This window comes from Filicampus tigris, chromosome 5 (assembly GCF_054856515.1).
Source record: "Filicampus tigris isolate MCC_2025a chromosome 5, RoL_Ftig_1.0, whole genome shotgun sequence".
NCBI lineage: Eukaryota > Metazoa > Chordata > Actinopteri > Syngnathiformes > Syngnathidae > Filicampus > Filicampus tigris.
Window position 1 is genome coordinate 25,882,602 of NC_141221.1, and position 144,179 is coordinate 26,026,780.

General features: G+C 41.4%; 5 protein-coding genes and 1 long non-coding RNA gene across 8 annotated transcripts; 3 read left to right on the forward strand and 3 right to left on the reverse strand.

The window, feature by feature from the left end:
- The first annotated feature begins 10,893 nt into the window (after positions 1-10,893).
- bcl2l16 (BCL2 like 16) lies at positions 10,894-16,555 on the forward strand. Its single transcript, XM_086032213.1, has 2 exons — positions 10,894-11,376; positions 16,408-16,555. The coding sequence occupies exons 1-2, from the start codon at positions 10,894-10,896 to the stop codon at positions 16,552-16,554; spliced, it is 630 nt and encodes a 209-aa protein (XP_085888339.1). The 3' UTR covers position 16,555.
- Positions 16,556-16,964: 409 nt separating this feature from the next.
- LOC147147941 (tubulin beta-4B chain-like) lies at positions 16,965-19,717 on the reverse strand. The gene is made up of 4 exons (XM_086030601.1): positions 19,550-19,717; positions 18,587-18,695; positions 18,405-18,515; positions 16,965-18,243 (listed from the first exon to the last, which is right to left on the reverse strand). Exons 1-4 carry the CDS (start codon positions 19,604-19,606, stop codon positions 17,183-17,185), a joined length of 1,338 nt encoding a protein of 445 aa, XP_085886727.1. The 5' UTR covers positions 19,607-19,717; the 3' UTR covers positions 16,965-17,182.
- Positions 19,718-25,824: 6,107 nt separating this feature from the next.
- Positions 25,825-53,281, forward strand: LOC147147942 (uncharacterized). The gene is made up of 3 exons (XR_015086714.1): positions 25,825-25,942; positions 44,251-48,024; positions 52,045-53,281. It is a non-coding gene; the product is annotated as an uncharacterized LOC147147942 (long non-coding RNA).
- On the reverse strand, positions 35,538-38,126 carry LOC147147943 (tubulin beta-1 chain). Of its 2 annotated transcripts, XM_086029753.1 has the most exons (4): positions 37,977-38,126; positions 36,981-37,089; positions 36,807-36,917; positions 35,538-36,712 (listed from the first exon to the last, which is right to left on the reverse strand). In XM_086029753.1, exons 1-4 carry the CDS (start codon positions 38,031-38,033, stop codon positions 35,652-35,654), a joined length of 1,338 nt encoding a protein of 445 aa, XP_085885879.1. In that variant the 5' UTR covers positions 38,034-38,126; the 3' UTR covers positions 35,538-35,651. The 2 variants fall into 2 exon arrangements, with proteins under 2 accessions (XP_085885879.1, XP_085885880.1); XM_086029754.1 differs by lacking the exons at positions 36,807-36,917; positions 37,977-38,126 and having other exon boundaries at positions 35,538-36,596; positions 36,981-37,037.
- Positions 53,282-53,781: 500 nt separating the features above from the next.
- On the reverse strand, positions 53,782-59,900 carry LOC147147944 (Golgi-associated plant pathogenesis-related protein 1-like). Its single transcript, XM_086029755.1, has 6 exons — positions 59,844-59,900; positions 59,684-59,710; positions 59,372-59,581; positions 59,089-59,166; positions 57,328-57,477; positions 53,782-54,308 (listed from the first exon to the last, which is right to left on the reverse strand). Exons 2-6 carry the CDS (start codon positions 59,688-59,690, stop codon positions 54,304-54,306), a joined length of 450 nt encoding a protein of 149 aa, XP_085885881.1. The 5' UTR covers positions 59,691-59,710; positions 59,844-59,900; the 3' UTR covers positions 53,782-54,303.
- Positions 59,901-81,221: 21,321 nt separating this feature from the next.
- Positions 81,222-127,694, forward strand: LOC147147945 (protein crumbs homolog 2-like). Of its 2 annotated transcripts, none has more exons than XM_086031481.1 (13): positions 81,222-81,492; positions 91,805-92,500; positions 92,756-92,951; positions 94,449-94,588; positions 95,224-95,409; positions 95,509-95,622; positions 104,485-105,438; positions 105,674-106,215; positions 106,517-106,682; positions 107,081-107,942; positions 116,886-117,002; positions 117,442-117,568; positions 119,555-127,694. In XM_086031481.1, exons 1-13 carry the CDS (start codon positions 81,423-81,425, stop codon positions 119,774-119,776), a joined length of 4,392 nt encoding a protein of 1,463 aa, XP_085887607.1. In that variant the 5' UTR covers positions 81,222-81,422; the 3' UTR covers positions 119,777-127,694. The 2 variants fall into 2 exon arrangements, with proteins under 2 accessions (XP_085887607.1, XP_085887608.1); XM_086031482.1 differs by having other exon boundaries at positions 91,910-92,500.
- Positions 127,695-144,179: the final 16,485 nt, after the last annotated feature.

Consider the following 144,179-nt stretch of genomic DNA (forward strand, 5'->3'; position numbering starts at 1 on the left):
GGTGTCATTTTGCAAAATCCCTTTTAATTACCGTATCATAAATGAATGATAATGTTGCGTTTTTGAATGACACTAAAAAGTGAAACACCGATTGTGAAAGTCAGAAAGGACAGCCACATATTTTCTAACACGATATTTGATTAAACTGGACAACTATATGATTTGTCAAAAAGTGTTGCCGTTGCAAATGCTTGTCAGAAATAATATCCAGAGAGAGACGTGAGCTACACTAGGAAAAAAAACAGCCTTTAAATTTACTGAATTAAAACTTGGGCATCAGTTGCACATGAGTCAAATGTGGTAAGCCAACATTTATTATTATTTTATATTTAAGGATAATAGAGGAAAATTACATCAGTTTACCACATTTTAATCACGTGCAACCGGTGTACATATTTTTTTTTTATGATTATTTTCAGTGGGGCATGTGTTTCCTCTTATTCTTGCACCTTCCATTCCACTGCAGCAATCTACACATCAGAAACCTCTCCACTGACAAAGAGGAAGCCAACTCCTCCGCATCTCAGCACATGTTGCAACATGAACATATGAGAGGACTGATAGGAACCGCTATCAACCATTGCCCCTTTTCATCAACAAGCCCAGGGACATTTAGTTCCTGGTAATTTAAAAGTTCATCGAAATACAAAGTCCCTGTGGCCCAGGTGGTTTGTATTGCACCGCAACTCATAGTTTTTGCTAAATTATGCAAATGAGACTGATGGAATATCAGGGGGAGGTGTTGTGTTACTTTCTTACAACAGTATTTACCAAAGCTGGGCACTTGACCCTTTTTTGCCTTGACCCTCGACCCCCCGCAATTATTCATAAATAAATTATCAGCCCCTAACCCCCCCACCTGCACCCAAAAAAAAAAGTGTGCATGACGGTGCCGCGGGAGGGATGCTAACGGCAGAGGTTTATTTAAAGATCATTAGCTGGATAATTTACTATTCAAACCCGCCGTGGACACGCTTCAAACATGCTTCAAATGCGGTGCTAGTACTTACCCAACTGCGTGTGCTTCCTTCCATTGCGAGCCCTGGGGTTGGTTTTGTCGTATTGTGACGATTGTTTGGCTCCAACAGACGGCAAGAAGTCGCAAATTAGTTGCAAGTTACTTATTTATTTTCCACACTTCCTTTCTACTCCTAATCCCGGCTTTCAAAATAAAAGCATACCAGCAAACCATTACACAGCAGGTTTGTTACGGCGTAATTCCAGATTAAGAAAGAGAGAGATAGAGGTGTATTAGAGCGAGGTTGTTCTAAACTTCAATGACGACATCCGCGAACATGTCACTGCTGCAGTGCTGCGCTCATTTTGACTTTATACTTGCGGACACAACGTTGTTTTGAAAATGTGTTGCATTCCAAGTCGGCGGGCGTCGCTTCAAAAAGACAGCGACAACAATGGATATCGTGCCTGCTACAACAAAGGCACCTAGATGACTAGACCAGTGTTTTTCAAACTTTTTTGAGTCAAGGCACATTTATTTCATTGAAGAAATCCTGCGGCACACCACCAGCTGAAATTGTGAAAAAAAAAATATATATATATTTTGGCAATATAAGTGTTATATTGTTTATATAAGCATTTTTAACATTGTAGAATGACAGTATATTATAACGTCTTTGATAGGAATTAAATAAATACAAAGAAAAAAGGTATTTTTATAATGCTTCATATTGATACCTACTCATGACATACATGGGCCTGGATAAACATGCGTCACTAATTTGCTTGTCTCTAAACAAAGAGAATTAGCTACCTGCTGCTGCTGCTGCTGCTACCTACTGGTATGGAAGAGTACTACAATGTAGTAACCACATGATTACGCTACTAGGCGCTAGACTGCACAGGCATGCAAATGAGATAATTTCCCACTGCACACCTGACAATATCTCGAGGCACACCAGTGTGCCGCGGCACACAGTTTGAAAAACACTGGACTAGACAATGCATTTAATTGTATTGTGAAAACGATCAGGAAGGTGGCGGCGAAGGTGGTACGTGCGTGTGTAGCTTCTTTACAGACACATACGTGACATAACACCCACGCCGCTGCCAAACTAGTTTTTGCTTCGCAGCAACAACGAGCTGCGTTGTTGGACAAGCACACTCAACAAAAATATGGTCAACAGTACAACGCGTTGGTCACGTGATGCAATACGGCAGTTGTTGCCCGTGCCGACGCGGGAGTATAAAGAAGCTTAAAAAGAAGCCTTTCATCGAGGCTGAGATGAAATTTGTCCAGCTCTCGACCACGTCACACGCATGAGGGTGAATTAGTGGGCCGGACTAAAATCCACTTCCGCCCGTCGAGCCCTTTTTTAAAAATTTGTCAGCCCCCACCCCAAAAATGGGCGTCCGGCCGGGCCGGAGGGTCCGATCAGTCTGGCCCCGGGACTGACTGCCCAGCTCTGCTATTTACTGACACCCTATGGCTCTTAAACATAATTGCAGTTAGAGAATAATTCAATGCCCTTTAAAGCTAGTGTATTATTGTGTATTTGAATCTAAGTTTTATACATATTGGATAATGTCAATCCCCTTGTTCCCCAGGCAAGGACGACATATCAACCATTGCCCCAAACATACATTTTGGGACACATCAATTCACAAACAGAAACTACAAATTTCAGCAAATGTGGAGTTGGTGTCATTTTTACAAGTATAACAGCTTTTACTCTAAGGGAAAACCTACTAGATTCAGTGCAGTGTGTTTGTGGGAACACAAATCGCTAAAACCCAAACACTGGGTTTCCACTGTATGGTACACACTTGGCTTGACACAGCTCTATACAGAGCAGATGCTTTTCCACTGTCAAAACCAGGTATGCCTTCTATGAGGATGCTGCCTTATCTGTAATTTGTCCAATATGGAACTCCACTTCTGTGCAGCAGTAGTCAATTTTCTTGCATCCGTCAGTCTTGTTTTGATAGAATGTGTCTCCTGTCATGCCAAACAGCAATTGTTGGAAGGTAGAGAAGACCCTCATTGTCCTCCATTATTGGTGTTTGTCTGTGCGTGTCTCTATGCTGCATTCGGTGCAGCATAATTGTCACAGTTTCCATTCTGAAGTCCTTTGCACACAAATCTGCTGGTGTTAATTCAACACCTAGGGTAGAGATGGGTGATATGGAAGAAATCTGCTGTCACAATATAGGCCATTTTATATCACGATAACCAGAGCTGGGCATTTTACCCCGTCCGTCTAGCCGCCATTTTGTCCGTCCAGACCAAATAGTAATCGCCTATAGGCCGCTCTGACTATCATTTTAGAAAATGCATCCAGTAGTGCTGCTATATAAAATTATCAAACATAAACAGCAGAGTAGCCTACAAATTCTTGCATTCTTGACTGTACTGTGGAAACAATACACATTAGTAATATTATATATCAATATACTATATCCAGCCGTTTTCTGAATCACCTAACCCCAATATTAAGATACGTTTAATTTTCTAGGCCCGGCTGACATACGGGACTCCATAGCAATCATAACAATCATTTCCCGTTTAGCATTATTTTGTATCCATTTTATTCCTACGCCCCATAATCCTTTGCCTGAATTAGGTGCACGACTATAGCAAAACCTGTGTTTTGTTTCATAGAAACTGATTGCACAAATCCACTTTCTATGACAGTTACGGACTTAAACAATTTGGGAACGCCAGTTGTTGCCGCTTATAAGAGAAAATAATTCCCTCCCACTTACTGCTAATGTAGCAGGGATAGGTGGATTACAAAAAGAGGCCAGCGACAAGGTACAGTCACATGTTTAACTACTTTCTGAACGCTGTCGCTTCTGACGTGAGGCAATGAGCAATCTCAAAACCTCTGAAGGGTATCTGTAGCTAACCAGTAACAAAGTTCGTTGCGTTTTTTAAAAGTGGTTGGACAGAGCCTTATTTAGCTTCAAGCAGACGCGAGGTGAGTTTATCTGAACACAAACGATATAATGAACGACGTTTTACACCATTTAAGTAGTGCTGGACGTACTGTGTCAACCAAAAGAAACATACCTTTGCTGTCACGAGACAAAGATCGTTGTGTTGAAAGCAGTCAACATATTTCACCCACCCAGACGCCAGAGCCAGGCATTTTATTTAAAAATTGTGGTCCGTTTATCGCCTACAGCCAAGGTACCCTTCTGCCGACCATCTATCTAACTTTTTGTCCGGCTGGAAAAAATAGTAATCGCCTATAGGCCGGTCCGCCTGTAATTTTAAACGGACTTCCTTTAGCGTTTCTGACTACCAACTTCAACAAACTACCACTTGTGCATGTCATGAGCAAAAGTGGGTGTGCCGTATGAAGCCTTGATTCGGAGCATGTATCGGGTTAAAAAACAATCAGGTGGACGATGACAAATGAGGCCTCGGTTCGTGTGCAGGATTTCATTGGTTCATTCAATGTATCACTGCCTCAAAACACTGAGGACCTTGCGCCGCTTTGCAAGAGTTGTCGGCGTTTGTAGTAAGCTTAAAGTTAGTCGGCACGTTAGGAAGTCACACTGTGAGTTAGAAAAGAGTACTTGGAGTGTTTAAGTAGTCTAGCAGTTTTCAGTCATTTTTCTTTTAATGTACCTTTTGCAGCCAATAAACACAGGTGCTTGTTTGGCAGAATTGATAGAGCGACGCATTTTCAAACACGAGGTAATGAGTTTGATCTTTCTTTGATCTTGACTTTTAAATTCAAATTTATTGAGGGTTATTCATAAACATTGTACGCATTATGTTATGTTTATTACTTATTCAATGTTTGGACAACACACCTATTGGTTAATTGCAATACTGCTACTTATGGTCGTTTAGTAACTGTGAAACCATTTCATTCTTTGTGTGCTTATAGCTTATCTTACAGGAGTTACACCCTGAACTGATTGCCAGCCAATTGCAGGGCACACATAGATGAACAATAACCATATACAAGCACAATCACACCTAGGGACAATTTAAGGGTCTTTATAGTCCCGCGGGCGACGTCCGCGAGCACATCACTGTGGCAATGACGCGCGCAGTTTGCCTTTATGCCGGGTCATTTAAATGTATACGCTGGTAAAGCTTTTTAACCGTCTAGATGTGTCCCACACAAGGACACACTTAAGCAAAGGGATAAGGTACTGAATGTGAACAGTTAGTTAACAAAACTATCCCGGATGACACACACAAGACAGACTGGTCGTATTTCTGTCAGTGAGGTGAAATGATGCTGCGTCATCAGTAGGTAAATGAGGTACAGTGTGAAGTGCTTTGAGTACCAAAGGTAGAAAAGCACTATACAAGTGACAATCCATTTACCATTTAACTCACAAACTAGTTGGTGAGACCTTGTCTTTCTGATTGGAAAAGAGTGTAACAATTCCATGGACATAGACCATGCTGACATTTACTTTTCACTGAACACTTCAATGCAGACATGGGAAATTTGGGTCCAGAAAGTAAAAACCCTGCCACAGGTGCTTCTAATCAACTGAGCTTGTTTACTTGCCGGTTGAGTAGAAGCACCTGTGGCTATAGTCAAACTGTGGCAGGGTTTTTACTTTCTGGACCTGCATTTCCCATCCATCCATCCATTATCGATACCGCTTATCCTCACAAGGGTCGCGGGGTGTGGCGGAGCCTATCCCAGCTGTCTTCGGGCAGTAGGCGGGGGACACCCTGAATTGGTTGCCAGCCAATCGCAGGGCAATTTAGAGAGTCCAAGCAACTTACCGTGCATGTTTTTGGAGTGTGGGAGGAAACCGGAGTACCTGGAGAAAACCCACGCAGGCACGGGGAGAACATGCAAACTCCACACAGGGAGGCCGGAGCCGGGATCGAACCCACGACCTCTGAACTGTGAGGTGGACGTGCTAACCAGTCGATCACCGTGCCGCCCCTGGATTTCCCATCTCTGCTTCAATGTAATCAAATTCCTTCAAGGATACTTGGCTTTTCATATAATATCTACATTTTGGAGAATTGGCATGTTTGTCAAGCAGCTGACAAATGGCGCTCATTAGACTGAATGGGGTCAGTTAAGCTACTCACAAGTCCAAAGAAAAGTCACATGCAGCTCATCACTCTCGCTATCTATACCTGCTTCAACCATCCATCCATCCATTATTGATACCGCTTATCCTCACAAGGGTCGCGAGGCGTGCCGGAGCCTATCCCAGCTGTCTTCGGGCAGTAGGCGGGGGACACCATGAATTGGTTGCCAGCCAATCGCAGGGCACACAGAGACAAACATCCGCACTCACAATCACACCTAGGGGCAATTTAGAGAGTCCAACCAACTTACCATGCATGTTTTTGGAATGTGGGAGGAAACCGGAGTACCCGGAGAAAACCCACGCAGGCACGGGGAGAACATGCAAACTCCATACAGGGAGGCCGGAGCCGGTATCTAACCCACGACCTCTGAACTGTGAGGCAGACGTGCTAACCAGTCGATCACCGTGCCGCCCCTGGATTCCCCATATCTGCTACAATGTAATCAAATTCCTTCAACGATACTTGGCTTTTCATATAATATTTACATTTTGGAGAATAGGCATGTTTGCCAAGCTGCTGACAAATCGCGCTCATTAGACTGAATGGGGTCAGTTAAGCTACTCACAAGTCCAAAGAAAAGTCACATGCAGCTCATCACTCTCGCTATCTATACCTGCTTCAACCATCCATCCATTATCGATACCGCTTATCCTCACAAGGGTCGCGGGGCGTGGCAGAGCCTATCCCAGCTGTCTTCGGGCAGTAGGCGGGGGACACCCTGAATTGGTGTCCAGCCAATCGCAGGGCACACAGAAACAAATATCCGCACTCACAATCACACCTAGGGGGAATTTAGAGAGTCCAACCAACTTACCATGCATGTTTTTGGAATGTGGGAGGAAACCGGAGTACCCGGAGAAAACCCACGCAGGCACGGGGAGAACATGCAAACGCCACACAGGGATTCCGGAGCCGGGATCGAACCCACGACCTCTGAACTATTAGGCGGACGTGCTAAACAGTCGACCACCGTGCCGCTATCTGCTTCCACCAAAACATGTTAAATACCATTTTAATGAACCCGATTAGCCGTGTAGCCTATGTGACCAAGTGACGTCACACGAAATACACCAACTATTGGCCAATGTGTTTAAAAAATATATGAAATCGAAAACTTAAATGGAAACCAAGTTATGAGGCAATGACAGCCGAAACGGCACGGCAAGAGAGTTTTCTCTAAAAATCTCTTAATAAGAAGATCATTGTCATTGTCGAAACAAAAGAAACTTGAAACTCATTTAACGAATACAAAGACTAGATGAACATTATTGGATCATCTTTCATGTCTATGAAAATACATGTGTATTTAATGCATAGATTGATTGTAGTTTCTGTTTCTTGTGCAGTTTCACAATATAAACAGGCAACTTCACTGCACACCTGGAGTCAGTAGAGTTTGTTTGTGAATATTTAGCTATTTGGATAAGCTAGCTTCCTCAAATAGCAAGGCCTTAACAGTCAAATTGTCTTTTTATCATACTATTTTATTTACATATTTAACAAGACATTAGATTTTAACCGTTTAAATTATTCATGCATTTTAATAGCTTTTAGGATTTATGTTTTTTATGTGGGTTACACTACATGTGAAATGATAGGTAATGTCATGGCTTGTTCGTGCTGACTTGTATTTTTGATGTTTTGTCTCCCTCTGCAGGCGCTTTCCAATCCAATCCAATACAATACAATTTTATTTATATAGCGCATTTCATAAAAGCTAGAGAGCAGACTACGTGAACGATGAACTGGAGGTGGCGTGATTAAATCTGCCAATAAGAAGACAAATTAGAAATATTGGGGACAGAGTGAATTATGCTAAAGCGCCTGCAGAAGGAGACAAAACATCATAAATACAAGTCAGCACTAACAAGCCATGACAGTAATAACGTGTTAATAATTTCACACATAAGTCGCTCCAGAGTATTAGTCAAACCCACGGCCAAACTATGAAAAAAAAACGTGATTTATAGTCCGGAAAATACGGTAATCCATCCGTTTTTAGCCATCTCTGGGGGCGGCCATTTTGTCACTTCTGTCAACTGAAAATGACATCACAACTGCTCAGGCCTCAGGTAACGACCAATCACGGCTGGGGTGGATTTTGCTGTTTAACTCATATTGCACAAACACACTATTAATCAGAATGCCGTGTCTCAACTAGTGGGCCTGCTGGGAACATATTCTTGAAAGAAATATGTTTGGGTTGATTTAATCTTTAAGCTTTTAGACAGGCATACTGGCAGGATCAACCAGGCTGCCTCGGAGCCAGGGATGGGCTGTTGGGCTGGCTTTTGGCTGTGGCGGCGACCGCCCAACAGGCTAGGCGCACGCACGCACGCACGCACGCTCCGCCTTGGTGGCTGCTACCGGTGCGGAGAGGAGAGGAGCGGATGCCGGCTGGGGCTCACTGGAATGCCCGTGGATGCCGATGCAGGCCGTCTCAGCCTCGCTGTAGAATGGGCGCCCTGGATGGGGCACTCACTTGCACAAATATGCATGCTGATCTGTTTGTCAATGTTAGAAAATGAGTTGAGTACCTCAGAAAGGCCCATTGTGCCACTGAGCAGCGAACAATTGTAGTATTTTCAAAGAAAGCAAATGTTGCGTCACGTCAGAGTTCACCAGGTTTCGTTCAACGTTGCGTCGCAAGGAAATTTTGAACATGTTCAATATTGCCTTGCAACAAGTAAAGTACAGACGTATGCCTGAAGACTAGTTGGCGAACATTAATGACCTTGAATGAACCCTGACGTGAACATGCATTTTTCTACCTTTGCCGACATTTGCAAATGTTCGCCCCTAATTTGGGATCGTGGCTTTTGAATCGGGGAGGCGGGCCTATGAGTAGGTAAAGGCGGCCCTGGTGACACCCCATTTTAACAACGTAACAATCAGTGCTACATCCTAGACTACACCTTTTTATCACGGACAATCTGTTTTCAACACTGTCCCCAAACCTTTAACACTGGACGATTTGCAGTTTAAATAAACAATTAAGAGTCCAATAGAAGCATTATGCACCTTTGTGTAAAACGGAAGGATATGCAAATGCGATTGTACTGTGCATTTTTGGCATCATTTTGTGTGGATAACATATATTGTATTGTGGAGCTTGTGCTTCATTTTAGCGAAATAAAGCAGGTCTGTAAGCTAATAATTAGGGTAGGAACTGAGGCTGTGGTTCTTCCAAAAGGTAAAGCTGTAAAAATTAAAAGGAAGTCACATATGCGAGGGTGTGTGTGATTGTGTGTCAATATGTGTGTGCGTGCATGCGCAGGGTGTGGGGATGGGCTTCTTTCTGGATGGTTAGTCCTCTCTTCATGCACACTCACATGTATGCCGCAGCAGATGGCCACAGAACACATAGCCGCTAATGGCACCACTTGATCATGTCTGTGTTGTGCTATAAATCAGTATATTAACAATGAACACATGTCATACATATAGTTTGACTGATCCCCGTGTGACACATAAAGCCATTTCATGAAAAGAGAGGAAACACTCAGAGGACCTTGTAGATTTAGCCGTGCGTGCCTGATTGATGCTCGACAGGAGAGATCTCGCAGGCGTTATCCTCAATTTATGATAGCTCTCATGTTTGCATGTGCATCTTGTTTGTTTATTAAGACATCACATTGCTGCTGTCCATGTGGGGAGATTTAATTGGTCCGCTCAGTAAAGCCGCTTTCATTTTCCATCTCTGGAAACAAGTGGTTATGAGCTCTGATGAGCGTGAGCACGACACATGTACACACACCACGACCACATTGCTCTTCTATACTGCAGACGCTCATGATCATTTCTTAAAGTATCAAAAAATAATCTTGTCTATCTATCTTCCCAAAATAAAGTACATAAATTCTATGAATTAATAAACTGATTTAGACTGAATACTTCTGCCCGCAACAGTTTTCAGATTTATTTCATTTTTTTTCCAACACATGGATCATTTTCACCTCATAATTATGTGCTTTTTGGGGTGAGTTAATGAAATCCCAATAAGATAAATTTACCTTTGAGGCAAAATGTGAAAAGGTTCATATGGAAAAAAAAACACAATTTCAAGCTACTGTACATTGAAGCCTTTTTTCATCAAAATCTGCACAAAGACGTTTGCAGTCCTTTTAAACTTTAAGTTGTGTAGACAATTCTGTCCCTTCTCAGCATCTTAAAAAAAATAATTTAGGGGCATGGTAGGGGGTGTGTCTGCCAAATTCAATCTCTCACCTAAATACATACATTTGTTGACAAATCAATAAAATACAAATGTGTCTGCTTTGTTTGCACCAATCTGAAGTTTAAACCACCTATCTTGTGAAAGCTGATGGGGAGTTGGGTTCTATTCCGGTTGGCATTGGCACCGAACAGACATTCAGTCAATCAGAGGGGTTGCCACATAAATAGACGGGAGTACCAATGTTTGAAACAGCAAAAATGGTAGAATATTTGTGCAGATTTGTCATAGATAAGAAATAACTACAGAGGTAATTAAAGGACAAACTGTGTGCTCACTACTTCTGCATAAGTTAGAATGGAGATGTGAAACATGGGTATTATTGTGCATATGACATTTGAGAGGCCTGTCAGTAAGCGCTCTATATTTAGCTAGCAGGGGGACGAGGTGACTCGACAACACACAGACACACACCACTGGACCTGATACTTCTTTTTCACCTGCTGCTACTGTTTTGTGTGTACTGTTATTTCCACTCACAGGAGGACTCCCAAGTAAGCAGGACAGATCAAAGTGACTTAAAGAATGGCCGAGCGGCTTGGGTCCGGCACCGGTTTCCGAATGAGAGTAGAGCTTGGTGATTAGCGAAACGGCAGTTCAAGGGAACTTCAGTATGTGCCAGTCAGAAGTAGCAGAGGCCAGATGTGGCCTAAGCAATCCCGACCCACTGGTGAGAGAGGCCTTCTTGATGGCCCACGACTACATAGACTACGTGATCACAGGTGGGATGGATGGAACCATGGGCCCTGCCCCCACTGCCTGCACTAAAGCCCTTCGCTACGCTGGAGATGTGCTCCTTGAACGCTTCCCCATCTTCTTCAGGCGCTGGCCACGTGTCTTCCAGGATGTGACTGAGCATACAGCCTGTCCTACACTTGTGATGATCCTAGATGAACATTTCTTCCCCACCGACCCCGGGGGGCGACGCCGGGACCTGGCATGGAGCGCAGTATTGTCGGTCTATATTCTAGCTGGCCAGATGGCCTTGCATTGCCATGAGAATGGCATGGCGCTGGTTATGCCTCAGCTGAAGGAGTGTGTGGGTGCTTATGTGGAGAGGGTCATCTGCCCTGATATCAGTGAAAAAGGAGGATGGGTATGTATTCGCAAATTGAAAACATTCTTGCTCACGGAGCATATTCACAATCATACGTTGAGGTCCAGTTTTGTAATTTGTTTATTTAAACGGGACAGTGCATATTAATGAACATTTACATGTAAATATGCCGGAATTAGCCAATGGCTTTTATTTATACATTGACAGTTTTCATTGTTTTTTTATCCTTAAAAAACAAACAAAAAAAACCACCACAACAGATTACAAATCAAACAATTAACGTGATTGAAGTGGCGTCTTTACTCTTAGCTCTTTTTTCATTCACATCCTGCGTGAAGTGCTAATGCTGGCGGATCTTGATTTTAAGGCTCGCTGCGCATTACCCAATTTGGCAGGCCAATCTCCGCCAAGCTGGGCGGGCTGGTGTAGCAGAAGGAGCGTTTTGGAGTTGCGCCCCACCGAGTGAAAATTCGGAAGCAGAAAGTCAATCTAACCTAACACAGGCGCAGGGTAGACAGTTGGTCTCACACAGGGGTCGGCAACCTATATATCAAATATAAAGTCAATACTGTTACTCAAAACAACTGCAGAGAAATAGCACACACTTCAATCAGACATTTATTTATTTTCCCAAGCCACGCAGAGCCGGAACATAACGATGAAAGGGCCGCATGCGGCTCCGAAGCCGCGGGTTGCCGAGCCCTGAACTAGTGGGTCTGCATAGAACATATTCTTGAAAAAAATATCCATCCATCCATTACCTATACTGCTTGTCCTCACAAGGGTCGCGGGCGTGCTGGAGCCTATCCCAGCCGTCATCGGGCAGTTAGGCGGGGGACACCCTGAACCGGTTGCCAGCCAATCGCAGGGCACATAGAGACAAACAAACATCCACTCTCACAATCACACCTAGGGGCAATTTCGAGTGTCCAATCAACCTACCATGCATGTTTTTGGAACGTGGGAGGTAACTGGAGTGCCCGGAGAAAACCCACACAGGCACGGGGAGAACATGCAAACTCCACACAGGGAGGCCGGAGCCGGGATCAAACCCACGTCCTCTGAATTGTGAGGCGGACGTGCTAAGCAGTCGCCCCTGAAAAAAAAAATGTTTGGGTTAACTCCCTCTTTAAGGGAAGGCAAGCATTTGCATAGCACACTTCATGCACGAGACAAAGCATAACAGCTAAATGCTGCCTCCCCATGTTAAGTCTGGACTAGCTGACCTGAGTCCTTCGATATCAGAGCCCTGCTAGGTTTATATTCTCTCAACATATCACAGATGTAGTCTGGGCCTAACTGTTTTGGGATTTGTAAACAATCAGCATTGTTTTAAAATCTATTCTGTAACTGACTGGAAGCCAATGTAGAGACTTTAAAACTGGTGTGATGAGTTCTGATCTTTTAGTCCTGGTAAAAATTCTAGCAGCAGCGTTCTGGATGAGCTGCAGCTGTTTAATGCTTTTTCTGGGAAGTTCTGTTAAAAGGCCAATTCAGTAAATCCTTGTCTTGGTGGGAGTCACGTGAGGGACTGATCACAATTTGTCCATTCAAAGTCATTGTAAATACGTCACTAATAATGTCAAAATAACGGGACCAACCAGCCCCAAAACGTTTGAGGACATTTCCACTTAGGCCCGCCTCAACCTCTGAAAACATCACAAAATGATGGCTGACTTGAAAATGAGGAAATGAGCAGTTTACGTGCAATTTCTGTCATGTCCTGTCTGTTTCCTTTAATAAGTCACCAAGATACCCAAACACCATGCGTTCAAGAGACTTTTCGTAAGGTAAATTTTTCGTAGGTCGTTATATTTTAGATTGTAATCCTTCAGAGTTAGTTTAATTTACCGGTACTTTTTTCACCAAGGCCATTCAGGTGCTACGCCTGCACCACCATCCTAAAATAACGCGTCAAACGCGGCCACACTCGGCTGCAGAGTCGACCTCCTTGCTGGAGCTTTGGTTCTCTAAATTTTTCAAAGTCTGTCCATCCATCCATTTTCTGTACTGCATATACTCACTAGGGTCGTGTGCGGGCGTGCTGGATTTTTCAAAGTACAACTTTGAAGAAGCTTGCTATCTGACATTGACGCTCCCGAAGCGGGGCCTAAAAGCACATGCCGCACCAACGTTCAAAAATCCCACAGCAGGGCTTTCAATGCAGTGTTACCGTTAGCCGTGGCGGGGAAACATCCATGCCTGGCTGCCTCCTGGGACTAGACAAAACTTTAGCGTGGCTAAATGTCCAAAAACTACAACTAGTTGCCACTGGGGTTCGTGTGCACATTCATGCTATTGTCCGCTTTAGCCCGTGTGAGTGAAGAAGCGACTGGCACGTTTTTTTTTTATTTTGTGGAAGTGATCATGGTTTTTGCACATATGAGCGCACGTGTGATCTGCAGAACACTTTATATTTTCACTGCCCGAATACAGCTGTTATAGGTTCCAGCGCGCCCGCGACCCTCATGAGGATAAGCGTTTCGGATGGATGGATGAAGTGGACAAGAGTAGTAATGTGCACTTGAATTTTGCCAGCACTGTGACGTAGACAGTTGAGATGGAAAAATTAACAAGCCAAGCTCCAAAACAGGGTGTGCCAATTTGTTGTAAATTTCATCCCAAAAAAGCCCTTAAATCACTCCAGATTCTTTTTAGGCGGTGAATTTTGGTGCCTGTCAAATTGTACACTTTCAGCATAATTTGTACAGACAGAAACACCTTTTCAAACACGTACGCCGTACATCGCTGATTTCCATTCATGTGACAACAGTCATTCAAAAATAAAGTGTTATATACAGATATGTAAGGGCAAATTACAACTTTCGTAAGATTTAGTACACCCCAGGGTTGACAAGTATGGTGCTGATGTTTACATGCCTACCTATTATATAAGTGACAATGTTCAGCCCGTCCAAGTGTCCCTTTAATCATTGTCTTCTTTTTAATTCAAACAAATATGTTGCTTTGAAAATAAGTAAGTGAATCAAAGTCAAAAAAATTAAATACCGGTAAACAAATAAAATAAAATAAACGTGCCTTTGTTATATATAAATATACTCATTAGAGATGGGCATTCCGTTCCAGGGACGGAACGGTCCGTCCATCTGTCCTGGACCTGACCCACTATAGCAATTTCCCTTTATTTTCATTAGGCCTATGAGTTTTCATAACACGCTTACATTGTCACGAGGCTGTTGTGATTTTGGCATGGCTGTGCAACAGCTCATTGATCTGGGAAATAAATTATGATACAGTATGTTTAAACATACCCCCTGTAATGTGCTCACATACCCTAGGGCTAGACAAAACCCTGGTTCAATACACTAAAGTCAACTGGAATAGGCTTCATGCTCACTTGTGACCTGAATGTGGATAAGTGCTATAGAAAATGGATGGGTGTGTAAACAGAATAGTTTTCTTCACTGCTTAAGTCAGTGGTCTGACTTAAGCCCAGTAGAGAAAGCTTTTTGCTTACTAACAACAAAAGGCACAAAGACCCATCAACAAGTTACAACAACTTACTGCACCTGTAATGAAGGCCTGGCAAAGCATCTAAAGCAGGGGTGTCCAAACGTTTTCCTCCAAGGTTCGCAAACAGCAAATTGGAAAGATGCAAGGGCCACTTTTAAATATTTTGACTTTAACTTATTAAACTCTGTAAAGATAAGGCAAATTGCTCAGAAGTTGGTTTTTTTTTTGGGTGTATTCCTGTATCCCACTTGAATAGATCCGGCCGTCCCAATGAGCAGCAGATGAATCGCATCTCCACATTCAGAACCAAAACAAGGGCAATTGTAATAAGCTGGCCATAAATGAGGGAGCAGAAAGTGGAGGAAAGCATTCTTGTCTCTAAAACTGAATTATATTTATTCTCCACGGTGTTATGAAGAGAAATTTGTGACCTTATATCTAGAAAGGTTTATTAGTAGTAGTAATGGTAGTCCATATAACTCACGTCCCCCCACTGTTTTGATAGCTACACTTTTTACACTGCTCACCTTAACCCCACTGTCTTTTTTTTTTTTAAAATAGCATCATTGTGGGGCCATATCAAGTTATTTTTAGTATATGCCTTGGGCCGCAAATGGCCCCCGGGCAGTTTTTTGGACACCACTGTTCTAACGGCGATGTCTCTTGGTTGCAGAGTACTGACTTCCAGCAGCCATTGACTTCAAGTGATTTCCATCAAGTATGAAATATTAAGGTTACTTTGAACAATTATTCCCCTTTCAAATGCTTTTGAGCCAAATAAATTAAAAGCCAAAATAAATTTGCTTTATTTCAATAGTATAGTTGTATAAAGGCAAAAGTATCTTCTGTCATTGTCCATTCATCCATCATCTATACCGCTTATCCTCACAAGGGTGGCGGGGAGTGCTGGAGCCTATCCCAGCAGTCTTCAGGCTGTAGGTGGGGGACACCCTGAATTGGTTGCCAGCCAATCGCAGGGCACACAAAGACAACCAAACTTCCGCACTCACAATCACACCTAGGGTCAATTTAGAGTGTCCAATTAACCTACCAAGCATGTTTTTGGAATGTGGGAGGAAACCGGAGTGCCCGGAGAAAACCCATGCAAACCCCACACAGGGATGCCGAGGCCGGGATCGAACCCACGACCTCTGAACTGTGAGGCGGACGTGATAACCAGTCGACCACCGTAGCTTCCGGCATCGCCTAAAATATTATTTCTTGACCTGACAGAGCAGCACTGGAGGCAGGCAAATTACAAAACTCCTTTGTAGCACAATGTTTGAAATCATATAAATGTCAAGAGATCATTTCTACAAATCAACTACCAAAGTCTTGTTTATTTTTTCAAACGGATCTCAAGATTTAGAACGTGCACTTAATTTGTGGCTATGTGTGTGTGATACATCACATCCAAAATTAAAGCAAACACCAGAGATGACTAATAAGGAGTAATTAGTCAATTTATGCTCGACATTCCCAAAGTAACCACACGCACAAACACTCACGCAGTATCGTGTCTATCAATGTCAAAACGTTTAGGATAGTCTCCCAATTCAAAACTTGCCTTAATGCTACAATTCTGTTTTCTGCCAGGGTGGTTTTGTGTCACGCTTTGGAGAGAAACGGACCATGGAGGGTCAGCTGAAACAAGTGTGCTGTTGGACCCTGCTGGCTTTTGCCTCAAGCGTCCTTATTTACGTCATGTGGAAAAAAGTTTTAGTCAACATTGCCATCTACTGACCGCCGCCAGAAATACAAGAGAACTTCGCTATACAGTACTGTACTGTATACACATCCTGCTTGTTGGGTTTCATTAGATTTGACTCATTTGAGTAGTTCAACCTACTTATACTGTCAACACATTTCGACTTCATTTGGTCTACCATACAAATTAATGCACTGTCAACCAATGGTAAATGGGTTTTCACTTGTATAGTGCTTTTCTACCTTAGGTACTCAAAGGGATTTCTAGTTTCATGATGACGCAGCATCAGCAGCAACCGGTGGTTCCGTATCTAGCTCAAGGGCACTTTGTTGTAGTCAGAATGGCCGGGGCTTGAATCAGCAACAGCTACCCCTGATCCAAGCAGCCCCCAATCTGTTAGAGCACTTCATGAATGTGTATGAAAAAATTAAAAATACTTGACACAATCATTTCACTCAGTTTTAATTGAAAAACACGTCACAATCACACAAATGTTTGTTTTATGGAAAACCTTTACCATTTCAAAATGCAGTCACTTTTATGGAAAACCTTTACCATTTCAAAATGCAGTCACACTATGCACAGTGAGTGTTTCAAAATGATACACTTAAAAAAAAAATTTACCATGCACAAAACTTTGCTGGGGGGAGCAAAAAAAAAAAGTTAAGCCATATCTTCATCCTCATCCTCACCGAATTCTCCCTCATCCTCAGCAGTAGCATCCTGATACTGCTGATATTCTGACACCAGGTCGTTCATGTTGCTCTCTGCTTCTGTGAATTCCATCTCATCCATACCCTCACCCGTGTACCAGTGGAGGAAAGCTTTGCGCCTGAACATGGCTGTAAACTGCTCAGAGATGCGCTTGAACAGCTCTTGGATGGCTGTGCTGTTGCCAATGAATGTGGCGGCCATCTTGAGGCCCCGAGGAGCGATGTCACACACTGCGGTCTTCACATTGTTAGGGATCCATTCGACGAAGTAGCTGCTGTTCTTGTTCTGCACATTGAGCATCTGCTCATCCACCTCCTTCATGGACATGCGGCCACGGAACATGGCAGCCACGGTCAGGTAGCGCCCTTGACGTGGGTCGCAGGCGGCCATCATGTTTTTGGCATCAAACATCTGCTGGGTGAGCTCGGGCACAGTGAGGGCTCTGTACTGCTGGCTGCCTCTGCTTGTGAGGGGTGCGAAGCCTGGCATGAAGAAGTGCAGACGGGGGAAGGGCACCATGTTGACAGCCAGTTTGCGCAGGTCAGCGTTGAGCTGTCCGGGGAATCTGAGGCAGGTGGTGACGCCGCTCATGGTGGCCGAGACCAGGTGGTTGAGGTCGCCGTAGGAGGGAGTGGTGAGTTTGAGGGTGCGGAAGCAGATATCATATAGCGCCTCATTGTCGATGCAGTAGGTCTCGTCTGTGTTCTCTACTAGCTGGTGGACAGACAACGTAGCGTTGTAGGGCTCAACCACTGTGTCGGATACTTTAGGAGAGGGCACCACGCTGAAGGTGTTCATGATTCGGTCTGGGTACTCTTCACGGATTTTGCTGATGAGCAGAGTGCCCATTCCGGAGCCAGTACCGCCACCCAGAGAGTGTGTGAGCTGGAAACCCTGGAGACAGTCGCAGCTCTCAGCCTCCTTCCTCACTACATCTAAAACAGAATCCACCAGCTCGGCACCCTCTGTGTAATGACCCTTAGCCCAGTTGTTACCAGCACCACTCTGGCCTGTAAGACAAATCAAGATTGAGCTTCACAACACTACAGTAACGGACTCTACTCAAGTGCTGCATGAGAGACTCTTGACTAATACAGAGACAAGTATACTGCCTAAAATTATTATTAGAATTTTTTTTTTTTCACACAATCTCTCTCTCAAAACGTCTCACCAAAGACAAAGTTGTCTGGTCTGAAGACCTGACCAAAGGGTCCAGACCGCACAGAGTCCATTGTGCCTGGCTCCAGATCAACCAATACAGCACGAGGAACATATTTTCCACCTATGAGTGCAGGGACGTATAAAGATATAGTGGCAATTACAAGATATCTTAAATATATGTTTTAATCTTACCTGAAGCTTCATTGTAGTAGACATTGATCCTATCTAACTGCAGGTCACAGTCACCATGGTATGTGCCAGTTGGGTCAATGCCATGCTCATCGCTGATCACCTCCCAAAACTAAGACAAACCAGAAATGTGCACAGCTGGTAAAACTAGTAAACTGTTGCGACGTAATGCTCTGCTATCTTCTTAGGACATGAATACGACTCCTCTTCAAAAGACATGGGGCCTCCATTTCCCAAGCGTCTGTGTATTTGTGACACACCATAGAAGCCTTAGTTTCACACAAAATGGTATCAAACACCTAAAATAAATATAAAAGAAAAGTACATAGCCACAGCTGTCGCTTTTTTCCTCAAAGTTAAGATTCACAAAGTAAACCTTATATTTTCTCAAAATAAGTTCCCATTAACATAAAAAAAAATGTATGCGACATTTAAATATACAATATTTTAAATGGTGAACTACCCTACATAATACAAGGTAGTTTCTAGAAACACATCAAAGCCTCAAACAAAACTGCATTTACTGACAAAGGCCATCTTCCAAACTTCACCAAGTGACACATTGCAAGTTTGGTTCATTAAAGGGCCATGTTGTAGCCTTCAAGCAAAATGTTGCGACTAATCAGCTTTTATCCAACGTCGCCCCAACCACACCCCCCCCCCCCCCCACACACACGCACACACTAAAGTTGGCGTTTTCCGGGGAACATAGACAACACACAAGAAAGAATACATGAAGGCTGCGTTCGCTTTCAAAGTCTGAGACATATTATATTAATATAATTGTTTTGACTTCCTTCATAATGTAAAAACAGGCTTTGGAAATGAATGAAATTAAAGTAAAGTTTATGGTAGAAAAGACATGGACAATCATTTTTTTTTCTTTCGTATGTGCTGCCCGGAATAGAGCACCACATACCTCACCTCAGTATAACACGTCGACAACGGCAACAGGTAATGACTAACCTTAGCACCAATTTGGTTTCCACACTGACCAGCCTGGAGATGCACAATTTCTCTCATTTTCTAGCGTGTCGACTTTAACGTGGCTAAAAAGTTCCAAGTAATTATTAACGCGAGCGTGAAGGGGTTGTTAATATGTGTGCCTCTGACGAGATACCACGCCCCTTTATTATCCAAACGACTCGGTGATTGGTTGAGACCGCCGTAAACTAAACTAAGTCTCGATGCGATTGGTCCTCTTTGTTGACAAGTGGAAACGGATTCATTCAAGTTCAGAGCTTTAAGAAAACAAAACAAAAAAATATATATATATATATATAACAATACGTACTCAATTTACAAAAGAGATAGAAACAATAAACAGACAATAAAGTAATTAATGCATACTTTAGACGATAAAAAGAAGAGCTAGAAGCATTACAACTTAATTTATATAGCGCATTGCACAACAGCTGCAGCTATAACAAAGCACTTTACACGTAACAAAAATAGCAATAATACAACAACAAAGACAGTGAAAGCTGTAAATTAAAAAACAAATTAATGATTACTAACACATATGCAATAGACACCAGACACCAGCAGACCAGAGTGTCAGTCCCGCATTGAGTCAAAAGCTGTGTCTTCAAACGAGTTTTAAAAGTGGACAGAGGGGCCTAACATTTAATGAAAGGTCATTATAAAGAAAAAAAAATTAAACAAAGGACATAAAGCAATTGTTTATTGTTTTTGAGTTGAATGTACTGCTGTATTCTCAAAAATTAAGAACAGAGGTTTCGAATGACTAAATTTGGATTTGTGGGCTCTCTTCACAAGGTGCAAATATGTGCTAAGGCGGTGGTGGACAGTGGACACACAAAGAGTTCCCTTCATGTTTTCAAAACAGAAACGTTGATGCTGTAGTTCCTTAACATAGCAGCTAATTTCTGCTTTACTCTGATCTACAAAATAGAATTTAAATTGCCAATAATAATGAAAAGATTAAACAACCACAAAATACCAATAGTTGTCAAGTTGTCACGGTTGCACTTCTGACTGAAAAACAATGAATTATAAACCAGTGCGTTAGATAAACTGTCATTCAACATATCAAGTGTAGAATGTGTGTGTACAACTATCCGCTAAGTATAGATAGGGTGACGATGACTGGCATCATTTATTTCCCAACTGTCTGTTTTTGTGGGCTATTCCCATGTTCCTATTTTTAGACATTTTTCCCAATACCTAGAATTAAAATGAGCCACAAATATGGCACTTTCTTCCAAGATACTATACAGAGAATATTGACTCGCTTAAAACACTAAAAACGTTAACGTATATTTAAACAGTTACCAGAGCTAGGCATTCGTCTATGTGACGGACCGGTCCATCTATCCGTCACTGACAGACGCCCGTTTTGCTGACGGTTGACGAATGACAGGAACAATTTCAAAATAGACGGATTAAGCATAGGCAGAAACCCCTTTATTGAGTCCGCCATCGCTCCTCTATTTTTCGCTTCGGATGCGAGTGAAAGTTTTGTCGGACTTGCCGACAGACGGCCGTTTAAAATTAGAGGCGGACCGGACTATAGATGGGTACTACTCATCTATAGTAGATGTGTCGGGAGGTTAGTCTAGCACGTCGATTTTCTTCTCCGACAGGACCGGTCAGATGCTCAGTTCATTGTGAGCAGGCGTGTTGTCGTGGTGAAGCAGCCACAAGTTTCTCTGCAACAACTCAGGCCTTTTCCTGTGTGCTGAATAGAGAAAACGCTGCAGGATCTCTAATGTAGACGTCAGGATTGATTGTCATCCGCACTGAAGGGGAAAAGTTGCCATTTTGGGTTTGAAATCTTTTGCAACACTTTTCTGATACCTATATATAAATCAGGTAACAAACCTTATGATTTTTTTTTAAATGTGAGAGACCCCACACAATGAGGAAAAAAATGATGCTTGTGCTCACTGCTCCTACAGCATGTTGCGTATATGTCGAGATTATCAACATATCACACCACACACCTAACGATGTCTGTCATAGTACTAAAACTGGCCTATGAGAATAAAATGGTGCCACAGGATACCGGATAAAAAACAAATAAGAATAAAAAAGTAGTATTAGTAGAAGAAATAGAGGAAACTAACTAGGTGGGCAATTAGTAATAATACTGCCGTGGAAAACTGTACTTGTCATTTTCATTGTGGTGAACGTCCGTGGTGACGGGTTAAACAATCACTCAGTTGCTCTTCTATTTGTGTCGGGCAAGAGCACGAGCTTCGGGTCGCTTTCTAAACATTAATCTTCGTCGGCATTACTGGATTCCGAGCAGATCAGAAAGCAAAAATTATTCTGATGAGTTGGTCAGGAAAATCATTTAGAGACATTTGATAATCAGGCCTTTGCGATCTTTGATTTCCAGGGAGGGAAAATGCTCAGATTTGGCCAAATTGTTGACATATGCTTACTCAATGCGGCTTCACTCGTCTAAACATGGCATTCTGATTAATATTGCGTATGTGAAATATGAGTTAAGCAACAAAATCCAACCGTTTTTAGGCATCTCAGGGGGCGGCCATTTTCTCACTTCTGTCACCTGTTTTCTGAAGCTGATCCATGATTGGTTGTTACCTGAGCATTGAGCAACTGTGATGTCATTTTCAGTTGACAGCAAGTGGCAAAATGTCTGCGCCCTGAGATGGACAAAAACAAGGGGATTTTACTGCTTAACTCATGTTTCACGCAATATTAATCAGAAGGCCATGTTTCAACCAGTGGGCCTTTAATGTTGTTGAAGGTACTGAACCCTGAACAAATTTCAAACATGCATGGGACACTTTATAATTGGAAAAATACAATGTGATTTTTTTTATGCAAAACATAGGTACGTATTATATATCAGTGCACAAAATGACCCACTCATTAGTTGCTCACAAAATCACTGTTCAAAAAACAACATAAAAATTATGATTTTCACTGAATGAATATTCACTGCAAATCAATGAAACTTTTGCTGTTGTCTTGCCTTACATTGAAAAAGTTCAGGAATGCTCGGCTTTACCTTGAAGTGCCACTCTCATAGCATTTTTTTAAACAAAGTCTGTTCTTTTTCTTCATTTTTATGTCACAAAGATACTTTGTAACTAACAGTACCAGTACGACAAAGGCTTTCTTAGAATTAATTGGTGACGACAAAAGGCTGAGAGTGTTGTTGTTCCAAACAACACGACACTGGTGGGGTGAACGGAAGGGACACACACACACAGATACAGTTTGTGTGTCTTGACCTCCGCTGAACCCCTGAGACTGACACACTGAACTTCACCCTGAGGTTTGATCGAACCCAAGTTAAGAACCACTGTGTTAAACGGAGAAACCTGATAAACAATGAACAACGGCGCATTACTCTTCACCCTGTACAAGCTTGAGGGGAAAGATGGTTCCATTACTGGAGCGAGTCAGAATTCATAATATATCTTTGAGAGAAACATTGCTATCAATATTGGACAATGTCAACCACCCACTAAATGAAACACTGATGATGGAGAGCAGTATGTTCAGTGGAAGGCTGCTGTCTCTGTCCTGCTCAATGGACAGGCCAAGGAAATTTCCTTCCACAAGCCAAATGGCTCAACAATTCCTGACAACTGAAGCGATTACTTCTACACTTTAAAGATCACTTAACTGAATTGCACAGAAAGCACATTATACCAAACTTCTCACGGTTGTTTTTTTCAATTACATTGAAGCTGATTTTATAGCGCTTTACTTTACGTTTTGATTTTGACTACAGTACATTCCTTTTATTGCCTCTGTTCGGTGACTACTTTATATCACTATTTGCTTGTTATGATGTTGGTCGAGCTCTACAGCCTTTTCTGGACTGGTGTTCTTTGAGCACTTCAAAGTGCTTCGGTGAAAGTGAGACCATGCTTGAAATCAACAGTGCATCAATATTTGAAAACTAAGTGTTGGCTTTTAAACATTAAACATTCAAGTAAAAAATATTTTCTTTCTTAACTCATCTTTGTTGGTATGTCCCAAACTCAAATTTAATTTTAGATTATTCCAAAGTCTTGACATGCCTTAAAGCAGAAGTCAACCCCAAAATTTTCTTTACAAGAATATGTTCTATGCAGCCCACGGCATTCTGATTAATATTGCGTTTGTGGAATATGAGTTAAGCAGTAAAATCCACTCATTTTTGTACATCTCATGATGCGGCCATTTTGCCACTTGACTGAAAATGACATCAGAGTTGCTCAGGGCTCAGATAATGACCAATTATGGCTCAGCTTCAGAAAACAAATGAGCAAATGCTCGAACATTATGAAACTCATGTTAGAGCTCCAATGACCATACATACCCGTGCAGTAATCAAAAGATTATATATGCATGGCATGCATTTTCATGTTGAGAAAATGTTTTGAACTGTTATGCAGATTAATGGAAATGAAGTTTAATGAATGGGTTTAATCTGACATTGACCTCCTGTTTGTTTAATGGCATATGATACTACTCACAGTTAAAGGGGAAGTCAACGCAAACATTTCTTTTTCAAGAATATGTTCTATGCAGGCGGCACGGTGGTCGACTGGTTAGCACGTCCGCCTCACAGTTTAGAGGTCGTGGGTTCGATCCCGGCTCCGGCCTCCCTGTGTGGAGTTTGCATGTTCTCCCCGTGCCTGCGTGGGTTTTCTCCGGGCACTCCGGTTTCCTCCCACATTCCAAAAAACATGCATGGTAAGTTGATTGGATACTCCAAATTGCCCCTAGGTGTGATTGTGAGTGCGGATGTTTGTCTCTGTGTGCCCTGCGATTGGCTGGCAACCAGTTCAGGGTGTCCCCCGCCCACTGCCCAAAGACAGCTGGGATAGGCTCCAGCACGCCCCGCGACCCTTGTGAGGAGAAGCGGTACAGATAATGGATGGATGGATGGATGTTCTATGCAAGTCCACTAGTTGAAACAGGGCATTCTGAAAAATATTGCGTTTGTGGAATAAGAGTTAAGGGGACAGTCGGGCCAGTGATGGCCATGTTTTCACTAACAAGTTCATTTGACATCCTTACTAATGACCACTTCAACATATCAAAAGGATTAATCTCTCCGTGTCTGATTTATTTGAGAATGAGGAAATGTGGAAGTGAGCAGCGCTACATAGATTTATGCTGGGACGAGCGCACACTGCTTCTTTGCTATAAAAAAAACAAAAAAACAAAACACTGCTTCTTTGCTGATCACAGTTAGGACGGATGAGACATTTACCACCAGCCAAGATATTTACAGAGACTGAAGTGGGAATGAGTGGACATGCACATTTATGTGGATGAGGAATGGCCACAGTTTTTTGATTGACAACACGCCGTCCTAATCACAAAAAAAAATCAGTACAAAGTCTTTTGAAGTGGGCATTTTAGCGCTGATGTCATTTTTACATGCAAACCTATTGTATAAGTGCCAATGTTAAGTTCATTCAAGTGTCTTTTTTTATTCCAACCATTTTTAGCCATCTCAGGTGGCGGCCATTTTGTCTTCTGTCGACAGAAAATGACATCACAACTGCTCACAACGACCAATCATGGCTCAGATTCAGAAAACAGGTCAGCCGTGATGGACCTGCGCCGATGGACAGAATCTTGGCGGAAGCTTACGATGTTTGGGCAGGGTCTGATCGGTGACGGACCTGTACTGTAACGTCTCACCTGGTCCAAGACACAGAATGATGATATCTTGGAGTCTGACAGCGCGACAGTCGTGAACGACAAAAAAGTCGTGTAGTCTGAGAAGGCCTTTACTGTACCTCTCTCTCTGAAACCGGCTGGAGTTACCGCTCTTTCTCTGGTTTGAGTTACCTCCCTTCTTGGAACGGAAAAGTCAGAGTTTCCCTTTTTTCAGGGTTAGCAGAGTTTTCTCTAAACCTGCTTTGTGAAATGGACCCAGATCTTCAGCAGAATGTCTCCATTGTACCTGAGAGCACGTCGTCAATGAATTTTGAATTGTGATTCTGTTGCGAGATCTCTCATATTCTGCTTAACCCTCCTATATTATGTTGCGGGCCAAATTGACCCGTTTGGAGAATCTAGAATAAAGCAAAAGGAATTAAACTTAGTCCCCTGTTTTTCACTTTCGTTTTTTTTTAAGTTGCACTGCATTGCAAAACGTGTCCAAGTCCTGTCTAACTAAGGGTTTCACTAAGTCAGAGTAATTTAATAGCAAAAGTAGCGACCATATAATTTAATATGTCAGTGTAGAATCATATCAAAGAGTATTTTTTTTTTGTTTAACTGTGTCACAAAGTCGTGGTGGAGTCCCCTGATGTGACACGTCAGTTTAGTAAAGGGGAAAAGATCAAAGTAGCTAGCCTCATAGATCCACTTTAAGTTAAACTTTAGGTAGAGAACCTGGAGACGGCAATGGTACGTGGTGTTGTTTAATTAAGATATTATAACTGGTGGTCCGATCTGCCAAAACATTATAGCCTAACCACCATCTATTACAAGAGCTGTTTGAACATTTCTAGCGTTACAAATATATTATTCAAATGTTTATTTCTTTAAATAGTGATTGCTCCACGCGAGTCAAATTGGAAACTCTTTCAGGACCTTATTATTCAGAGATGGGAAATTCAGGTCCTGAAACTAAAAACCCTGCCACAGTTTGTCTTGAGCCACAGGTGCTTCTAATCAACTGAGCTCGTCTACCGGTCGGTTGAGTAGAAGCACCTGTGGTTAAAACCAACACTGGCAGGGTTTTTACTTTGTGGACACGGACTTCCCATCTCTGGATTATTATATATTTGTTTTGGATGACCGGAAATTGTAACCGACAATATTTGTTAGATTGACCAGAAGATGGCGACAACGTGACGCATATACATGCCATCACGTGCCACCCGTCGGAAACACGACAGAAGGACGGGGTGCAATTAATTATGGGGCTTTAAGTATCCTAAAAAACATTAAAATTAAATTTAAAAATACAGCACTGTACTAGTAGTACTGTAAATATAACTTTCATGGAAAATTAACCAATGAAAACCAGACGTTGCTTTTCAGTTGTGGTTCAATTGAATTAAAAAAAAAAAAAAGATGAAACAGGCCATGAGCAAAACACTAGTTGTCCAAGTTTTGACGGGTGCTTTCGCAAGGCGGCATGTTTCAGCTCCTTCAATTGGATTTAGATCAGGGGTCCGTTTCACAAAGCAAGTTCATCAAACTCTGAGTGTAATACTGAAGTCTATGTTGATCTACTCTGAGATAGGGTCCGGAACAGCTGATTTGAATCAGTTTACTCAACTCGGCGAACGTTCGCCTGGAGTTAAGCGTGTGAACTACAACTCTGAAAAGACAGCATGAATGGAGCCCCGATTCACAGAGTCACCATGACAACGAGGGAGGGGCGTGGGAGAACATTGCTGCTCGGATCAATGTATGCGGAAGTTTCAAGTCCTTTGCGATCAGTCACAATAATATAACAGGAAAACTACGAACTTCCGCCTATTAATTTATTTCATTTAGGTGCAATCTCGCGGGGGAGGAGCACACATAACAGCTAATGAAGTATAAAAACAATGTCCAAACAGTTAAGACCTCGGCATAATGGGGGTATACCAATGGTTGAATTTACTCATTTATATTTCATCAAATTGCACAAAATAAAATAATCTGGACCCAGGTACATTTTTTTAAGTAGATGTATAGTCTATTTAAAATCCAATGCTAAAACATCACTGCCCGGTCTGAACTCCCGACGAATTCTCTGCGTAATGCTGCACCTTCATCCACGGGATCATTATCAAAAGGACACGTTTGTCTACATCTACTAGGGCTGAACGATTATGGAAAATAATCAAATTGCAATTTCTTTTCCAAAATAATTGCGGCGATATGAGTTGCATTTTTTTTCAAGGTACTTTCTATTATGTATTATTCAACAATTAATCTTTATTACAACAGACAATGTCAGATCTGTTATGCATTATAGAATACGTGCTGAGGTAAAGGCAAATTAATTAATATGAAAGACAGTTTATAAACTGCCTACTACAATTAGAGAGGTACGTATATAGTATATATGTATATAGTTATTCAATATTTTGATTTGCAGTTTGGTAAGAGTTCACCACGACAACATAATTCTGCCACAAATGTGTTGGATGAACAATTACGTATGTCCATTTTGTTCAATTTAATTATTTTTACGTTAATGGGGGTCTCGCATTACAGACATTCCATTAATGTGAACATTTTTTTAAAATTCCAAAATTGTACATACGTGTTTTTCACAGGACTGCAAAGCTACCATACTGTAAAGACACAAAGTCAAGTGCAGATAACAACAATCATGTAAACAAATCAGTAGTTTTGCCACTTCCTACATATCACTTTGTTTCATGAAACCTGTAAACGTGGACAGCACTTCTCAATCACCCAACTTCTTATATGGGCCATTCTACTGAATTGGTTCAAATTCAGAGTTGGAAAATGTTAGAAAAACTTTTATTGTATTCATGTTGCACCATATCTAAGGGGCACATATATAGTAAAAGTACAGTCAATTTTTAAATAGTAATTTCCAGCTTTTCCCAAATATCTTGCCTGTCTAAAATGTGTCACTACCGAAACACACAATTTACAGAAGAATAAAAATAATTCTACTAGCAGATTCATATTTTTTCCATTCAACCCCTCTACAGAGTATTTTTATAAATTAATATGCATGTTTTTGACATCAAAATCAATCTAAATTAATTTTTAACAGAATTTAATATTAGTTTTTCCTAAATAAATCAAACTTTATATGATATTTTTCATTGTAAAATGTAGAAAGTTGATCATATTGACTTCAAAAGTCATCATTAATTAAAACAAACATACCCTTAAACAATCATTATCAAATATTGTTGGTTGATAATTCAATACTTTTTATTTTTGTTAAAACATCATTTTTTTCGGTAGTGACTGCAAAATTTCGGTAGTGTTGCTGCTGTTGCAGTAATGCTTTGTGTAAGGGTAGCATTGTAATCACTTAACTAGTTTTGCTATATTGACTTTTAACGTGTTTTATAACTAATGAAACATTATTTTTTCCATTTTCTAGTGCTTTGTGCTGTACTCAGGGTCGCGGGGGGTTGGAGTTGATCGCAGCTGACTTAGGGCAAAAGCAGGGTTACACACTGGACCGGTCACCTGTCCATCACAGGGCTCTTCATCATTGAAAAACTGTGGTTTCACCTTCCAAATGAAAATTTTGGAATGACAAACATTTTGAAACATAAATTTCCTTGTATTTATGTTCCCAATCTCTCTGTTTTTTGAGAGACATCCGGTGGTCTTGTCTTTTGCTCCATGCTCTTCTGACTTTCCTTTGCTCTCTGCTAATTCTCTGATAATTCATTGGTAAACTTCAGCTTTCCTTCTTCCTTCCATCTCTTATTTCTTTCTCTTTCCTTTATTAAATATTCTTCGGATTTCACTGGGGCATTCTAACCCTTGGCCTGTACGCTGTCTCTGCTAGGCTTTTTGGCATTTTGGTGTTTTTCCCTTCAAATCAAGATAAAATATGAAATAGAATATTGTTAAAATCAGAAAGATCTATGTATGACATATCTATCTATGTATTATATTATTTAAAACTTATTTTATTCAAAAATAAACATCATATTGTCACTACCGAAACCATTATGTCACAACCGAAACCTTTCTGTATGTTTCGGTAGTGACTGTATCGGTTTTATTTTTCCCTTCAAATTAAGATAAAATATGGAATGCAATATAGTTAAAATCAGAAAGCTCTATGTATGACATATGTATCTATGTATTAAATTACTTAAAACTTACTTTATTAAAGAATAAACACCATATTGTCACTACCGAAACCATTATGTCACTACCGAAACGATTCGGTAGTGACCGTTTTGGTAGTGACGTTTTATGATAGTTTTTGACAATACTCAACAATGCTAGGCACAATGTGGCTACCGCACACAGTATGTGTACGAAGATAGAAAACAGTACATTTAGCATTAAAATCAAAAGTGCTCATTTTATTGCTGAAATGAGGTGTTCGGTAGTGATGGTCCTAAAAACCATATGCTGATTTTCAGACTTTGGAGGGCACATAACTTAATAATGCTGCTAACTAATTACTCGCCATGTGGCCAGTGATGAACATGAATTTAATGTCTCTTATGGGTGAAATTTCTGGGGATGTGGCTAATCTTTGCGTTCCGGTAGTGACATGAAAAGTTGGGACAGGTTTTTTTTACAAAGAAAGTTCTAATTTGAAAAAAATATACAAAATCAATGTAAATCTTTAACCATTAAAAGCAAACCAAAATATTCTATTAAAGTAAAGTATTTTTTAAAATTGGCAACAATTTTCTACGTTTTTTTTTCATGAATTGAAATTTAGGAGTTAGAGATTGGGACAGCCACCTCCCAATAGGAAGTGACATATAAAAGATGACTTTTTATACATTCAGTTTAATGGTATCTCAATTATGCCTTGTGGTAAAATAGATCATTTTTTAATGGTATCTCAATTATGCCTTGTGGTAAAATGGACCATAACAAGATATGACTAAATATGCATGGTCTGAACACTTCGTTGTTTTTTAAAATTTGATTTTCATTGTAGTCCCTGATAGTGTAGTGGTACACACGCCTGAGTTGTGTGCGGGCAGCGTGGGATCGATTCCCGCTCAGTGACAGTGTCTATGTGTGCCCTGCGACTGGCTGGCGACCAGTTCGGGGTGTAGTCTGCCTTCGCCCATTGACGGCTGGGATAGGCTCCAGCAACTCCCCGTGACCCTATATGGGATAAGCGGTTTGGAAGATGACATGACATGACAGATTTTCATTGTGGGACAGCAATTTCAACCAATTCGGCAGAATGGCTCATATGGACTGAAAAACAATAATTCAGTGGCTCTACCTCTTGCGGTTTGACTGAAGTGGCGTGGGAGGACAAATGCAGGACAGTGAGACAGGAGGAGGGTTCAGGTGATTTTAATGAAAAGTACAGAAATCTGCAAGGCCGGACGTGCCTTGGGTCACACGGCTTGGTTAGCACGACTTGACGTGGCTTGGGCAGCATGGCTTGATGTGAATTGGGCAGCAAGACATGAACCCAAGACAAATGATACACAAAACAAAACAAGACAGGACAGGACACCGCTAGACACAACAATGACCCGAGCCGGACTGAAAGGAAACTGGGAAGTAAATCATCATCATGGGCGGCCACTCGTAGACGAGTATGACTGTCCTCTCCCATTGGTCCTTGTGGGTCTTTAGGTGGGCATAGAGGCCAATTCTGGACCTGATTATTCTGCTGCAATGTGGACAGGAGAAAGTAGTAGTGCTGGGTTTGGTGTTGGTCCTGTTTGGTGGTCGCTCTCTCCTTCCTGAGTCTGCGTTTGTCTTGTGCAGCACGATGGAGGTCAGCGTTGTATTATTCAGCACCCTCACGTACGATGTTTCTCCAGGTCGACCTGTCGGCAGCCATGTCTTCCCGGGTTTTTATGTCAATGTGGCACTTCTTCAGGTTTGTTTTTATGTTGTCCTTAAACCCCTTTTTCTGGCCTCCAGGAGTCTGCTTCTCTTCAGCAAGCTGCGAGAAGAGAACTTGTTTTGGGAGGTGAGAGTCAGGCATTCGGGCGGCACGGTGGTCGACTGGTTAGCACGTCCGCTTCACAGTTCAGAGGTCGTGGGTTCGATCCCGGCTCCGGCCTCCCTGTGTGGAGTTTGCATGTTCTCCCCGTGCCTGCGTGGGTTTTCTCCGGGTACTCCGGTTTCCTCCCACATTCCAAAAACATGCATGGTAAGTTGATTGGACACTCTAAATTGCCCCTAGGTGTGATTGTGAGTGCGGATGTTTGTCTCTGTGTGCCCTGCGATTGGCTGGCAACCAATTCAGGGTGTCCCCCGCCTACTGCCCAAAGACAGCTGGGATAGGGACACTCTAAATTGCCCCTAAGTGTGATTGTGAGTGCGGATGTTTGTCTCTGTGTGCCCTGCGATTGGCTGGCAACCAATTCAGGGTGTCCCCCGCCTACTGCCCAAAGACAGCTGGGATAGGCTCCAGCACGCCCCGCGACCCTTGTGAGGATAAGCGGTACAGATAATGGATGGATGGATGGAGTCAGGCATTCGGACAACATGGCCATTCCACCTCAGCTGGTTTTGGGCAATGGTGGCAGTGATGGTGGGAATATTTGCTTCCTCCAAGACACTGGTGTTGGTGCGTCTGTTCTCCCGGCTGATCCTAAGGATTTTAAGATGGAATCTTTGATGGTGTGCCTCAAGTGCGTTTAAGTGCCTGTTGTACGTGGTCCAGGCCTCTGATCCATATGAGTGGGGAGCACCACTGTTTATAGTCCAGGATTTTTTTTAGTCACCTGGAGATTGCTGTTCTTCAAAGACTCTCCTCCTTAGCCTTGAGAAAGCCCTACTGGCACTACTGAGGCGATGGTGTATTTCATCATCGATGACAGCTTTTGATGAGATGAGGCTACCAAGGTATGGGAAGTGGTCCACATTTTTCAGTCCGATGTTGTCAACAGAGATGTCTGGGAGCATGGAAAGTGTGCTTTAGTTTGGTGGAGTACTTGCGTCTTTTTTATATTGATGGCCAGACTGAGCTGTTTGTATGCTTTAGCAAAGGCAGACAGGATGCACTGAAGGTCCTCTTCTGAGATTGCTACAAGAGCGTTGTCATCTGCATACTGCAGCTCCGTGATGGATACGGTGGTGGTTTGACCTTTAGCTCTGCAGTGCACAGCGTTCCCGCCGGGGCTCCCAATGCATGTGTAACATATGATTTAGTTGCCAATTGATATTTTGATTTTTGTATATTAATTTGGGGATTGCATATATCATTTTGTATTTATTTTTCTAACATGCTCAGGCCCACTAGTTGAAACACGGCATTCTGATATCGACTGAAAATGACATCACAACTGCTCAGGGCTCATCTAATGACCAATCACGGCTCAGCTTTAGAAAACAGGTCAGCCGTGATTGGTCGTTACCTGAGTGACCAGTCGACAGAAGTGACAAAATGGCTGCCCCTTGAGATGGCTAAAAACGGGTGGATTAACTCGTATTCCACAAACACAATATTTATCAGAATGCCTTGTTTCAACTAGTGGGCCTGCATAGAACATTTTCTTGAGAAAAAAATATGTTTGGGGTGACTTCCACTTTAAGTGTTTGTTCCTGTCCTGCCGTGTTGGTTGTTTTAGTTGGGAAGACACCAGAACAAGTGCATGAACTCGACCTTGAATTTTAACCCGCCATACCACGGCCTCCAGAAAAGGTAGAACAACTTTTGAGGGCTATGAACAAATACGCACGCGCAGTTGGGTAAGTAGTTGCACGTTTGAAACGTTCAGAGGAAATTCTTGTCGTTTGCCCATTTCAGGCTTCTTTATACTCCCGCGGGCGGCATCCGCGAGTCGAGTACATCCCCGCGACAGTGCTGTTCGCAGTTTGCCTTTATACTCGCGCACAACCCACACTCGTTGTTTTGAAAATGTGTTAGTTTCATTCCAAGTCGGTGTGGGGGGGGGGGGGTCGCTACTGCTATTGGCAAGCACAGCGCAGGGCGGAATTCCCACGGAATTCCTTTTGTGGCCAATTTCGGTCTGCGTTTTTACTGACGAGCAACGATCAAAAAGACAGCGACAACAATAGATCTCGTGCCTGCTACAACAAAGGGACCTAGATGACTAGACGATGCAATTAATTGTATTGCAAAAGGTGGCGGTGAAGGTAGTACGTGCGTGTGTAGCTTCTTTACGCACACATATGTGACATAACACCCACGCCGCTGCCAAACTAGTTTGCTTCGCAACAGCAACGAGCTTTGTGGTGGATCCTCTCCTCCGTGGCAACAAATAAATTGCTGGGCCGAGCCGGGGGAAACTGTACGTCTTCGCAACATGTGACATAACGGACCGATCACGAGAGAATGCGCACGGCATCGTATATGCAGCACTAATTTCTGACGTGTGCGCGGAATGTGTTGCAGACCCGTCTCACAGCACAATGCGTCGGTCACGTGATGCAATGCGTCAGTTGTAACTCGCGCCGACGCGGGAGTATAAAAGAAACCTAAAGAAGACTTTCGCCGAGTAGGTTGAAATGAACTTTGACCGCCTCGCAACCACGTCACACGCATGAGGGCCGATTAGTGGGCTGGACTAAAATAAACTTCCGCCCTTGCTTGTCAGCCCTGTTTTTTCAAACGTGTCAAGTCCCGTCCTCCGCCCCAAAAATGGGTGTCCATACGTGTCTCCAGGATGGACTGCACAGCTCTGGCAGTTTCAAAATAAAATTGAAAAAACATTTTTTTACAAAATATATAGAAATAATAACAACATAAAATATATACAACAAAATAAAATACCCCAAAAAAAGATATATTATTATTAAAAATAAAAAATAGCTAAATAAATGTGGAAATAAATACAAAATTAAATCTATAAATCTAGTTAAATATCAATGTATATGTTATTTTATTTATTTCAATTATACATATTTTATATATTTGGTTTTATTTTCACTTTTATTTTTATTTTGGCAGCTTTGGTCCTCCATAATAGACAGCTTGAGATGCGGAAAAAAACCCTCAAACTATACGCACCAAAAGGGGGAGTGCCAATCTGCGGCTTTAGTCATCACGAAAAAGCTTTTAAATCACCCCAGATTCCGATTCTGAAAAGTGAATTTTAGTGCTGACAAATGTTTCATATACAGACCTATTATATAAGTGTCAATGTTCAGCCCAATCAAGTGTCCCTTGCTGCACAGTTATTTTCTGTTATCTGTTTCTTTAGGAAGAAGAAAATATTTACCCCCTCCCAATTCTCAGCCGCGACTATAAAAACTGTATTGGTGGTATCAATACAGTTCAATTGTTCAAAGTACGCCTCTTCCCTAAGTTATTAATATTCAAGTTTGTTCGTAAAGTTGTTTTAAATCTGTTGAAACACGAATAAAAACCAATGTATTTAGTTTCATTCATTTTCACAGAAGTTGTATTTATAGTTTTAGCACTATTTCCCTTTATTTTATTATTATTGTTGTTTCATTAAAACAACGACAGAAGCCTCATAATTGAGCCCCGTGCAAGTTTAGGCGCCTCGCTGTCGCCGCCCTCTGGCGACATTGTGACAAAAATATAGAAATAGAAGAAAAAAGAATCAGTTTTGGACTTTTCCTTACGCGATCCAGATACACAAAATTAAGATGTATTTCAATTTTGGTGTTTACGTTTTAAAACGAAAATCAAATTATAAACCAATCGTTTTCTAGTTTTAATACTGTTTTCAAATGGTGATCGAATTACTTAACGAGACACGGACCCGGTCATGATGCACTGCAGTTCGACCACACCACTCTAAACTACAAGCAATCAACATTTTGTCAAACAATACCCGTCTGATTGCAGACTTTTCATACAGCTCTGGTCTGACATCTCACGAGAATATGCCAGTGACATGAAATTTATTAGGCTGGTTTGAACTTGTAATGAATTTTCATAAAATTGTCATGGCCATCCTGAAATAAACAAAAACCAAGCCAGCAAAGCACGGAATGTAACAAAGCAAGTCATACAATTGATGGTTATAAAGTTATTCTTTACCAGAGCTCGTCATATAGTGTAGTTACTGCAGTGTTTTTTTAGTGCAATAGTATTGTTCAGGCATTTGATTAACACCGCCACCTAGCGACCAAGGCCGAACCAGTATGATTAAATTGGTATGCATCAGTCATGTACCAATCTCCCATCTTGAATGTACTTTTTCACCTGGTAGGACATGCAGCAATTCATACGCATGTATGCTGCAAGTTAGGAGTTTGCTTTGGCATTAATTCATCGCTTAGTTTGCTTACTTTGGTAAGAAGCACAACATATGTATAGCAGCCACACCTTATTTGGGTTGGGGTGGGTGGACCACTACTAATTTAAATGAAATGATTTCAACAAATGCAAAAAGTACAATTTTGAGTACGCACAGGAATCTTTATTAACAGCAGACAGAACACTGAAAACTGGAACAGACTTTGAACAGTAGGAACTGGAAATTGATCTTTTAACAAATGTAGGGGGGGGGGATTAAGCCATCTCCTCTTCCTCATCCTCACCAAATTCTCCCTCTTCCTCAGCAGTAGCATCCTGATACTGCTGGTATTCTGACACCAGGTCGTTCATGTTGCTCTCTGCCTCTGTGAATTCCATCTCATCCATGCCCTCGCCCGTGTACCAGTGGAGGAAAGCTTTGCGCCTGAACATGGCTGTAAACTGCTCAGAGATGCGCTTGAACAGCTCTTGGATGGCTGTGCTGTTGCCAATGAATGTGGCGGCCATCTTGAGACCTCGAGGAGGAATGTCACACACTGCGGTCTTGACGTTGTTGGGGATCCATTCAACGAAGTAGCTGCTGTTCTTGTTCTGCACGTTGAGCATCTGCTCATCCACCTCCTTCATGGACATGCGGCCACGGAAGATGGCAGCCACAGTCAAGTAGCGGCCATGGCGTGGGTCGCAGGCGGCCATCATGTTTTTGGCATCAAACATCTGCTGGGTGAGCTCAGGCACAGTGAGGGACCTGTACTGTTGGCTGCCTCTGCTTGTGAGGGGTGCGAAGCCTGGCATGAAGAAGTGCAGACGGGGGAAGGGCACCATGTTGACAGCCAGTTTGCGCAGGTCAGCATTGAGCTGTCCGGGGAACCTGAGGCAGGTGGTGACGCCGCTCATGGTGGCCGAGACCAGGTGGTTGAGGTCGCCGTAGGAGGGAGTGGTGAGCTTGAGGGTGCGGAAGCAGATATCGTATAGCGCCTCATTGTCGATGCAGTAGGTCTCGTCTGTGTTTTCTACTAGCTGGTGGACAGACAGCGTAGCATTGTAGGGCTCAACCACTGTGTCGGATACTTTAGGAGAAGGCACCACGCTGAAGGTGTTCATGATTCGGTCTGGGTACTCTTCACGGATTTTGCTGATGAGCAGAGTGCCCATTCCGGAGCCAGTACCGCCACCCAGAGAGTGTGTGAGCTGGAAACCCTGGAGACAGTCGCAGCTCTCAGCCTCCTTCCTCACTACATCTAAAACAGAATCCACCAGCTCGGCACCCTCTGTGTAATGACCCTTAGCCCAGTTGTTACCAGCACCACTCTGGCCTGTATGGGGGTGGAAATTGAGCTTCACATCAATGACTGACATCCATAGCAACCATATGAAAATAAAGTCAGCATTAAAAAAATAACATCGTACCAAAGACAAAGTTGTCTGGTCTGAAGACCTGACCAAAAGGTCCGGACCTCACAGAGTCCATTGTGCCTGGCTCCAGGTCAACCAGTACAGCCCGAGGAACGTATTTTCCTCCTAGAAAAACAGTACACATTTAGTGGCCATAAAGTAATTCATTACAAGATAATTTGATATTACCTGAAGCTTCATTGTAGTAGACATTGATCCTGTCCAGTTGCAGGTCACTGTCACCATGGTAAGTGCCAGTTGGGTCAATGCCATGCTCATCACTGATCACCTCCCAAAACTTTAAAACAAACAAAAAAGAAATATGGAAAACAAATAGTTAATGGCCTACATTGTCCAATAAAAGAAACTTGGTTGTACAATTTAAATGTGTACACACGCACAATTAATCAATTAAGTATTTGAATTCATTTACTATATGCGAAAACGTTAAAAACAAAATAAATTAAACAGCTCTTAACTTGCAATTCCCGCCGTGGAGCATTACGCGCGCGCGCCCTGAGCCCTTATTGGCCGAGACCCCATTTTGAAAAAGGCCTCTTACGTCATCAACCGCCCTTACAGCCCACTCCCAGCAAATGCCGGGCTCAGCCCGAGACGCAATGCGGTGTAGGCCTCATCGAGTTTCGAGAACAAATGCGGGCAAATAATGATTTTACAAGCGAAAAATTATACATGTACCGGACGTTCAGTCACATTAATCGAATAAAAACCTAATGTGGGTACTGCAGAAAGTAAAGTTTAATATTCTATTCCCCCCCCCCCCATTTTAGCAGGGAAAGTGTTATACAGTCGACGTAAAACGTTAACATCGTCATGAATTCATTCAATAATCAATAGCCACTATTACAATTGCACTATTCGACGGCATTAGAAAAATAAAAAATATTTTTTTTAAATAATTTTTTTTGGGGGGGAGGGAAAAAAATATACCCTCGAAATAGTGATTGACTAAATGAGTACATTTAAAAACGCATGCCAAGTTTGAGGTTAACTACAGTTACCGTTATACAGAACTAGTCTTAAGTAGGACACGTTGCTAATCCTAGGGTGTGGTTTCTAGGACACCAACAGGCACAAAGCAACGACTACAGGGGAAGAAAAGGGGTTTCAACAGCACTTGAAAAAACGAATTCGAGCCTTCAACAAAAGCAAATGTTCACTAACCTTAGCACCAATCTGGTTTCCACATTGGCCAGCCTGAAGATGCACAATTTCCCTCATTTTGTCAAATTTAGCAACAGCTCGTCTCTTGCGTTCTTTGGCTTGTTGGAAGTGCGCGTACAATGGCTGAACACTCTGCTTTATAAGACAATGGCCCGCCCTTTAGTCCGCTAGTCAATGGATGATTGGACCATCCTCAATAAAATCTTGACAGACAAGAGGAGAAACCAATAGAAATTAACCTAGGCTTTACGCCATTGGTCAGATCTCTGACAAACGTTCTTTCCCAACGTGTTTAACTGGCCGCTGTGGAGAAGTCAGGCGACTTCATCCATGATGAGATGGCGAAATTGAAGAAAACGGAAAATACACATGATATATATATATTTTAAAGTGTGGGCTGTCTCCCTCTGCTTGATATTGTATCATTTAACAAATAAACTAATTTATATAACTTGAGAAATAAACAAAATTAGAAACAGCTGGGTCAACTACAGCATGTCTGGAGGAAAGACTATAATAAACAGCAGTTTTGTTAAACAATGTCACGATCCAGATTTCATTTCAAATGGTTAATTTGATTGGATGCAAGAACATGCGGCATTTACTTTGCTACTTAATGATGCTATGGGCATGTTTCCAAAGACTGAGGGGGGATGGGAGTGCATTTCTCTCAGGTTGTTGTCGCCATGACGACAAATCTTTCCACACTGGGCTGGAAGAATTCTATGCATTAAAAGAGCATACATTTTCCATAGACTGTACAGCATGTACAACAGTATGCATGCCATGCATTTTCCACTGGGTGATCGGTTGTGAAGTATTGATTTGAATTAACTGTGATTGACACACTGCATATAGGACTGTATAATATTTAAAAAAATGCTGTATATATTTCAGCCTCAGTGACCGTGTTTTTACATCAACACCACCTGTCATGTACGGTATGTTGGTCACGCTCCTCATTTCTGATGTCTCTAATGTGACACACAATGACCTCTATGTTCTACATGACAATGTCACAGAGAGGATGAGTTGAGATTCTAGCAATTACTTCTATGTGAGTTACTATTATGAATAACCTATAATAGTGTCCTCTTTTCAAACTTCTTTGTCAGTTATTATGAATAATATGTAATAGTTTTCTCTTTTCAAGATTGCAAATTTTGCATAATGGAAGTCAACATTGGAGAAACACAAGAGCCACTGCTTTCTGATAGCTTGCATTAGCAGTGACCTCATACTGCTGTTAAAAGTCTATAAATATTTATGCAGGTGGAGCAGGGAGAAATAATAGACCATGAGACTGCATCTTTTTTTAAAAATGTGCACACACACGCACACCAAAATAGATGCATATTAAGTGATTTTGAAGTTTGACTTTTCGCAAAGCCTGGGGGCATCACTAGTTGCACTTCATTGACTTGGTTGGTCGGATTGTCTAATTAAACCAGATTAGATGAGCTATTAACAGGCTGAACCTTTTGAGAGCATTAGATTCTCAACACAGCAAACAATTAGTGTGTTCACTGAAATACACACTGAAATACTGTTGGATTCAAAGTGTTCATTTTTATGGAACTACTTCTAAGCGATACTGAATTATGAACAATAAGTGGAAGTTTTTCGGTCTTTTTCCAGTACAAACCACATAACGGCAGCAACTAAACTACACAAAATTCACAACTGTGACAACTGTTTTTTGGTTGACTTTCTCGTAGCATGTGCATGTATAGATCTGGCCTTTGACCCCACCCGTTTAAAGAAACTTTAACCTTATATTCAAATTCTGTCTCATCAAGAGAAATAATCTCTGAAAATTGTAATTACTACTCAGAGGAGTAGGCATAATAACAAGGCAAGGTGTATTCTGACCTTGTGTTTGAGCTCCAAAAGCACAGATGTTTCTATGTATTGTATGCATTTATTTTTTATTTTTACCATAACTAATATATTTTTGTTGTCTCCCAAAAAGTGACAGATCTATGTACTATTTTGGACCACAACGGTTTAGCATGCATGCTTAATGCATGTCTGTTCAAGTTTACAAGAATGAAATCTTTTTACATGAATGAACAATTGCAGGATGAATCTCATCAGTCAGTATCCTTCAGTAAAGAATATGTCTCAACACTGCTCTGTTAAACTGGTGGTAGGCTGCTTCCTCTGACTCAGCATTTGTCAGAGGACTGCAGCGTTTAAAACTCAATCCCCCAGCAGTCAGATCAATACTTGAGAGGAAACAGATGCCATTCCGCCTGGCGTGGACACACCCTGAATTGATCCTGTACATAGGCGGTAATGCTTTATTCAAAAACCTGTCATTTTAATGTATCAAAACCAGGAAGGAGTTTGGTTTTGTTGTAGTCCAACATCAAAAAGGGGAATTCAACCCAAAAATGTTCTTAACAAGAATATGTTCCATGCAGGCCCACTGGTTGAAACAACGCATTCTGATTAATATTGGGTTTGTGGATTATGAGTTAAACAGCAAATTCCACCCGTTTCTAACCATCTCAGGGGGCGGCCCTTTTGGCACTTCTTTCGACTGAAATAACGACCAATCATGGCTCAGCTTCAGAAAACAAGTGATTTGTGATTGGTCGTTTCCTGTTTGCCTTACCATGTTTTGGTTGACTCCCACTTTAAGGTAGTGAGAGATGGTCCCCCATCACACACACACACACTGTATAGTGTCGGCATGGACACTCACTAATGTCATTATTACCGGACCGTGAACACTACATTATGTTGCTGTATCAGTATCACACTACCGGGTGTCGGACATTTAACACTTTTGTAAATCCGGGTAGTGTGGATGCATGCACTTGTTAAAATGAACACCATATGGTGTTGAATTAACACTCAAAATTTGCAGTGTTTTCTTTTTTTTTTTTTTACATCTCATTGCTCTCAAAGTTGGAGCCGAATGATAGCAAGAACTGTGAAAGAAACTATTGAGTTTTGGGGGATTGCAGTCAGGTCAGAGCTCCACTTATAGTGCATCTGTCAAGGTCAAACAAACAAAATTCTGGATCTGTAGATTTATATTTAATGGATTCTGCCTGGGCCTGTGTCCCAATGCTGTGGGTTACATAGTTTTTGTTTAATCCGGCAACAAAACAAAATCAAATATTCTAATACATGAACACAACACACTGTACATTTTTTGCTCTTTTCAGTTTGGCCTTGATGGAAGTCTCTACTGTTGTTATTTTGAACTGTATGGGAGCAGTGCAATTGTATGGGGACAGTTGTAGGGTAGACAGGTGTTGGAATGGAACAGCTGGGCTCATGTACAGTATGGTTAGCTAAGATAACCATTGATTCACTTAGATCAAGTTACTGTATAATTCAACAGCATTCAGCCAAGCCCACATTCTGCTGCAAATCTACACACATGCGCACACACGCGTCCCCGTAACACACACACACACTCGCACACACAAAAACACATGTACACATTTCCCATCAAAGTAGGTCAGGATGACAAGGCTTGCATTGTGTTGAATACAGGTTAGACCTAAAACTACTCCATTGTAAAATAAGGGAAAAAAACAACAATGGTCCATGTGGGAAAGGAACAGGATGAATAGACATTTATATAAGATGTGTTCAAATAACACTCATATAGTGTCTCACTGTTGTTTTGTTTTGTTTTGTTTTGTTTACCTGTAATTTGAGTCAAGTTTTTGTGTCAGCATGTCAACAGGTCAGTTCAGGCCTAATCTCCCCCTGCCCCGCCCTGTGTGTGTGTGCGCGTGTGGGTGGGTGGGTGTGTGTGCATTAGTATCTGGTGTGGCCACCATTTGCCTCATGCAGTGCAGCCCATCTCCACTTGTTCAGGTTGTTGATTGTGGCATGGAATGGAATGGCTATACAAAGTTGCTTGATATTGGCAGGAACTAGAACATGCTTTCTTATCCACCGATCCAGAGCATCACAGGCATCCCCAATGGCTGACAGGTCTAGTCAGTGTACTACAGTGGAAGAACTGGGATGTTTTAAGCCTTATACAGATCCTTGACAAAAGCCAATGATCAGAGATCAGAAATGGCGGTCACACCAATAATTGACATGCGACTCCTGCTCCCGGCACAATGATAGCTGAACGGAATGTTACTGTGTCCCAAATCATGGTCTGCATCCTCCTCCAGACCCAGACTCTGCAGTCGAAAGAGGCCACACCTACTGAAGCTCCTCAGAAGCCTGTGCTAAATGTTGTTCAATGGGACATATATTATGCTTCCCATCAGTAGTGCACATCCATCCATCATGTTGTAACGAAACAGAATGAGAAGTGAAAATTCCAAATAAATGAGTTTCAGATGGAAGTTAATTTCGAACCAGAAAAGACAGTGAAAACAATGGATATCGTGCCTGCGCCAACCATGAAGGGATTGAGATGACTAGACAATGCATTTAATTTTATTGCGAAAACGGTCTTGAAGGTGGCGGCTAAGGGGGAACGTGGGTGAGTAGCTTCGTTACACACACATACCTGACATTACACCCATGCCGCTGCCAAACTAGTTTGCTTTGCAGCAGCAATGAGCTGCGTGGTGCATCCTCTCCTCTGTGGGAAACTGCATGTCATTGCAACATGGGACATAATGGACCGATCAGAGCAACGATTCCTGATGTGTGCGTGGCATGTGTTGCAGACCTGTCCCCAACAGCACAATGCGTAGGTCATGTCAATCAATGCGGCAGTTGTTGCTCGCGCTGATGCGGTAGTAAAAAGTAGCCTAAAAAGAAGCCTTTCACCGAGAAGGCTGAGATCAAATTTGGCTGCCTCGCGGGCATGTCACACGCATGAGGGCCGATTAGTGGGCCGGACTAAAATCCACTTCCGGCCATGCTTAGTCCAGCCCTTTTTAAAAATTTGTCATGCTGACACCCCCCCACCCCAAAAATGGGCTGGAGGGTCCAACTGTTCCGGCCCCGGGACGGATTGCCCAGCTCTGAAAATAATTATTGCAAAATAACGCAAGGTTATTTTAAGAGGAAACAAAGACTTCCGGGTCGTTTAAATGTAGACATTTTTACCGTCTAAAGATGTCCCACACAAGGACATACTTCGCAAGCAAAGGGATAAGGTACTAAATGTTAACACTTAGTTAACAAAACATAATTGCTATCTCAGATTACACACACAAGACAGACTGCGTGTTTCTGTCCGTCAGTGAATAGCTGACTTGAGGGCAGAATATGCATGCGCAATGTGACTACTGGGAAGCACATGAAAAGCGTTGTGCAGGCAATTGATGAAGGCGGCACCGTAGAAGAGAACATGCAGTGGTCAAAGAACCCAACAATGTTCAGTTGGTACTGAGACGGTTAGGGATGAATAGAGAGACGGACGAAAACCCACAAGTGTACAAAAATTGCAGAATTGGTACACTTCGGGTGACATCATTGACCAATGCCCCTGCGTCAGCGAGCATGGCGACGCGGGTTGTTTTGGCACTTTTACTGTTTCAAATTATATTAAAACGTCAGTAAAGTAGTAGTGAAGTAAAACTCGGTCGCTGTCTTTCAGCCGATGTGAGCTATGGCTCCATTATTTGGAGTATTTGTGGCTCCTGCACAATATGCAGCGCATGCGTATAAGGTTGCTAAGTACGGCTGCTAAATACATAGGTAAACGGCAAATTCAAAACACAGATTGAAATTGCACATATAAATATGATAAACTTTGTAATAATTGGATACTTACACTTGAAGAGACATTTTCTTCGGCACAGCTACAGAAATTCCAGTGAATGTCGTCATTTCCCGCTATTTTGGCCAAATCCGCAATGAATTGTGGGTAATATGCTTTGGTTTTGGGGCCATGGATGCGGACTTCGCCGAAGTGCGGAGCAAGGGCGCAAAGAGGGCGGGGCGACAGGCCACTTCACAGAATTGGGACAGCCTACACGCGGGAACACGTAAGTGGAGGGCACAAGGGTGCAAGTGCGGCTCTGATTCTTAGTGACATGACAGTGTAGATGGCCCCTGGATGATGAGGTGCAGAGTGGAGATATGCTAGCCTGGCAAGCCACCCCCACTAAAAAAGTTGTTCTGGAAAGCCTCTCACCACCGCGGCTGGGCCCCGGTTCAAAATGAGGCGTCCAGTACATTTTAAAAATTTTCTGTGACGTATCCTTTGTGCTCAACGGCACTCTCCATCCTCATTCAAAATGGTGCTAGAGAGACGATTGTTTACATCATTCAGCATTAAATCAGTTGTCAATTCATTGACTGGTTCATTCCACCTCATCTGTTTGCACAGGTTTTGCCTGCCTCGGAAATGCGCTCGAGCGATGAGTCTGGATTTCCAGGCTAGTGATGTGCAACCCTGAGATCACTCCAAATGATGTCTCATCAACAGACTGAAGACACCATGGACTTTATTAAGGGAATCCTATCCATGGCAGCAATCCTGTGGAATTCTGTTAAGATAAAAAAATGATGGGATATTTTCTGTTAATGAAATTTAAATTGTGCATAATTTTGTTCATCTAATATGTAATTGCTGCTTCTCAAACTGCTATTTTTGCTGAATAAGGTCTGTATTTTTATTTCAAGATGTCCCATTTATTTTTTACCACTTGGGGATCAGACAAAATGAGTTAAGCAGCATTTTAGCTGTTCTCGTGGGCGGCCATTTTGTCACTTGCTGTCGACTGAAAATGACATCACAGGTGCTCAGGACTCAGGTCACAACCATTCCCGGCTCACCTGTTTTCTGAAGCTGAGCCATGATTGGTTGTGACCTGAGCCCCGAGCAACTGTCAACACACTATCTGTGACCCCTGCACGATGTAAGTCACGCAAGCGCAGAAGATCGGCCATCCTTGATCACCAACTACGGCAACTACACTATACCCAAATACCTATATAATGCCTGCGCAAGCAGCGGTGCAGTTTTGAAAAAATATGTATATAATCAGAGCTGGGAATCATCCCTCCGTCCCAGAGTTTCTGTTCTGCATATTTAATCGGCCCACGTGGTCCCAGCCCGTCCTTCGTTGGTGACAGCCAGTCAGCGTCGATAATATAATTTTCACGTCACACGCAGGCGCCGCATGAGCAAACACGCCACCAAATGAAAACAACAAAAACAACTGACACACACACACACACACACATGCACTTGGATTTAACCTGTACCACGTCACACACACGTGCCGCACTCCTGACACGTGACCGAGTAAGGAAAAAATAAAAAATAAAACAGTGTTGTGTACCTTGGTGAAAGATTTACATTGATTTTCTAGACTTTTTTCAAATTAGAAGTTTTTATGTAAAAAAAACCTGTCCCAACTTTTTATGTCACCACCGAAACGCAAAGAGTATTTGTTTGTAGGCAGGGCTTGGTTTTAGCCACATCCCCAGAAATTTCACCAGTAATAGACATTACCATCATGTTCAGCACTGGGCACATGGCGAGTAATTAGTTGGCAGCATTATTAAGTTATGTACCCTCCATAGTCTGAAAATCAGCATGTGGTTTTAAGGACCGTCACTACCGAACACCTCATTTTGGCAATAAAATGAGCATTTTTTAATTTAATGCTAAATGTACTGTTTTCTATCTCTGTACACATGCTCAAAACTGTCTGTGGTAGCCACGTTGTGCCTAGCATTGTTGAGTATTGTCCACAACTATCATAAAACGTCACTACCGAATAGTTTTGGTAGACGCAATTTTATTTCACTGATCACCATGCTGTGCGTGTGTGTGTGTCTGTTGTTATTGTTTGATATTTTTTCGGCGGCGTGTTTGCTCGTGCGGCGCCTGCTTGTGACGTGAAGATTACGTTCTCGACGCTGATTGGCTGTCTCCGATGAGGCATTGACCGGGACCACGTGGTTGATTAAATATGCAGTACAGAACGTAATAGCGGTTAGGCGATGCCCAGCTCTGTAAAAGAAAATATCAAGATCTCGTTAGACCTACTAAAATCTATTATACGTAAGTAGACATAGTAGTAGACTCTTCTAATACCATGATGAAAAGTGATTGTACATTTTTTTTTTTTAGATGGAATTTCTGTACCAACAGAGAATCATGTTCATCTAATGAATTCTTTTTGGGAGTGTGGGAGTTCCCCGGGATCCCCCCCAGATAAAGTGACTAGGCTGATGGAAGTTTGGGGTTCCCTCTTTTAGATGCTGGCCCCGTGATCAGATCCCGAATAAGCAAAAGAACATGGATGGGTGGTTGCAATACAGTAGTTCATTGTTTTTCACATGTGTAAACGTACTGACGGATGGTTAATGCTTGACTCGTCACCAGTCGATCGCATGGCACACAGACAAAACCAACCAGTTTTTTTGTGCAAATGTTCCAAAAATATACTACATATAGTCACTTAGTTGGTAACAGAGTGTGTCTACATTTAGATAACGAAGTGTTAATTACCATGAACAATAGTTGTTTCCTTTTACCATTTTTCTCCCGCAGTTCATCATGTATACCTCTCTGCAAGACCTTGCCCAGATCCTTGCCCTATTTGGAAGTAATTCAGACAGTTACCAAGCTATGTACAAACACAATCTGCAGTTTAAAAGGACATGATGATCAGCCTGTTGCCGAGGAAGTCCACAATGCATCCAGTCAGGCAGCAGGAACTCCGGATATCATGTTGCACAAAGTGATACTGTGCCATGATATTGGGGGAGGGTTGAGTTCACGTCTACTCTTATTACTGTACTTGAAGTAGAAAATGTAGGCAACATATCTGTGTATGTATATTCTTTGTTGGCTTTACACTACATTCTGCAAGTGACACAATTCAGATTTAAATTTCAGCGTTTGAGCAAGTCAGCAAAGGTCAGATTCTCGGGTGTCAGAAGAGGGGATTATCGTGTGGTGTGGGGTGTTGAGTCGAGTTTTTTCCTCCCTGACCTACTCGTGAAAATGCTCTACAGTGTTTGCTGTAGTCCAGATCAATGTTCCCCAACCATGGGTGAACGGCCCAACCATTTGGGTACCGTGACAATTTGTAGATATATCCCAACAAACAACTTGATCGAACAGTAAATGTAGCAAACGAAAAGCAGCCTAGTAATGATAATGTTAATGCGTTGGTAGCCATAATGATAATGTGTTGCTACCGAGTACAATCTAAGATATTTGTCACATATCCTGGTTGAAACACGGTACACTTAGGCTAGGTTCACACCGCAGGTATTAATGCTCAATTCTGATCTTATGAAAAAATCTGATTTCATATTACATTATAAATGCGACGTCGGTCTTGTCTGCTGTATGAACACATGCGTCGCCAAAGTGACCCGCATGCGCAGAAGAAGAGACGACCACTCATGACGTATTGTTTACGGAAGTAAATGTGGTCCAGCGTGTTGGGGCATTTATACAGTGAAGCGATTAGGTAGGAGCGAGAAATAAATACAGTATTTGGGGGGAAATTATGAGGCGAGGCTTTAATATCTCATTTCATGGAGACATCACTAACGATGATGTCACGTCATAACCGTGCATAAAAAATGAATCGATCCGAACCGTGGCTGAATTATTACTATCACAATAAATGTCCACGTAGTGTTTCAAGTGGGATTAAATTAAAGTCAAATATAAAGTTAATAGTGTTCAGGGGCGGAGCGTAGGTATCAGCACAGAGGGGGCGGAGCATTGGTGGAAATGCCGCAGACACGATTTGAAGAACGTCGGCCTTTTGCCTTGGGACAAACTTAGCGCAAATTTTTTGCATGTTCAATTCATCATGAATAATTGTATGCACTGTTCCCATACTGACTTCAAACTGTACACTGGTAAGTGGATGTGAATAGGAAATTATCCAGCCAAGGAGTTTTAAATAATGTTTATCAATTATGAAACCTCTGCCTTTAGCATCTCGCCCACCGTGTAATGCATGGATGCTTTTTCGTTTGGGCGGCAGGTGGGATGGACTGACGGAATGTAAGGACAGAAGCGCTTTAAAAGGACGAGGACGGACGGGGTCGGAGGATGATTATTCTTATGACAATGACGGACATGTGCTCTGGTCGCGCACGGAGGATGGATCTGCAAAATAAGGTATTGTACCTATCTCTGTTAAAATGTTAGGTTGAAGGCTACCTGTTTCAGATGCATATATGCCCATTAGCGCGCAAGGCATATACATTTTAGTGCCATTTGTACCACTGAGCTTTAACTTGTATTTCATGGAGTGGAAGAAATGATGACTACCGGTAGTTCAGTATTGTAATGATGCAAAAAAAGAAAATCCAACTTCAATGGCGCGTCAGTACTAACCTTTATTAGTAAGTGTGTGTCCAAACTTGGGATGTGTAAGGGCCACAGATGTAAGCCATGACATGTCTCTCGAGTTCATCGTGAGCGAATAATATATTGTTATAGCTTTCCAGTTGGCTTTTTCTAACCATGAGGAATAGTAACTACCGCCGACAATGGTATAGAGGGGGATTCCATCTCACGTTCGCAGAAAGTACTTAATGGTAATTTTTACTGTGTATTTTTGTCATTTTTTTCCCAACGTGACGTGCCAACAGGCGGCTGTGGTGTCGGTCACAGTTGATCTATCTAGGCCAGACATGTCCAGTTCTAGTCCTCAAGGGCTGCTTTCCTCCCTGTTTTTCATCTTTCCCTGCTGCAACACACCTGATTCAAAAGATCATGATCGTTATGAAGCTTCTTCAGCTTGCTGATGAGCTGATCATTTTAATCAGGTGTGTTGCAGCAGGGACAGATGGAAAACAGGCAAGACACTGGCCCTTGAGGACCGAGTTTGGACACAACTATAAAAATAATCCTAAACAACTGACTTATCACCTTTAACAGAAAGCTGTTGTGTAACAGTTTTTCAAAATAACTAGAACATACAAATAATATATAATTGCTTGCTTGGCTGATTTTAGCGTGTTTAATAAATGAAAGCAACACTGTGTCATATGTCAGTTTTTGTTGATTATGGCGGCGCCATATGGACAAAAGCGGTAGTGTTTTGACAAAAATCAACCACATTTCCCATGCGTGCCAGCGCGTAGTGTCGTGCACTCCTGAGCAGTCCTTATAGCGAAAGGAGGAAGTGAGTATGCCGTAAAGCAATTCAGGACATTTGTATTTTTTTGTGTGCCAGGGTTGATCCCATCCGCCTCAAAGTTGCTTTGTGCCAGTAAAAATGATACAGACCCCCTCAGGGCATGAAGTCCCATTCAACCACTGTACTTGTAAATCACTGTGAGAGTGTCGGAATGTTATATGTTTATATTTCTCATCCAACCGCAATCAAAATCACTCCATCTATCCTAGTACTAATTATCCAGATTGGTGTTTTGAACAATGATAAACTGGAAAGAACATAATCCAAAAAGAAGTAGTAATGAGGCTCTTGTGTGCGTAGGAGTAGAAAGTACAGATATTTTTGTATAAAAATGTAAGGAGTAGAAGTGAAAAGTAAGCTAAAAAATAAGTACTCCACTAAAATATAGATACGCCAAATTTCTTCTTAAGGTGAAGTATTTTTACTTCATTACTTGACACTACTGCATATAAAACCTACCTTCATGGATTATGGAGGATATTTTCTGTGGTCTCTGCTGCCACCTAACGTTTTGGTTTAGTATTGAAAAACTCTGAGGCCACCTTTGCTCGCTCTGCTAATCAGAAGACTGCATATTCTCAGTTGAGCTAGTGGGACGAGTGCAGATGTAGGAAGATGCCTAGTCAGGAGGAGCAGTCATAGCAGCACAACGGCCTCACAGAAATATTCAAGCCTAACTTTTAAGATTTATGCACCGGTAATTTTATTACATAACAAATTCCCGTTTACTTTTTTATTTTGATCGATAATTTTAACACAAACCTACCAAATAAACCTGACGTGATACATATTCATTAGTGTTAAAGCCTTTTTATTTGAAATAATTCGTTATGTTTATGTTTAGCATTAATCAAGCATAATTACTCTAAATAATAATAACCGTATTTATTTAAAACATATAAAGTATATTAAAGTATAGTATATCGTTTGAATTGCATAACAATCAGGTTAACTACACAAGATAAATAGAATATATTTGAAGTTGATGTTATTTATGCTTATGTAAGAAACCAAATTAATCAAAATGCATCATTCCGTACACTCTTAATAATGCATTAGGACAATCAGACCACCTTTTTGATTCAACAGATTTATTAACATTGAAGTGAATGATTTTGATCACGTCATTATTTTTCATGCCCTCAACATGTAATGTCATTTTCAGTCGACAGCAAGTGGCAAAATGCTGTTTTATAGGTGTTAGTTCTACATGTAAAAATAATAATGTTATCAAATTCATTATAAAAAAAATACAAACTTTTTACTGCTGAAAATTGGACAATTTATAGGACAGAACACATCCTTACAGACCACTTTCAACGTTCTTTAATGTTAAAGAGACACTTAGATGAGCTTAACATTGGCACTTATATAATAGGTTTGTATGTAAAAATGACATCAGTACTGAAATTCCCCCCTCAAAAGACTGTAGTGATTTAAGGGCTTTTTTTGATTAGATTTACGACAAAATGCCTCGCCCCTTTTTGGGGCGTGGCTTATGTTATGTTTTCAGTCTCAGCTGTCACGTCACGGGAGAGAGGCAAGCATGGTAATATTGCTCACTTTGTCAGTTCTGTTGTCTAAAACAGTGACCGATCGCCACCAAAATGCAAATGCACATTACTACTCTTGTCCACTTCAATCTGTGAAAGTATAAAAGTGTTCTGCACAATAGTTTGGATTTATTGACATAAAACGTGATCTCATCATGATCACCTCCACAAAATCAAAAATACCGTGGCGATCGCTTCTCTATTTACACAGGCTGAAGCGGACAAGAGCATGAATGCGCACACAAACCCCGACTGGTTATATTTCAGACATTTAGTGCCGCTAAACTCGAGTCAACTCTCGGGAGGCAGACGGCGACTGGCAGTGGGCAAGCACTCAGGCAAGCATGGATCTTTATCACCCCACCCTTCCCTCCCCAGTTAACTGTAGGATAACAGTACAGCTAATAGCAGCAACTAGCTTCAGGTCGTTAAAACAAAAGGCGTTAGCTCAACAACATTAGTTCCTTACTGTCCGTGCAGCGTGTGGAGGTGATCATGAGCCTGCGCCTTCATGTCGCGGGGTTGCCTCCCAAGCAGTCGCGTGCGTTGTCTGGCACCGCTTGCAGCCGCGAGAGCGTCAGAGTGAGGTAAGACCTCATCGAACACCGGGGGTAGAGCTGCTCGATTAAGCGATTTTGAACCGTAACCAAATTTTATGGATAAAATAATGTTAAAAACGTTCAAATCGTTTGATTTTGTTATTTTTAGTGTATCTAAGTGTAGCCCAGTTGTACTTTCTGTATTGTGTTCTGTTTGTACATTCTCTTCGTATTTGTACTTTCTGTTACTCTTCTCTTCGTATTAAGATCTCTGTTTTCCGCTGGTTACTTCCGTGTTTGTCATGCGGTCACATGAGTAGCGCGTTCAATCCACTTGCTTAAATGCGGAAGGGATTGTCCGCTGGTTGAGGAGAAAGTGACACATGTGGGGGATTGTTTTCTGAGCCGACTGCCGAGTGAGTGAGGAAGTGAAGTGGAGCGTATGCTCAAGTGACGGAATTTCGACGGCCAGGTCGATGGTGAGATAGGAGTCCAGGATTGAAACTTGGAAATTGCCTGGAATACAACTGAACCATTCTGAATCATTGCTGCTCTGGTCGGGCTGGTAGGAGCAAAGAAGCAGTGTGCGCTCATCCCAGCATAAATCTATGTAGCGCTGCTCACTTCCACATTTCCTCATTCTCATATAAATCAGCCACGGAGAGGTTAATCCTTTTGATATGTTGAAGTGGTCATTAGTAAGGATGTCCACATACATTTTGGTGCCAATTGATCACCGTTTTTGGATGTTATAAGCAACGAAAGTACAATGATTTCCAATGGAGAGTTTGTAATCGGTTCCTCCAGTGACTCCGACCGAACAAGGATAGAACGTTAGGGGGCGAAGCCATTCTCCTCATTAACAATCTTATTCATGGAGTCACTTATTTTCACTCTGCAGGTTATGGAGGACTTCCACACCTTCCAGCACAACACCAACATCAGCAACATCGTCCATCACCTGCATCATCAGAATCATGAGCCTCTGCTCGAGTTATGTAGACGCTCATGGTCTTCTCTTCAATTTCTGCCTCAGCCTCTCTGGATTAGGGTTAGGGCTCCATGTCCTGGGATATAAAGAGAACAGAACGATGGGCTTTCTTTAAGGCACTGCTGTATATGTATATTGGCGCTGTTCGGTGAAAAACACTTATCTCCAATTTTTTTAACTTTTTTTTTTTTTCACTTTAATGCGATGTCTGTAACGCGGAAACATGATTCATGTAAAAATAAGAAAATGAAAACAAATTGAGATAAGTGTTTTTCACATGACAGCGACGAAAATGAGATGGATCCAAGTTCAAGCTGACAATGACCTTAAGACCGTACATCACCTTGTACAAGCCTGGGGAAAACAAGATTATACACAGCCTACTCTCAGAGCTTTGAAATGGCTTGCTACATTCGTGTCTTCGTTGCTCACTAGCTGTGGCTTGAGTTGCAGATGGTTGCTTTGCGTTATGTGGTAGCCATGTCATGTCATGTCATCTTCCAAACCGCTTATCCTATATATAGGGTCGCGGGAAGTTGCTGGAGCCTATCCCAGCCGTCAACGGGCGAAGGCAGACCACACCCCGAACTGGTCGCCAGCCAGTCGCAGGGCACATGTGGTAGCCTTGACCTTCTTATAAAGAACACATATCACTCTGTCTTTATCAATAGTACCGTCAGGGCGTTTTTTTTAAATTTAACATTCATCGGACCAACAACTCTTACATGGTCCTCCATTTTCACGTCTTCTCTCTGCTCCTGTACTTGCCCTCCCACCTACATACAACAGGAGCCTACCATGTTATGCCAAACACAATGGCAGCCAATCAGTGTCCACTTCAGGGTGTGACATTGACCATTGTTTTTTACACCCCCGACAACTCAAGCACAAGCCTCACGCATCAAAACGGATCTCATCATCATACAGAAACAATTAAGTTAGAGATTAAAAATTAGATTAATGCGATTAAAAACAAATAATGCTCTAACTATAACTGTAATTAATTGGTCGCAATTAATGCACTAATTTGACACCCCTAATTCTAATGACCTAAGATTTGTTATGTCTTTTGTTGTGTGTTGCTGTTTAGGGTTTGTGAGTGCTGAGATGTCCCAGTTAATAAATACGACACTTGATACGACTCAAATCGATTATTCGATTTGTTTTTTTTCTAATCGATGCATATTTTAATCAGTTTAAATCGATTTTAAATCGATTAATCGTTGCACCCCTATCATATAGTATTCAGTTTTTATCAATTGATCAGTATTTGTTTGTCCGACATGTTACCAGTGGAGAACGGCAATGTATTGACCTCCAACATTGCAGCACGGCACGTCACAGGAAAACTATCTGTTGTTGATTGTGTCGTGTGCTGTGTTGCTCATCTTAAGTACACTACACACTATAAGAGAATAAGAACACACATGGCAATATTTTTATTGTCATGTGTGGGGTCCCTCCCCTTTAAAAAATAGGTTAAGATGTTAAATGTCTGTGTGCCAAGCTTTATAAAGATTTGATTATCCCTTCCTAGAATACGCCAAACATTTAAGTGACTCATCAAGTCATAAGTCAGTCAACCCCCATTTCTCAACATATTAGAAAATGTAACATAGGAACATAACAGAAAATATAGTGAGTGGGTCATTTATACAATGTTTTATTCATTGAACATATTTTGTACAGTAAATCAAATGTAAAATATTAAAATAGATTATTCATGTAATTAACTCCCTAACATTATTGAATAAATTGTGATATACAGCTAATACAGTTTTTTTCAACAAAAACGGGTTGGTCCCCGCACCCCCGCCCCTCAAAAATAGTGTTTAAAAAATATTGGGGTAAAAAAATCCTCAAATGGGTGGGCCTGCAGGTGCCGGAATGCGAACATGTGATGGTCCACTTTATCCGATACTGTTTGTTCTAGCTGATTTAATGACTGATTACTTGATGAATAGACTTACTGTACTGTTAGTAAATACATTTTCAGTACATGTTATAAACCACAAACAAATCTTTATGATTGTACTAGCATTAGGAGGGAATTCTGACTGAGCCAACAGCAGTGCAAGATGCTCCAGGTTTTCTAAAACAGCGTGCAGGTATACTTTGGTTCCTCCCCTGCCCCACTGGGTCCTCCACCAGCTGTAAAATGCATATCCTTTATTCTGCAAAGACAAGTTTAGACAAGTTTGGATAATACATTTCATGTACAAGACAATTCAAAGTGATTTACATAAAATATTAAAAGCATTACAGAGAGAGTAAGAAACTATTATTAAGACATTGGAACAAATCATAATAAAATTAACTAAAATAGTAGGAAGATCAATTTCCAAAATAATTTAAATGAATGGATTAAAATGATGGGCGGCACGGTGGACGACTGGTTAGCACGTCCGCCTCACAGTTCAGAGGTCGTGGGTTCGATCCCGGCCCCGGCCTCCCTGTGTGGGGTTTGCATGTTCTCCCCGTGCCTGCGTGGGTTTTCTCCGGGTACTCCGGTTTCCTCCCACATTCCAAAAACATGCATGGTAAGTTGATTGGACTCTCTAAATTGTCCCTAGGTGTGATTGTGAGTGCGGATGTTTGTCTTTGTGTGCCCTGCGATTGGCTGGCAACCAATTCAGGGTGTCCCCCGCCTACTGCCCGAAGACAGCTGGGATAGGCTCCAGCACACCCCGACCCTGTGAGGAGAAGCGGTATAGATAATGGATGGATGGATGGATTAAAATGATTAAAACCAAGCATCAGTCTATGGAAAAATGAAAAGCTAGTGTGCAAATGTGGATTAAAACAATAGAATAAATGACTAATGCGAAGGCTGCAGTAAACAATGTTTTCAGCCCTGATTTAGATGAACTGACAGTTTGAGGAGACCACAGGTATTCGGGTGAGGAGCATAATAAGTAAATGCTGCTTCACTTTGTTTGGTTCAGGTTCTGGGAATACATACCTAAGGGTCTGGATGCTTCATAAAGTATGAATAAATCTTGCATGTATTTTGGTCCAAGACCATTTAGAGATGCATTGACCAGCAGCAAGATTTTAAAATCGATTCTTTGACTCACAGGAAGGCAGTTTAGTGATTTGAGGACAGGTGTGATGTGGTTTCCTGGTGTTTGTAAGGACTCCAGTGGCAGCATTTTGGATGAGCTGCAGCTGCCTGATTTATTTATATATTTTTTTTTTTGAAAGACCTGCAAAGACGCCATCACAGTAATCTACCCTACCAAAAATAAAAACAACCACGTTTTTCTGTCTTGTTAAGGGAGAAACCCTTAATTCCTGCTATGTTGTTCAGGATATAGTAGGGAGATTTAGTCATAGCTGGTGCGGTAAAATTCAGGTCTGAGTCAATAATTGCACCAATATTTCTGGATTGGTTTGTAGCTTTCAGTGACACAGAGACTAGATGAGCTATGATCTTGGACTTTTCATTTTTGGGGACAAAAATATATTCTGTCTTGTCTGGATTGAGCTGTAGAAAATGTCACATACTCAATGAAAGTAATGCAACATAGTCATGGGATGACGCTGAAATGTTAATTTGCGTGTCATCTGCATAAGTATGATAAGAGGATGGATGTTAAAATGAGCCACTAAACCAACATAGTCAAAATCAATGCACACTATCAACACTAACCTACGAAAGTCACTAAATTAGAAATCAAGCCAAACATATTTTTTTCAAGATTATGTTCCCAGAAGGCCCACTAGTTGAAACACAACATTCGGATTAATATTGCGTTTGTGGAATATGACTTAAGCAGCAAAATACACCCCTTTTTAGCCATCTCAGGAGGCGGACATTTTGTCACTCTGTCTAGTGAAAATGACATCACAACTGCTCAGGGCTCAGGTAACGACCAATCACGACTCAGCTTCAGAAAACAGGTCAGCCGTGATTAGTTGTTACCTGAGCCCTGAGTAGTTGTGATGTCATTTTCACTAGACAGAGTGACAAAATGGCCGCCCCCAGAGATGGCTAAAAACGAGTGGGTTAACTCTTATTCCACAAACTAAATCTTTATCAGAATGCCTTGTGTCAACTAGTGGGCTTGCATAGAACATCCATCCATTATGGATACCACTCATCCTCACAAGGGTCGCGGGGCGTGCTGGAGCCTATCCCAGCTGTCTTCGGGCAGTAGGCGGGGGACACCCTGAATTGGTTGCCAGCCAATCACAGGGCACACATAGACAAACATCCGCACCCACAATCACACTTAGGGGCAATTTAGACAGTCCAATCAACTTACCATGCATGTTTTTGGAATGTGGGAGGAAATCGGAGTACCCGGAGAAAACCCACGCAGGCACGGGGAGAACATGCAAACTCCACACAGGGAGGCCGGAGCCGGGATCGAACCCACGACCTCTGAATTGTGAGGCGGACGTGCTAACCAGTCGACCGCCTGCATAGAACATATTCTTGAAAAAAATATGTTTGCGGCGACATCCTCTTTTAAAAAGTCTGTGTTGTGCTTCAGAAGTCGGTAAATAGTTACACGTGTTGCTCGATAGGAGAATTTGGACTGATGAGCAACATTCAAAAGAATCGAACTTCCCTTAACATATTTTCTTGCATTGCAGGCTGATATTAAACAAAATGGCTACCCCTCTTCTTTTCTTCTGCATTCTGCCTTCATTCATGAAATTGAAGTTTAGATTGGTTGACTCAATAAGAACTGTTGCACTGTTGCAATCTTGTGCGAACCAAGTTTCAGTTGAAAGCATAAAATGCAAAATGCACAATAAATACTATTGAGGTATTTTATCATTAAATTGGTAAATCCAAGAAAAGTCTCTGGATGACTTAGTTAAAAATTCAGTGATTCATGTTTGGGACCAAAAAATAGGGCTTTTAATCAGCACTGGCTATATACTCTTCAAATCATATTTGTTTTTATGGATAATTGCCAATATTACATAGGTATCCTGCATATTATGTTGTATTAGTGAAAAGAGCAAGACGAGCCATTCCGTTCAGCTGCAAGTACAGTACACCCAAATAACTGTATGACACAGTTGTGTATAAGATGTATATAGAATGTTCTGGCTTTTCATTGTATTTACTGTATACTGTATCCTGTTTTGCTTGAATACCCCTAAAAATGTTTGCGCTAGAATACAAGTGTCAATGACATTTTGGTCAATAATTTGAGTCACTGATGAATTAATTACCTCGTGGGAGGACATTTTCCCTGAAGTATTGGCTCATACTGATGTTGCCAGCTGGTCGATACTGCCCAACAACAATAACCTTGTTGCCATCCGTGGCCATACCCACTCCCAGATGGGTGCTTGATTTCCACACAACCTGAGTAAAATGACCTGTTAGATGAAACATGTAGGAATGTTTAGGTTGATTTGCTGTACCAAAGACACGCACACACTGCATCCCACTTGCGCCTCTCATCTAAGATAAAACAACAGAAATAATCACAATAAATAACATATTATTAAACTAATGCTTCATATTAAAGTGGAAATCAACCCAAACATTTTTTTCAAGAATATGTTCCCAGCAGGCCCACTAGTTGAAACAAGGCATTCTGATTAATATTGCGTTTGTGGAATAAGAGCTAATCCACCCGTTTTTAGCCATTTTAGGGGGCGGCCATTTTGTCATTTCTGTCGACTGAATGACATCACAACTACCCATGGCTCAGGGAACGACCAATCACATCTCGCCTGTTTTCTAAAGCTGAGCCGTGATTGGTCGTTACCTGAGCCCTGTGTAGTTGTGATGTCATTTTCACTCGACAGAAGTGACAAAATAGCCACCCCCAGAGATGGCTGAAAATGGGTGGATTAACTCTTATTACACAAACGCAATATTTATCAGAATGCCTTGTTTCAACTAGTGGGCTTGCATAGAACATCCATCCATCCATTATCTGTACCGCTTCTCCTCACAAGGGTCGCGGGGCGTGCTGGAGCCTATCCCAGCTGTCTTTGGGCAGTAGGCGGGGGACACCCTGAACTGGTTGCCAGCCAATCGCAGGGCACACAGAGACAAACAACCGCACTCACAATCACACCTAGGGGCAATTTAGAGTATCCAATCAATTTACCATGCATGTTTTTGGAATGTGGGAGGAAACCGGAGTGCCCGGAGAAAACCCACGCAGGCACGGGGAGAACATGCAAACTCCACACAGGGAGGCCGGAGCCGGGATCGAACCCACGACCTCTGAACTGTGAGGCGGACGTGCTAACCAGTCGACCACCGTGCCGCCTGCATAGAACATATTCTTTAAAAAAATATGTTTGGGTTGATTCTTCTTTAAGAATCAGTGTAACTTTGTTGCAATGGAACTCATTAGGCTGTAGGCCATTGAGTGTCTAGGTATGTGGACGTCCACAAAGAACAACATAGGGCCCTATTTTCTTTCCCAGTGCATGTTTGTTACACCCCTAGCCACCACCGCAACAGTTGTGAATGATTATAATTCGTTCAATGAATAGATGTCTACAATGATTCAGAGAGATTGTCCCCCATTGTCATATTTACGAATGAAATAGATGACATTCGCCACACAGGTCCGCGGAGCGCTCACCTGCCTGTGCCTCGATTAAATCTGCCAAAATCACGTTACACCACCTGGCCAGACATTAGATCTCCTTTTACGTAGTCTACAATGTAGTCTACTTTTTTATCACCAAATTGCAACATGTGCCAGGGGGCGTGGCAGCCACGAATGCACAGTGCCATTGTGCATCTACCATATTCACAAACACGGTAAACTCGACTTGTCGCCAGCTCCGTGAGGCGCAGCACGGTCCCAAATACGCAAGACTAGACTTGCCCCGGCACCAAAATGAAGATGCGGCCATTTTACAGCCAAGCGCCTGTCTACCAAAATAGGGCCCATCATGTTTACTTGTGGCTTCCTGTGGATTTTTGTAGAAGCAATATCTAAGCTCAATGTGTTCTTTTACCTGTGTTGCGACTATATCGCGGGTTGCTCCAGCTGTATTGCTTAACTTCACCATACCATGAATCTACTGCTTCTTTCCCTAAACAAGACAAACTTTCTCACTTGACAATTCCACGCCAACAATATGCACATAAGGCAGAGACGCATAAAATCATACAATTGACCCATCAATGTGTGACAGTTTGCATTATCAGGTAACATGACGTAATGACAATATCCACAAGAATGACATGTGCTAACATCTTGTGTAACACTTGTTATAGTGTTTGGAATTGAAAATACACCTGTTAGTTTAATGGGTACCGAGCTCCACTTGTAATAAATATTCTCTCCATCCTTGCTGCCACTGTGCTGTATAACACCCGAAGCCAGCAAGCGTTCTGCCCATCTCTGAGCCGCCGCATTAAGCTCGCTGTTAAGACTCATAGGTGGTGTGTTATGCTGTTCTCTGTACGTGTTGTGAGCTTCCAGGAACTCCTGTTGAAAGCTTGCATCTGATGATCAAATTATAAATTAGCTTTGTGTTGAGAAAAGAAGCTCTTTTGCCCAGGCTGGCATGGCTGCAGGAAACATTCCTGAAAGAAGAGTGCACTCACCTGCCATTGTTGTCTGATGTTACAAGGCTGGAAAAAAGAAAACAAAAAAAACAATACAGTTGAAACCAAACTACATTGCTATTTTTACTCATCACAAAAATATTGAAAGGATAGTGTCAGTGTGTAAGTCATAATCTAGTGATGAGAGCATGACACTTACATGTCAAACAGCAGCTAACATAAATTACCTCTGGAGAAATCACTTGTAAAGACAGACTTCCTTTGCTGTCTCAAAATCGTCTCTCTTGATATTTATGTACTTGAGATGTGGAGGCGGAGACAGAAACCCAGCCTTTGCTTGTTAATATCTCAGTGGGATCTTACAGCAGGCTTCTTTGCAGCTTGTTCCGTTTCTGAGCTTCCTGTTTTTTTCACTCAGTTCACTATACCCCACAAAAGTACACGTGGAACACCCTAATGTCGATACTTTATACTGTATTTATTTTTCTATATGAAAAGCAAAAAAGGCAGGAGCTCAAAAGATGGTGTTCCTCCATTGTGGGTTCTTTGTTTAGCATTTGCATGTGATTGGGACAACCACAGATACAAACAAGTTTTGTGGCTTTGTCTGGGCTCCACCCCTGTTCCTCTTTCACAAGTTCTCTGACCACAAAAAAGCTTCTGCCTTAATTTGGGCAAATTATATTGTTCAAACACACTGATGACTGAAGATGCCACAGAAGCAGGTTGCAGCAAACACTGCTGCAAATGAAAAAACAAATTCCACGTCATTCCAGAATAGTTGTTTTGTTGTGGGTGGGTTTAACATGCAAAGACCTGAATGTAGCATGCATAGGCTACAGAACATTCCAAGGTACCTGGAGCTCGATAATTCACTTTAAAGTAGAAGTAGCCCCCCAAAAAATTCTTTATAAGATTATGTTCTATGCAACCCCTCTAATCTATTCTGATTGATATTGTGTTTGTGGAAATGAGCTAAGTAGTAAAATCCACCCGTTTTTGTCCATCTCAGGGGGCGGCCATTTTCTCACTTTTGCTCACAGTTGCTCAGGGCTTAGGTAGCAACCAATCATGACTCAGCTTCAGAAAACAGGTGAACTGTGATGCGTTTTAACGCAAATGTTTTGCAATAAAACGCAATAGTATTGCGTTCTAACACAATCTTAAATATTCTCGTGATGCCCCGTGGCGGGCTCCGTAGTCGGGTGACCAACGGTGGTTGTGTTGAGGGCATTTAGCTGCCAACACACCCACACCCACCGACACTTAAACAGTTGTAAACAATTCAATCCATTAAAGATACTCCCAGCCGGTATGTGGATGTGTATAGGAAATTAGCCAGCGGTTGAGCTTCAAAAAATGTTTATGAATGATGAAACCTCTACCATGGACGCTTTTTTTTTTCTGTGCGGCGGCGGGGGCGGACAGACTGACGGAATGTAAGGACAGAAGCACTTTAAAAGGACTAGGACTAGGATTCGGAGGATCATTATTGGACTGGCAAAATAGGGTAAAGTGCCCATCTCTGGTTACGGGTAAGGTGGATGCATATACACTCTGTGCCGGTCTTAAAACTACCACCCTAGGTGTTCAATTAACACCAGCAGATTTGCAGTGTACATTGTAAGTCTAGCAAATGTATTTGAATACATATATATATATATATATATATATATATATATATATATATATATATATATATATATATATATATATATATATATATATTTATATATATATACAAACTCAAGGGGGATCATAACATTTCCAAGCAAAAAGTATCGGTATCGTATCGGTATCAGCCGATACTATCCTGTATTTACTTAGTATTGGATCGATTGGTCAATACACACAAAACACCCAGGGCAATGAAACAGCAAAAAGGTGGTGGCTGCAACATTAAACTTTGATGTCAAGTTGGAGGTCGCAAAATATCAACCCGTGGGCTGCAAATGGCGTTTGAGAGCACTGATTTACAGTCTCCAACATGTAAGTTTTTGAAATGTGGGGGTTAGCCAGAGTACCAGAATATATTCATACAATTAACAACGTTTTTTTACTTTGAAAAGCAGAGCCAGATGCCTTGGGTGAAATGAGTTGTCTCTACACGTCAAAAGTATTTAGCAGTGTGTTTGGACTAGTGCCATAACTCTATCTCTGTCATTGAACAAAAGTATAACACTGTGCATGTGCCGCTCAGTCTTCTAAAACTTTAATGATTCATTATTATAATATATCCTCATTAGTCGTGATGATTACAAGCTAAATTTAATCCCTCACCAGAATTAAACCTGATTGTCCAATTGTTCACCCCTGTTTTTATGTATTTGTTTATTTTGAAATAAACCGTACTTCATTCAAAGAAGCATACCAATGAGAGCAGTACCGCTGATCCATTGGACACAATTTGTGTTCCTGTTTCCAATAGTACATTAAATTGTTTATGTAAAACCTAAATTAAATAAAACAAATATGATTGCTGACAATAATTGCTTTGTGCATGTTTCCTTTGACTTCAATTAGATTAACTCATAAGTGTAATCTATGACCACTTTAAAGGGAAAGGGAAGAATATGTTCTATGCAGGCCCACTAGTGTAAACACGACATTCTGATTAATACTTTGTTTGTGGAATATGAGAAATCCACCCGTTTATAGCCAGCACAGGGGGCAGCCATTTTGTCACTTCTGCTGACTGAAGTGTACAAAGTTGCTCAGGGCTGAGCCCTGAGCATCTGTAATGTCATTTTCAGTGAGGATAAACGGTATCGATAATGGATGGAAGGTTAGCGATGACATTCATGGCGTAGTGGTCAGGGGCAGAGGGCCCACCCAGTGAGATTCATGAAAAATATATATTCCTTAAATTTTTTGGTAAATTATTATTAATCATTTTTGAGTTTGTGTTTTGTTGTGTTTTTTTAAATTTTATTGAATATTAAGAATGGCATAATTGTGATCGTCTACGGAAGACCTGAACTTCATATTATTCAGTTTGTCATTTTTTTTAACATACAATGTATCGGGACAGGAGGATTGTGCTCATTGAGAGAAATATTCAGGTCCAACCAAAATTTTCCAGGCCCACCCATTAGCCACGTTCTGGTTCCACCCCTGGTAGTGGTTCAGTGCCCAGTGTAGTCTAGTGAAGTTGGCTAGGATATAGACATCAAACAAGCATGGCTGCATGTAACTTGCTCAATAACCAAAGAGGAGAAACACAACAGTGTGGTTTATGCTGACATCTTCTCTGTAAACAATGAACACAAACAGCCATGATTAATCTACTACTGATGAAATAATACAAAGCTTCAATCAATCAATCAATGAATCAATCGTAACTGTTGAAGCATAGCACCTATCAAACAAAGTATGCTACAAAAAGATTCAAAGGTGATAAGGTTTGGAACAAAATCAATCAAAACGAGTAAGAATATGAAAACCAACACAAGGACACACTGGGCGATAAAAATCAATATTTCATGCTAGGTAGGAATTTGAAAACATTTATTGAGGTGGTCTGTCTGATGTAAAGCGGCACTTCATTCCACGGGTTAGGAGGAATCTAGGTCGAGTTGAGCTAGAAGAATTTGGTCTGCTGACAGGAAAAATGACACAAAGTGTATGAGTGGAGCATGCCTGTAATCATTTTAAAATCATTTTTAATGAACACGAAGCAAAGAAGGAATGGCAGATCTTGTTTAGTGTACCAGTTAAAACATCAAGTAGCATCATTTTAGCTGACTGTCACGTCCTTCTATAGAGAATGGCAGTATTTTAACTCAACTTGAACACTTCGTGAACAGTCCTCTTCTTTACAAAAACTCTTCAGCAACTTTAATTTATGGCTCAGTCCATGTCCACTTTTTGGGCTTAAAGTTAAATCAATTTGAAAATGATCTTTACAATAATATATTCGCTCCCACTCGTCTAAACATGGCATTCCGAGTATTGCGTGTTTGGAATATGAATTAAGCAGAAAAATCCACCTGTTTTCATCCATCTCAGGTGGATGCCTGCCATTTTGTCCTGTACCTTGCATCACTTACTTTCAAATGAAAATGACATCACAGTGCCTAAGGGCCCAGCTTGTGAACATCACATGACCAAACCCAGAAAACGGGTGAGCCGTTACCTGAGCCCTTAAGCACTGTGATATCATTTTCAGTCGACACGCCTGAGAGGGATGAAACAGGGGGATTTTTCTGCTCAATTTATATTCCACAAATGCAATATTAATCAGAGTGCCAAATTTAGATTAGTGGGGGTGGCTATATTATTGTAAAGATTTTTTGGGGACTTGACTTCCTCTTTCAGTATATTTACATTGTTATTAACTGTGAGGGTAAAAGCGGACTGCAAGTCACAGGTGGCACAGCAGCATTAATGGAAAAAAAAATCCATTGGATGATTTGGAATCTCCAATTAACCTAACATGCAATTTCTGGAATGTGGGTGAAAACCGGAGCACTCAGAGAAAATCCATGCAAACGTGGGGAGAAATTCCACAAAGGAAGGCTGAAACTGAGATTTGAACCCCGAACTTTAAGGATTGTGAAGCAGACTTGCAAAACACCATTCAAACATGCTGCCATATGAAATATTAATTCCATTTAAATTGTTTTAATATGTTAACCACTACATTTATTTTACAGGACTTCAGAGTTGTAAGGAATAGGAAAGTTAAGCATTTGAGACATTTTATGGAAAGCATTAAAAATATGGTTCAACAGAATCAACATTCTACATTGAAGGACATGCTTTATAATCCAACAATTGCTGTGTTGTTACATGATGGAGAAACAATTTTGGTTCTACCGGAGGCACTCGCTGCAATTTGTTTTAGCCTCTGTGTGAATTTGTTTCTTGCAGGTTTCCACCAGTCTGCAGACGCTACTTTAGGAGTACACTACTAATCTCTGTTATTGTTCTGAGGTAAACTTGTTCTTGCTTGACTTGATGCTTCACTGCAAATGTGTCCTCAGATCCCTGTAAATTTTACCTTTCCACACTTTGAATAATAATAATATTACACTTCTTACAAAACTAATATTATTTAATTGGCTGTAAGACACTGTCCAATTGCTTGAATGTGACCTGCTGTGCATGTGTATCTTACGGCTCCAGCCTTCAAAGTATAGTGCTACGTCTTACAAAGAATTCAAAAATATTTTGAAAAGCATTCTTCTTATAGTAACTAGGAAAATACCCTTCTATTCAAAGCATATAGGCCTAAGGTGCTCCGGCCTACAAAATAATCTCAGCCCCTGTAGCCGATAGAAACATAATTCCAAAATATTTGATTTAGGCATGTGGCTTTCACAAAGGCCCCAGTTTATTATTATTTACTGTTTCAATCGAAGATGTAAAAATAAAGTGTCAGTCCACAAGAAGCACTATTTTTAATTTTAAAAAAACGATGGTAATTACTGGCTGGCCCTTTTTTGCCGGTCCGTCCTCCGTCCGCGACCTGGGTACCCATCCATCCTCGTCCCTCCGTCCTTATTCATAAAAGTGATCATCCTCCGACCCCGTCCGTCCCTGTCCTTTTAAAGCGCTTCCATCCTTAATCCGTCAACCCGCCGCCCAAGAACACACACACACACACGCACACACACAAAAAAACCACACACGCCTCCATGCACTCATGAACATTATTTAAAGATCATTATCTGGCAAATTTTCTGTGCACATCCACTTACCAGCTGGGATTATTGTGAGTTGATTGAATTGTTTACAACTGTTTAACCAAGATAGCTGCAACACAAGACCGTCGTGATGTGATGATGATGATCAGAGCTGGGCGTCGCCTATTTACTGTCTGCATATTTAATCGACCCACGCGGTCCCAGTCGGTCCGAGTCAGCCAAACGACGTCGAGAATGGACTTAACCTGTACCACGTCACACGCAGGTGCTGCACTCCTGACACGCGGCCGAGTAAGGGAAAAAAAAACGGGGTTGTGTAGCTTGCATTTGCCCCATATTGTTCTTATTTCTTATTTGTGTGTCTGTCTTTTTTCTTTGTTTGGCGGCATGTCTGCTCGTGCGGGCGCCTGCTTGTGACGTGACGATTACGTTCTCGATGCAGATTGGGTGTCGCCGACGAGAGATGGACCACCGCGTGGTCGATATGCAGGACGGAACACGTTGGCGGTTAGGCAATGCCCAGTTATAATGACAATGATGCCGACTGGAGCAAACCAGGGGACATCAGGACAATATTTAAGATTGAGTTATAATGCAATACTATTGCATTTTATTGACAAAACTTTTGCATTTGAATGCAAGACATTTGAATTTTTTATAAAATAATTATTGCAAAATAATGCAAGGTTATTTTAAGAGGGCACTGTGGTCGACTGCTTAGCACGTCCACCTCACAGTTCAGAGGTCGTGGGTTCGATCCCGGCTCCGGCCTCCCTGTGTGGAGTTTGCATGTTCTCCTTAGTTGTGCCTACTAACACTATCACAATGTGACAAGAAATAATTCCAATTTGACAATATAGGACACCAACCTACTATAAGATGTACTCTCAGTGCTAGCAGAAAAAATGGAGCAAGTAAGTTATCTCATCATGTACAATTTACAGCATGGAACAACATCAAATTTTAAACAATAATGCTTGGCTTAAAGATGAAGTCAACCCAAACTTATTTTTACGGAATATGTTCTATAGATGTATAAATCTATACATACACTATTGAAATACGGCATTCTGATTAATATTGTGTTTGTGGGATATAAATCAAGCAGCAAAATGGATCCACTTTTAGCCATCTCAGCGGGCAGCCATTTTGTCACTTCTGTCGACTGAAGATGACATTGAAGGTGCTCAGGGCTCTGATAACGATCAATCATGGCTCAGCTTCAGAAGACAGGTGAGCCCGGACTGGTCGTCGAGCCCTGAGCAACTTCGATGTCATCTTCAGTCGACAGAAGTGACAAAATGGCCGTGCCCTGAGCTAGCTAAAAACGGGTGGATTTCTCATATGCCACAAACGAAATATTAATCAGAATGTCGGGTTTAGACTACTGGGCCTGCATAGAACATATTCTGGAAAAAAAAATGTTTGGGTATACTTCCCTCTTTAATAACCTCAGTCTATAGCTTACCATCCATCCATCTATTATCGATACCGCTTATCCTCACAAGGGTCGCGGGGCGTGCTGGAGCCTATCCCAGCTGTCTTCGGGCAATAGGCGGGGGACACCCTGAATTGATTGCCAGCCAATTGCAGGGCACACAGAGACAAACATCCACACTCACAAAAACACACTTAGTGGCAATTTAGAGAGTCCAATCAATTTATTATGCATGTTTTTGGAATGTGGGAGGAAACCGGAGAACCCGGAGAAAACCCACACAGGCACGGGGAGAACATGCAAACTCCACACAGGGAGGCCGGAGCCGGGATCGAACCCACGACCTCTGAACTGTGAGGCGGACGTGCTAACCGATTGACTACCGTGCCACCCTATAGCTTACCATTCTTTCAAATCTGAGTCTCATCTCTACTCCATGTCCGGTCGGGTACAACACTTTCCTCGCATGAGCATCTGGCTCCAACATGTATAGTCCAACATACATCATGCCAACAACCTCCTCTTCCTCCAACTCATCCAACACCTGGATCACCTCAGAGAAGTTAGAAATATTGCTTTCCGAGTCAATTTCTGACTGGCTTTGTACACTTTCCATGTTGCAGCGCACTGCCGTCTTCTTCTTGATGTGACGTTACAGTTCCGGGTTGTCGTTTGCCAGGATTTCACTTCAGAAAAACAATTACTTTGTCGAATATACGAAACAGAAATGATACTGTATTTTCATGCTTTATTTTTTGTATGCTGTTTGATTACTTTACTTAGACTTCATTTGGCATTTTCTTAAATTACTTTACACTTGAGCTTTAAAGTTGTGTTTTGGAGCTCTAAAAGAATCAACATAAGCACATTGCATCCACTGTATTGTACAACAAGGCATACCACAGTCTTGCATGTTCCCTCCCTTTCAGCTTTGCAATTTCAAAGGGATATATATTGCAATATTATTGAAAGTTCACTTTTAAGTGATTTTATCATATAATTGGTAACCCACAGATCCATTGTGAAATGAAAGTAGTGGCAAAAATTTTTTATCTGCATATTTCTGAAAATGTATCTGTGAGCACGCCAATGAATTAGCTTGCTTCACTGTTACATACAGTATCATCAGGGGTAATTTACAATCATAATCATAATAATATGGCAAGCTTCTCCACAAATGACTTGGAAGCTAGTCAAGGCGAAGATTCCAACGCTTACTAGAGGTTTATCTCTGTATTTTCATTAATTTTACTTTAATGTTTTTTTTATTGTTCTAGCAATGTTGCCTCCTGTTGGTGACTCAGGCAATTTACAGCATTGGAGAAAACATCTTATCCACGACGCCCTCTAGTAGTGGATTATTACAGCCAGTGCCAAGAGAGAGCTCAGACAGCTGCTCTGAGGACAGGTGAACCTTGTGCTTAAAAGGATGAGTCATTTGGAACCTTTGTTTGACACGTGTGACGTCCTTTACATTAACCTAGGGCAGAAGAAAAACTTTAAAATAAAATTTTCAAGAGTTAAAGCGGCAGCATGCTCCCACTTAACAGTTCAATAGATTGGCAAATAGGTGTAGGCCATGTGAAATGTCAAATGTATGTGTGTAAAGCTGTTTGTGGAGCAAGCCGACACATGATGATGTACATAGCGCACTCCAGTTACCATTTTAATCAAATTGGTTCAGATAATGGATGGATGGATTTTTCATCTGTTGGACCTTTTTTCCCCCAGATTGACAGACTAGTAGACCTTTGATGTTTACTGACGTAAGCGCGATTAAAATAACATGACAGACTGACCGACAGACAATTAGAGCAAAAATAGACAGATTGATGGATGACAGATGGGTACCCAGGCTGCTGACGGATGACAAATAACAGACCGGCAGACTTTAGTAAAATGCCCAACCCTGCAAAAAATGACCGATGAACTGCATTTTGTTCACGCATTATTTTTGCAAAAAAACACATGTTCCCAAATACAATAGTGTGTATACAGTATATATATTTAGTGCTGTCAAACGATTAAATTTTTTAATCGTAGTTAATCACATTTTTCATAGTTAACTCATAGTTAAACGCAAAATCCCTTGATTTTTCTGTCCCATTATTTTCTTGAATTTTAATACCCTAAACACGAATAAGAGGATTAATTTTCTTATGCAAATACTTTATTCAAGCGAAGTCAACGCAAACATATTATTTTTTAAGAAGATGCTCCATGCAAGCCCACTAGTTGAAACAAGGCATTCTGATAAATATTGCGTTTGTGGAATAAGAGTTAATCCACCTGTTTTTAGTCATCACTGGGACCATTTTGTCACGTCTTTCAAATACAAATTATATCACAGTTGCTCAGGGCTCACGTAATGACCAATCACAGCTCACCTGTTTTCTGAAACTGAGCCATGATTGGTTGTTATTTGAGCCCTCAGCGCATCTGTGATGTCATTTTCAGTCGACAGAAGTAATAAAATGGCCGACCCCTGAGATGGTAAAAAATGGATGGATAAACTCATATTCCACAAACACAATACTAATCAGAATGCCTTGTTTGAACTAGGGGGCCTGCATAGAACATATTCTTGAAAAAAAAAAGTTTGGGTTGACTTTCCCTTCAATTGAAAAAACAAGCATTGGATTCAACTCAGGCGAACAGCCCCTCAGCTCTTTTCAAGCACACACACATACACTCACACACACGCACGCGTGCGTCTTTCAGCTGTTACTAAATGCATGCTACTGAACACCAATTGATTGGCTAACCTTGTCTTGCTTTAGAGAGAAAATATATATATGACAAACACAACGCTGCATTTGAAGGGCAAGCAAGGAAAGTCTATCTAAGGGCGACTGCTGCCACCACGGTGTCCCAGCGGCCGCGCAGCTGTGGAGATCTGTGGGAATTGGCCCGACCAGAGTCGCCGCCGCTGCCCACGCTTGCCGGCCTAACGTGCTATTGCTACGCGACACACGGCGTGCTGATACCACCTAGAGCAGTGTTGTAAGGTGTGCCGTGGGATATTATCTAATTTGTGTGCCTGTGTGGTCTAGCACCTGGCAGCATAATCATGTATTTACTACATTATAGTACTCTTCCATACCAGCAGGTAGCAGTAGCAGCAGGTAGCTAATTGTCTTTGTTTAGAGACAAGCGAAGTAGTGACGCATGTCATTATAAAACATTTTTTCCTAGTTTAGTCTAATTCCTATTCATGATGTTATAATATAACGTCATCCTTCAATGTTAAAAAATGCTTATATAAACAATGTTATTGTTAAAATAAGATTTTCTTTTTCACAATTTCAGTTGGTAGTGTGCTGTGGGATTTTTTTCAATGAAAGAAATGTGCCTTGACTCAAAAATGTTTGAAAAACACTGACCTACAGCATAGCACAGAATAATGTGAGCCAATCACGTTTGTGTGTACTTCAGGGACTACTCGGAAAACATAAACTCAGAGAATATTACAAGGGCCACATATAAATGTGTACATTAGACACACACACGCACACACGCCCACGCCCACGCGCACACGCACACACACGCACCCCCCCACGCACACACTTTGTTTGCACATGTGAAATATTTCTGTCACTGTTCTGAGGCCTTTTGCGTTTTTGTTTTTGTAGTGAATAAAAATACTGTTTACTACAAAAAGAATGTTAATAACTTTCATTTAAAAATTTGAATTTTTATCTCATGAGGATTTGTTGTTGTTATAAAAAAATACATTACATATGAACAGTATGTTGAATGTATATATCCGTCTTGTGTCTTTTATCTTTCCATTCCAACAACAATTTACAGAAAAATATGGCATATTTTGGAGATAATCAAATCGAATTGCGATTAATTTACAATCAATTATCTTTTAAGATGTGATTAACTCGATTAAAATTTTTAATCGTTTGCAGCCCTGATATAAATATGAACATAAGTATAGAGTATTGATGTACTGTAAGAAAGAACAAGGCATAGACCTATCTTTGTGTAATATGTTATGACTGCTCCACTAGAACAGCAAAACATTTCTGTGTCTGGTCTGCCTTCTGTCCCCTGCTGTGAATTCTCTGTAGTAATGGCAGAGTTAATCTGACAGACAGACACAATCTGAAGGGCTCAGTGGAATGCATTGTTTTACTATTAGATTTACTCTCCAAATATTACTTGAGGAAGTTGGCTTTGATCCCTTGTAGCTCGGTTCAAATCCCTTTCATTACTTGGGCATTTGAGTGGGCATCCTCCAGGCCAGGTTTGAAGTGTTTTGATGGAGGCGATGAAGGGTTAACAGAGGATGTTTTTGAAGGTCGTGGGGGCCTTCTTGGGGGCACTGCTGGGGCTTGCTGTCTCTCTGGCTTATTAACCCTTCATCAAGATTACATTGAACAGGAGGCCAGGGTGTAGGACGACAGATTGAGGTCTGACAATCTCTTTAAACATACAGAGAGAGAAACTATGACTGGATAAGAGGCAGCTGCTTGTTTGAAGCCAGTCTCAGGTTGAATTTGAGCTGTACATGTCCTTGTGATGTAAACATGAACAACAACAAAGTATGTTGCTCACTTTGTTTCAGACATCAGTTGAGCATCGTATTCAGAGGCAGACGAAAGCAAAGGCCCTCATGTAGCCAGACAGAGACACAGTTAGTGAGAAAGGCCCCAGTTGGCATCTAAATCACTTTATTGTGCTAATCAGGTATTAGAGACAGCCAGGGCAATTAGTCAAGTCACAAAAGAGATTTGTTTAGGAGAACCACAGCAAGGCAACATCATTTTGAATGAGAAATCTCAGGGATCAGGTGTCTTGTGCCGCTTCACTTTAAGATGCTTGAACAGGCCAGAATCCTCTTACTGGGACTCCCACTATTCACACTAAGTCCTTCATGGAGGAAGTTGAACTGCAGTACTGTAAGTCATCCCATTCTCTTATCATGGCTTCAGCTGTCAAGTCAGTGCTTTAACACAGATTTACGCAGGATGTTGCAGTCCTGTTTCGGGCTGTTGATATTCAGCTTCTGTTTGGACTGATGTGATTAAGTTTACAGTTTTGTGGCTTTGACATTATCTCAGCCTTGTCTAGTTTTTAATTGCTGACCCTATTTCCTCAATCTGAGCCATCATGTTGTACACACCTATGTCTGAGTTGTCTTCTCTGAGTTGCTGTTTGTATTTATCCCTGTTTTTAGTTCTTGCCTGTTCGACTAGTTTGTTCTTGAATATTTGCTTCATTTATTGAGTTTGTTTCCCTGCTAGCTCTGCCTTGCCTGTGTTTTGAAACCACCTGACTCCCACATACAATATTGTGACCCAAGGAAATGCATTGCTTGGCAATATGCCCTGTATAAGCAACACTGATACTCTTAAGCTACTGTAACAAATAATGGAATATTGTGTGATCATGTAAATCCTTGTTTACATTAATATTTTCTGCAACAAAAAGGCAAAATCCCACTGCATCTCATTCAGAATATGCAAGCATTAACGGTTTGCGAAAAACAAATTACAGTACTTCTATAATGTTGCAGTCATTTTGCAATATCATCATAGCATCATCAGAAACAACAAAATTATTTTTCATTTTATGTAAAGCAGTTCCACACAGCTATTAGAAAAAGTCAATGGTGGGTCATTATGATATTGCTGTGTCAAACTAGCAGAATGTAAATGTGTGGAACAACTGCTCAGAGAAGTATGAGACTGACAACCTCTAAAGGTCATGTTGCATGGAATGCAGAGGTTGCTGCAATTAATTATTTAATTGTTCAGGATTCACCCGCAATGTCTTTTTACTATTGTAAATCATGACATATTGTTAGAGTTGTAATAATCCAACCCACAAAATCTGGTAACCCTGCTCCATGGGTCTCTCTTCATATGTATTTGTCCAAAATGTTTATTTTGTTATATTGGCTGCCGGAGACAAATTCCTTGTGCGTTTTTAACATACATGGCCAATGAAGATGATCCTGTGATGGGTATTCGAACAAGTCTAGTTGTCGTTCACACAAACTATTTTATGATTTGGCCATGGTCTGAAGCATCTGCATCCATCACGCTTTCTCAGTCCCTCACACAAGCCTCAATGTATCCTCTTCAAATTTTCTTGAGAATTCTCAATTGTATACGTGTGTTCAAATGTCAACTCCGTACAGTTTCAGCATTTCAGGTACTACATTTGAACCTATATGTGGTCCAATACGGTTGAGGTCTGTATTTCCATGTCAGCACTCCACTTTATTGCTCTGCCATCCATGACTTAATATCTAAAATACAATTTAACAGGGTATCAATAGGTCCTGTGTCATCAGGAGACATGCTAATGTACAGCTGAGTGTCAGCAGCGTAACTGCGGAAGCTGATGCCGTGTCTTCTGATGACGTCCCCAAGGGGAAGCATATAAAGATTAAAAAGTATTGGACCTAAAATTGAACCTTGGGGAACCCCACATTTAAGTTCATGGGTTTTGGAGGAACAAGTATCCATTCTTACGAAGAAATTTCTGTCTGTGAGATATAAAGGAATAAAACCAGTTAAAAGCAGTACCGGAGATGCCCACCAGGTTTTTAAGTCTGTTTAATAAAATTTGGTGATCTACTTTATCAAAAGCGGTGCTTAGGTCCAGTAGCACCAACACTGTTCTTTTTTTCACATTTGCAGTATACCTCATATCATTTAAAATCCTTAAAAGGGCTGTCTCTGGACTATGGTTCATCCTAAAACCAGATTGATATTTCTCTAAAATGTTGTTTGTCTTCAAAAAATAATTTAACTGGAGAAACACCAGTTTTTCTAAAATCCTACTTAAAAATGGTAAGTTGGATACAGGTCTGTAGCTGTTAAAAACGCTGGGATCCAAATTGCTCTTCTTCAGAAGGGGCTTCACCACTGCTGTTTTAAAGGCGGCGGACAAGACACCCGTCTGAAGAGAGTAATTGGCTATATTTAAAATCTGTTCCTCAAAAAATCCATAAAATGTCTTTCAAAGAGATGTGGGAATTGGATCTAAAGGCAGGTTGTTGGATTTACCTGGGAGAAAACTCGACCAAGTGTTCTTGCATCAACCAGGGCAAAACTTTCCAGTGTTTCCTCCGGTAAAAATGACTGTCCAGGTGTACTAAAATTTATGTTTTAACGGGCTAAAAGACTGGACCTTATGTAATCAATTTTACTTCTGAAGTGGTCTGCAAAGTCCTCACAGAGAGCATCTGTTGGTCTCTGTGGCGACTTATTAAAATTGGAGTTGGTTAAGAGATCGAAGGTGGACAAGAGGAATCTGGGGTTGCTTTTATTAACTGTGATGAGGTTTGAGAAATAAGAAGTTCTTGCCAGTTTTACTATTTTATTGTACGATTTGAGTTGTTCACGTAATATTTCATGGTGCACTGAAAGTTCACTTTTTCTCCACCTCCTCTCTGCACTCCTGCATTTTCTTTTTGTTGTCTTAACTGCATCGTCTCTCCACAGTCTTTATTTTTATAGTTTTGGTTAAAAGTGGGGCGGCACGGTGGTCGACTGGTTAGCACGTCCGCCTCACAGTTCAGAGGTCGTGGGTTCGATCCTGGCCCCGGCCTCCCTGTGTGGAGTTTGCATGTTCTCCCCGTGCCTGCGTGGGTTTTCTCCGGGTACTCCGGTTTCCTCGCACATTCCAAAAACATGCTTGGTAGGTTAATTGGACACTCTAAATTGCCCCTAGGTGTGTTTTTGTGAGTGCGGATGTTTGTCTCTGTGTGCCCTGCGATTGGTTGGCAACCAATTCAGGGTGTCCCCCGCCTACTGCCCGAAGATAGCTGGGATATGCACGCCCCGCGACCCTTGTGAGGATAAGCGGTATGGATAATGGACGGATAGTTAAAAGTGGAGCTGCTAAGGACTGCTAAAAACAAAGGCATGGTGTTCAAATGAGAAATATCTGTTAAAAATGATCTCTTTTGAGATAAGACTATTTTTTTAAAATTGACGCAGTCCCACCTCCTTTTTTTCCATCCCTGGATAAATAAAAAGTTAAAATTCGGTGGGCAAGCCTCGGTGAGAACAACTGGAGCATCTGTACCAAGCCATGTCTCAGATAAAAGAATACCTTCTAGGTTGTTGTCTAAAATCAAGTCATTTACAATAAAAGTTTTGTTTAGAAGGGAGCGCACGTTCAGCACAGCCAGGTTAATGTTTGTGCGCTCATGGTCGCACGGGTGATGAGTGTGACATATACAAGATCTTCACTGTTAAAACCACATTGTTTGTGAGTGTGTAGGAAGCGTCTGCCTGTTATTGTCTGAATGAAAAAGCTGTCCGATGGGGGTGGTCAAGATAACTGGGGCTTGGAGGGAAAGCTAGTGAGGGTAGTGAGATCATTATTGCAGTGGTTGAAGGTAGAAGAAGAGGAAGGGAGAACATGCGCAGGGTGATTACTAAATAGGAGTCAGCTGGGGGTGGATATGTATATTCTATAGTATTATTATATTGTTATTGCTACGTTTATACATAATGGCGCTGTGTTCACCATTTGAGCACTGGAAGCATTGTATGCTGGTAGTTTTTCTTTTCTTTTTTTTTTAAGGAGGGGTCGTGGGGAACTTTAGGGGTCACAAGGCAATTGGAGCTCTTTTGAAAAGTCATTGTTGTTGAAGGGCCAGACAGGAATGAATGTGAAGATGTGGAATGGAGGGAAAAGTATGTGTGCGTGTGTTTGTGTGAACGTGGGCAAGAGATTAGTAAATGAAAGAAAATGTTGGCATTGGGCACACACAGGAACTCCGCTTTCAAAAACTTTAAAAAGGAAACTCATAAATTAAAAGTAGCAGGTAGTAATAAATTAGTGAATGCTAACTTGAATGTTTCCTGAAGACTAGACAGATTTGGTAGTCATGCCATTCTTAAAATCATACTTATTTGTTCTAAAACTCATTTAACACATTAGCCTGCAAGTAAACTTTTAAATATATATTTTTACTTTTTGCACATTTAAAAAAATACAGGTGTCAGAATAATCTAACTTCACTAACAGTTGCAAAAAGACACAATTCATTGAGCAATAACAGACGGCCATAAAACGCAATTACCATTCAATAGATGGATTAGCGTGGGCTCCCCATTAGCAGCCAGTTAGACAACTTGTAAAAGACCTCCAATGAAGTTCACTACATGTCTTGACACTGGAAAATACTTCATTTCAAAGCTATTCTTTAGTACCATTTAATACAGAGTTTCCCAACCTTTATTCAGCCAAGACACATACAAATTTTATCCGTACATAACACTTCACCAAATGAAAACGCATAAAAGGTCGATACATTCTACCTTTCTCAGTAGGCCTGTAGCAAAATATTCTATTTTGTGGGGGCAAAAGTTCAAAAACGTCTACAGGATTAACCCAGCCAAATTCTAAATAATTATTTTCCAAATGCAGGTTTACGGATTAACAAGTAGCAGGTACCATTTAATAGAAACATTTGTAGTTATTATTGTTCTCCATGAGTACCTTGTTGTTAAATTCATTCTTATGGTCTTTAAAAGAAGGTTGCTCATGTTTTTTCTTCCCATCTCATTTAAAGAGGAAGTCAACCCCAAAATGTTCTTTCCAATAATATGCTATATGTGCCTCCAATATTTTAAACACGGCATTCTGATTAAAGTTGCGTTGTGGAATATGAGCTAAGCAGCAAAATCATTTTAGCCCTCTAATCGGGTCGCCATTTTGCCACTTTCTCTCAACCGAAAATGACATCACCGGTGCTCAGGGCTCAATGACCAACAACGGTTCACCTCTTTTCCAAAGCTGAGCCCTGATTTCATTTTCATTCGACAGAAAGTGGCAAAATGGCCGCCCCTGAGATGGACAAAAATGGGTGGATTTTACTGCTAGCTCACATTCCACAAGCGCAATATTAATCAGAATGCCGTGTTTAGTGGGGCTGCATAGAACATGTTCTTGTAAAGAAAGCTTTTGGGTGACTTCCCCTTTAAAGTGAATTATTGAGCACCAGGTACCTTGGAATGTTCTGTAGCCTATGCATGCTACATTCAGGTCTTTGTACGTTAAACCCACCCACAACACAACATCTATTCTGGAATGACGTGGAATTTGTTTCTTCTTTTGGGTGGATGGATTAGGATGCAAATGGAGATTTAGTTGTTAAATGTTAGAATGCATAAAATGGTTCCACTGCACATTGGAATTGTATTATCATAAATTGGAGCTGTAAAAAAGGACAACGAATTGGCATCCTGCTAGAATAGGAACGGGCAACTGGTTGTCACACTCGGAGTAGCTTCTCAATTAAATTTTAAACATTGTAAAGCAGCTTCCTCTATCATAATAGTTTTAAATTGTGATAACACTTATAACCACTAGATGGCAAACATTATTTTGTAGCACTCCCACCGGTTAACTTCCATTAGAGAGAAGAGTATTATACCGTCAGCTTTATTTGGTTTTATGGTGGTTTTCAACATGGAGAAAGAAGGTTTAAGTATCATCAAGTGGAACAGCACATTGACAGACTACTTTGATATACCACTTATTAATTGTTGTCCTGTTTTAGCTGGAGTTTTACTGCATCGCACGCAAGTCACAGTCACAGTTTAATGTTAACAGAGTGCAACAAAAATTGAACTCAATGGTTAAATAAAACACAGATTCAATGAACTATGGGTAACATAACCACACTCAAATGATAATGATTGATGTCCTTATTACGGCGTAAGTTCAGCGTTGGATGCCACATTGAATGCTGGGAAGTGAAGAGTGGCCAATCTCAACAAAGGTACGGAAACAACAGAGATCCTCCCCCTGCAAGAACCATTGCCAGTTCATTTTAAGTACATGAGGAGTTGTGCCCCCCGTTTATCCTCCAAAAACGTGGACATATTTCACGATGTTAATAGTGTCCCAAACATGCATGTTGACTTGGACAAGCGGCTGTTGTGACGATGGAAGACTCTTGATGCAGGATAGATCCACCAGTTTTGTTTGGCTCCTTTACATACAGGGTGGACTGACCTATACTGACTGGACTATCATACAGTTGAGTGAGTTTGCCAATTGAATTGGAAATTCTGAATGGCATGCACAACAAACGTAGTATAGTATCAGAGTATTTTGCCTAATCAAGCTGCAGAACATACATTATACACTTCAGTGGCAGGAGGATTTTCACTTTGAATGGTTGAACCCATGAAAACCCATCCATCTACAATCCTTTCAATTACTTCACGAGGACATTGAGGACCATTATTCACCCACAGCAAATAACACGATTTGCTCCATTATTTTGGCAAAGACATAATTACTGTACTAAATCAGAAAGCCATTATTACTAAAGTCAACTTTTTGCCAAGCTTAACAAAAAATGGACCACCCATTCTTTGTTGCCAGTCAGTTTGAGTCATAGTTTGGGACTACGTCAGTTCTCTTGGCAAAGCAAACTTGCTCTTTTGTGATGCAGGATTAATGACCAAAAGTGCACCTAGAAGAATAGCACATTAATTCACGTGAACAACATCATCACACTGTACTTATGGTAAGTCCGTAAATTGTGCACTTATTGTAAAAGAATGGTGATGGTGGAGACTATATTCAAACCAAACAAAGCACGGTGCAAAAGTGAAACAAAGGTAACAGTTACAATACAATTTAAAGAAAAAAAATTCTTTGCAACAATATGTTCTATGCACCTTTACTAGTCTAAACATGGCATTCTGATTAATATTGTGTTTGTGTGTTAATCCACACGTTTTTGGCCATCTCTGGGGCAGCCATTTTGTCACTTTCTGTCAACTGAAAAAGACATCACAGTTGCTCAGGGTTCAGGTAATGATTAGTTGTAAACCTGAGCCCTGAGCAACTGTTGATGTCATTTTCAGTCGACAGAAAGTGACAAAGTGTCCGCCCCCTGAGATGGCTAAAAACGTGTGGATTTTACTGCTTAAGTCATATTCCACAAGCGCAATATTAATTATAATGCTGTGTTTCGACTTGTGGACCTGCATAGAACATATTCTTGTAAACAAAATATTTGGGTTGACTACCACTTTAAATACACAAAATGAAAACTAATACGCTTCAGTGTATTAAATACAAAAGTCCATTTGAAATGTAGCTGCCTTTGTAGAGTGTTATAAGATACACTTTAATATAGACTAATCCCTTGACAGAAATGCAGAGCACTTCATTGGTGGTATTATCAATTAATGAATTGAATGAAAAATACATCAACTAAAAAATACTGGGATTTGGGTATGGACACACCACCCACTGACCTCAGATGACCTGAAACATACAGTATATAGTTTACTTTCTTTGAAATAAAGCAATTCAGTGATTTGAAGAAGACTGAAAATTGTATTTGGTGGAAAATGACTTCCTTCACCTCTGTTGACACTTAAATTTTATAACCTGTGACAACCTCATCTTTTAGAGTTCCTGTGTGACTATCATAAAATGAAACAAATGTGATGTTTTTTTTTTTTTAATGATTTGACAAATTCCCACTGACTGTTCTGACAGTAAAGGTGCAACATGAGAGAGTGATGAAAAAAGGTTCATTACATTTAAAAAGAATAGAATTGTGTATGTTTAACACATTTGTCTATCTGCATTGTCCTAATCACGCTGCTCAGGCCTGCTCTGCGGAAGGCCAACCTGGCTGAGACAACATGTCAGCCTGCCTATTTCTCTATTGTGTAACAGCTTCATAGAATGCGGCAGCCTTTCTCTCAGGAATGTGGAACTGCTGTGACCCCACTATCTAACATGTCGCTTGTTGAAGGCACTGAAGTGGGGATGCCTGTCTCTCCCAAATGCCTGCTTCTCTCTCGATGTTTAATTAACTTTTTTTGTTGTCTTGAACGCGGCAGGGTGGAGTTAAGTCTAATTCCGGGCTTAAGATCTTTGGTTGGGGGTCGGAGTGAGTGGGTGTCGCAGTCAGTTCCACCAAATAAATCCCCCCCACCTTCTTCTAAAGCGTGGAGGGGGTGGGGGCTTGTTGATATGGACTATGGACCAACGATCCACTGATCTAAGATTCACACTCTTACAGTGATAATATTGAACTGGGCTCACGGCCCAGGTCCTGTGGGAGCTGCCGCACCAGAAAAAACATGTCAGTGGACATCAGTGAGCTCACATCACCTCAAAAAACTGCCAGGAGTGCATACTGACATCCATGAGGAAAACAGCTTGATCCTTAGAAAATATTATATATTATTTAAAAGACATTTATGTTGGACATCTTTGAAAGTATCCCTGCGACCCTGAAAAAGATAAGCAGTTGTAGAAAATGGATGGGTAGTACTATGCTTTCAGCATACAAAAAGAGGCTTACTTTGTATTACAATACATATTGTACATCGCAGGTGTTGGGCTGAAAAACGTTGTATGACAAAATTTGGTCAATTTAACACACACACACGCACACGCATACACCCCCCCTCCCCCACACACACATATATTTTATGTATATATATATATATGTATATATATATATATATATGTATATATATATATATATATATATATATATATATATATATATATATATATATATATATATATATATATATATATATATTAGTGCTGTCAAACAATTAAAATGTTTTAACTAATTAAAAAAAAAGAATTTCCATGAGTAATTGCAATTAATCGTATTTTTCAACTACAATTTTTTACTAAACTTGGAACCATTATTTACTTGAGTAAAATTTTGGAATTAAAGAAATAAAAGTATATTTCGATTCAAAGACTAATAGCTTTCTTGGATCCTTGAATATGATTCTTTGCCTGTAAAATACAACAGTTGAACGATACACCAAAGACATACAACTAATATGGTATTTGAAACTGGCTGCGCAAAGTGTGCAAACTATTTTGGATTTCTCCAATGAGCCTTCAAGCAATTTTTTAAAAGTAAAACTACGTAAAAGTCCGTCTTTGCGACAGTGACTCTGAAGTGATGTTTGACTGCACAGTGAGCAGAGGTCAGTTGCTACAGGAAGTATAAAGAAAACTGAGTTAACTGAGTTGATTGTTTTTAGTGCGTTATGAAATTTAAATCAATCTCCATAGTTAATGCTTTAATTTGGACAGACCGTTTTTGCATCCTTTATATTCAGCAGCAATGACTTTATGTTGCCATGCCTCAATTTACAACAATTACTCAATGTATTAAATTGTACATGGTGAGTGTTTGGGATCGGTACAACTTGATATATAATTTGTATCTGTGCATAAGGGAATGCAATTATTTTTAGACGTAAGCTACATATGATTTGTTCATACATTTAATGTTCTTTATTGCAAACAGGTGAAAAATGGAATGAAATCTGAAGACGTACAAGTACTGTAGTAGAGTGCAAGTTGTGTTGATTGAATCCTCAAACAGTGGGTGGAGTTCAGTCCTGAGTGCCATTTCATGTTTTCCTTCAGCCACTCTCTGCTGGGGTGATTATTCTGATTTACTCTGTCCCACTTTGTTCCCCAGAGAGACTACTCGTGCACACACACATGCCAATAGCTCAAACAAATACAACGCGCAACAAACACTTGTGCCCAAAGTGGTCAGACATGGAAGAAGTGGTCCTCACTCTCAGCTAACTTTGAGCAGCATGGATGGAGCGCTGCAATGTGCTGGATGGAGAACCTGACGAGTGACAGCGTAGTGCGACACTGACTGGAAACTTCGGCAGCCTGCTTTGCCATGGAGTTAGGAAAAGTTTGGTCCAGACATCAGAGGACACTGCTGATCACCATGATGATGTTCAAACTGGGTAAGGCTGTACATCATCTACTTTATTTTTCCATGCTAGCACGAAAATAAACAATTGAGTTGTAGTCACTTTAGGAGAGTAATATTAGCTGGTACATTTTACTCAAAGATACGTTACACAACCAGAAATCCAAATGTGTTAAAGCATCGTGCGTGTCAGTGATGCATTGCCTCGATCCAGCCCAGCCATTGCAGCATCACACTACAGTACTATAATTCTTTCATTTGTAGATTCGTGTCTGATAAAAATAGTAACGCGCGTGCTTGCTGAACTAGTTTGCTAATACAACTTAATTAGCAATATTTGCCCCTGGACAACTTCAACCAGTGTGTGCGGGGGTTGGCGGTGGGACTTTGCTGGGCGACCCCTCCACCTTCTGAATACCACGCTGACCCATTTTCCCCGTGACCCTCATTTGTGTGCGGCGTCTGAAGCTCATTTAAACGTTGGCGAATCGAAGGCAGGGAGCCGGGTGGCATTGTTAAAGATCACCATGGTAACGAGCTGAGCGTCCGGCTGCACTGCTGCACTTTTTTTTTTTTTGGTCTCATTGTTAAAAGTTGGGTAGTGATGGGAATTAAGGCGCATGGCTAGTGACCTGGCACCCACAGCTACGAAGGAATTAAAGACGAATAAACCCAAGAAAAGTGTGGAAGAGTACTGTAAAAAATCATAATGATATGAAAACAACCAAAGCAGAAAAAGTTTGCCAGGCTACACATTATAAAAAAGAAGCATTACATTCAACAAAAGCCTTGAGGAAAGAAGCTACAAAACAAAAACCTCCCTCTCTTGCGGCTGCCATGTGCAGATGACTCAGTCAAGCACAGGTGCATTAGATCCTTTCCGCATAAAACACTGACTAATCCAAGTTGAATGTGTTCTGAAAAAAAAAAATTAAAGAAATAACATACTGATGGATCCAAGGAGAATGTTTATACGAATCTATACATTGCTAAAAGAGTGAACAGATGGACATAGCAACAGTTAGTGTCAGAATGTATTGATATTTTTCCAAATTAAAATATTGTATGTAGAACTGAAAATGTTGAAGGTGAATTAACAGTACGCTGTCACTTGTGCTGTATTTGAATTTGACACATAGATTAGATATGGAATTACATAGACTATGCAGTTTACACAGAGAACAAAAGCATGCATGCCACTGTCTGACTCAACGTGTAACTGTGACTGATTCAGAGGATTTGGGCATTTTTGTATAAAGCAAAGCAGCCACCTGCTGGGGAGACTTTGGAGCACAAAGCTGAACCCAGAAGACCTGCCGGCGTCTGATGGTAAATAAAATGGCTCAGAGCTCAACTTGTTGGCTGGGGGCTTCCCCCTCTCTGTGAGTCACAGCACCACTGTTTCCTCTGCCTCGGCAGCATGACTCTGATTCCATTGCTGTGACTAGGTACCGGGAATTTTAGTTCATTATAATATACCAATGTCTACAGACATACACTCAGTCTGACAAATGCTCAGTGAAAACTGAGAATGCATATGGATGCATAGAGCTACAGCCAGGCCCATAAATATTGGGACATCAACACTGTTCTCATCTTTTTGGCGCTAAACACCTCCACACAGGAGTTGAAATGAAGAGAACAAGCTGTGCTTTAACTACAGACTTTCAGCGTTACATCCAAATCAAGTGAACGCAGTAATATTTCATCCCAGTTTTGAAGGGATCAAAGGTAACGGGACAAATGAATATTAAATCAAAATTTCTGTCACTTGGCTGTAAATCCTTTGCAGTCAACATGTCATCATGAAGTCTGTAACTCATATACATCACCAGACGCCGGATTTCGTCCCCGGTGATGATGTGCCAGGCATAAGTTTCTGTTTGTTCTTGGATCATTTTCCCTTCAGTTTTGTCTTTAGTGTGTGGAATGCATGCTCAGTCGGACTCAGGTCAGATGGCCATTGCATAAAATTCTACATCTTTGCCTAAAAAATACTCTTTGGTTGCTCTCACAGTATGCTTCGGGTCATCGTCCATCTGCGCTGTGATGTGCTATCCAATGAGTTCTGAAGCATTTGGCTGAATGTGAGTAGATGATATAGAGATAATAGATAACAAAATTCAACCTTCTGCTTTTTTTTAGTAGTCACACCATCAATAAATACACAGGAACCACTTCCCATGGTAGCTATACTGTACATTTATACTCCATGGGCGTACCACCACCATGCTTCACTGATGTGGTGGTACTGTATAAGGCAACATTACCGCAGACCCCAAATCTTGAAAAAAAATCATTGCAAAATAGAAGTTAGGTGATACCAACTTCACATTTCTTCCCATTTACAATACTGTTGATTTTAATGACCCAGTACTTGAGTCCACATTGGGGTAACCTGCAAATATACCCGAATTGGAGAAAAAGTTCCATTCTACATAGCGGTGGGTGGTGATCCGCGCTCAATGTAAATCTCTAGCAAGGAAACAGTGTAGTCTGGACAGTGTCAGTCGCCAAACGTACCTGCGACCAAGTCTGCTCAGTGTTATCACTGTGCTGATATGGTCAGTACCAGTCAGTGCCACGGATCAAGCTTGTCTCACCATAACCATGATCTACAGCGTGTTCTGTGATTCTGGGGGTTGGGCTATGTTTAGGAGGTGCTGTTATCATCTCCTTGGAATGTGTGAGCGCTTGACGGGGTCTGGACGACGGGGTGTAGAGTGAGGAGATCCTTGCAGCCACTGTCAGCTCTCCTCTATGTAGAGATCAACAGCATTGCAAGTGGAGCAGTTTAAAGTATATGTTACGCCAAAGAATCTTCTTTGTACAGGTGCGCAGGGTGGTCTTCAGCATGATTTAAAGATGTGTATCTCCCAGCAGTAAAGTGGAGGCTCAGGAAGATGAGAAGAAATGACGCAAGGCAAAGGAAATGATACATCTTTAAAGCATCAAGCTGAGATAAGAGGGAAAAGAAACATAAACAATTTAACACCCTCACCGCTAGATAATTAACACACAAGGTGGCATTCAGTTCACTTGTGAAAGATTGCATCCCCACACATTCCTTTATAGTACTCAAATGAAAACTTTATTTTAGTAGCCGTATGTCTTGAGATGTATCTTGCATGAGAAGTGCAGGGGATGATCTGATGTGAGACGGTGCGTCAGATGAAGAAAGTAACAGGGATTATAGTAGAAACTCATTAAAGTATGTGTTTATCGGAAGATACAGAATGAAGTCATGTTTTCTGTTTTTTCATGAATGGCTTGCAAGCTATGCCATGAAGAACTTTCCATAGTAACTTCAGAACAAACTAACCACTATTTGGAAGTTGAACACCTTGCTGATGGGAAATGGGGGATGTGCCAAATCGGGGTGTTGAAATAAATCGATTTGCCAATATATCGTGATTTTCGGCCGCCAAATATAATAGCGATTTTTCAGCTTCTAATATCATTATGATGATGGCAGTGTGTAACACTCCATTTTCTTTTTTTTTCCTTCAGAGAAAATGTGCAAAAACACAAATAATAAATAGGATGGTTTGAAACAGATAGTTTTAACTCAATTTGTCCTCGATCTATATCTTCTGATTAACATATACAGCAACTTCATTTCTCATCTCTACATATAATTTTGATATTAACTGGGTAGAACATCACAATATCGTGATATCGCAATATCGTGATAATATCGTACCCGTGACCCAAGTATCATGATACGTATTGTATTGCAATACGTTTTTTCAATACGTGCCTGTATTGCAATTGCCTTGCCAGTACTCACCCCTAGTGTAAAAGTGGCATAGTTTGTGGCCTATCTTTATCCTTTCATCAATTCATTGGTTTTCTATACTGCTTGTCCTCATCAGGGTAACGGGTGAGCTGACAATTGGCGATAGGCTGTGTAAACCCTGTCTGCACTGGTAACCAGTCAATTGCAGGCAGGTGCAATACAAAAAAAAATCACAGTACAATTCACACCTATGGGCAAGTTAAATTCATGTAATATACTCATTTTTGGAATGTGGGAGGAAGCCAGAGTACCTGGAGAAATCTCACACACGCACGTGGAGAACATGCACGCTCCAGACAGCACTGGAGGGCCCTGGCTGAGATTCAAACCTGCAAAATTGTAATCATTAAAAAAAAAAAAAAGCAGGCTTTGCAACTTGTGAAACAAATCACATAATCCCTCTTTTCGAAAATGAATAAATAAATAGATACATAAAAATAAAAAAAGCGGATAAGGCACTAGACACCAACCTCTGCCAAGAACCATTTTAAGCACTGCATACTGTTCAGGTCAAATTTGACAAGTGTCTATTGAAATAAAAATCCTGTAGATATACCAGTGTGTGTTAATTAAAAAAAAGCTGTGCTGATGTTTGGAATGTAGACGCTGTGAAAGTGTACATGGCATAAAGCACTTTGAGTTGCATTTTTATGTATGAAAAGTGCTATATAAATAAAATGTGATTGATTGATAAGTGCACATATGTTTCATTGGAAAGCAGTAACAGTGTTCACAAGGGAGTTTGAAACTGTCAGTAAACTGTCTGTGTTTCCGCCATATGCGCACAGGTTCCTGCAGAAACATGCACCTGTTGGTCATTCAAGAGGAACCTTGAACCTGTAAAAGAATAAAACAGCATAAGAATAATCATAAATGACACAAGGAAAGGAATTCATACAGAGGTCAGAGGGTGCCTTGACACAGGGGAAAGATCTGCCCCTGCAAAAATAAGTATCTGCAATGTAGCAAATAATAACACACATAAAAAAAGATACGTTTGAAAGGTATAAAGCAACCGTAGTTTTCTAACAGATGACATTTAGTCCGTTAGTGATTAACACACATACAGCAAAAATGGTTCAATTTTCCAATCCCATTTAGTCATCTCTCTTGCGACCCTCATTCCACCCCATGTGTCGAGACACACTCGGCTCCCTGGCGATGATGCTCCTTGTGTCGTGTCGCAGCTCCTCGAGCTGTCCCATCAGAGACAGTCTAACAGTCTGAAATGTTCTGCTCAACAAAAACGGGTCTGTTGCAAGAATTTTGGACCATTTTGTCACAAAACAAAATATGCCTCACGGCCATACCATCAGAGCCAAGCTTTAACTGTATTACCATGTGGCTAATGCAGGGGCTACCTGTAGCCTCTGACCTTTTGAGGTGCTTAGGAACCAATCTGGTAATGAAAGGAAAAAAGCCTAGCTTTCCTCTGGACGTAAAGTCAAGGCATATGGTGTCAAAAATTAACGTATTAGATGGCTGAAGATAGCAGCTGTCAGTGTTCTGCATGAAAGTTACACACGCAAACATTCATACTGTTTGGGAGAGTTGGGGATAAGAGCTCACTACTGTGTGAAATGGTAACTCTGAACACTGCAAATCCATTTCCTGATTACACAAAAAGATCAGATTCCTCTTTTTATTGTTTCGACAAGAGAGAACAAATGCATCTGATTGGAATTATTTTTAATTTAAAGAATATAATCTTATATAGTCTGTTCTATATTTGATTTGCTGGGTCAAATGAGGTGTTATAAAGACATACTGTGCAGTAGAAACTCTCGGATATTCTTTAAAATTGTGTTTATTATTTACGGCTGTGCATGACTCGGTGGTATTGGTTGGGCATTATTTGAATTTGGGCGATTCCGATTCCGAGATTCGATTCCGGTTAGTAACGATTCCGATCCTTTTTTTGGGGGGGGAGTGTCAAATATTTGTTTCATGAAATTTTCTACCGTTTATGAGTTTTCCTTAGATTTTTTTCAATGGATATTTTTGAGAAATAAATTGATACGATTGACGGACTGGCGGACCTTTGTTTACTGTTTGTTGTTTACTGACGGAAGTGCGGTTAAAATAATATGACTGACTGATAGACGACTACAGTTTGGTTTGGCTTCAAAAATAGACGGATTGACAGATGTCGGAGGGGTACCCACGCTGCCCACGTTTTAGAACAAAAAGTCAAGAGCGTCAAACCAAAAAAAGCAGCGATGCCTTGACACAGGGGAAAGTACAAATAATGTCAACAAGACAACTAAAATACATCTCATTGCAAAATGTTTTGAAATAAAAAACAGTAGTTCAAATAGTGTAAACAATACAATGTAAAAACCTTTAACAGTAGAAAAAATAAAATACTTCTACTAGCACAACTATTGTTGATATTTTGGGCTGAAAAGCCTCTGCCAGAGTACGTTGTCTCTGTGTCCGCGGGGGTGTTCTGGCTTGGGGATCTCCCCCCCTCCTCTTCTTCCCTCAACTTCGCTTGCAACTCGTTGCTCTCTGTAGGGTGAGCTTTTTTTATATGTTGATGTAAATTTGTGGTGTTACCACAATAGCGGAGCACTTTATTACACAATCACACTTGGCACTGTCCTTTTCTGTTGTAAAAAAAAGTCCACACCGCGCTCCGCTTCTTGTTTGGCTCTGCCATTGCTTTAGGTTCCGGCCGCTCTCACTCCCCGGTCGCCCTCTCTGCCAGGGAGGGGCTAAAAGTGTGCCTGAATCACTCACTCAGGCAGAGACTCAGAGAGTAAAAGGAGGTGCTGGGTGAGAGAGGGGGGAGGGGTGCTATTTGCGCAGAGGAGCGGCGCTTTGAGGAAATTGGTGGAGGAGCGAAGTATCGATCCCAGGACAATAGTATCGATCAGATCCAAATACTTGCTTAGTATCGATAATATCGATGTTTGGATCAATCCGCCCACCCCTAATCCACGTCGGCGATTTTAACAGGAAAGCCAGAATGTTCCCAAACAGGAGACCTCAGTGTACGGGGGGACCTTCGAGCTGGCTTGTTTGCGTATGCCATAATAATGCCATTTATCCGTGCATTTATAATTTATCACAGCTTCTGGCGTACTGGCTCCTCTTTTGTGCCGCCACTCTCCTCTCCCGCGAGCAACAGTCACAGCGTCCGTGCGTAAGCTCGCGCTAATAATAAAAACTGATCAGAAACGGTACTCAAGTGGACTGAACCAAACATACCATACCGAAACGTATTAATACACCCACGTATACCGTTACAACCCCAATATATAAATATATATATATATATATATATATATATAGGCGGCACGGTGGTCGACTGGTTAGCACGTCCGCCTCACAGTTCAGAGGTCGTGGGTTCGATCCCGGCTCCGGCCACCCTGTGTGGAGTTTGCATGTTCTCCCCGTGCCTGCGTGGGTTTCCTCCGGGAACTCCGGTTTCCTCCCACATTCCAAAAACATGCATGGTAAGTTGATTGGACTCTCTAAATTGCCCCTAGGTGTGATTGTGAGTGCGGATGTTTGTCTCTGTGTGCCCTGCGATTGGCTGGCAACCAATTCAGGGTGTCCCCTGCCTACTGCCCAAAGACAGCTGGGATAGGCTCCAGCACGCCCGCGACCCTTGTGAGGATAAGCGGTATGGATAATGAATGAATGAATGAATATATATATATATATATATATATATATATATACATAATTCCCATGCTGCGATTTTAATATATTTCCAAGTCATTATTTTTTCAACCACCATGACCGTAATGGCTCTATTAATTGGAATGCAAGTCTTTTGCACTGCTGGGACACTGTCGCTGGGTTTCCATAGCAACCAGTGGCAGCATTGATTTTTGAGAAAAGCTATGTGTCACAATGGTCTATAAAAAACTTCTACCATTGAGGAGGCGTGATGGCTTGGCTGACAGGGAATCCGAGTGAGCAGTCTCTGCCCTCAGCAAAGAGGAGCCGTGTCACCTCACATTCCCCACAATGTAAACTGTTGACTTCACTGTAAAATAGTGAGATTATCGGGCGAAATGACTGATCGAGAACTTTGCGGGAGATAGGGTGATATAGGGAGGTGGGAGTCTCCCACGTGAAACGGAAAAGTTGGTATGTATGTTGGTAAAGGATGACAAGCGTTTTTCTTTTGTTTTGTTTGTTTTTTAAAGCCTTTTGGTGCCCAAGCAGATGGTGCCCTAGGCGACCGCCTGGTTCACCTATGCCTGCTATGCACAGTTTAAATGTTTTGTGCACAGAACTTTGGTACATTGAAAGTTCCTATAAATAAAGTTGAGTTGAGATGCACATAACATGTAATTACAGTTTTTGCTTGCCAAAGATTTTAGTCTTCTGATTTGCAAGGTATTTGCAGCAAACATGAATATGGATTACCTATGCAAATAGAATGCAGTATTGTTTATAATATGATATAATATAATATAATATAATATAATATAATATAATATAATATAATATAATATAATATAATATAATATAATATTTTTTATATTATATTATTTATTTATTATTTATTTATTCTTCAAATCATATCAAATTTTATTTATATAGCACTTTTCACACACAAAATGCAACTCAAAGTTTTGTACACTAAAACACCAAAATACAACATAAAAAGGAAAACCCGCTCCCGCCTGCCATAAGCAAACCTGCACTCACACAAAAAGAGACATGGCAAGGCACAGAGAAACCATATGAGGAAAGAGGACCCAAGGGGGGAGCTCCTCCACGCTGAGAGGAATGACGCGGAGGCCCCCCTTGAGGAAACACTGGAGCTAATATTGAAAACAATAAAATTGGATAAGAGAGTAAGAGACTAAGAGCAATTATTTAAAAGCCAAAGTTAAAAGGTATGTCTTGAGCTTCCTCTTAAAAATATCAACAGTCTCTGCGGACCTGACGTCCTCTGGCAGGCTATTCCAAAGTTGAGGACCAAAATGGCTGAATGCAGCCTCGCCATGCGTATTGGTTCTCACTAAACGACATGAAATAAAAGCATGCATCAGCACCTCTGTGTTAGCCTGAGAGAGAAATGGGCGGACTCTGGCAATATTCTTAAGATGATTAAAAACGATCTTGGTTACATTTTTAATGTGAGGAATAAAACTGAGCTCAGAGTAAAAAATGACGCCCAGGTTCTTTACACATTGTGAGTGTTTAAAATCTTGTAGTTTTGGTTAAGGTTTCTCTCTCTGACCTTCAGGGCCGATAACTAAAACCTCGGTTTTTTCCTGATTGAGCTGAAGGAAATTCTCTGCCATCCACGACTTCAACATCTAAAATACAATTTAAAAGAGTATCAATAGGTCCTGCGACATCTGGAGACACGCTAATGTACAGCTGTGTGTCATCAGCGTAACTGCGGAAACTGATGCCGTGTCTTCTGATGACGTCCCCAAGTGGGAGCATATAAAGCAAATAAAGATTAAAAAGTATTGGGCCTAAAATTGAACCTTGGGGAACCCCACATTTAATTGTATGGGTTTTGGAGGAACAAGTATCCATGCTTACGAAGAAACTTCTGTCTGTGAGATAGGAATAAAACCAGTTAAAAGCAGTACCAGAGATGCCCACCAGGTTTTTAAGTCTGTTTAATAAAATTTGGTGATCTACTGTATCAAAAGCAGCGCTTAGGTCCATTAGCATTCTTAACACTTCATAATTTGTAATAACACGTCATAATTAAATAAACTAAATAACACAACTTTGCTAAATCCAACACAATTAACATTCTTCTTATTAGTGCAACTTTTTGTATGGCTGCAGTTGGAAGGCCACATTGTACCCAGGGATATGTGGCATAATGAATGAGTGGTCGGTTACTGCTGCAACAAAGCAAAATTTCCCCTTTTGATTCAGGTTTCCCTCATAATCAAAACATGTAGGGGGGATTTTCAGCCACCCTGAACAGGCTACAAACACAGGATTTACATGTTTTATATATTTGTAAAATGAATGCTTCCCTTACTGTATCAATCAAAATTGAGCATTGTTATTTTTGGAAAGTGAAAACATTTTGTTAAAATTCCAATAATTTCTTGCAAGCAGGAAAATATATGCCATTAGTCACTGGTTACATGTAGTTGCAATTATCTGATTAAACATGCTGAAGCTGGAATGTGCTTCTGAAATTAGTTTAGCGGTATTTTTGGGTGTGTTTGCGTACTGTACAGAACCAAAAATTGGTTTTATTTTGTGTGTTTTTGTGTGCAATAGTGAAACTCCACACACTAATTTTATTTTGACGTCACAGCTGGTAACATAGTTTCATGTTAACCCAACCAGCAAGCATATGTATAACCCAGCAGATGTACTGTGTTACGTACATAACACTCCTCACCCTGCCCTCAGTTCACAATGCTCATTTAAGACTACTGATTCATGTCTGTTTTAAAAAGTGATTCGCAAAATTCTCCCAATTCTGCTCTGCATAGAAACTATTGTCCGTAGCGCATCACTCACTCTCCGTGATGTCTCATTGCATACAAAACTGAGCTATTGGATCCTCATCATTTTGATGTCATTTCAATTGCAGGTCTTCTGTGTACAGCGGCAGCAGACAAGTGTCTCTCATCACCTTGTAACAATGGCGCCACGTGTCTCGAACATCTGGGTGACTATGTGTGCCTTTGTCCCAAAGGACCAGTGTGGTACATGGGCAAACACTGCGATGAGCTGTATGACGCTTGCTTCTCGGCACCTTGCACCAACTGCACCAGCAGTCCCGGAACTGGCAATTTCACATGCCACTGTCCGGATGGCTTCACAGGCCTCAACTGCACCCAGGATGTAGATGAGTGTGAAAGCAACCCCTGCAAAGGTATCAAGTCTTACTGTGTCAACAGAATCGATGCTTATTCATGCCACTGTCCTCATGGATTTGGAGGTGATTACTGTGAGACTAATGTCACCACTTGCTCAGAGGAAACATGCCACAATAGTGGAACTTGTATAGACATTCCTGATTTTGGACATCATTGTCAGTGTGACGCTGGATACCAAGGGGCCAACTGTGAAGAAAACATCAATGAATGCGAGTCTGCGCCCTGCCAAAATGGCGCCATCTGTAAAGATGGCGTCAATGCCTACCAGTGTTTCTGCGTGCCTGGATTTCAAGGCTTCCACTGTGACTTGGACATAAATGAGTGTGCCTCGCAACCATGTCAAAATAACGGCACATGTTCGGACGAAGTGGACAATTACAGTTGTGATTGTATTGAAGGCTTCAAAGGTAGGGCAAACATGAGTTCAACACTCTGCTATTACCAAGACCTTGTATATCACAATATATATGTACAATACACACACACACACACACACACACGCACACCCCCACACACACACACACCCACCCGCACACACACACTGTTTGAGTGGTGGAACGCACTGTGGTGCTGGTCCCCTCTGTTATTTTTCTGAATGTCTGTGTGAAGATAAATGAAGTATGTTACCAATCTCACATTTTAGCCCACTGTCATATCTTTAGGGATTAACTGCGAAGTAGAGGTTGATGAGTGCGAAGTACAACCCTGCCAGAACGGCGCTACCTGCCAAGACTATGTTGCCATGTACACGTGTGAGTGTATGGACGGCTTCCAGGGTCAAGACTGTGAGGTCAACATTGATGAATGTGCAAGCATGCCATGTCTGAATGATGGCAGGTGCATTGATGGTGTCAACAGGTAGGGTCTACTTAAACACACACAACATACAATTTCATTCATTACAAAAACTTCTTGGGTCTTCTTTATTCAACAAAACTACAGGGGTATACGGGGTCATCTGTATTCAAGTGCAATCTCAGCAATATGTGGGTTTGTTGATGTATAGTTTTAGTTTATGAGCAAATTATGCAGGAATCCAAATAATTCAAAAGGTTTTATACTACTTAAACTGTCACAATAATAGATGGGGAACACCATCGACTGGGGTCATTGGTAGTGCAGTGGTTCACATGACTGACTTTTTTTCTTTCCGATGGCATGGATAAATTGGCCCCATTCATAATTCATGTGAAAGTGACAGGGAATCAATTCAGCATGTACTCCAAAATTCGATTGATCTATTCAGAAAAAGAGCTATAAAAATCTTCATGTGGAACTCTTAGTGTATGTTGTGTCTTTAACACTGCATGACTTTCATATGGTAATATTTATAATCTTACGAACAAAATTTGATGGTCAGTCATATTCAGTATTAGGGATGTCACGATTCACACAAGTCGCAATTCGATTAAATTTTCGATTATCAGTCCCCGATTTAATAATAAAAAAACAATATGAATGACTCATTTTAAAACCAAAAGATGTTTTAATTTTAACATCTGCACTTTGTCTAACTTACAAAAAAAAACATGAAAATGAAATAATACTTTTGACTGCTTAACTACATTTTTGTATTCTTATCAGTGTTTTGTTAGTACCTGAACTGAACATAAAAATAAATAAATGTACAATAGATTTGACTTTTATCATTACGAATCCTTTTGGGTACATTTCAATGTCGATTCTTTTATTTTTTACATCGATGCATATTTTAAGCAGTTTAAATCAATATTAATTCGATTTTTGATGAACCGTTACGTCCCTATTCAGTATATTCCACATACTCCCCTTTTCATGCTAATCAAGTGTTGCGCTAGTGTGGTTCTACACAGGCCACAGTGTAGAGTTCATCGGGGATAAGAATTAACCTAATTTCTCTCTGCCATTTCAATGAGTCATTGGATGACTAGAGGTGCTGGGAATACCTAACACAGATCAACGTAGTCAGAGAGTGCGAAAGAGGAGCGTCATGCAAAGTGTGTCTGGGGACACACTTGAATCTATCAGTTAAATGCTCCTCAGTTTTACCAAGGCATTTTGATCCAAATCTGTGGGAACATTTCTTCAAAGTCCCTTTTTGATGAAACATGATTGTGCCCTAGTGCATAAGAAAGTCCATAAAGAACATGCACAGTCATTACTTTAATAAAATGAAATGTGTTAAGGGTTGTTCTCCATATTTTGGTCCATTTGCTGAATACTTTTGTACTTTATTTGATGGTAATCTGCTCTACCAAAGCAAAAGTGAGTAGCCCTGGGTATTAGGACACACATGATCATAATGTGTATACATTTAGGTTTAGGTTTAGATCCCACTAGCAATGTCAACACGTATGTGTCTTGCACTTCCCTTAGATATAAGTGTGACTGCGAGGGGACAGGCTTTGAAGGTCACAATTGTGAGGAGGATATTCCTGAATGTGCTTCGGGTCCATGCCAGCATGGAGGCACTTGCTTGGAAGGGATCAACCAGTACAAATGCCTCTGTTGGCCAGGTATACGACTTTCCACAATATTAACTCTGATTTGTTAAGAAAGCAAAACCTTCAATTTACACACATTTTCTCCTCCACATATTTCATTATACTGCAGACCGATTCACTTGTTATAAACCCACAATAAAGTTGACTAAAGTGACTATAAATTCCACCGCACATCTACGGCACAAAATCACAATGTGGCGTGCGAATTAAAGGATTCTAGCTAATATGGCCTAAAACCTCTGCAGTTTGGCTGTTTCCCACGCATAAATCTAAATCAACAATGGAATTAAATACTTGGGGTTCAAAGTGGTCAAAAGAACACGATTGTGCGATTGTATGGAAACAGCAATGTAGTCATCCGGCTAAGATTATTAATTAAAAAAAACATGTCAATAGAGATGAATGCAAATGTGTTTGCGTAATTCCACCTTGCAAACTACGAGTCTAATTTGGATAACACATAATAGTACCCGTTGACGCAACTAATTCGCACAGTAATACAGAAATACACACACATTTACATAAATCTCATTCAGCAGTAAATAAACAGGCTGATTGTGTGAAACTATTCTTTATATTCAATAAGATATATCTCTACACAGGAAGTCAGCATGGTATTGTAAATGAATTAATCTCCGTCTTTTCAGGCTACAAGGGTGAGAACTGCCAGGTGGATGAAGATGAGTGTGAGCAGCGCCCCTGTGAAAACGACGGCCAATGCTTCCAGCGCTCAGATGTTGAGAACTATGGTGCACTCCCTGAACTCACAGCAGCCAATTTTTCCTATGAAGAAGCAGCTGGATTCATCTGTCACTGTCGACCTGGATTCACAGGTAAGCACCAACCAGCCCCCCCCCCCCCCCCCCCCCCCCCGTCCGTTAACATTAAGTCAGCAATGCGATGTGGACACAGACTGTATGTTGCTGTTACAGGAGACAACTGCTCTCTCAATGTGGACGAGTGTGTGTCTGCTCCATGTCAGCATGGAGGAAGCTGCCAGGATTTAGTCAACTCGTATCAATGCTGGTGCGATGATGGCTTTACGGGTACGACCATTTTTATCACCTTCTCATGCCTATGCCTGTTTTGCAATCTTTTGACTGATATGGGTCCTCATCGATCATTCCTTTAAAATTCCTTCCTCTAAAATTTTGCTTGACATGTCAATGTCAAAAGCTTTCGTGAACCATTACGGAGGTTGAACAGGTGTCACAGACCACACAAATGTTGATTAGTTTACACAGTGTGTGGTACTGTCCCTGTGCAATGGAACACAATCAGTTGAAAATTACAACTGGTAGAGTGCTGCCCAAAAAATTTCCTTTGATCCCGTCTACACAAGGTACCTTGTGTGTCATATCGGCAGCACAACTTTTGCCCAGGAAAGACAGAAGAACTTTTTAAAGCAACACTGTGTCATATGTCAGTTTTTGTTGATTATGGCGGCGCCATGTGGACAAAATCGGTAGTGTTTTGACAAAAGTCAACCGCATTTCCCATGTGCGTAGTGTCACGAAATCCTGAGCTCTCGCTGGCCTGCAAGTTGGACTGAATTACATTTCTATTTCCAGTGGTCGTGTGAAGGATGAATAGTGGTAAGGTAATGAATCTAATTTTGTTCAAACAATACTTTTGTTTTTTTGTTTGTTTTGGGGATTCTGCCATGACACCAGTAATAGGGAGTAGACGTTCGAATCGACTTCCGTCCTTATAGCGAAAGGAGGAAGTGAGTATGCCGTAAAGAAATTCAGGACATTTCTATTTTTTTTTTGTGTGCCAGGGTTGCTCCCATCATCCTCAAAGTTGCCTATTGCCAGTAAAAGCGAAACAGTCCCCCCCAGGGCATGACAAAAGTCCCATTCAACTACTTGTAAGTTAATGTTTCATCAAAAGAGTTGTGAACATTTTTTATTAAGGTCGAATTCTTGCCCAGTGCTGCTTTAACATTCCTTGAAACTGTCAACGGCTTTTGATTTGACATCATCTGATCTGATGTTGCAAAGTGTTTAGGATCCATTGTTGTTTTGCTTGAGTAATCCTGCCTCAAGAATATTGGTTGGAAACTCTGCATGATCAAACGCAAAAGAAACACGTACCAAACGATTTGCATGCTACCTGCACACATGACTCCATCCGATAGACTTTCAAATATTTAAGAGGTGGAAGTAGAACTTTTGACCTCAGAAAAAAAAGTCAAAATCTGGATTCAACTAAGCAAGGTGATAAGAGACTCCCAGTGGCTAATTATTGCACTGATTAATTCACCACAAGTAGCAACAAGTAATTTAACCCTAACTGATACAGTGTGAAAGTTTCTCCACAAATCAGGTTGTGGAAATGACGTCAATCTGTTAAATAATTCAAAAGCTCAAAGTACCATCCTGTGTCATTAAATGAATAACTAAATGAAATGCTAATTAGGAATTGATAATTGTATTCATTTGTAGGGATAATTTGTACCTAAATATCTGATTACAAAAAAAACGTGGGAGTTTTCACCTCCAAGTGGAAGACGACCATTTTAAAATTTGAATGGTTATCAATCATTTGAAATAAGTTGAACATTGGTTAAAATCATATCGTAAACACCAACAGAAGAACCTACTGTTATATTTGTGATAGTAAGAGCATTTTACACAATCCAAAGAAAACTCAAGTAAACAGCTGTGCAGTCTTAAGAAAACCAATTAGTTTGGATGTGATGGTCACCTTGTGCCTACGATACTGTTACACATGATCAGTTGGGCAGCCAGGTCTCAAGTGAGGGTTGTGCACTTTTCTCACATGACAACCTCGCCGGAGGCTGGCTCGCCACATGCCGATCACACCTGGCTTTGTGCATTGGGCAGCCCATAATTTCTCCTTCTGTTTCAACCCCAGCCAGTGACTGCTTCGTTGGGGCCTCTGGCCTGCCCTCGGATTTCCACCTCCTTAAGTCACATCTTACAATTTAAGGCATAAATAGCAATTAACTATGTAAGACCACACTTCATAGTAGCACACAACAGCTTCATAAAGTGCTCTAGGTGCCTGATAAGGTTGAGCCAAATTCATTCAGTAGTTTCGGAGAAATAGTGTTACGAGTGAAATCACACAATCTATTCCAAAATCCGTGCTACCATGGCATAGGGGTTAAGGTTAGCTGACATTTCCAAATATTCTATATTTGTAAAATTACTTCTTGGGTTCCTATAGTATGTACAAATTTAAATAGCTTAGCTTCATTATTTTCCTTATGAATACATTTCAAATGTATGCAAATTAGGGCCTTTCAATGAACATCTTCATAAGAAATAAATTCTAAATGGAATTCAGCACTGCCAATGACACTAATGTGTGAATTCTTGTTCAGATATGTACAGAAATAATGAAGTTATACTGTCTTACTTTAGTTTGAAGGTACTCAGCATTTTGACAGATTTTTGAGAAATCTTGTCAGGTTGATTATAAAGTGCCCATATCTCTAATTGTTAGTGCCTGCCTGTACGAGTCAGTCCTGTGACTGACTGGTGATCTGTTGTGGGTGTATACTACCTTTCCCTCTACTGTTAATTCACACAGGATAGGCCATCCTTTCAAGGCATAATCAATATCGAAAATGTACGGTTGAATAAGATCATCCAGATGATGCCACTGCAAGCAAGCCTGTAATTAAAGCTGAAGGTGTCTCAAATGTCTTCATGCATGACCTTCATACAATGCCGGACTAAAGTGAGTGTGCAAAGTCAAATAGTTGTAATACAGATGTAGGAACAAGGTATACATGTGTTCATATTATTCCTACTGATCATTCAACGTAGCCAAATTATTAATCCTCATTGTAGTCACAATAGTTGTCACTGCATCTCTCATCCCAAAAGGGCAGGAATTTTACCAAATCACTGACATACCAAAGTAGACACTCTACCAAATCAACCTGGATGTAACATTCTGTTTCAGATGCTTGCAGTAGCTCCATACTAACATCACATCACATCACTGAGAAAAAGGAAAAAAAATGAACTTAGACAAAATCATGCAAGAACAAATTGCTAAGCAATAAAACACCAAATTTGTACCAGCAGGACACTTGGGCCACAGCAAACAGAAGGGGATGCATATGGTTTACAGGAGGACAGCAGACAACAACAAAGCCAATAAATGGTCCCATATGTTCATCTTGGGTATTAAACGAGGACCACAGAGCAATTGTTGGAGGGGAAAGGAGATTATGATAAAGCTTCTTAGGAGCCTGTTTCAAATCTGCTGAAAAACAAAAGGACAATGCCGTGTACGTGTGTATGTGCGGAGTTTGCATGTTCTCCCCGTGCCTGCGTGGGTTTTCTCCGGGTACTCCGGTTTCCTCCCACATTCCAAAAACATGCATGGTAGTTTGATTGGACACTCTAAATTGCACCTAGTGCAGATGTTTGTTTGTCTCTGTGTGCCCTGCGATTGGCTGGCAACCAATTCAGCATTGCCAGCTAAACCTTGTTAGGTTCGCCTACTGCAGCGACCCTTGTGAGGACAAGCGGTATTGATAATGGATGGATGGATATACATATACATATATATATATATATATATATATATATATATATATATATATATATATATATATATATATATATATATATATATATATATATATATATTCACCACTGTGGGATCAATAAAGGTTAACCTTGTCATGTCCTGTGTTTTGGCCTCTTGTAATGTGTTCTCTCAGTCTACACTAGTTGAGCGTGGGCGGGGTCTCTCCGCCGCAGAACCTACAATTAGCCAGACCACCTGTCTCCAATCAGCAGTTGGTAGTATTTAGGCTGGGCTCCAAACAAGGGAAGGTGCTGGAGTATTGTTAGTGTGCTGACTTGCTGTTTGCCATTCCCACGTTGTCTCGGTCACAACCAAGGTCAACCTTCTAGTAGAAGTTAAAGTCTACTGTGATTTTGTGTTTCCATTTCTGTAAATAGCTCTGCGGTTACCCTACTTCCACTGTGGCTCGCTCGCTCAACGTTTGTTAGTGAAGCAGACTCTCTTGTTGTTTCTTTTGTGGTAATGTTTTGTAGTTGCAGATTTTTGTTACTGTTATTTTCTTGTGCTTACAACCAGTTGGAATAAAGCCTGTGTCACTGCTCTCACACCTTTTTTGTCTGCATAGTGGTCTGTTCCCTGGCTGTAAGGCCTACCATTAAAAAAACTCCTTTATGATTCTGATGTGATTCAGATTTTGGCACTGCTTTTGGATTTCTAAGTCCCTCCCCCAGTAATTATTCAAGCCCTTGTCAGTTTTTGTCATGTTTTTTCTGATGATTCCTTAGTACCTGCCACTGAACCCTTCCCTTCAGACCATTATTTGGGTGCCTTGTTGGCCATTTACACAGGAGCCCCGGAGGGTTGCTAACATAGGCGCCCAAGTAGAGATTCTGGTTCCTCCCGTAATTTAGCCTTTTCAAAGTCATGCCATTCCGAACCTATACCCAAGCCACTTCACTCCCCGCCTTTTCGGCACATTGTTCACTGCGTACTTCACCTAGTCCCGTTCATCCCGTTTCTTCTAGTTTACCTTCCTCACTATCTGTACTCCCAACCCCTCGTGTCTCTTGTGCTTCCCAACCTCTATGGTGGCAGGGTACCATGCCAGCAGGGTACCATGCCAGCAGTGTCAGACCCCCTTCCCGGCACCTCAGCAAATGCAGACCCCCATGCAAACTCCTTGGCACCACCAGGCTCCAACTCTGCGTCGGCGGTGCAAGGCCTTCGGCTGCCCTTGGATTCTACTACAGCGGCGCAAGGCCTTCGGTTGCCTTCTGACTCAGCGATAGTGGCGCAAGCTTTACGGCTTCCCTCTGATTCTGCTATGGCGGCGGAAGGCCTTCGACTGCCCTATGACTCTGCTACAGCAGCACAAGCTTTGCGGCCTCCTTCCGATTCTGTTACGGCGGCACAAGGCCTTCGGTTGCCTTCTGACTGCTACGGTGGCACAAGCTCTGCAGCCTCCCTCCGATTGTGTTACGACGGTGCAAGGCCTTCGGCTGCCCTCGGATTCTACTACGGCGGAACAAGCTCTGCAGCCTCTCTCCGATTCTCTTACGATAGCGCAAGGCCTGCGGCTGCCTTCTGACTCTGCTACAACAGCTCAAGCGCAGCTGCTGCCCTCAAATTCTGTCTTGGTGGCGGAAGCTCTGCGGCCTCCTTCCTATTCTACTACGGCGGCGCAAGGTCTGTGGCTGCCCTCACCCACTATGTGGCCCTCTGGACAGCCATCGGGTGGGCTCCGCCAAGAACCTCTCGTCTGGCCTTCTCCGATCTGTTGTTGGTTTTGTTTTCCTTGTGATTCTTTTGTGTGTGTCTCGTTAGGTTGTGTCCTCCTGTGCGCAGTTACCAGATCCCTTGAGTGCTCAATCAGCTCCCTCTAACACTTTGTATCTTGTCCAGGTGTTCCTCGTCTCATCAGTTTATTTAGTTCCTTGTGGTCCTTCAGTCTTTATTGGTTCGTTGTTTTTGTCACTCATTTGTTTGCTTAGTCCAAGTCAAGCAGGTTTTGTCCACCTGTGCTCATTTGCCCGTTCTCTTGTAACCCAGTCAGCTCCTGCTATACACTGTCTTGTTGCTTGTCTGTTTGATTTTTGTTTCCTTTCAGTCTTTGTTGGTTCATAGTCTTTGTCGCGTCTGACTGCTGTTTGTTTGCTGTCTTAATCCAAGTCAAGATGGTTTCCTGGTGTTGGTTTAATTACTTTGTTTTTGTTTTATACTTAAAGTGGTGCCTTCTCCGTTATGTCATATAGGCCTCATGTCTTAACAGTTTATAAGCTTGAGTTACTCAGTGACACGTCAGTACGCCTAGGCTTCTTCGAGTGAGGATCTAAACTCTCTTCCAGTTCAGCTGGCTGTCGTTACTTTGCATTTTTGTTGACAAAAATGACGAGTCACACGTGGCACAATTGGTTATTCCACACATGTAGGTGTTGTTTTTACAGTATTCACCAATCTTAAGTGTCAAAAACTTCTTTTTCTTTCACGATGCAATGCTCTTGGTTGAGCAAACTTGCCATTTTAGGCAGTCCTGAAAAGTGACTATTTTGAATTTTTTCACTTTGCAGCCATTTGCCCAAATCATTTTAATTGTCATTAATGTACACTCGGCACACCATTTTGCCAGAAAAAAAAATGTAGAACTTTTTGCAAATTTATGAAGAAAGAAAAACTGAAATATATGGTCATAAGTATTCAGACCCTTTGCAAACAAAAACCAAAAAACATATTTAACTCACATGCTGTCCACTTCTTCTGATCTTCCATGACATGGTTCTGCGCCTTTATTGGAGTCCAGCTGTGTTTAATTAAACTGATTGGACTCTGGTAGAGAAGGCACACCTGTCTATATAAGACCTGACAGCTCACAGTGCGTGTCAGAGAAAATGAGAATCATGACGTTGAAGGAACTGCCCAAGGAGATCAGAGACAGATATTGTAACAAGGGACAGATCTGGCCAAGGTTACAAAAGAACTTCTGCAGCACTCAAGTTTCCTAAGATCACAGTGGCCTCCATAATCCTCAAATGGAAGTTTTGGAAGACTACAATTCTTGCTAAAACTTGCAGTCTAGCCTAACTGAGCAACTGTGGGAGAAGTGCCTTGGTTAGAGAGGTAAAGAAGATCCCAAGGATCACTTTGGCTGATCGCCTGAGATGCAGTAGGGAGATGGGAGAAAGTTCCACAAAGTCAACTATCACTGCAGCCCTCCACTGATCGGGGCTTTATGGCAGAGTGGCCTGACGCAAGCCTTGCCCGCACAGTTTACGAGAAACACATGGACTCCCAGACTAGGAGAAATAAGATTCTCTGGTCTAATAAGACGAAGATTGAACATTTTGGTGTTAATTCTAAGCGGTGTGTGTGGAGAAACCCAGGCACTGCTCATCACCTGCCCAATACAATCCCAACAGTGAAACATGGTGGTGGGAGCATCATGTTGTGGGTGTGTTTTTCAGCTCCAGAGACAGGCTAACCGGTTGCAATTGAAAGAAAGATGAATGCAGCCACGTACAGAGATATCCTGGAGGAAAACCCCTTCCAGAGTGCTCAGAACCTCAGACTGGGCCAAAGGTTCACCTTGCAACAGGACATTAACGCGAAGCGCACAGCTAAAATAACAAAAGAGTGGCTTCAGAACAACTCTGTGACTGTTCTTGACTGGCCCAGCCAGAGCCCTGACCTAAACCAGATTGAGCATCTCAGCAGAGACCTAAAAATGGCTGTCCACCAACATTCACCATCCAACCTGACAGAACTGGAGAGGATCTGCAAGGAAGAATGGCAGAGGATCCCCAAATCCAGGTGTGAAAAACCTGTTACATCATTCCCAAGAAGACTCATGGCTGTACTAGCTCAAAATGTGAAGGGGTCTGAATAATTATGACCATATTATATTTCAGTTTTTTTTTTAATCCATTTGAAAAACATTTGAAATTTATGATTTTTTTTTTTCTGTCAAGATTGGATACTGACAGAAAAAAAAAAACGTTTGTGATGCCATTTTCAGTGGATAGAAGTGACAAAATGGCCAGCCCCAGAGAGGGCTAAAAATGGGCGGATTTTGTTGCTTAACTCATATTCCATAAACGCAATATTGATCAGAATTCCTTGTTTCAACTCAGTGGGCCTGCATAGAACATATTCTTGAAAAATGTTTGGGTTGCCTTCAACTTTAAGGGTGCACATGCTTCACCAGTCTGATCTGCAATTAATTCTTGCTGAACAGAACATCAGCAGACAGTGCAACCTCATCCACGATATGATCCCTTTAATACAACGGAATAAGTGTGTATGTGTTTAAGCGTGTGTACTTTATTTCTGTTGGCTTAACTGGACGCCATAGTAGCATGTAGCCATAGGGCTGTAGTGCCCCCTACAGGTCGATTTCAGCAGCACCTGCCACTACCCGGCACCCACAGGCCAGTGCAGGGATCAGGAACGCATTCCTCTTGTCAAATACTGACAGGAGCCAGCTGGAAGCTGGAGGCTTATTACTTAGCTCGGGATGGGCTGCAGACGGACAGGAGCACAGGGTGTGAGGGCGAGAGGGAGGGACAGAGGGATGGAGGAGGGGAAAAAAAAAAGAAAAGGTGGGCAGGGCTGCCTTGTGATCACTCCTGTCTGCCTGCATGGAACATAGTGGAGGAGTAAAGTCACTTCGACTTTTTTAAGCTTATGGAGTAAAACGACCGAGAAGACGCGGTTGGGCCACCATCCAGAAGTGTGACAGAGAGTGAGTGTGTTGGCTGTAAACTCATTGGAACATGAGAGGAAGGAGGTTACTGCTGCTGCTCTGTTTCTGCTGTGGGCCTTGGCAGCTGACAGGTACAGCATGGTACAGCACTTTTAATGTATGTATTATAGCTATAAAAATATGCTCTTGTCTCAGAAGACATAGCCTTGACATACAGTAACACAAATAGCTTTAGGGTTCACTGGGTTTAGAATGTTTTCAAGTCTGTTGACGCCTTTATCCTGACTTTTTTAAAGGTGTGAATGTTCCAAAATTTACTGCCATACTATTATAATTGTATGACGGTCAAAGTCAGTAAAGTCAAAGTCAATGGCCTCCCATCAAATTTACAGGTTTATGAATATTTTAAATTTAATTTAACTAGTTACAATTTCCTCTCTCAACTTCCTCATCTGCCAAATGACAAAATAATGCACTGCCTCAATCAAATCTGCTTAGAAGACTGCATGCAGACAAGCCTGTCTCTGCATCTAATTAAGGAAGTCGGATCAGCCGGTTTCCAGCACAGCGGCCGATGTTGTTTGATTACTGATAATTGATGATACATGACAATGCCCACAGTGATCATTATGAGACGCTGTGATGATGGATCAGTGTTTAAGTAGGAATGACTAAAACTGTGGTTCTTCCCATGCAGGTGTGCATTGTGAAGTGGATATTGATGAATGTGACAGCAATCCCTGCCAGAATGGTGCCACATGTGAAGATGCTGCCAACTCTTATATATGTCGGTGTCCTGACCCAGAACCTGGTAGAGAGCCGTTGGGTGGGCGTGACTGTGACGTTCTCCTGGTTGGCTGTCAGCAGCACCAATGTCAACATGATGGCATCTGTGTGCCACTGCTGACAGTGTATGGCGAGCATAGCTACTCGTGCCTCTGTAGGCCAGGCTGGACGGGAGGACTCTGCAACACCTCTACCACCTTTTCCTTCAACTCGCAGGGCTACGTCCACATGCAGCTGCCTGTTTCTAAAAACAGAGCAAGACAAGGTACTGATGACCACAACTATGGACTCCATATGCAGCTCAGATTCAGGAGCACTTTACCTGACATGTTGCTGTACCATCGTGGTACCACGGAACACTTCATCTCCCTGGAGTTAGTGCGGGGTTCCCTCCAGGCCAAGTTAAAATCTGGGCGATTGCTGCAGGTCATTTATCCAGGTCCAGTGAATGACGGAGAATGGTACCGAGTCACTGTGACTATGGATACGAGATTGATTATGGCTGTAGAAGGACCTGGCTGTGAGGATGGATGTCAAGTGAAAAATCAAGTGTACAACCATCTGATCTTCTTCCAGTCCAATTCTTTTCAACAGCTGTATGTAGGAGGAGCACCAAAGGAATATTTGACACTCACGATAAGTGGGAGGAGTTTCATTGGATGCATGGAAGACCTTCGAGTTGACCATAAATTGCTGCTGCCTCAGGACCTCATGAGGGAGGAGAACATAGGTTTGGAATTGGGATGTGTCAAAGAAGATTTGTGCCAAGACGACCCCTGCGAACAATTTGGGTTTTGCGTGGACATGTGGGTTGTGGCCAAATGTCAATGTCACCGGCCATACTTTGGAGAAACATGTGATAGAGGTGAGAGTTCTTTGAATTGTGGGATTATGCTGCTTTTTAGATGCCTGAATTCCCTGAATTCTGCTATGGTAGCCGTAAGTATAGCTATGGTAATGCAACTTCAGGCAGTTTATTTCCTAAAACAGACTAACTACACCTTTACTTATTCGTAGACAGCAGCCATCAAAATGAGTCATTCAGGCACTGCATGTCAATGATGCTGTATAATGAATCCGTTTCAACATTGTCTTTGTAGAATACCCATCCTGGACATTTGGTCATGAGAACACGACAAGCTATGCTGCCTTCAACATCACAGAAACCCATGGAGAAAATTTCACCATCTCCTTTATAATGCGCTCTCTTAAAAAAAATGGCCTTCTTCTGCAGTTTCGCCGAGGGGAAAGGTCCTACCTGACAATTTACCTGAAGGAAGCTACAGTTGCCATCTACAACCCCTATACCACACTCTTGTCGGAGGCTAAGTTTGTCACAGATGGAAAAAATAAATTGGTGACATTGAAAGTAAACTATGGCCATGTGTTCTTCCCCATAGCGGGGAACCATCGCGCCATAGGAAATGTGAGCATAGAGGCAGGCGATGTTGTGTATGTTGGAGGACTCCCTGTAGGTGAAAATATGAATAACTGGGGAGGAAAATTTAAGGGCTGCCTACAAGACATTCGACTGGATGACAAGCATTTGTTCATTGTGGACCCGAAAGAAGAGGTGGAGATTTATCAGGCAACTGCAGAGAACAATGTTCTACCAGGATGTCAAAGCGACGATGCATGCAAGGTACTGTATAAAAACTATACCTGATCCCTACAAAGCAGTTTTAGGGCAAAGCCCCTAGTTTTACCGGTGCTTTTATTTCCAAACTGAGGGAAGTGTGTTGCAATGTTTCTGTGCACTCTCACAGTTGGGCTGTGCCATGCTGTCTCAACCTAACTGACATTGATCCGGTTGTGAATCCCTTTGATCTGTTTGTAACGTCCTAATCTTCTCTGCAGCTCATTCTGAACCTTTGCAGTCATCTTGGGTTAGAGATTTTACAAGTGAGCATCTAATCCATGCACCTGTGTTTGTCTGTATACAGCATGAGCCCTGTGTCAACGGTGGAAAGTGTCAGATCACCTGGAATGATTTCAAGTGTGACTGTTCCATTAATTTCTCTGGACGACTGTGCGAGCGACGTTTGTGGTGTGTCGAAAACCCTTGCTTTGAAGGAGGGCAGTGTGTCGACCTATGGGATGGTTATGAGTGTGAGTAATCTTTTGCCACTAATTTCATTCAACATAAAACTCACCTGAGGACAACGTTAGAGAAGGGTCAGTTAACATTCAATGGTCTGGACAACTGGCCAATTGGATACAATTTACAGTACATCCAGGGAAGAAATTGAAGTTGTGTTTTTTTTACCTTTCAGGTGAAAGATATTCTCTAATGTCAAGGGTCTAAATGCAGTTGGTGTCAATATGAAAAATAACTACTGGTCAATGATACCAGAATAGGAAAAATACAGTAGAAAACAGCTCTGCAATAAAGGCCACAAACTGAATACTGTATTGTGTATAAAACTGCTAATCTCCAGTCAAAATAATAAAAAAAAAAAGTCAGTTATTTCATAGCATGTGAAACTCATTATCTCTGTCTCCCACAGGTTTGACTGAAGCCATTTTCCAGGACAATGCTCTTGAGTATTTTGCCAACAACTCCCTGTTGAGCCCAGTAACAAACATCACGATGGACATTAGAACACGGGACGACAATGGCATCTTGTTGAGGGCCGAAAGCCGAGTTGAGGTATTCTGCCTGGGTCTCCTTAATTCCACACTTCTGGTCAAAATGGACACCGGGACGAGTGCAGAGCTGCTGGCTTTTACCAGTGACAGGACCATCGCAGATGGAGCGTGGCATAGCATCCAGTTGACCATGATTGACCCTGCACAGTCAGTGTCCCGATGGCGTCTCACTGTAGATGGGCAAACAGTGGGCTATAGCCTTGGAGTTGGCGGCAACCTCAACTTCCTTAATGATACCCAAATTTGGCTGGCAGAGAAATATTCTGGATGTTTGGGGGAAGTGCGAGTCGGTGGAATCTACCTTCCAATTTTGAGCGTACCAGATGCCCCTCAGACAAGTCATTTCTCCAGACTGAGTGGACGTGAGCCAAGCTTGGGATGCCAGGGCGCCCCAGTTTGTGACTCCCAGCCGTGTTTCAATGGAGGGGTGTGCCATGACCACTTTAATGAGTTTAACTGCAGCTGCAACCCAGGTTGGGACGGAGAACTATGTGAGGCCGAAATAAATGAGTGCTCTTCTGGACCCTGTGTCTATGGAACATGTAAAGACCTTCGGGCAGACTATCAGTGTGACTGCGAGCCTGGATATATAGGGAGAAACTGTCAGGAAGAAGTGGATAACTGTTTGGAGTTTATCTGCTTGAATGAGGGGACTTGTGTGGAAACAATGCTAACTCACACCTGTGTGTGTCCTCCTGGATACGTGGGCAAACGCTGTCAGTAAGTTGTTCATTTTTGTCTTGCATATCATTTTAGAGCATGTTAGACTTTGTAGCATATCAGACTTTTTAAACCCTTTTTAATAGGGTTGTCCCGAACCGATCATATTATATTCAACTGATCAGTATCAGCTGAAATATATTTTTAAATGTGCTTAATTTGTAAATTCAAGAGTCAAGTATTTTAGAAAATATTTTAGTTTTTACTTGATTAGAACCACTGCTGATTATACAAAAGTATCATCTTGGCATACCGACATCCTCCCCACCCAAAAAAAAAAAAAAAACCTAAGATAATTAGATAATTTTAATGTGGTCTTCATTTTATTTCTCATTGCATTGCACATGTATTGGATCTGTACTCGGTATTGGCAGATATTTAAAATCGAGTCAATTGGACGCAGACTTTGATGCAAAAAAATGTGATCGGGACATCCATACTTTTTTTATTCTTATTGCTTAAAGGGAAAGTCAACCCAAAAATGTATTTGCAATAATATGCTCTACGCAGGCCCACTGGTTGGAACATGGCATTCTGATTAATATTGTCTTTGTGGAATATGAATTCGAGCATCAATATCCACCCGTTTTTAGCCAACTCAGGGGGCAGCCGTTTTGTCACTTCTGTCGACTGAAAATGACACCACAGTTACTCAGGGCTGAGGTAGCAACCAATCATGGCTCACCTATTTTCTGAAGCTGAGCCACCATTGGTTGTTATCTGAGCCCTGGGCATCTGTGATGTCATTTTTAGTTGACAATATGGGGCAAAATGGCCGCCCCATGAGATGGACAAAAAAAATAATAGACGGATTAAGGATAGACGGAAACCCCTTTATTTAGTCTGCCATCCGTCAGTAGTCTATTTTTCGCGGCAAGATTTCAATGGACTAAAATAGTGAGTTGTTGTTGCTTGGGGGACAGAATTGAGTGAGGGACCAGGCTGTGAAGAGGTTTCTAAAGCGCAGTGAGTCACTATTTCTCTTCAAATATCGTCCAGCAGGGGGGTTCTAGTGAAAGTTTAGTTGGACTCGCTGATGGACGCCCGTTTAAAATAGAGGCAGATCGGCCTATGGACGGGTACAATTTTCCCCCCAGAAAAAAAGGCGAATGACGGCTGACGGAATGGTACCCACGCTGCAGACGGAGGATGAATAACAGACGCTCAATTTTTGGTAAAATGCCTAGCTGTGCTTATTACTAGGCAAAAAATAAGTTTGGACTTAATTTATCATTATCATTATAGCCTTAAATGGCTTATTTATGCCTGGTCATTTCCTACTGTTACCTCACTTGTTACCAAGTAGCTTGGACAGAATACTAAGCGAATAGTGTTTTTCCCTCCACAAAATCAAGCATAAGTAAGGTGGTGGGACACAAATGTTTATCATAATATTGTTTGTTAGACAAGCTTCACACCGCAGGTCTTAATGCTCAATTCTGATTTTTTTGAAAAAATCAGATTTTTTTTGTGTAAACGTTCATATTACCAGGGGTGCAAATAATTTACTTACTCTCATGAGTACCAGGAGATTGTCTTTGGTACTCACTAGTGGTCCAACGGATCACATAAGTCACAGTTCTGATCGGTCACGGATTTTGAGTCACGGATCTGATCGTTTTTTTGTATGAGAAAAAAACAAAACCACAAATAGAACTTTGTCATTTATTTTATAAAACGCTTTTGCTCATAAAAAAATCAACTCATAATGTCTAATATGGCCGTTTAGGATTTAAGAACACAATTTAATGCAATTTTGTAAGTGGTACAGTGTATACATTTCAATACATCCTGCCAGACATTTTGAGCTGAATGTTTTCTTACAATCATTAGGCAAATGTGTTGTTCTAAATTAAATGAAGACAAAGTTTTATTTATTTATTTTTTTTCATAATGAGAAAGACTTGAAGTGCAAATTAAGGCACCTTTCTTAAAACATGGACAGCACATTACAGAGTAATCTAGGTCCACAATATAGAAAAAGAAGTTAAAAAAAGTAATTAAGCCAAGGAGCAGCTGTTGAACTACCAGCTAATGATAACAGCTGCTAGACACTAACACCGGAGACTTGTGCTGTATCATACAATGGCAGCGTAATTAACCAGCGGTTTGTTCATGTCCTAAATTAGCGACTGAAAATGATTTCGAGACTGCTATAGGTGATATTGTAGTACCACCGTGTGGAGATTGAGTGTCATTGCACTTTGTCACATGGATGTTCCCCCAGTTGTGAGCCGAGTCAGTCTGACGACGCCATCGTACGAGTTGCTGCATTAAACCGACAACACGGAAGTTATTCTCCTCTCCATGTGTTATTAATCGCACCATACTTCCAACATGGTGTCAGAAGTGGACGTAGTCCTGTGTATAACAGCATGCAGTTGACAAGTGAGATTTTTCTTTCGTGCACACGTTTTGACCGCTAAAGAAAAAAATAGAAGTTGGGCGAGCTAGCGCCAGGAAGTAACCATGGCTGCGACCATACCACCGCCTTGTCCGATGAAGCTCAGTGGCAATCTGAGTGCGAATTGGGACATTTTCCGAGGAATACGATGATTATGCCCTGGCCACAGAACTGGTGAGCAAGCCTAAAGAGGTCCAAGCGGCTACACTGAGGAGTGTTATGGGAGCAGAGAGCAGACATGTATACAAGCACAACCTGACGCTAAGTGCTGCGGAGCAGGCAGATGTGACCGTCATTTTGAACTCTCTGGAACAATACTTCAAGCTGGCAAAGAATGTGATCTACGAGTGGGACCTGTTTGGCTGCTGCAAACAGGAGGACGGTGAGCCAATAGACAGTTTTGTGACTCGACTCAGAGAGAAAGCTGCTACATGTGAATACGGGGCCCTGCGAGACAAGTTAATCAGAGACCAAATCGTTATCGGAATTACCAACGAGAATACGCGCAGACGTCTGCTAAGACAAAAGGATTTAACACTGGCCAGTGCTATTGATGCCTGTCGAGCAGCTGAGCTGAGTGACAGGCAGTTGAGATCTATGGAGCAGGAAAGAGCTCAATTGGTCAATATTAATGCCATAGGGAAGCCTGCATTCAAAAGACGAACTGGCTCTACAGAGAACATGAGCATCCATCCCAGGCTACAATTTGACAGTCCCTCTGCATGCAAGTACTGCGGCAGATCACGTGTGGGGAAAGGAACACTGCCCAGCTTATGGCAAGAATTGCAACGCCTGTGGTACTGCTAATCATTTTGCAAAGGTGTGCAACAAAGCTAAGAGAAGGGATAGCCAGCTCAACGCAGTTGAGGGATTGAATGTTGACAGAGAAAGCACGGTGCCGGAAGCTAATGATGTATATGCTGCAGAGAGCATTGGAGCCGTGAGGACAAGAGGAAAAAAGTGGTTTGTCAATCTTCGGTTCAATGGAAAATTACAGCGATGCCAGATTGACTCAGGAGCCACATGCAACGTTATGAGTCTCAGAGACAAAAGGAGACTGGCTCCAAGAGATAATCTTAGGCAGAGCAAGACCATGCTCAAGCTTTATTCAGACCAAAGGCTGCCATCACTCGGGACTCTGACCATGGATTGTGTGGTGCGGGGCCACAAATACAAACTGGAGTTCGAGGTCGTGAATGCTCGGCAGTTGCCGTTGCTGTCTGGCTCTGTGTCGGAGAAGATGGGACTAATACGCTTCACCATTCCAGAGGAGCTCAGAGTGGTGAACAACAGCAGTGACAAGCCTCTCTCCAGAAATGCTGTCATTGCAGCCTATCAGGACGTCTTCATGGGGTCGGTGGAGGCACTTCCTGGAGAAGTCCATTTTGAACTGGATCCTGCAGTTCAGCCAGTCCAGTGTGCACCACGGAATGTCCCTGTTGCTATTAAGGATGCTGTGAAGGCTCAGCTGGACAGATATGAGGAAGAGGGCCACATCACGTCTGTCAGTGAGCCCACAGACTGGATCAGCAACATGGTCATTGTCAAAAGGCCGGAGAAGCTGCGCATATGCTTAACCATCTTAACCGTGCTCTGAAACATGGCATTACATAATGGCCACGTTGGAGGATGTGCTTTACAAGCTACCGAAAGCAAAAGTTTTCACATTAGTGGATGCGAGAGATGCTTTTCTTCAGTGTAAGTTGGATGATGTCAGTAGTTTCATGACCACCTTCTGGACACCCTGGGGCCAGAAGAGGTGGTTCAAACTTCCATTTGGCGTGTCTGTGGCTCCAGAGGTCTACCAGAGAAAGCAACATGAATTGTTGGCAGGACTCGATGGTGTGGAATCTATAGCAGACGACATCCTGGTTGCTGGCTGTGGTGACAATGAGGAGGAAGCGAGCAGAGACCATGATACAAAGCTGATAGCTCTGCTTGACCGCTGTTGACAAGTCAAGCTGCGGCTGAGTGTCAGGAAGATTCAGTTCAAGGTATCTGAAGTGCACTTTCATGGCCACATACTCTCAGCTGTGGGTCTCAAGGCCGACCCAGAAAAAGTCAGGGCTGTTTTGGATATGCCAGCCCCAGTGGATGTCAAGGGTGTGCAAAGGTTTGTCGGATCGTCACATACCTGGCCAAGTTTCTCCTGCAGCTATCAAAAGTATGTGAACCTCCAAGGAGACTCGCTGACAAAGACACTATGTGGCACTGGCTGCCGAAGCATAAAGCAGCTGTCAAGGAGATTAAGCGGCTTGTTACAATGACGCCTGTGTTGCAATACTATGATGTCACAAAACCAGTCATGGTGCAGAGTGACTCGAGTCAGCATGGGCTCGGGTTCTGTCTGATGCAGGACGGACAGCCTGTTGCGTTCGCTTCAAGGGCACTCACACCCACTGAACAAAATTATGCACAGATAGAGAAGGAGTGTCTCAGCATAGTTTTTGCCTGTCAGCGTTTTCGTCATTATCTGTATGGCAGAGATAGGATCAGAGCAGAAACGGATCACAAGCCTCTCATACCAATATTCAGCAAGCCTCTTCTGAATGCTCCCAAACGCTTGCAAAGCATGCTACTCGCTCTCCAAAGTTATAACCTGCATGTTATCTACAAACCGGGACCTGAAATGTATGTGAGCGACATGCTTAGCAGAGCTGTTGCCCCACACTCACATTGCAGCTCTCTGCATGCGGAGCACATGGTCTGTAGCATGGTAGGTGAGCTACAGGCAATTGAACAAATAAACATGTCGGACTATCTCAACGTCACTGACAAAAGACTGCTGCAGATACAACAACACACTGAAGAAGACGTACAGTTGCAAGCTGTGAAGGCAATCGTTCTGAATGGCTGGCCAGCCATTAAAACAGAGCTGACAGTAAGAGAGTACTGGCCTATCAAAGACGAGCTAAGTGTGCAAAACGGAGTGTTGTTCAGGGAGCAGAGAGTGGTGATCCCCAACTCGCTGCGGGAGGAAATGCTTGCCAGAATTCATTGCAGTCACATCGGAGCCGATGCCTGTTACAGACAAGCATGGGAGACTTTATATTGGCCTGGAATGCAGGGGGACATTAAGGACTTTCTTAGTAATTGCACAACATGCAACGAGTATGCAGTGGAGCAACAGAAGGAGACAATGCTGAGTCACGAATTGCCCACACGCCCATGGCAAATCGTGAGCATGGACTTGTTCCAACACAGTGGGAAAGACCTTTTGATGCTGGTTGACCACTACTCTGACTTTTGGGAAATTGATGTTTTGCTAGACCTCAGTGCGGAGACAACAATAAAACGTTGCAAGGCGCAGTTTGCTGGATATGGCCAGCCTGATAGGGTCATCACTGACAATGGGCCTCAGTTTGCGTGCGCTCAATTCCGTCGGTTTTCCGTCGAGTGAGAGTTTGAGCATGTAACATCATCATCAAGACATCCTCAGGTGAATGGGAAGGCAGAGGCGGCAGTTGAAATTGCGAAGAATCAATGCAAAAAGTCACTTCGGGAAGGTAGAGATGCCTGGAAAGCAATTTTACAATGGCGAAACACGCCTACAGAGGCTATGGACAGCAGTCCACCACAGCGGTTGATGGCGCGACGTTTAAAGTCAGCTCTGCCAGGCTCCGGCCCTTCTCGTGCCACAGGTTATCACAGATGTGGTAGACAAACTGCGCCACAGGAGACAAGTCTCTAAAATGATCTATGACAGAACTGGCAGTGGGTGAGGCGATCCGGATGAAACCACTGCCTGGTTACCAGACTGTTATTTGGCGGAGGGGAGTGTGTCCGCGAAATGTGGCTCCTCGGTCCTATCAGGTAGAGGTTGAGAATGCTCTCTATCGTCGCAACCGAGTGGACCTGCGTGTGGCGGAGCCACTGCAATCACAACATCCCATGGCTTGTGCCGAGGGGTTGGCATCTGACAGCGACGGGGTTCAGACACGAGAGTCCTTGTCCGAGACTGAAGTCACACGCTCACCTTCGCCCCAGCCTAGTTCGGGCTTGTCACGGATCCCGTACACAGAAACGGTCCCAGCATCATCATCAACAACAACCCGGTCCCCTACCGTCTCACGTTATAGCCAGGAGATATGGCCTCCCGGCAGACTGAATCTGTGTACTTGCATTGCTGGATAGGGAATGTTTCGGGGTTCAAGTTCAGACTGGAAAGTGGAGGTTAACAGGGCATGGAGTAAGGCGTAATCACGTCTTCCGTTTTCATTGGCTATAATGACATGTTTAACAGTCCGTTTGGTTCTGTTTAAAAAAAAAAAAAAAAAAAATATATATATATATATATATATATTTTTTTTTTTTTTAAAAAGGGAGTAAGGGATTTGGAACTGTATTTCAAGAAAAGGGAGATGTTATAGGTGGTATTGCAGTACCACAGTGTGGAGATTGAGTGTCATTGCACTCTGGATGTTCCCCCAGTAATGAGCCGAGTCAGTCTGACGACGGCATCACACGAGTTGCTGCATTAAACCGACAACACGGAAGTTATTCTCGTCTCCATGTGTTATTAATCGCACCATACTTCCAACAGAGACAGCGTTCTGTTGGTGTTGGTAGCAAGCGTTAAAACTGCCGATACGTCGAAAATGGAAGTAAAGTTAGCTGTTACGCCTCCACGATTTCTGTTGCGCATGCGTCCCTGCATACAATTTATGTGCACCCTTGCATATTACATTATAAATGCAACCTCGGCCTCTCTCGTGTTGTGAACACGTGTCTCCAAAGTGACCCGCATGCGCAGAAGAAGAGACGACATCACCCACGACGTAATGCTTACGGAAGTAAACGTGGTGCGGCGTGTCGGGGCATTCCGACAGTGGAGCGATTCGGTCTGAGGTAGAAATACAGTATTTGGGGGAAATGAGGAGGCGAGGATTTTTCAATCTCATTTCATGGAGTAGTCATTAAAGAAGATGTCACGTCATAACCATGTGTAAAAAATTTGCCTTTTCTAGCCGTGGCTGAATTACTACTATCACCATAAATGTCCACTTTATGCTTCATGTTTCAAGTGGGATTAAATTAAAGTCAAATATAAAGTCAATACTGTTACTCAAAAGAACTTTGCAGACTCGATCTCCCCGCTGCCAGCACGTTGCCTCCGCTCGTGCAGAGCGCATTTTGGGCTCCTGACGTGAATGTCGGACGTATGCGACGTATGCGGTCGCATTGCAAAAAATCAGATACGTATCCGATTTAGGACCACATATGAAAGTGTCCCAGGCTGCATTTGAAAAAAATGGGAATTGAGCTGTTCAGACTGTCATAAAACATATGATACAGGCCACATATGGGCAAAAAAAGATTCGATCCGTTTCGCATTAGCCTGCGGTGTGAACCTAGCATTAGTTTTTTCATAGAGCCAACAGTTCTTCTCTTCTGCTTGTGCCTCATGGCATGCCAGTTGTCTTTCACCAAGTAATATGTGAGGGTCTACATACACTAAAAAAGGGGTGCCCCAATCCGGTCCTTGAGAGTCCCTATCCAGCCCGTTTCCCTCCTCCAATACACCTAATTCCAATGATTAAGATCCTTATGAGGCTTCTGTAAAGCTTGCTGATGAGCTGATCCTTGGGCACCCCTTCTCTAAAATGTTAAGATTGCCCAACATGAAGTTTTGGCAGACTCAAAAGACAGCCACATTCCTTCAAAACTTAATCTCGTGTTCAAACAAACATGTCAAATACAATGGAAGCTTTAAGGCCTAGTACTGGGGTGTTGGTTGATTGCTGGATTTTTCATAAAGTTTAAAGAAAGGAAATTGGATTACATTCTAGGGTCAAATTCACCATCTAGGAAGTTAACTATTGTTAATAATGAGACATAAAACAAAAAATTATGTACTCACCATGTCTTTGCGCAAAACAAACAGATGATCTTGCGGAGGAATGGTGCTATAAGCCGCTCCACAGAAAGCCTTCATGTACTTTCAAGTGGCATAGGAAAACAAAGCAGCAAGGCACTGCATTACTTTATTGCGGGGAATTGCTCTGGTGTTGTGTGCGTTTGGGCCGGTGTGGGATTCATTTGTGTGTGTAAAAAAAAAAAAAAAAAAAAGTTGTCCATTTATATTTGTTTCCCAATTTAGCCACATTATACAGAGCAGTCAGGGCAGTGACCTTTACACCCTGCTACACCACCACTATGCATGAATTAGTTTGATTTCCTCCTTTCTGCTTGTCTCTTTGCCATCAATGGTACCTTCTGTTTTCTGGCATAAACAACCAAGCCGGTTTTGTGGAAGTTGTTATGTATAGATTTCCTGAAAATTCTGGTCAGTTGTCAATTTTGAAAATAAGGTACTGTGATACATGGTCATACATGTTACTCTAATCAATCCACGTGGCCTTTACACAATGCACAGCAACTTTTCATACATTTGTTATTCATATCAATGCCATGGCACTTCTACGCCTGCTAACTTATTTTGAAATATTGGATGCACAAGTTAACCCGTAATGAAGCATCAAGCATAAAGTCAACAGTCAGTGGTACAGTCATTTACATTCTTTTTCTGTGCCCAACAGGCGACGTTTCCCTCCAGCGGCATGTGATGCCAAAACAGAGTGCCTTAATGGAGGGGTTTGCATAGGTGGCGACACTGGTGGCAACTGCACTTGCAAGCCAGGGTACACTGGTGTCAGGTGAGTTTCACACATATTCAACACCATACGCTTGCTTGGTTCATCTAGCTCAGGGGTCTCGAACTTCGGTCCTCGAGGGCCGCTTTCCTGTATGTCTTTGAGGTTTCCTCCTGCAACACACCTGATTCAAATGATCGGGATCATGCCCCTGCAGAACTTGTTGATTAGCTGATTATTTGAATCAGGTGTTTTTTTTGTTTTTTTTTTCAGCGGAGTTGAAAGGAAATGGTGTGCGGTCACATTCTTTTGAATTTGTATGTCTGAGGTCAAAATCCCCATTTTTTTTTTTCCCTCAACTCAAAAAAATCTGTCCGAATTTACTGTTGAGAGAGGCTTATACTGTCTCATCATGTCCGGTCAAGAGAGTGTTTGTAAGAGCTGCTGGCGAAGGTGTGTGTGTCACTTTGTGTTGTATTAAAGCCCTGCTGATGTCTTTCAGGTGTGAGACAGAAATAGACGAATGTGAGTCCAGTCCTTGTCTTAATGGTGCCACGTGTCTAGACAGACTCAACCACTTCCAGTGTGTATGTGTGCCAGGCTATAGCGGCACACAGTGTGAAAGCAATGTAAGTGATAATGAAATCTTTACATTAATTCAGGGGTGTCAAACTCATTTTTGCCGCGGGCCACATCATAGTTCTGATTTCACTCGGAGGGCCGTTACGACTGTTAACCCGTATAAATGAATGTATAATGTAATGATGATGTAATAATGCCTTAGACACAACTGATTGATGGATCACTAGTTTTGAAATCAGAAGCCAGTAATTAGTTTGTTCAACAATTCTTCAATGTATTTTAAAGGAAAGATTGGCAACAAAAATATATCTAATATGTTGTGAAGACAATTTAAAAAAACATGATTTGTCTTCGCGGGTCACATAAAATGATGCCGCGGGTCACATAAAATGACGCCGCGGGACGGATCTGGACCCCCGGGCCTTGAGTTTGACACCTGTGCACTAATTGATCAACATGAGCATGGGCACAGATGGTGTGGGGGATGGGGGGACATTCCCCCACCCCACCTTCATAATGACTGCACTATGTCCCCTCCAATTTCGCCATGTAAGAATGCAATTATGTCTAATAAGCTATGTGTCCATAGACTAGTGTCACCAGGGCAAAAACATGATAGCATGTTTTGAGCTCTAAAGTGTTTCTGTTGAACATCTGCTTTGCCTCAACTTATACACACTTATTTTCTGGCCAGATATACAGTATATACAAGTGACACAGTACTTGGTCATGGTGCTGAATTAATTACTCCCACAGTGAATGACCAATAATTCAATAAAAGCGGTGGATTAACACAAAGTCAGATACTAATAACAAATCCCACCAACTCTGTTGTGTGGCCATTAATAAATGATTCTGATTCTACTACCAGGGAATAATTAAGCGGCATGATAGGAATTTCTAAGCAATTTTCATGGCGTTTGTTTTGTTTGAAAACGTCAGACATGGCTACAATACAAAAACAAAAAAAAATCAGTGTGCGTTAAAAATATTTCTATGCACAGAAATATTTAGTTTTAAGGAAATAGTAAGATCAAAAACAGACACCAGTTACTGAAATTGCATGAGACCCACATGTATTCAATATTACTATTAAATAGGTTATATATTAAAACAAGTATTTTAGAGTATTATTGAATATTGGTAATAAATTACCTAATAACTTACAAATATTATAATAAAGTAGTGTTAATATGAATACAAAGATAAAATATAGCACATTAGACCATATAATTGAAGTCAAGTCGAATGCATTTATATAGGTCTTAATCACAGGAAAGTCTCATAGGGCTTCACATGCCCACAGTTGACAAATATTAACGGCATCCCCTGATCTTAAACCCCAGGGTCAGGAAAAACTCAAAAACCCCATCTGGGGAAAAAATGACAAACCTTGAGAAGGGACCGCAGATGGGGGTATCCTCCTTTCAGGATGATCAGGCTGCAATGAATGCAATGTGGGCAACGCATATTATGATGCTATACAATGTTAGTTGAAATAGTGTCAAAGTCCAATCAAAAGAAGCATTACAGAAATCCATCTTCGGTGAAGTGGGTCCCTGCCCAGTTGGTCCATGCAGAAATCTCCATAGCAGCGCCTCCGGGATGTGGTCAACCCCCGATTTTGTACTGGTCAGATGCTGTAGAATCCAAACAGAGACTTCCAAATCGGCCATTATCACCTAATCCCCAAGCCAGGCGATCGCTCATCGGAGCGGTCCGCATCTGAGTTTAAAGTGGTTGGGATGAAAATCAGCACCTCCCAATCTGAGGACCATTGTTCTGCGATGAGATCCTGCCCCAAGTGGATGAGTTCAAGTATCTTGGGGTCTTGTTCATGAGTGAGGGGAGATGAACCGGCGGATCGGTGGCGCATCTGCAGTGAGGATACTCTGTGTCGGTCTGTCGTGGTGGAGAGGGAGCGCTCGATTGAACGGTCGATCTAAGACTCCTAGCCTTACCTATGGTCACACGCTGTGGGTTGTGGCCGAAAGATATGGATCAATAATAGTTACCCTCATGTCCTCTTGCAGAAAAAGAAGCAAAAGGAGTGGATCCCTTGGCTGGTGGTGACCATCCCCCTCACCACGTTATGTGTATTACTAGCCATCCTAGCTATCTTTTTCCTCATCCTGACGGCCCGGAAGAAGCGTCAGTCAGAGGGCACTTACAGTCCCAGCTCACAGGAGGTGGCTGGAGCCAGGTTGGAGATGGGCAGCGTCCTCAAAGTGCCTCCTGAGGAGAGGCTAATCTGACACCTGCAGCCTCATATTAGAACCTGTGTGGAACTGGAAGCGAGCAGAATACCTGTGCTCTGAAGGGGCTTGCTGTTCTCACCACCGCTGACACACGCCCCCCCCCAAAAAAACAAAAAAAAACAGGGTTATGTCTAATGGATCTAAATGACTGATGCTCCACCTTGGCAAAACTACTGATGTTAAAGCTTCTGGATGAGGTAAAATCCGATAAGAGGAGCGGACATGACAAAGATGTGTTTGCAAAGATGTAAAAAGTTGCAAAGACATTCTCAATGTTTGAAAGAATTGGCCTCAAATTTAGAACACAACATTCATCAGCTGATGAAACCACTTTCTTAATGGGTCATTTTCATATCATTTCATCAGAAACGGAAAATACACTTTTTCCCCCTAATTTCGAAATGTATTTTCTCCCATGAAAAAACAGCCACGATTAAAGTCCTATTTTCCAAAAGTTATTGATGATCTAAAATTTTAGGCATTCATCGTAAGGGCATTTCTTGCTGACAGATGAAATGGTGGCGACCCACTTAAATAAACTTCTTCATAACAGTAAAGACATAATCGGCTTCATAAACATCCTGTTAGTGGCACAATTTACATGTGTTGCCCTTTATGGACTATGTTTTTAATGTTATTGATCAAATTATATTAACATGATCCATATACTGTCTGTACAAATGTGGTTTCATCAGCAAGAAAAAAAGCCCTGCTGTCAGAGAGTGAATGAATTGCTTCCAAATATTGTGTATTTTTACATCTGGTTTAAAACATGTGTCCTGACCAATCCGATCACAAGTGGATAGATATTTTAAGTTATTTATTACACAATATCGGCAAAAGTCGATGTTACTGTATTATATTTTTCACACTATTTTAAAAAAAAAATATAATACATTACAGTTGTTACATCATTTTTAATTGTAAACTGAGAGCATTGACCTTCAAACTAATAGATTTGAATTTGAGATTGTAGGCTGTTTATTATCACTGGAGTTTGAATATTTAAATCTGGTACAGTCTACTCTAATTTAGATCAAATTAACAACTTCCACAGTGATTATTTGTAGATGAATAATCATACATTTTTTGTACTCCATCAGTGTCAAATGAAGGCAGTGAAGTGCAGAATTAACCACTAAGTATAAATACTGTATGTAGTAAATGATCTCAAGCATCTTCAATATTACTTTGATGCTAGACAGGTTTGAACAATAACTAATATATCTGGCATCAGTATTCAACCTACAATGTCTTTTGGCTTAAATTTCTACATATTACCACATTCATGCATGCAAAACAATAACATAACAAGCAAGACATGAGCAAAAGATTAGTATTATTGAATATGGATTTAATTACGAATATCGGCGGTCAGATCTTATATGTTGAATTGGTATTAGTAATGTTGTTTTTTCCTCGTAAGCACTGAATTTACACATTATTGCTTCTATGAGGCACAGATTCGCTACTCTGTAAATATGCACTGAGAAATGTATTTTAACATGATTTTACATGATTATGGGTCCTATTTTCATGCCCAGCGCAAAACTAGCATGAAGTGCATTCTAATTGTGTGCATGAGAGGAGTTTTCTTTTTTTTTCTTAGACAGGCGCAGGTAGAAGGGGGCATTTGCGCCGTAGTGGAACTAAACGCAGCTGACTTGTTTGCCATCCAGTGGAAACGGTGCCCCTCAATCCTTTTAAATTCAGTGCAGGGAGAGGCGTGTGGTCTATTTGGCATGCGGATAGGCACGCGCAAAAGTACATTTAAGAGGAACTACAAGAAGGTATCCACTTTTGGATGATGTAAAGTTGGCTGCTGTGGAGTGGACACTTGGAGAGCGCTTTTTAAACCCCCCTCCCCCACCCGTAGTTGTGCCGCGATGGGGGTGCTTTTAAAACTATTTTTCGGATGATAACAATAATAATTCATTCAATTAATTGCTTTCTACCATGATTCAGAGGGAGTGTCCTACGCTGTCATATTTATGAATGAATTACGATGACATCCATCCCACACGTCTGCCTGTGCCTCAAATCCACCAAAATCACATTACACCACAACTTAGACCTGCTTTTAGCTGCTCTAAATTCTAGTGTACTTTCTATCACCAAATTTTCAGGTGCACCAAGGGCATGTGATAAAAAAACACCCTCGGTCCGGCGGAGGGCCAAGCGAGGCGCAACACAGCCTGAAATGAAGATGCGGCAGATTTTACGAGCGCACATGCACTTGTCTATGAAAATAGGGCCCTTTTTGTTTTAGATTTTTACCTTTATTATGTGACATTAAAAACATATAGTAAATTGACAATGTCATTATTTTTTAAGGCGTATGTTGACAAGTTTGAATATACCAATTGAGATCGGATAACTCAGGACGCATAATTATACCAGGTTTGAACAGGCCGTTGTTTGAACTGTGTTTTAGGTGACACTGGATTTTTGTTTACTCTTTGTCCTTTCCATGAGATTTTTGTATTTGTACGACCAGTAAGCAAAAGAGAAATATGCGTGAAAATCAACGATGTGTAGTTTTAGATGTCATCACACCCGAAGAGGCATTTCCTTGTTCCAAACAATGTATCATTATGGTTACTTTTTACATGAAACGGTGTGAGAATACAAAAAGACTTATACACATGCACCAACCAGGTGTAACATTATGACAATTTTAACAATATAGTGACTCAATATATGAGATGTAACAAATATTCTGCCTTTACAAAGATAATATGATAAGTTCGTAATCACATTTTTTAAATGAACACCTGACATATGGCGGCTTCGATCAAAGCTGAGCAGCATTAAAGGGATGGTCAACCCCCACAAATTCGTTGCCATAATATGTTCGATGCGCCTTGTTCAAGTGGAATATGAGTTAAGCAGCAAAATTCACCCGTTTTTAGCCATCATAGGGGGCAGCCATTTTGTCACTTCTGTCGACTAAAAATGACAACCAATGATGGCTCAGCTTCAGAAAACAGGTGAGCCACAATTGGTTCTTACCTGAGCCCTGAGCAACTGTGATGTCATTTTCCGTGGACAGCACGTGACAAAATGGCCACACCGTGAGATGCACAAAAACACATGGATTTTACTGCTTAACTCATATTCCACAAATGCAATATTAATCAGAATGCCTTGTTTCGACTACATAGACATATTCTTATAAAAATGTTTGGGGTTGACTTCCTGCTTAACTTCGCTAAGGCAAAATATTTAATACAACTATTGCATAATGGATACATATCATTTGGTCATAATGTTGTGGATAGTAGGAATACGTGATCGTCTCAACATTGGCACGTTATTGAACATAAGACATGCATTTCTTTTCAGAATTTTAAACAGTTTACAGGTTTTGTGACGTGTGAATAAAAATACACCAAACATCAAGAATTACATAACCAGTTTAGAGGGGCAGCCATGTCTCATGCAAATGAGCCACTGCTCATCCCACTGGATATACTGCACGCCCGATTTGATTGAATGGCTTTTTATCATTTACTTGGAACCTTCAATGTCACTTTGTTGTTAGTTTGTCGTGCATTATGTTCAATGTGACTCAAAGGTTCCCCTTCCACTCATTTTTTAATGTTCAAATATTCCACATCCAACAGAAAGGGTGTTTTGACTCTGTCAAACTAAATCAAATTTGTTGTGAACTTCTCCTCCGAATGACATAGGCAACTGCATATTGTCTGAAAAATCAATTGTGCTTGACATAAACCTCTAAATGATCCCTCAGAACACATTTGGCTGGTTTTCATCTTCTAATGTGTCTTAAAACTGGAATTTGTGAAATTAGTGAAGGAGGGTTTTGAATACACACCCTGACTCAACACATTGATGTGTAATGAACTGCTGTAACATGACTCCAGGGGAAGCCTTATGTGGTCATCATTAATGTATGTACATATGATGTGAATGGTTTGTGTTTTTTGTGTTGTTTGTAATATGCAGTATTTCCTGTGTTTACTGATTTTTGTAACCTATTCAAAGTGGATGGTATTTAATTGAAATACTCATTACATAAATCGAACGTAGTCACATCTCACTGCCACTCGTTCCTTTACGAGAAAGAACACATTAAAGTACAGTACATTGTATTTACTTCAAAGACTATTTTCTGGAGGTATAAAAATGGGAAGTTAAGGGTTAGCGTACTGTACATTGGTCAATACTGGCCTTGTTTACTTATTGCATATCACAGAAAAAATGGTATGTTGAATTTACTCACTTTTATTTGGTCAAGTGGTTGCACAAAATCAAATCATCTGGATCCAGATACATTTATTTAGTAGGTGTATAGTTCACTTAAAAAAAGGATCTGGATCCAGATGATTATATTTCGTGCAACCACTTGAACAAATAAATATTGAGTAAATTCAACAGAAACGTTTTTCAGTGAGTTGTAAATCAGTCTGGAGTCTCTTATTTATTCCAGACCAAAGTAAATACCGCAGAAAAAAATCAGGGACAAAATGTGAAAAGTTTTGTTTTTAGTAAAAGATACTCTTAATTCAAATAAAAACTTAATTTTTATACCAATCATTTATTTGATTGTTAGTCATTGTTTGGCCTACTGAAACAACACACAGTAAATACAACCCCTGGCAACAAAAAATTGAATCACAAGTTTTAGAGGATGTTCATTCAGTTGTTTAATTTTGTAGAAAAAAAAAAGCAGATCACAGACATGACACAAACTCAAGTAATTTCAAATGGTAACTTTCTGGCTTTAAGAAACACTAAAAGAAATCAAGTGGGGGAATTGTAGTAGTCTGTAACAGTTACTTATTTACACCAAGCAGAGGAAAACAATTATGTAATCACTCAATTCTGAGAAAAAAAAAAATACGGAACCATGAAAATAAATAGATAACAGCAAAATACCACTTCAACACACCGCTAGTAGGCCTACTTTGTTGCACCACCGCTGGCTTCCATAACAGCTAGCAGTCTCAGAGGCATGGACTTAATAAGTGATTAACAGTACTCTTCATCAATCTGGCTCCAACTTTCTCTGATTGCTTTTGCCAGATCGGCTTTGCAGGTTGGAGCCTTGTCATGGACAATTTTCTTTGACTTCCTGAATGTAAATTCCATTTCCTTTTAGAGTTTTTTTTTATTTTATTTTTTTAATTTTTTTTTTACAGATTTTAAACACAGTTGACTGTGAACAACCTACATCTTTTGCAACATTGTGTTATGATTTACCTTCTTGAAGAAGTTTGATAATCCTCTCCTTTTGTCTCAATTGACATCTCTTGTGTTGGAGCCATGATTCATGCCAATCCACTTGGTGCAAAAGCTGTGATCATTTGTGTTTAATTGCAGATTAAAAAGCAGATCTAATGTGATGCATATGTTATCTTTGGGAATGGAAATTTTAAAAAATGATTTTTTTTTCAACAAAATTAAACAACTGAATGAACATCCGCTGAGACTGGTAATTCCACAATTTTTTGGCAGGGGTTGTACAACAAGCTCAGACAGACTTCCTGCTGCCATAGCACCAATGCCTCCAGGGGTCATCATTGAACACATTGTTGATAGCCAGATCACCGATTTAAAGGGAAGTCAACCCAAACATATTTTTTTCAAGAATATGTTCTATGCAAAACTACTAGTTGAAACAAGGCATTCTGATAAATATTGCGTTTGTGGAATAAGAGTTAATCGACCCGTTTTTAGCCATCTCCGGGGGCGGCCATTATGTTACTTCTGTCGACTGAAAATGACATCACAACTGCTCAAGGCTCAGGTAACGACCAATCACAGCTCACCTTTTTTCCCTGTGCAGTTGTGAGTTTTCAGTCGACAGAAGTGACAAAATGGCTGCCCCCTGAAATGGCTAAAAGCGTGTGGATGTTGCTGCTTAACTCATATTCCACATATGCAATACAGTATTAATCAGAATGCCGTGTTTCAACTAGTGGGCCTGCTGGGAAAATATTCTTGAAAAAAATGTGTTTTTTCAACCTAAGAAAGATCGTATGTATGTATGTACGTATGTTCTACGCAGGCCCAACTGATTAATATTGCTTTTGTGGAATATGGGTTAAGCCGTAAAAGTGGTGTTTGTCCATGTCAGGGGGCGGCCATTTTGTCACTTGCTGTCGACTGAAAATGATATCAAAGTTGTTCAGGGCTCAGAAAACGATCAATCATGGCTCACCTGTTTTCTGAAACTGAGACAAAATGGGCCACTGAGCTGGCTAAAAACGGGTGGATTCAGCTGTTTACCAGATATTCCACAAACACAATGTTAATTAGAATTCCATGTTTTGACTATTAGAGGCACAGAGAATATATTTTTGCAAAGCATTTTCTGGGGTTGACTTCCATTTTAAGCAGAGGCGGTCATTCGTCAGTGCTTTAGTTTGTCTGTGAGTTCTTGTCAGTTTTTCAGGCCCGCCCGGTCGGTCCGGGACCAGCCAAGCGGCATCGAGAACGGACTTACGGGTACCACGTCACACGCAGGTGCCGCACTCATGACACACAGCCAAATGTGAAATCCCAGGTGTACAACAGTGTTGTATACCTTTCGGTCAAGGCGCAATGACATGTGCCCCATATAGTTTATATTTCACTGATTACCGCACTGTTCGTGTGTCTGTTATTTTTATTTTTTATTTATTTGGCTGTGTGTCTGTCTGCATGTGCGGCTCCTGCGTGTGATGTGGAAATTATGTTCTTGACGCCGATTGACTGTTGCCGACGAGTGACGGATTGGGACCACGTGGGTCAGCCGGAAAAACTAACGGGAACTTGGTGACGGACTGATGATGCCCACTTCTGGATTCAGGTCATCTAATTTCACGGAGAAGAAATCAAGTTATTGTGCATATAAAAAATAATCAACATATTTAATCAGTCCGTTAATTAATCGGAGGCGAGACTAGACCCCTTAGTTCCACAGAATGTACACACGGGACAAATCAACTGTGCTGGGGCGATTTAGTTGTGTGTGTTTTGTGATTCTGAATTATTTTCATAAAAACAGCGTTGGCCGTGGGAGCAAATCCCTATAACTTCTTTGATGCAAAATGACCAACTTTTTTGGGGTGTTGGGAGTAGTACAGAGATATTTTTTGGGATGGATGTTCGTGTTGGGTGTTCTCCTCATTAAACCTGCTTATGTACCACCTGTCCACAACATGCAGAGATCCGTTGTACTGGTGCTTCTCCCGTACAGGAACTAATGTTTAGTCCTGTTGACTTTATGAAGTTATCTTTATATGGAAGGTATTGTGATTACTTAGTTCCCTTGTAAGAATGATAAAGGGGATGCACCGGTCTGTCTTGTATATGGATGAGATGCAAGTTGTGCCTTCAGGTTTTCAAAAAAATCCACTCATATATTTTTAAGTGGTATTTATTGTTGTTCAACAAAGGACAGCTGAATCATTCCATACACACAGCAATTTTAAGTCTATTACAGTATTAAACAGTCAAACACTGTTCTCCAAAATACAGGACAATGTAAGTAAGTCATTTATGTACAATAAGGTAGTGATATCCCACTGGAGTTGTCTTGTTAATGTTGCACAATGTATAACACAGTTCAGAATTGGAAGTGCTAATCCAAAGTATTATGTTTTCATGTTGTACCATTTGTAAATTTGTATTGCAAATTGCACCAACACATTAACATCAAATCTGTAAAACTAATCCGAAAGTTTCTACTAATGCTTTCATTTAGATTTACCATTTTAAAAAAGCTGATATCTTAACACGTCAGAATACTCTCCATCAGAAATGGTCAATCCCAAAGATGGATATAGTTACACATAATGTCATCCTGTATGTATATTTGGAACTGTTGCTCTTTGTGAACAAGATGAAATGAAATGTATGTTTAGAATACATTGTTGAAAGAATAATAAAGAAATAGTGATCACCATTTCAGTTTGCAATTGGACCATTTAGAGAAATATTTGGAAAGACATTTAATGGCGAACCGAGTTCTTCTGCAACAGAATCTGAATTTCAAAAGAAAAACTTTACAACGTTCAACCTTTTTCACCAGTTTATTTTGAGAAAACATGAGGCTTATAAAAAAAAAAAAAAGATGTTGACTTTAAAAAAATAAAAATAAAGTGTGTTTCTTGTTTGAATATTTATCAGTGTTTATCAATGTTAAGAGAAACCACGGGCCTATTTTTGTAGACAATAGAGTTGGGCGGTATTTCGGTGATTCGCGTTGTCCAAAAATAGCAACGGTGTCACTTTCAACACCGTCATAAAAAAATGCAGCGCATGAGAACCTAATAAGATATTAAATATATTTTTTTGGTAGCACATACAAATGTGCAGTTGTGTTTTCAACTCAATATTACTATAACTAATTTGAACTAATAGTAGGATATGTTTCTTGTAATTGCATGGGGATTGACATTCTATTCATCATGTGGTAGTCCATAAAACCACATGAGACCAGGGGCGCGTTCGGAAATTCACTCTGACGCTGAGATTGGCTGTGTTCGGAGCAGCAGGGTGCGCTCCGCTTCCATTCGTTTCTGAATGCAGCCAGTGCTGATGCACGGCGTCCCAAGTCAGAGCGCCTAAAGTGCGCACTGGCACTCTGTTTTTGGTGCACTTTGAATAACCCAGCAATACATTTGAGCAATGCTCTGAGTTTACGAACAGTGGCTGTGGACCAATGAGTGCTTGGAGGCTATTTTCAAACACACCCAAGATGGCTGTAGCACAGTTCACAACTCCAGCGCATTGATCCCCCAAAAATGGGCCTTTGGGCCTACTTCAATTTGGCACCTTTTTTTCGGTTCTTAGTTCAAATGCCAACAGGCTACCTTAGAGCAAACAAACCTGAAGTTGCCGACTATCGAGCATTACATTAAACTCTTAAGCAATCACTGAGATAGACAGATAGACAGTTTATTAAAGTGGAAGTCAACCCAAAGATTCATTTTTCAAGAATATGTTCTATGCAGGCCCACTAGTTGAAACAAGGCATTCTGATTAATATTGCGTTTGTGGAATAAGAGTTAATCCACCTGTTTTTAGCCATCTCACGAGGTGGTCATTTTGTCACTTCTGTCTGCTGAAAATAACATCACAACTGCTCAGGGCTCAGGTAACAACCAATCACAGATCATCTGTTTTCTGAAGCTCATCACCTGTTTTCAGAAGCTGAGCCATGACTGTTCACTTGCACTTCTGACACGCATCAAAATAAAAGCAGCGCATACCTGACATTTTAACCCTTTCATGCACAGTGGTCACTACAGTGGACAGCTATTTAAAAGTTGCTTTCGCCTATATTCATTAATCTAAATTGAAAAGAATATTTGAACCCTTTCATGCATTAATTACGATTTGATGTAATTATTTAAAATGTAAATATACTTTTAAATTATTAAATAAAGGCGAAAGAAACTTTTAAATAGCTGTCCATTGTAGTGACCACTGTGCATGAAAGGGTTAATTTGACTTCCTAAAGGCTGCAGGGACTTTGGATGGGCTGGATGTGGTCCATGGGCCCTTCTTTGCCCAGATGTGCTGACGCTCACCCATGAAGTCGGTGGATCTGGAAAAACATGAGCGCCAAACAACCACCTCTGGTGCTCACCTGAGAACCACACTAACATTTGGATGTGCTTTATAAAAGCATGCATCAATTGCCTCACACATCGCATCATAATAAGATAATTATAATAGCGGGGAAAAAAAACTAAGAATGTACGTCAAAGTACACACTATGCAACATGCAATACATTTAAAATAACATTTGCTTTAAAGCGGAAGTCAACCCAAACATATTTTCTGCAAGAATATGTTCCCAGCAGGCCCACTACTTGAAACACGGCATTCTGATTAATTTTGCGTTTGTGGAATATAAGTTAAGCAGCAAAATGCACTAGTTTTGAACCATCTCTGGGGGTGGCCGTTTTGTTTTTGTCGACTGAAAATGACATCACAACAGCTCACAACGACTAGACACGACTCAGATTCAGAAAACAGGTCAGCCGTGACCACTACCATTTCTTGATTATGTGTCAGAGAACCAGAAAGCAACCTGAAAGAACCAGCCTCCAGTATGGTGCCAACACACACAATTTTCCATATCAAATGCAATGAGATGTAGTGGCATTGTGTTGAACTAAACTTAATTATAGTCTCACCCTTCCATGACTTGAGAGTGCACCGGTGACCCAAACGTACCCCCACCCCCACCCATGTACCCCTCGTTCCCCCTGACTGGATCACTGGCTGGCAAGTGAGAGGACTGACAGATGAGGCCTGTTCTCGAGTTAGTATCATGTCAGAGGGGAACGAAGCCCCCCAGCGGCGTCAGCCGTCAATAGTGCCAGCTCCAGGTCTAATGAGGGAGACGGCTGCCTTGGCATTCACTCCCCCGTGTCAGGGATTGACCGACAAATCAGCAGTGCATCACAGCCTCCCCTTCCCCCGCAAATGATATGTTGACAAATGCAGATATTTCACTTTTAATTGACACTAAGAGACAGAGATGATCCGGCTGCCAGAGCTTCTGAGGAGACAAGATCAAGATGGGATGGGCGGAACATTAGGGGAGAGAAAGAGAGGGAGAGAGAGACTGTGCAGAGTAAAATGATGAGAGAAAAGATGCTTCTGGAATAGGCCTGGGAAGAGTTTAATATTTCTGCAGGGTGTCATTTTGTGTGCTATATTTTTTTTTTTCGGGGGGGGGGGCGTTTCGAGATCAGAAGTGCACACTTGAGATTTGTCAGCAGTGACATACGTGCTATTAGACAGCAGCCTAATTGCTGACAACACTGCATTTCATTTAGCCAGGTGGGCTTTCTCAGAAAGTCACTGTACTCGAGTTGACAATGACTGAATTTTGAACACATAATAGTCGACTATATGTACTACTACTTCTTTTATTCTGTATTCTAACAAATGTAAAGTGTGCAGTATCGATTATAGGTAATGTTACCATTCTCCAATATTCTGCAAATAACGCAGTAATACTAGTATTTAGTGTTTCTTTTGTGCAGACAGTGACAAGTATTTTGTGGGAAATTGTTTAAACATTTACTTTAAAGATTGTAATATCGAATCCCTACCATTTGCTAAAAATATAAACAAAAAACATATCAGTAGCTGCCACCTGGGCCGCTGCTACCCCTTTGTGTGCCTGAAGTTGAAAATTCAAGTGGTGCCTCCACCCCACCCCAATATGAACGTTTTTTTGTGAATATTAATATTTTTGTCGACGGGGGGCAAGGGTGCTTACAAACATTTGAACGACGAATGTGCAAATGTGGCTCGATGCCTGGTGTGAACGGCCGTTTTTTATGCCAACAATAATAATTTCTCAGCGGGGGGGAAAGGACTGGCCGGGTGCTGACGGGTATGTGAACGCAGGGCACTAGACGAACTTTTTGTATTGATTGCACTGGTGCGCCCAACTTTTTTCTTGGTTGCACCAGTGCCCAAATTTTTGGCCGCATCACATTCACAGAGCTGCCAACCTACAGAAATTCACTTCCTGAACAATTTATCAGAATTTCTATCAATTCTGTCAGGAACACCCCCTCCATCAGGTGTCACCCTATCGTGGTCCAGGGATTTGCGTGTTCCAATGATCCTATGAGCTAAATTGTCTGGGGCTTTATGCCCCTGGCAAGGTCACCCAGGAAAAACATGTTGCAGCTTGAAAAAAAAGTTGGATTCAGTGTTCCCTTGCTCGAATGCGAATAACTTGGGCCTTCCTCTGGAGCCAGTCCTGCAGTTCACAGCACCAAAGGAATTTCAGGAAGATTACAATAGTACTGTGTCTTAAAATCATGTCCACTTTCTTTTGTCCTTCCAAGTTACAGTTCTCAGTAATGACCACCAGAGGACAGCCACAAGTTGCCTCCTACCACCACCCGAGCCAAGTTAATATTTGACTTTGCTCATCAGCACAGTTAAATCATATCGGTGCTGTCCTGTAAAAAACACGTTTGTCCAATTTTGTCATTTTTAAAAATTTTCACATAAATGGGATGTCTGTAACGCAGAAACCCCATTCACATAAAAATTAAAATATTGGACAAAAAAATGGACTGTGAAAAAAAGTGTTTTTCACAGGACAGCGACGATATGTGAAAAGATACTAGTTGCAGCTCGCAAGAGAAACACAATTTGATATCCAACTATCAATCATATTATTTGTTTCTGAAGTAGACCACAGGACAAGTGATTGAGACAGCAACAAATCTAATAAAACTACTAGGTTTCATATTGTGAGATTACTTTAAAAGAAAACTGGTGTTTTCTCACTTTTTTGTTTCGACTGGGAGAAGTAAAATAGTCTAAGTACCATCCTGAAGTGTAATGTGGATTTGGATTCAAGCACATGAATGTGTTTCGAGTTTCTCACTGAGGAAGAGAGAGTATTTATTTTACTGATTAATTACTGATTATTGGGAGAACTTGTATGTATGACTATGTGTGAAGTGTACCCTTGCGTAGGAGAGGAACACATCTCTCATTAAAATCTCCTCGGAGAGGATCCCTCGGCCCAGAATAGATTAAATACACAATACAGATGCGCATGCGTGTGTACACACACACAGGCACCCATGTGCACACATGCACGCACACCCCCACACACGCACGCTTGCGATTGGTCCCCGGCGTGACTCCCACCAAGACATGGAGGGAGGGGAGGGGGAGTGGCCATATCCCTATTTCCAGAGGGCGTTGTTCAAATCGTTATTTATGCACCGATTTCCCCAAAACAAATTTATAAAACTGAAAATGCAAGATAATTTTATTTTCCTGATTAAAAAAAACAAAAAAAAAAACATAAATTGAGCTTGTTATTGAAAAATGGACGATCACTTTAATCCTAATACCCCCCTTCCTACGTCCTACATCACTGCTCGTACACTGGCCGGGGTCCTCGGCTGCTCAGCCTCTTGGCCTGCCCTTATTCCCAATATATCCGGCCAATTAAAGATAAGTATGTCTTTGTGCACCACTTGCACCCTTCTCTTTGAGAGGCTTTCTCTGCTAGAGGGACGTGTCCATCAGATAGAGCAGAATCATTTTGTAATTGTAGATGTTTCAGACACAACAGATAGCGTGGGTTGTAGCCTATTAGCCCGGTTATCATTAGCCCTAAACGGCTTACTAATCGCAGTGAGCCTGTTCAGACGCATTACAGATTCAGCCCCTTAGCTAGTCCCATTCCACCTAGTCCCATTGACTCCTTCACTCATAACATTAAGATTCAAAGTCCAGCCACAGTAACGTGCATTCCTGGGGCCAGCGGACTTGACATTGAAGATAGTCTTTGGGAGCTGGCACGCAACAGTCCTAAACACCATTGAAAGGTGAAGAACACTAGCTACTTGGATATATATATATATATATATAGTCATACATGTCATCTTCAATTACACTAAAATGAAGCAATCAGAGATTACAAAGAAGAACATCGCTAGAATTTATAATCTCGCCAGAAACTTCAGTTGGCATTGAGTAATTGTCTCTGGCCACTTGCCTGAGAAAGGCAATGATGAGAGGTTTAGCAGATTATTCTCGCCTAACCAGTGGCTGGCTATCTTTTGTAGCAAGCAGGGATGGCAGTTTGTAGATAATTAGCACTCACTCTAAAAACGGTTGGGTCAAAAATAACTATTTTTGGGTTAAATTTGACCCAACTGTTGTGTTAAAAAAGGACCGACCCAGACATGGGTCGATTTGAACTAGAAAATTGGGTTATTCAGTTTTGACCCAACTTTTAGGGTTCAATGAACACAACAAATTGGGTTATTCCATTTTGACCCAAAATTAAGGGTTAAATGAACACAAGAAATTAGGTCAAAACAATGGAGATACTTGGGTTATTCCACTATTTTATTTGTTTATTCATTTTATTGATAATGCTAAGGATACTGCCCCTTCCTCAAAAATGCACTAATAACAACCAGTGAAAGTTAAAAAAATGTGTCTTTATGTTCAGGCACATCATTCTTGATGTTGACAGTAGGGGATGACAGGCAAAAAAAGGGCTCAATTTAGCAAGGGTGGAAGTGGATTTTAATACAGGCCACTAATTACCCCTTATGCATGTGCCATGGTCACGAGGCAGTCAAATTTAATCTCGGCCTACTTGGTGATATCTGTATGTTAACATGGGAGGGAGGTCATTGTTTGTTGTGTGGTACTCAGTTATGGTTTCATATAGTACAATGCATACGTGTCCAGAATTTTGTTCAGCACATTCACGGTGGAAGTGAGAACAAATCTAAATTAAAAAGTAGTTTTTAGAATAGTATCAAATTTGTATATTTTGTGTCATGGTGCTTTTAGATATGAATTGAATGACACCAACGGCAGTCTGCAAAGTGGTGTCAGTGACAATCACTCTGATCGGCTGCCAGCCAGGAAACGCAAATCAGTGCATGAGAGAGATACATTTGTAAAATGGTATACAATTTATTTCAGTTCTTTAAACCAAGCATTGCTTCCTTATGGTCATCACCAGACAACTGCCTCACACTTTCACACGGGCTGTGATGAGTTGTGGGTCTATCTTGAGCAGTGTGTTGAGATATATTGACCTCTTGAGGAGAGTTGCGCTCAACAGTTTTCAATCTCCAAGCAAGGTAACCAGAACCACTCTGGTAATCATAGAAATGTTTGTGTGGATTACAGTAAACAAATAAAGTTAATATGGAACATTATTTGGAGAACGCACAGTTCTTGTGAAGTGTCACATCCCACAATGGCGGCAGACTAATGCCTTTTTTAAACGATTCCTGCACTCTTTCTGTCCAACACACACGCTCAGTTACAAACAACTCATTTTCAAAAGATTGCAATGTGTGAAGTACTTACCAAAACAGTGTCATAAATGAAGAAATCCAAATGTCAAATGTGTCGTTGACTTGACCACGATGCTGCGTGTGTAGACGTATGTCGGTGGCTGTCATGGTCATTAAACTTCATTAAAGTGTACATTTGGCACCTGTGTATGGGCCTGTAAGGTTGATTTTTGACCCAACATAAAACATTACTGGCATATAACCCAGTATACAGTTAATTTGAACCAACAATTGGGTTAATTTTTAAGAAATAACCCAGAATTTTGACCCAAACAAACAGTCCAAAAATTGGGTTAGTGAAATAACCCAACTGTTTTTAGAGTGGCATGGAGCCGACCCAACCGGCTGAGGTTGGATGGCCTTCAACCTCACTGGGAGGCACCATCACTCTTTCTAGAAACAGGTTACTTTTGAGTCTACAGATACAGATGGTTAGCGTACCTGTAGAACAGGTGTAGAAAAAGTTGACTGACTTCCTTAATTGTTAGACCCGGAAAGACAAGGTGGAGAAGAAAACAATTGTGAGGAAGAACACTTAAGACAGAAGTGACATGTTTTTCCTTGTTAAATCAATGTCCTTGTGAGACTATCCATCCATCCATTATCCAAACCGCTTATCCTCACGAGGGTCGCGGGGGTGCTGGAGTCTATCCCAGCTGTCTATGGGTAGTAAGCGGGGGACACCCTGAATTGGTTGCCAGCCAATTGCAGCTTCTGAGACTACTTTTTCATTATTTACATTATTACACTGAAAAGATAGTAGGAACTATTTTGTTCAAGCTGGATTTTCTACAGAAGAGGTATTATCTATTCTAGAACATTGTCATATTAAGTCAGACTTCAAAAGAGAGATACTATTATGTTTTTTTGTTTTATTTATTACCCATACAGAGGAGACATAATTTAAATTAGATAAAAAAAATATTGTCCTTGTGATAATGGCACATTCAGTGTAGAATGCGAAAGATGTGCAGTAAATTCATATGGATTCGTGTGATTTAATCTTATCAATCAGATGCAACCTTAAATGTGCATTGCCATCCAAAAGAAGAACGGTATCTAGGGGGCTTACTAACACTAAATAACTTAAATAGAAACAAATACATTCATATTTTACTGCACGAAAAAACATTTCAAAGATGTCATTTCTTTATGTACATCAGGGGTGTCCAAACTCGGCCCTAAAGGGCCGTTGTCCTGCCTGTTTTCCATCTCTCCTTGCTGCATCGCACCTGATGATCGTTATCAAGCTTCTTCAGAGCTTTCTAACGATCATCAGCTGCGTTGCAACAAGGAGAGATGGAAAACAGGCAGGAAAGCGGCCGTTGAGGACCGGAGCTGGACACCCCTAATGTACATGTTCAATATCGCAATATTGGTACTGAAATATGCAACACCCATATTGCATATTTTTCCAATATCATGCAACCCTACTTTAAAATTATTAGAGTTATAATGTATGGCGGCGGCACGGTGGTCGACTGGTTAGCACGTCCGCCTCACAGTTCAGAGGTCGTGGGTTCGATCCCGGCTCCGGCCTCCCTGTGTGGAGTTTGCATGTTCTCCCCGTGCCTGCGTGGGTTTTCTCCGGGCACTCCGGTTTCCTCCCACATCCCAAAAACATGCATGGTAAGTTGATTGGATACTCTAAATTGCCCCTAGGTGTGATTGTGAGTGCGGATGTTTGTCTCTGTGTGCCCTGCGATTGGCTGGCAACCAGTTCAGGGTGTCCCCCGCCTACTGCCCAAAGACAGCTGGGATAGGCTCCAGCACGCCCCGCGACCCTTGTGAGGAGAAGCGGTACAGATAATGGATGGATGGATAATGTATGGCATCTTTGAGCATCATTTCAGTATCTTGAGGCCACGTCCACGGTCCTCTTTTTTGGAAATCAAAATAAGGTACCCTATTTTAGTGGCACCAGACATTAAAATGAACAAGACATTGAAGAAAACATGTTGGTCTGTTCATTTTTCCCACGGCTATATTATTTGCTGTAATTGAATTAGCACAGCTTTCACTATAGTTTTGAAAAAGTCAATTAGTATTGAGTTACGAAACCTAGTTGATGCTTTCAACTGCTGAACCAAATCTGTTATTGTTTTTTGATCCAATGTATCAAAATCTGTTATGGTAACTGAATTATTCCTGAGTGATTTTAAGTGGTGCATTATTTTGTAATTTGCTGGTTTGTGATGATGTTTGACCTGATAGATTGTACGTTTTCACAGAGTGGCAAGCAAATTCACTGCATTTATCTGTTGAGAGAAGTTGTGGGGCTATTTGGTTTGGGGGATTTGTGAGCTTGTTGACCACAGCAAATAAGGTGCCAGGGTTCGGCTAGGGCTGTGCAGATCGATCCAAGTATCGATAGAATCGTTACGAAAGTTAGTATCGCATTGTATCGATCCTTTACATTTATTTCTTTTGGTTTCTCAAGGATTCCTCAGGCGCTCCCTTTTTAGCGCATGCATAAGTGAATGAGAAACACTTGGCGTGAATGACAGTAGTGGGCTGCACCGGCAGTAACAGCAACAGAGGAAGACAGGAGAAGGAAGCATAAGTGAAAGAAGAGTGCAGGGGGAAAAAAGCGGAAGCTATTTTACATTTTAAAATGGTGACCAGAGCCAGATTAAGCTTCAATAAAATGTGAGTCATCATTCAGTTTAATTTGTTTGTCCCATTTTATTGCAGGTTATTACATGTTCAAACTGAACACTATTTGTATTTTTTGTCTGCGCTTTCTAAAGAGTCAGTTACATACAGTATACTAAAATGTAGGTTGGTGGAAATTGAGGACGTAAAGCTCCAAAAATAATATTTTCTTCCATCATTATTACCACAGTATTTTCCGGACTATAAACCGCAACCTTTTTCCTAGATTTTGAGCCCTGCGGCTTATAGTCCGGTGCGGCTATTCTGTGGATTTTTCTTCCACCGCTCGGGGCGCTCTAACTGGAATGACAGTACAATTCAATCCAATACATTTCCCATTGACTGGATGTGACTTCAGGTGGAAGAGTTCAACAGGAGAGGGCGCCATGCACTAGGTTATTGTATTAGGTGCTGTAATGCTTTGATTTTATGTTTTCCTAGAGGTCCGTGAAGTGCACGTGAATGCGATTGGCTGATGTGAAATACTATTGTTGATTTAGCACGTCATGTGTTGGATTGGCTGACTTTAACATGAAACAGGAAAGGTACATATGTGGAATGTAGTAGAACAATAGATGGTGGAGTCTGGTGGACATTAGCTGAAAAACTGGAGCGGCAGTCGGCAGTGAAATGAAGATAAGTACTGTTTATTTTCTCTTGGTTCTCTTCTGTTAATCAGCAACGTTTCTGCAGTGTTAAAAGGCACTGCTAGGAAAGAATGTGCTCAGGTACGTATATGTACATTTACAGTTCATAATCGTGCTGTAAATGCAGTAAATATAAAAGTTTTCAACATGCATAGGTGCGGCATATTGAAGGTTTTTTCCAAAATGTTCTAAAAATAGAGTGGGTGCGGCTTATATAACGGTGCGGCTTGTGGCCCGGTAAATACGGTATTTACTTTTTCGTGGGCACTGTGCGCAGCAGCGGTCTTTAGGACAATGTCATGAAAGCGGTGCGCCAGCCACACGGGGTGTTCTAGAGACCCAGGTGCTTTACTTCGAGGTTAGAAAAATAGCCACCAAAATAACTCATATATCATAAGATGGCCACTGTGCCAAAGGTAATATATAATAGTTAACTGTTATTTAATAATATTTAGTTAATAATATTTAATAATAGTCAATTTCAGTGGTACAGGCCTGAGCGTCTGGAATCGAGACTCTGGATAGCACACGCAATAGTTGAAGGTAAAGAACGTTAACGTATGACTATCAATATTGTCTTGAATATAATCATAAATCTACAGGCTTCTTCACTTCATATAAGGTAAAGAGCCCTTGTCGTTATCCAATCCGTTGCAATTAATTGAATGGAGAACGTCCTTATTTACTGCAATCCGACCTTGATTGCAGCGGTTACTCACGGACTGATGGCAACATAAGAAGTCCGCCGGTAGCTTCACTTCTCTTAACGGCGAGTAAGCAGCAGTGTTAGCCCAGACATATGTAACCGTTGCCTCACTACACTATCGCTTGCCTTATTAGCAAACAAGGCAATTAAAAGTAAGACAGAGAAAAAAAGAAGGTGAAGGATGGAAGTGTTCATTACTGCTGGCAGTAACAACTAGTTAGCTCCAACCTAACCACAAAACGTCAGAATATCTGTTGAATGGATTCCACAGAATAAAGTCATTTGCGATGCAGACTACAGTATCTTGGAATCATATGGAACTCAATATGTATATGAAATATGAAACATTTCAGGCAAGGTGCATTAAGACTTGTATTACTTGAAGCTTTACTTGGTAATAATTAGAAAGTGGAGCGAGCCAAGAGATCAAACCAAATTAGCTTTATATTATCACTTTTATTATTGAATTAAATCATCATTGATTAATATTTTTCTTCAAAAATTTCGGCACATGTGCACCAACATGTAATCTCTGCAATTTCAAAAATATTTAGGAGCAAACAGTTATTGTGCTATGAGCCAAAATCATATGGTTAGCCTTGATGCACGCAGTCACAACAGATTATGTGACACGCATGCGCACATACCATGACATCGAGTGACGTGAACCAAAAGGATGGAAGTAAATATGGTTCCATGTGTAGTGTTTCGTTTTCTCATCTCATATCGTCACAGTAGAATTGTGAGAGGAGGTCGAAATATTTTGGGGATATGAGGCAGGGCTATTCGATCTACTCATTTAATGGAGTCATCTACTAAAGATGACGTCACGTCATTGCCACACGTAACGTCCACAAATTGCCACAAATGTCCACTTTATGGTTCATGTTTCAAGTGTGATTAAATTAAAGTGAAGATCTCCTGCCTGCGCAGAGCGCATATTGGGTTTTGTTGACTTATAGGTCGGTTGTTCACACATGGTCGGATAGATGAGAATAGGTTTCTTTTAATGAATAAATTCACCATTAAAAAAAACAACTGCATTTTATGCTTGCTTGAGTTATCTTTGTCTGACCTTTACATTTGTTTGATGGACTTAGACATTAAAGTGGGTAAACTACGTAAAAGAATAAGAATTTTAGGAGGAGGCAAATACTTTTTCATTGCACTGTATATTAACAACTTATGGAGTGTTAGTTCATTCTGACTCTATCCATCCATCCATTATCTATACCGCTTATCCTCACAAGGGTCCCGGGTGTGCTGCAGCCTATCCCAGCAGTCTTCGGGCAGTAGGCGGGGGACACCCTGAATTGGTTGCCAGCCAATCGCAGGGCACACAGAGACAAACAAACAACCGCACTCACAATCACACCTAGGGGCAATTTAGAATGTCCAATCAACTTACCATGCATGTTTTTGGAATGTGGGAAGAAACCAGGGTACCCGGAGAAAACCCACGCAGGCACGGGGAGAACATGCAAACTCCACACAGGGAGGCCGGAGCTGGGAACAACCCCACGACCTCTGAACTGTGAGGCGGACGTGCTAACCAGTCGTCCACCGTGCCGCTTCATTCTGACTCTATATTTGGTATTTTTTATTCATGGCACCCATTATAAAAAATGTAGTCTGTATTTTTTGCTCTTTTTGCTGTATTTTATTACATCCCTTATGTTACATTTTTACATTATATTACTTCACTTAAATTACGTTTTCAGATTATTTTTTGTTGAAAATTTCAATTTAATAGTCGTTGTAGTTGTCGATTTATGATGATTTTTGTTATACTAAATCTCAGCTCCGATTGACTGAATTAAGACGTTGGCCAGTTATTGGTCTATTTTCACTGTTTTTAAAGAGTCATAACTTGTCACAGAAAAACATAAAACACCCATCTGATAATACTGGTTTCATGTAAATCAATTAATCGGTGAAATTTTTACACACATACCTATATTCTAGCACCAATTGTGTACTATAATTGGTTAGACAGTCTATTTATGTTTATTTCAGTTAATATCTGAACTGACCTTGCCTTGCCTTACCTTACCTTATCTATAAGTACCAGAGCCCTCCATAAAAGCAAGGAAAGAACACCTTGTGTGGAGTTTTCCTTTATTACTGGTAGTTGTCAAGCGCCGCATAACCCAGAGTTATGAGGGCAGCACAGACTGAAGACGAGTAGGCAAAATTGTTTTGTAAGTGATAACTTACTCTACCTATTCTACCTGAATATTATGTGACTGCTATAAAAATGCTAGGTGGCAACTTTGTTGAAAAATATTATTTTAAATAGTCAATATATCAAGCTAATGGTTCTCATATAGCTATTTCATGTTTTCATGTTTTTGCCACATTAGTCTGGACAGACAAGAAGTCTTAACAACTCATTATGCAGTTATATACTGTATGTGTGCGTGTGTGTATATACAGTTCGCCTGAGAGCCGTAGTGCTTATTAACAGAGTGGAGAGCAGCCGGATAAAGCACATCCTGAAAAACACACCAAATGCAAATGTGTTTGTCACTTTGACAGAATGTCTCAATTAAGGCCTGAAAAATTGGTCTTTGCTGCCAGCCTTACTGACCTCCTCCTCCCACACACATACATATAATGTTCACACATTCCTTTTAAGAATAAAGACATTAAGGACAAAGATGAATGAAGTGAAAAAAAATTGACAGAAGGCGAAAGAATGTCTTCAACAGACATGCGAGGAAACTCTTGAGTGGAGTACAGTAAATTGACAACTTGGTGATGATGAGATTGACTGCAGCCTACACTGAATCTACTTCAAGCTATGATGACAACAGTCATGGCAAACACTCAGATCTGACACTCCACTGCACCCCACTGTCATCACTGTTGCCTCCTGGTTTAACTGGCAGGTTGGGCTAAAGTCTATCCTGTGATTCTAACTGCACAGATAAGCAAATCACAGATGACATCTACAAAGAAAAAAAAACAGACAGATAAACCAATTAAATAAAAACATACTGTGTGTTTGCAAGAAATAAATATATGCAGTAGATGCATATTCATGACAAATGAACAGACAGTTGTGGGAACCTCAATAAGAAGGGTACACCCCCCCACCTCCACCCCACACACACACACACGCACATTCCAATAGGGGAAAGTGTGGTAATTTGTGATAAGGGGCAAGTAGTGCCACCCCTGTTATTTAGAAAACCATAGAAGAAGTTGGTCATGTGACCACATATTTTGAAGAGGCATCCATGTTGCTTATCCTGCAAAGAAGCGATACACATGGCTTGATAGGTGAGCACATTTAAGTTAAAAAAACATTTTTTTGCCCTCCAAAGTAGAATTCCTACAATGTTTTTTCTTTATAGCTGTGTTTGAACAATTATAGAAAACTTTGAAAACAATTCACATATATTTGAGTGGTTTAGTAAACTACATCATGAGTCTATGCAGTTAGAATGATGCTAGCTCAAAACAGCTGGGGGATGCATTTCTTTCAAAATAGTGGTCTTTGGACATTTTGTGCCAAAGGAAGATGTTAAAACTTTAAATAAACATTTAACAAGTACTTTTGGATTGAATTTGTCTTACTTTTACATAGCATTATCATTTGAGAGATTAAAATGATCTATTTTACTTCAGTTACCATCGGGGCAAGTTGTGCCACCGAACCACTTTTTTTTCTAAAGCTATATTTCTCAAACAGTTTATTTAAGATTCAAAGTAATTGCTCCCAGGGATGCACAACATCCTAATCTACCAGTATATGTACATATTTTACTTGAAGGCATTCCTGTGATCCCCTTGTGTAAAAGGCACTTTAAGTAAAAATTGGTAGCACTTACCCCACTCTATCCAAATGGGGCTGAATTTGAGCATCCAAGCGGGTCTTGTTAGTCAACAACTTATTATTATTATTATGTCCCCTCTAGGCAGCACGGTGATCGACTGGTTAGCACATTTGCCTCACAGTTCAGAGGTCGTGGGTTCGATTCCGGCCCCATCCTTCCTGTGTGGAGTTTGCATGTTCTCCCCTTGCCTGCGTGTGTTTTCTCCGGGTACTCCGGTTTCATTACAAAAACATGCATGGTAAGTTGATTGGACACTCTACATTGCCCCTAGGTGTGATTGTGAGTGCGGCTGTTTGTTTGTCTCTGTGTGCCCTGCGATTGGCTGGCAACCAATTCAGGGTGTCCCCCGCCTACTGCCCGAAGACAGCTGGGATAGGCTCCAGCACTCCCGCGACCCTTGTGAGAATAAGCGGTACAGATAATGGATGGATGTCCCCTTCATGAGCCGTCACTTTACTGTGGTGGACGGGTTAGTGTGTCCCAATGATCCTCGGAGCTAAGTTGTCTGGGGCTTTATGCCCCTGGCAGGGTCACCCATGGCAAACATGCCCTAGGTGAAGGTCCAGGCCAAGTACAGCTCAAAAGAACTCTTATGATGAGAAAAATGAATGGACTACGTTTTCCCATGCCCGGACGCGGGTCACCGGGGAGCCCTGGTGGAGCTAAACCTGGAGGTGGGGCTCTGGTACCAGTCCTCTCGAGAGGGGTTGGACACTCTTCCACTCTGGATTTGCCCAAGGTGAGAGGCACCGAGCAGGTGTGGGCATACTTATTGCCCACCGGCTCGGCACCTAAACATTGGGGTTCGCCCCAGTGGAAGGGCGTGATTGGGAGGAATGCCCTCCCCCGATGTGAACCCAAGTGGTTTTCTGTTACTGGACTTCTGTGCTCGTTATGGATTGTCCATAACGAACACCATGTTCAAACATAAGGGTGTCCATGTGTGCACTTGGCACCAGGACACCCTTGGCAGCAGTTCGATGATTGACTTTGTTGTTATATAATTGGATTTTCGGCTGATGTTTTGGACACTCGGGTGTAGAGATTGGCGGAGTTGCTGATCACCACTTTGTGGTGTGTTGGTTCCAATGGTGGGGGAAGATGCCGGCCCGACCCGGCAGACCCAAACATATTGTGAGGGTTTGCTGGGAACGTCTGGCCGAATCACCTTTCAGAAAGAGTTTCAGCTCCCAGCTCCGGCAAAACTTTGCCCTCGTCCCGAGGAAGGCAGAGAACATTGAGTCAGAGTGGACCATATTTTGTGCCTCCACTGCTGTGGCAGCTGTAGCCATAAGGTGGTCGGTGCCTGTCGTGGTGGCAATCCCCAAACCCGCTGGTGGACACCGGCGGTGAGGGATCCTATCCAGCTGATGAAAGAGTCCTATTGGGCCTTTTTGGCCTGTGGCACTCCAGAGGCAGCTGGCAATAACGGCTGGCCTAGCGGAATGCAGCTTCAGCAGTCACTGGGGCAAAAACTCAGGCGTGGGAGTAGTTCGGTGAGGCCATGAAAAACGACTTCCGGACGGATTTGAGGGAATTCTGGTCCACCATCTGGCATCTCAGGAGAGAGAAGCACTGTGTATAGTGGAGATTGGGTGCTGCTGACCTCGACTCAGGATGTTGTGAGCGTTATAATGCAATCTTAGATATTCCCCTGATGCCCCCTGGCTGAATGGGTGACACTTAAAAAGGGAACTCAATCCAAACACT

What these genes read in the sequence shown, in the direction of transcription:
- LOC147147945 (XM_086031481.1), top strand. Translation starts at nt 81,423, where the DNA reads ATGGAGTTAGGAAAAGTTTGGTCCAGACATCAGAGGACACTGCTGATC. An exon ending in TTGTATTGAAGGCTTCAAAG is followed by an intron (nt 92,501 to 92,755) that starts GTAGGGCAAACA and finishes TCATATCTTTAG; the next exon opens with GGATTAACTGCGAAGTAGAG. An exon ending in CAAATGCCTCTGTTGGCCAG is followed by an intron (nt 94,589 to 95,223) that starts GTATACGACTTT and finishes CCGTCTTTTCAG; the next exon opens with GCTACAAGGGTGAGAACTGC.
- LOC147147941 (XM_086030601.1), bottom strand. Translation starts at nt 19,606, where the DNA reads ATGAGAGAAATTGTGCATCTCCAGGCTGGTCAGTGTGGAAACCAAATT. An exon ending in GAAACCAAATTGGTGCTAAG is followed by an intron (nt 18,696 to 19,549) that starts GTTAGTCATTAC and finishes GGTTTGTCTTAG; the next exon opens with TTTTGGGAGGTGATCAGCGA. An exon ending in ACCAGACAACTTTGTCTTTG is followed by an intron (nt 18,244 to 18,404) that starts GTGAGACGTTTT and finishes TTTGTCTTACAG; the next exon opens with GCCAGAGTGGTGCTGGTAAC.
- LOC147147944 (XM_086029755.1), bottom strand. An exon ending in GGTACCCATTAAACTAACAG is followed by an intron (nt 59,167 to 59,371) that starts GTGTATTTTCAA and finishes TGTCTTGTTTAG; the next exon opens with GGAAAGAAGCAGTAGATTCA. An exon ending in GCGATATAGTCGCAACACAG is followed by an intron (nt 57,478 to 59,088) that starts GTAAAAGAACAC and finishes TTCATCTAACAG; the next exon opens with GTCATTTTACTCAGGTTGTG.
- bcl2l16 (XM_086032213.1), top strand. Translation starts at nt 10,894, where the DNA reads ATGTGCCAGTCAGAAGTAGCAGAGGCCAGATGTGGCCTAAGCAATCCC. An exon ending in TCAGTGAAAAAGGAGGATGG is followed by an intron (nt 11,377 to 16,407) that starts GTATGTATTCGC and finishes GTTTTCTGCCAG; the next exon opens with GGTGGTTTTGTGTCACGCTT.
- LOC147147943 (XM_086029753.1), bottom strand. Translation starts at nt 38,033, where the DNA reads ATGAGGGAAATTGTGCATCTTCAGGCTGGCCAATGTGGAAACCAGATT. An exon ending in GAAACCAGATTGGTGCTAAG is followed by an intron (nt 37,090 to 37,976) that starts GTTAGTGAACAT and finishes TTTGTTTTAAAG; the next exon opens with TTTTGGGAGGTGATCAGTGA. An exon ending in CTACTACAATGAAGCTTCAG is followed by an intron (nt 36,918 to 36,980) that starts GTAATATCAAAT and finishes CTGTTTTTCTAG; the next exon opens with GAGGAAAATACGTTCCTCGG.